The following is a 105,957-nucleotide window of genomic DNA, read 5'->3' as shown; positions in this document are numbered from 1 at the left end:
ATTATTTGGAGAGGGTGGCTATATTCCTAGTCCTAATTGGGTCCTAGTAACACCGCGTCCAGAATTGAACTATTGTGTTTGCCACTCATACTATAGCTTGTCGTCAAGCCCTGCCGCGTTTGTGAACCGCAGTATCTTCTTGACGCGAGTATTGCAAACAGCATCTGGGTGTAGGGTATAATCGCCAAGGATGGTGTTACGCTTATGCATTAGTGGGCCGCAATTGCAGAGGAGACGAAGAGGCGTTTCATCGGCCTCGAGGCAAAATCAGCAAGTTCTTTCGTTTTTTATTCCGACCACACAGAGGTGCTTATTTAAGCGACAGTGCCCAGTCAGCATCCTGGTGAATATGCATAGTTTTTCCTGCTCAATGATAGGGCTTCGTTCGCATTTCTGTTATTGAAAGCCTTTATCAGGGCTTTGGAATGGTTTAAACCTGTTGAGTTGCTCCAGCGTTTAAGTGCTTCTAGTTGACATTGGTTCCTCAGAGTGAGACGAATGGCGTTCTTAGGCAGTCCACAAATAGGTTCAGGACCGTATTGGACTGCTTTAGCTCCAGCTCTTGCAAGCTCATCGGCCATTTCATTGCCTATGATTCCGGCATGCTTTGGGACCCATCTGAGAATCACTCTGTTTTTAGGCCCAATGTGTTTAGGCAGTCAGTGCAGTTTTTGACTAATTTTGACGCAATCAAGTCTGCGTCTAAAGCCAACAGTGCAGCCTGACTGTCAGAGTGAATGTATATGTTTTGGTTGAAGTAGCCTTTTTGGATATTGATATCCACGCATTCTAAAATGGCGTAAACCTCAGCTTGAAATATGGAGGCAAATCTCCCCAGGTTTATGCTAGATTTAAACCTGGGGCGTTCTCCATAGACTCCACAGTCAACTTAATTTTCCATTTTGGACCCATCGGTAAATCATAAGAGGCTCCCGTCCTTCCACGAGACTGATGTTCATCCAGTCGTCCCTAGAAGGTAGTTCCACAATATAGTGTTTGACGGTTGTTAATTGTGGAGTCATTTGATCGAGTGTCATGCCTAGTATGTAGTCTTGCAAAACTGAGTCTTCTAGAGTCCTAAGTGTTTGCGACATCCAGTTACATGACCTCCCCTGGGCGATTGCCCTCAGCATGCTCGCCTTCGCCTCTTGCTGTATAAACAGTGGAAGAGGCGGTAGGTTAAGCATAGCCTCAATGGCCGCACCTGGAGTGGACGTCATAGCCCGGTTATCAACATACAGGCAAGTCTCGGCAGCTGTTTAGCCTGTCTGCAGTTGTTTTCTGGTTGGCTTTGTTCCACCACACAATGGAGGCATAGGTGATTGTAGGCCTCACAACTGCTGTGAAAGGCCATAGTAGGAGCTTTGGGTGTGCTCCCCAGTGTCTCCCTACCAGACGTCGACATACACCCAAGGCTGTTTTAGCCTTTTTTACTGTTTTGTCGATGTGTGAATTCCATGTGAGTTTCTAGGCGAACGTGACTCCCAGATACTTCACCTCAGCTGAGAATTCTAATGTCGAGCCGTTCAGAGTGGGACACTTCAGTTTTTTGAGTGTTCTTTTCCTGGTGAACGGCACATTTTTTTTTATGGAATAGGAGGACAAACGAGCGTACGGGTCACCTGTTGTTAAGTGATCACCGCCGCCCACAATCTCTTGCAACACCAGAGGAATCACAAGAGCGTTGCCGGCCTTTAAGGAAGGTGTACGCGCTTGTTTTGAAGGTACCCATGTCGTATCGTCTCGGAAACACCGCACAAGGAAGCTCATTCCACAGCTTTGTAGTACGTGGAAGAAAGGTCCTTGAAAACCGCACTGTGGAGGACCGCCACACATCCAGATGGTGAGGATGATATCCTAACTTGTGGCGTGTCGTGCGAAGGTGGAATTCGGCGGTAGGAATCAGGTTAAACAGCTCTTCGGAACACTCCCCGTGATAAATGCGGTAGAAGACACACAATGAAGCGACGTCTCTACGCAACGACAAGTGATCCAGCCGTTCACAGAGCACTGGGTCCCCGACAATTCGAGCTGCTCTGCGTTGCACGCGGTCAAATGGATCGAGCTGATACTGGGGTGCGCAAGACCAGAAATGACAGCAATACTCCATGTGTGGCCGGACCTGCACTTTGTAGAGCGCTAGTATGTGGGCCGGCTTGAAGTATTGCCGTGCTCTATTAATGACACCCAGTTTCTTTGAAGCCAATTTGGCTTTGCCTTCCTGATGACCACGAAATTGGCAATCGCTCGAGATTTCGAGATCCAGTATTCCGATACTAGGCGAGGCTTTGAGGGAAGTGTTGTCGAAGAGCGGTGATACGACAAATGGGGTTTTTTTAGTGGTAAACGCGCAAACTTGAGTCTTCTGGGGGTTAAATTGGACAACGTTCAATTTTCCCCATTCCGCGACCTTCTCAAGAGAGGACTCGATAGAAGACACAAGTTTCTCCCGGCACTGGTCGACGATTTCCCGAGAGAGACCTGCATGGCCCGTGTATATGGGGCATCACCAGTGCTGTCGTCTGCATAGCAATGAATGTTGGAGGTGTCCAACATATCATTGATATGCAGAAGAAACAGCGTGGGAGACAGCACACAGCCTTGGGGCACTCCAGCATTCACGGGCTTCGGGTTCGAGCAATATCCGTCGACAACGACCTGTATGCTACGCCCAGTGAGGAAGCTGGAGGTCCACTTGCACAAGCTCTCGGGAAGCCCAAATGATGGAAGTTTGGAGAGGAGCGCCTTGTGCCATACACGATCAAAGGCCTTCGCTATATCCAGGCTAACTGCCAGGCCTTCCCCCTTGCTTTCAATAGCCGCAGCCCATCTATGTGTATATGGTATACCAGAAGATCACCTGCCGACCGACCATGGCGAAACCCGTATTGTCGGTCGTTGATCAACTGGTGACCCTCTAGGTATACCAAGAGCTGACGGCTAATTATGCTCTCCATGATTTTGGAGAGCAGGGAGATAATAGCAATAGGCCTGTAGTTTGCCGGATCCGAACTGTCTCCTTTTTTTTGGATCGGATGGACAAGGGCTGACTTCCATGAGTCAGGGACTACGCCTTTAGAATAAGAGTGCCGGAATAAACGCGTTAGCACCGGCGTCAACTCAGGGGCACACGTTCTAAGCACGATTGGAGAAATGCCATCCGGCCCGCTCGACTTCCTGACGTCCAACGATAACAGAGCTCGCCTAACAGTTTTCTGTCTGAACTGTACTTCAGGCATAGAGCTCTGACACCGCGGGATGGTCGGCGGTGTTTTTCCGTTGTCGTCAAGAGTCGAGTTGGAGGCGAAAAGAGTGCACAAGAGATCGGCTTTCTCTTTTTCCGTATAGGCCAGGGTGTCATTCCTCATGTGCAACGGCGGCATGGACGGCTGGCTGAAGTTACCAAGAGCAGCTTTCGACAACGACCAGAACTTGCGTGTTCCGGTCGAGTAACTGGAAAGCTGCTCGCCGATTTTGACGACGTGTTTTGATTTTTCACGGGCGATTTGCCGCTTAAAAAATCTGGAGGCACGGTTGTATTTCCTCTTAAGAACTATGCAGTTCGGATCCTTTGTGCCCAGCGCCGCAACCCAAGCTCGAGACGCCTGTTTTTTGCAGTCAGATGCTGCTTTAACTGACGCATCGAACCAGGGCTGTGATCTGCCACCGATCGGTACTACAGAGTTTGGTATAAACATATCCATACCCTGTAGTATCACGTCGGCTACTGCAACGGCGCAGGCACTAGGATCATCCGAAGGGAAACAAACCCTGCTCCAAGGGTAGGATGCAAAAAAGGAACGCCTCCTATCCCAATCTGCTGACTTGTAGTGCCAAACGCGGCGGGTCGCTGGTGGTCTGCGATGTTGGCGTCGGATAGGGACTACACTCCTGACCAGGCAATGGTCGGACGTTCCGAGAGGGGCGTCGACAAAGACCTGGTAACCATCGGGATGTGTAGTCAGCAGAAGATCCAATAAGGACGGCATGTGGCTATCCACATCCGGGAGCCGCGTTGGCGACTCAACCAATTGGGACAGACCATACGCCAATGCAAAATTATGCACAGATCGCCCTGCGTAGCCATTCGGCATTATGCCCGTTGAAATCACCCAAGACTACGATTTCAGCGGAGGGGATCTGTGCAAGTACGTCGTCAATTGCCGCTTGAACGCAGCCCATGAGATGATAGGTTTCTGCGTTACCACTATGGGACCTGTAGACACACGCATAGATGCGTGTTACAATTACAGTCTTTTTGCAATTCTGCAATATTAAACATAGTAGGCTTTGGCAGAAGCCCCTGACAATGATGACTAAGTCATCTGCGTACCCTCGTGCATCAATCTTTAGTTGTGCCAGCCTACTAAGTAGTTCATCCACTGCTGGTGTCCATAGTAGTGGCGATAGCATGCCACCTTGTGGGCAACCTCTAGTAGTGTATAGCTCTAGTGATGTCCCATGAAGAGAAATTAGAGCTTTACGATTTGAGAGCATTGACCTTACCCATTTGACAGTGGTGGAGTCTACGTCTTTGCTGAATAGTCCTTTGACTAGCGTATCTGTCGGGGTATTGTCAAAAGCGCCCTCAATGTCCAGGAACGCACATAGTGCTATTTGTTTATCTTGTATCGCCTTCCCGTCTCTGTCTCAAGTTTTAGAAGAGCCTTTTCTGTAAAGCTGCCTCTACAGTAGGCGTGTTGAGAATTGTGAATGGGCTTTAGCATCGTGTCTTATGTGCCTATACAAGACTTTCTCGATAACCTTCAGGAGGAAAGAGGTAAGGCTAATGGGCATAGAAGAACCTGGCAGGAAGTAGTCCTTTCTGCCTGCCTTAGGTATAAACAGTACTTTAGCCTTAGTCCATTGTTCTGGAAGATAGCCCCAGGCGAAGCTTACCCGGTACATCTTGACTAGAAGCGGTACTAATACTTCCAAGCCCTTTTGGTGTAGCGATGGGAAAATGTTGTCTAGACTGTTGTGACGGCCCACCTTACGTCCCGGAGTCTGATTATCTTAGCTGCTTTACGCCAGTCCTCGACGAGAGGCCGTTGTGTAAGTGTTGCTGTAGGTGGAAGGTGAGCAGCCCCCGGAAAGTGGTGGGCCATGAGTACTCTTACATTTTGTATCTCGTTGGCTGCGTAAGATCCATCTGGTCTCTTGAGCAGGCTGATCTGGTTAGGTTTGTCCTTAGTGAGCAGTTTGTGTATTCAGGCTCTTTGAGGAGTTATTGACAAATCCTCGCAGAACCTTTTCCAAGATGCTCGTTTGGCCTTCCTAACTTCCTTATCGTATTTTGTCAGGGCTTTTTTATAGGGTTCCTAGTCTTGGGTCTTTTTGGCCCTGTTGAAGAGCCTTCTGGATTTCTTCTTGAGTTTGTTCAAGTTTGAGTTCCACCAAGGTACTTTCCTGTTTGAGAGCTGTGTGGAAATTGGGCAGCTAGCCTCGCAGGCGTCAGTGATGCCATCCATGGTTGCTTTCACTGCCAGTTCTAGCTCATCCAGGGTTCTGATACACTTTGGGACGTTCTCCAAATTACTCCTGAGTATGTCTTTGTAGGCATTCCAGTTTGATTTCTTTTTATCCCTGAATGTATTTATGTGGTTTTCAAGGCACGCCAAGAACTCAAATGCTATATGTCGGTGATCCGATAACGAGATTTCATCACTGACCTCCCAGTTCGATATACGCCTGGCAATGTTGTCTACCTCTGTAACAGGTAAGATATTATTCTTTTTGTTAAAAACAATGCAGACTCTGGGTCTTGATCCGCTGGTATTGTAAATCAACTTACCAGTGGCGCTAAGTCCCATGATCTTGCCGTTGTTGACCCACGGCTCTTGTAGCAGGGCAAAGAGGACCTCTCTATTTGCGAGGCATTTCTCCATTACTGCTGTTGCAGCCTTGGCGTGGTGGAGATTTGCCTGCAATATCCTCGCCCTGTCCTTTGGGTGCATCATTGGATCCCACCCGAGGTGGAAGGCTGAGGTCGGTATGTGTTCTGCTAGGGGTGTTTCCGCCCCCGTCCAGAATTAGCACGACTCTGTTTCTTCCCTCCCCTGAGGGGACCTTTGACGCTCCTAACCATCGGCCCTTTGCCCCGGGTTAAAGTTTTGGGGGTAACCGGCCTTTGCGGGGTCCTGATGGTCACGGATGGTGTTGTTCCCTCAGACCTGCTGGTTTGGGTGGGTAACTGTCCACTGGCCGAAGCGGGGCTCTCAGAGAAGCCCTTGATTTTGAAATTGATTTTTCTAAAGCCAAGGGCTACCCTGCACTCGGACTCTTTTAGGGTTTCCACGGAGGGATCGTCCAAGGAAAAAGTGACCACTTGGCGTCCCATGTCCTCCCTCGCGTGGAGCACCTTCCAGTGCTCGGTATTGAGTCCCGCATTCTGCGCTCGGATCAAGTCGGTCTGGTTCCTTGATCAGCCCCGGTAATCAGTTGGAGGAGAGCGCGGCGCACTTTCCACATTCCTTCCTCACTCATGAGTATGCTTTATAACTACGCGCGAGGACCCGGTCTCCTCCTTGAAGGTGGGCCTGCCCGAGGATGGCTGTGGTTCAGCTAACCTGGGGACCTTGCTCGGTTGGGTCTTTGGAGAAATCTCTTCTGACCTGCCACGTTTTACGGCTTTCGCTTCAGGTGGTGGGGGGTTGTGACCTGCTTTCTGTAGGTCATGCCGAGGCCTTTTGGCTAACGCCTTGGCTTCCTCTACAGGCATGTCGGATTGGAGAAGCTTTTTGAATCTTTTCCGGGCTGCCCCGGACAGCTTCTTGGGCTTCGTCCTTATATTGCTCAGTTTAGAGTCTGTTTCCAAAGGCGTTGTGGTTTCCTTAACGGTTGCCTGGATCTCGCCTGGGATTAGCCTCTCAGTCTGATTTGAGTTTTTGGTTCTTTTGGGTCCAGCCGTCCACCCTCGGGTTCCGACATTGATACGTTTTCACCGAAGTCGGATAAAATTGAGTTAATTATGTTTTCCTCCACTTTATTCCCACGAGAAGCTAGGGAAATAAAGGTCACGCACCAGCATAAGATAATACTCCGAGGTGCCCAGATATCGGAGGTACACCGTTAAGGTCTGAGCTCTCCCCCAGACACGCAGCCCTCGTCACGGTATGTCTCACAACTTGGCTTGGATTTCTCTCTTCCTTTATCCGGGCTTATCCTATCCGGCAACAGAAAGTGAAAAAATAGGGTTAAAACTCAATCCAGACAAAACTAGAGTGATGACAAATGGGAAAATAGACATGATACAATTAGGACATACTGAAATCAACTATACTGATGAATTCATATATCTGGGACAGCTCATAACTCAAAAAGAACCTATGCGCGAGGAAGTAAAGAGAAGAATTACGAACAGCTGGAGAAGATATTGGAGTTTGAGAGAGGTTATGAAAGACGAAAAACTTAATATTAATATCAAGAGCAAATTGTATAACACCTGTATTTTACCCGTTCTGATGTATGACTGTCAATCATGGACTTTAACTCATGAAATGATTACCAAACTCGCAACTTGCCAATATGCTAAGGAGAGAAGTATTCTGAACGTGAAAAGATCAGACAGACTAAAAAACCGCGTCATCAGAAGTAAAACAAAAGTCATTGACGTCAAATCCAAAATTAGAAGACTCAAATGGAGATGGGCTGGGCACATGGTAAGAGGACATGAAAAATGGAGTAAGAAAGTGACAAGAAGTATCCCAGGGAAGGGAAAAGAGGTAGACCCCAGAAAAGATCAGGGAAGTGGCAGGAGTAACTTGGAACAGAGTGGCTCAAGAAAGACACGAATGGAAACGGTTGGAGGAGGCCTTTGCCGATTGGCAAACAGATTCACAAAAAATAAAAAAAATACAAATACTAGAATAAGTTATTTTGTTTCTAATGTTTTATGTTTGAGTATTGTTAGTTCTCTATGTTAGTAAGGATCTGAATAAAGGCTATATTATTATTATTATTATTATTATTATTATTATTATTATTATTATTATTATTATTATTATTATTATTATTATTATTATTATTATTATTATTATTATTATTATTATTATTATTATTATTATTATTATTATTATTATTATTATTATTATTATTATTATTATTATTATTATTATTATTATTATTATTATTATTATTATTATTATTATTATTATTATTATTATTATTATTATTATTATTATTATTATTATTATTATTATTATTATTATTATTATTATTATTATTATTATTATTATTATTATTATTATTATTATTATTATTATTATTATTATTATTATTATTATTATTATTATTATTATTATTATTATTATTATTATTATTATTATTATTATTATTATTATTATTATTATTATTATTATTATTATTATTATTATTATTATTATTATTATTATTATTATTATTATTATTATTATTATTATTATTATTATTATTATTATTATTATTATTATTATTATTATTATTATTATTATTATTATTATTATTATTATTATTATTATTATTATTATTATTATTATTATTATTATTATTATTATTATTATTATTATTATTATTATTATTATTATTATTATTATTATTATTATTATTATTATTATTATTATTATTATCCGGGCTTGGGACCGGCACCATACCAACCATTTGATATAGAGCAGGATATGGAGGAGTTAGTGCATGGTCTCAAGCCTTTTTACCGATACGGTTTGGTGGCTTGGGTAAACGTTAAGTTTCGGGCGTTGCCTTACTAATATTTCTATCTTCAGTTCATAGTGCACAGCCTTTGGTTAGTGGAACTGTAAATCATGTACCAGATAACTGCTTGCCTATACAACAAAGGAAACAAAGAAACACGTTGCACTCTGTCGACTAATTGGGAAGCTTCCCTACAGTTTTGAGCATGCCTCATTTTGTTTAATATTATAAAAATTTTCTCATTCGTAAACAATTTAATTCTGTGACCTCCCTTTACGTACCACTTCAGTAGTTGTTTCGATTTTACCACCCTTTTCTCTTTAAATTATCAGTTAAGAAATGACCAGTACGTCTCTTATAGGCTCCAAGTCCTAAGTCAGCTTTTAAAATAGGCGCTAGCTTCATCTCCCGAGATAAAATCTTTTGCTTTTGGACACCATTTCTTCGAATTATTTCCCTTACTGCTTTGACCAGCTTTTCGTACGAACACTACGTGGACGGCCAGATCTTTTTCTGTCACAAACAGAGTAAGTCTCATTGTACCCATAGATGCGCTCGCATCTTAAAATTACACTCTCATCATTTTTTCATAACGCGCCTAAAGAAGTATAACTTAAAAAAAAAGTGTGTGTGGAGTCCGTGTCATCCAAGATAGGTTTGTTACTACATACATAGTTATAGGTGAGATGTGCTTGAGTCGTGAGGAGGCGAGAGGCGAGAGCGGGTCGCTGCGGAAGGACACCGATTCCAAAAATAACAATAATCTTGTGGTAGAAAAAAAAACCATATTACTCAAAGAAGCAGTACCGGTAACGATACGTTACAAGATACAACTGGTAAACACCTCCCAAACGTGGCTAAATACAGGATGTGGCTAAATACATGATGTGGCTAAATACAAGATGTGGCTAAATACAGGCTGTGGCTCAATACAGAATGTGGCTAAATACAGGATGTGGCTAAATTCTATCAAAAAATATCGCGTTGAAAAATATAATATTGTGTTGACGATACCGCTGTGTGCTTTACTTGGATTCGATTATTTGTATGTTAACCTATAAGAATTAATGAAAATCGGTTTGCCGACTCTGAGATAACAAACTCGTGAACAAACTCATAGACAAACAGACAAAAATAATAATGGAACTAATGAATAACGGGTGGGTCATCTGCTCGATCGAATAAATGATGTTATATATGTATTAAAAATAATTCATTTCGAACTTTGAAGTTGGAAACTTTCGTATTTCTCTACGTAAGTTACTTCATGTCATTATAAAATTAGTAACACACGATACCTTAATTTATAGTTGTATATTTTTTTTTAATAAGTTGGTAGTAGCGATCATTGACAACTAAACTAATAAGATGTTATTAGAACAACTCATTGTATCTTAGATTATTTATACGTCTAGCGGCCGTTTTCAATAACCTATCTATCATTAGTTTGACTTTCTAGAGGTAGACAAATCTCTCCTTTACGCTTACTTACATTTCAATAAACTATCGACAGATAGCATTGGACTATCGGCCGTTTTCAATAACCTATCTATCCTTAGTTTAACTTACTAAAGGTAGACAAATCTGTCCTTTACGCTTACTTACATTTCAATAACCTATCGACAGATAGCATTGGACTATGGCCGTTTTCAATAACCTATCTATCCTTAGATTAACTTACTAGAGATAGACAAATCTGTCCTTTTACGCTTACTTACATTTCAATAACCTATCGACACATAGCATTGGACTATCGGCCGTTTTCAATAACCTATCTTTCCTTAGTTTAACTTACTGGAGGTAGACAAATCTATCCTTTTACGCTAACTTACATTTCAATAACCTATCGACCGATAGCATTGGACTATAACTTTATTGGACATAACTATGGATAGATAACATCTTGTCATTAAACGGTGATAGCGATATATCCATAACTAGAGATACGTTATTGAAAACGGCCGTAAATAGACTGTGAAAACGTCGAAAAAAATTTAGGTTGACAATTAACCTCTATTTTGAGCAACACAAAGTGACATACAAATCGCGATCGTGTCAGACTTAGCTTGTCACATACACTAAAGTAATAAACCTGGCCTGTTTTCATCGGTTGTCTAACAGCAAGAGGCTCTATCTAGACGAATAAATTATCTAAGGCTTTAATTGCAGCCACAAATGTGCATGAAGCGGATTTAAATATCACCAATTATTAATTATTGCATTCTGGAATGTTTATATTAAATTTCGCTGCAGTCCATATTTTAAATTGTACCTACTCCATTGAATTAATATTCAAGTGTTAGCTAATGATAACACTCGAATCTGATCTGATATTTAGTAATTAATTATGTAAAAACATACCAAATGGTAAGGAAATATCAATATATCTATTATTAAGTTTTGATATATCGTACCCAGACATGCCATCGACGATATACAGAGTAGTAGCATGACATTTGGCACTATACGACACGGTTGTAGAAACCCGCCGGTCGCCACCCCTGCGTTTTCTCCCCTACCGTTGGGGTGAACGTTGTCTATGCTTCCACCCTATGACGTCACGATGAAAATCGACCAATCCCAACTAGTGCAGTGGCAGTCAGCACTCGTATCGAAATCGTTACCGCATATGTTTATTGGCAGCGATTAGATATTTTTTAAATGTTTTTGTTATGGGACCACATCGTGAGCTGACTAAAATGTATTCCGCCGTCGCTGAAATCGTGAATTTAACCATTGTGGCTTCATTATTGTCGTGAGACGCTTTCAATTTGTTATAATATTTTACTAGTGTTGTGAAATTACGTTAGGGGGCGGTACCGTGATGCCAGTTCGGAAGCAAGGTAATTTTATTTTTGTGTCAAACATGCTATGCCTTTTTTTAAGTTTAAAATAAATAGTAATGAATTATTTCATAGTTGAATTGTAAATATTTGTATAAATACTCGACAATATCCTATTTCTCCAGTCTTTGTTCCAATTAAGCAGTTTAATATTGTATTACACTTATTGATTGTATATTGAAACAAAATAAATTAGTAGTTCTCTTTCTATAAGTACTAGATACCAATAATAATTAAAAAAAAGTTATTAAAACATATATTATATTATAATATAGAGTTATAAAAATAATTTTCTGGAGAGTACCTACTTAACTACGTTACAAAACCTTGAAATCTTAAATTATGTAACATGTAGGTATAATTCTAGTTTTAAATAATTATCAAACGTTAAAGCTCATTAAAAAGAATGAATATTGTCTTTAGAGTGTAGAGTTAATTATAATGTAGGTTGGTACTTCATACAATTACGCAATATAAAAATCAAAACAAAACTGTGTGTAGATTTGTGTTCTATCTTGTTATTATGTAATTTGTATATAAATCTAAAAGTATGTAGCATTTGTACCATAACAAGTAATATTATTATTTTATTGCAGAGATATTACGATATTTTGATGTAGGCCTCTATTCTTCTAGTGTAGATATTCAGACCCTGTGAATAAAAGGACCTTAGGTTAATACTTTTCGTAAATTCGCGCCTTTTTGAGTAGTAACCTACTCTAGGTGGCTGGATGATTAGGTGGTTATCAGAAATAATTCTTATAATTAAAAATGAATGAAATAGTTACTTTAGCCGTTTCAATAATAGTGAGAAAGTTATTGTTGGTTATTTTTTATGAATAAGTAATCACTTAAAATTACTTTGTAAGTTTTCGACAAACTATCACGACCTCCCAAGATATTAATACAAAAGATTTATATTTTTTTAATAACATTTAGTTTTTACGTTTTTAGTGGAGTGCCTATTTACCTAAGGTACCTACTAGTACATTTCACTCGTGTGGTAGTAGGTCAAACAAAGCTTAGCCTCCATTTACTGAGATATATTTGAAACAAACTATTCAATAGCGATGTTGGCTACGTAGGTACCTATTCAAATACCTATTTGCAAAACTTATATGTACCCCATTTTTGGGTTAATATTCTATTGACCAGAAAAAGTATTATGTGATCGAACTCCTCTTTTTAATACTATAATACATAGGCTGCACTAAAAGTATCAGGAATGGAATATTTCCACTGTTCCTGTCATATTAAAATCTTTTTAATTGAAAACTCCTTGGTTTTAAAAATCGAATAAGTACAATTTATTCATTTAAAAAAAGATTCTCGCTCTTGTCACAAGATCTTGTCAAACTTGTTTGGTCGTTGAGAAAATGGAATTGACTCGAGAAAATTCTAGAACGATGATTTATTATGACTTTCGAAGTGGTTTAACACAAAAACAGTGTGTTGACCGGATGTTTTCTGCATTTGATGATGAAGCCCCATCCAAAACCACAATTTATCGCTGGTTTGCTGAATTTTAACGTGGACGTGTCAAGCTCAGTGATGATCCCCGTCAAGGTCGTCCAAAAACTGCAGTCACCAAAGAAAACGTTGATGCTGTGCGTAAGCTGATTGAGGAAGATCGACATGTGACATACTGCGAAATTCAGGCAACTTTAGACATTGATATGAGTCAAATACAAATAATCTTGCATGAACAATTAGGTGTAAAAAATTGTTTTCCCGATGGATACCGCATTTACTCTGTGAAGAGCAAAAAGCGGCTCGCGTTACTTGGTGCGTCAGAACTCTCGAAAGATTCCACGCAGGATCCTCAAATACTGTATACAACATCGTATCAGCAGACGAATCCTGGATATACACGTTCGAACCCGAAACAAAAAACCAGTCACGAGTTTGGGTGTTCGAATATGAGTTAAAGCCAACAAAAATTGTTCGTTCACGGAAAAAAAAAATGGTGGCCACGTTTGTCTCCAAAACCGGCCATGTTGCGACTATTCCTCTTGAGGGACAAAGAACGGTTAATGCAGAATGGTATGCTAGCATTTGTTGGCCACAGGTCGTTTCTGAACTCCGTAAAGAGAACTGCAACTGCCGCATCATCCTCCATCACGATAATGCGAGTTCTCACACCGCAAACAAACAAAAGAGTTTTTAGAGCAACAAAACATAGAATTATTAGACCATCCGCCGTACAGCCCCGACCTAAGCCCTAATGATTTCTATACTTGCCCTAAAATAAAGAATAAATTGCGTGGTCAGAGATTTTCATCACCTGAAGAAGCTGAGGACGCCTACAAAACGGCCATTTTGGAGACCCCAACTTCCGAATGGAATGGTTGCTTCAATGATTGGTTCCATCACATGGATAAATGTGTCAAATTTCGCGGAGAATACTTCGAAAAGCAATAAATACATTTTTAAATAGTAATGTTGTGACACTTCCTTGATTCCCGAAATTTGCACTCGTATCATAGATAGAACTATGATTTCTGACCAGACAGACGCTGTTTTATTAATAGAAAATATGATGTTCCTAAGTTTTCGGGAATAATGTTAGTAGTCAAAGCCAAATTAAATGAATGATTTTATAATATAAATACAGTTAAAATGATAAGGATTAATATCGTATTTGTGTAAACGGCTTTTACATGTAGATAGACAATTAACATATTATCACATTAAAATGATAAAAAAATCCATAATTTTTTTATAGTATCATAAACTAACACCTGCATTACACGAACTAATCATGCAATGATTTATATAGAAAAAAACCTAGTTTAAAAAAACGAATTCAATAACTGAAAAGTATAAAATAACTAATAATTTAATACACCTCTTATGCAAACCTTTAATATTAATAAGATACTATTATTGACATGTTCTACCTATTGGTAGGTGTTAAGTCGGTGCGAACCCTAAAAAAACTCAATGACTGTTTTTTTTAACTTTTAAAACGTTCGATATTTAGAGAAATAAAATAGCTACTTTCTATTGTTAGAGCGATAAAAATATCACCAGTAGAAGCAGAAGCAAATTTAAAGTTAGACAGCTTTACTTCAATAATTTCTACTACAATTTACATGGTATTTTACGTTTTACAAAGTTTTTAGCGTTTGGTTTGGAGATTACATATAAATACCTAACATATATTTTTTTATCTCATAGAACATTAGGCCCTCAAAGATGATCATTCCACGATTCCCAGCGCCTTAATGTTAAAGCTATTTACACACATACGACGATATACCTTATTTAAGTACTACATATTATAAAATCCATTTGGTTCCATTTTTAACTAATAAATTATGATAAATAAATAACTCATTATCTTTGAATACACTTTTTTTTGAAGTTATACTATTATAGGCGCGTTGTGAAAAAATGATGAGAGTGAACTTTTAAGATGCGCGCCCATCACTGTCACACATAAGTAACAGGGTGAAGTTGGTTCCTAAAATTTTCTGACGTTTTCGACATTCGTTATTTTTTTTTTTTGGTTTGTTCGTCTATTTTAAGGATAGGCAAACGGTTCAAACCCGTACAGCCGTATTCGTTATTAAATAATTAAATGTCAAAGCCATCGTTGCAAGATTTTTACAATATTGTTCTTTCTTTATGTAGATTAGCACGAGGAATAAATAATTTTAAGGATTTTTGCTTCGTGTTGAAATTTGTGCAGTAAATTTACTTACCATCCTCTGTACCTACTTTTCGTTTCTGTACCGGTTGGTAAGAAGCGAACTCAAATAAAAAGTTGTAGATTCATTTTTTATCTGTAGTTTAAAATTCACGAATGTTCGAATATTGATGCAAGGTAAACAAGCGCGTTTGTATAATAGCTTGAAGGTCTTGAATTGCATTTTATGTAAGGCCAATTAACGAAGGCTTTGAGGTGTAACTTTTGCTGACTGTATTGAATATCTACAATAAGCGTAGCTTGCAATTTTAAAATAACACAAATGCACTGTACCTATTCTATTTATTATTTATAAAGGCTTGAAAGGCATTTATTTTATCAAAATTGATTTCTATAGAATTTATTATGATGTCATTTATATACTAGATTAGATTAATATACTAGTACCGCTTCGGAAACAAATGACGCTCTGAGAGAGAAAAAGCGGCGCAAGAAAATCTCCCAGCATCGCATTTTCTCGCTCTTTTTGATAAAAATATACAATATTGATATTAATATAGGGAACCTAATCTCGTTATAATAATAATAATAATATTGACACACTTTTTACACAAATTATCTTGCCCCAAGTTAAGCATATATAGCCTCTGTTATGGGTTACAAGACAATGATATATTTAATACAATATACTTACTTAAACATACATAAATTCATATAAACATACATAAATACATTTAAACACCCATGACTCGGAAACAAACATCCATATTCATCATATAAATGCTTGCACCTACCGGGATTCGAACCCGGGACTTCTAGCTAAATCAATGCAATTTTTATGTTTCCTAAAGATTGCCTACTACTCGGCTAAGTCGAGTTGGTAAGTCTTTTTTGGGGCGACGTATATGCTTTTACAATAGGACCATTGATCATAACAAATGTATTACGTTATTCAAAAGAATTGTTAAAAAACGTTTGTGTGGTAAATGTGACTATAACATAAATGACCTTCTTATTGATACCACTAATTGGGAATGGAGCGATCGCCGTCAGGCTATTTAAATTTTATTAAAAATAAACAAAGCACTTTAAGTTTCTTGCGTCCGTTCTTCTCATGTCTTAGGCATTCATTTTTGAATGGATGGTAGTTTCTGACTTTCAAAGGGTGATTTTATATCCAATTTTATATAAAAACTAGCTGACCCAGCAAACGTATCGCCGATATTAAATCGCATAAAAATACAAAAGTAACTGTTAATCGTAGATGGGTGAAAATTTGAAGTTATATATATTTTTGAATGCTGACTCATAATCAAACAAATTTAAAAAAAAATATCAAAAAAATAAAAAATATAAATTTCGTGTGGACCACCCTTAACATTTAGGGGGATGAAAAATAGATGTTATCCGATTCTCAGACCTACCCAATATGCACTCAAAATGTCATCAGAATCGGTCAAGCCGTTTCGGAGGAGTTCAATGTTTAACACCATGACACGAGAATTTTATATATTAGAAGATATTTGAATTTCAAAAATTACACTTTATTTATTACAAAGTATGCTTTGTAATTTATTTCCACTCTCATCTCATTTCTTAATCGAAAAATACTCGACTAACGGCCATTCCCAATATTCAGCCTATCTCCGGTTGTGGCCTACTTGAGATATAAATCGTAACTATCGTTGTCTTTTCTGTCTCAATAAACTTATCGACGGTAACTCACCTTATCCGTACCCATACATACTTTACCGTACCCGTTACCCTCACATACTTTACTTTATCCGTACCCGCTGTCTGTCAATGGGAGGACGTATAGCTTACCAGCGATAGAAGTTTGTATGGATATTACAATTCAAGAAACTCTCCCAGCATTCTTTTTTTGCGCTCTTTTCAATAAAAATATACAATATTGTACAGTCATTTCTATCGCCTTACAATAATCACAATCTAGACCCAGGCTGTCCGATCATTTAGATATTCAGCAGTGGAGTAATAGGATTTTCGACAGAGCCATTTTTTTTATAAAACATTTAAATTTATTTATAGATAACGCCTGAACAGTGGCTGGGACTTTATTACAGAAGTGTATACATTTACCCTTAAAGCTATTATGTATCTTATGAAGCCTACTAGAATTAGTTACAAGCAATCCCTTTCTTTCTTTTTCTAGTGTTATAATAATAAAAATCACTATTAAGAGCACTATATGTAGATAGTATATTGGGAACGGCCTTAAGTGATTCAGCACAGCATCTTTCAAATATTTTGGTTGTTGACAGAAGCCCATCGAGCATTGGAACTGCTTGAGGACTACCACAGCAAGCTTGTGAAACCTCAAGATCGGCAGCTTCGACTAGCAATCGAGAGAGTAATTAGAATTTTCAAATCTCGACTGTTCCAGGCTCTGTTAGGTAAGGAAATAAAATTATTGTCTATTTTATAAAATTAAAGACTCGATTTATTTTATTTTTTTATATAAATAAGGGAAGAGTCGAGCAGGTCGTTCCGCTGATGGTAATTGATACGCCCTACCCATTACAATGCAGTGCCGCTCAGGATTCTTGAAAAACCCAAAATTTCTGAGCGGCACTACAATTGCGCTCGTCACCTTAAGACATAAGATGTTAAGTCTCATTTACGGCGCTCTTCAGACCGGAACACAGTAATGTTTCAACTACTTCACGGGAGAAATAGGCACCGTTGTGGTAATTATTGAAGTCGGTTAAAAACGACTTCAATAATTTTTTTTTAAATCAAACGAGTAGTGTTCAAAATTTTGATATTTAACACTCCCATACATTTAGTATGAGATTACATGAGCCACTCTTTTTAAATCAACATTTACTTACAGCTTCACCGTTTAACAAATTGTTTTAATTACAATATAACGTGTAAAGTGATGTAATTAAAAATGCCACAACATCAAATACTCAATATGCCTTACACGAGTAAATAAAAAAGTACTAAATGTAAATTACTAAGTAGAAACACAAGAGTTATTGAGTACAGCTGTAGATGCATCAATCCACACACACATGGAAAAAGTATAATACCTTTTTATCTACACCCATGCTTTAAATCCTCTATTAAAGATTCTGAAACAGTTAGCTTATTACCAACATTAAAACACCCAATGTCGTAATAACCATTACATCATCCAAACGAGTGTTGTAATGTTGTACTGAATTTCATAACAACACTCCTATTTTTTTTTTCAATCCCTTCATGCTCAAAGAGTTTAAACAGACAGCCACATTCTTATTGCTCGATGCGTGGTATCTGTATGAATTTCAAAAAAAGAACATTTTCGTTTACGCGCGTTACACACTACCAGAACGTCGGGCGCCGTAAAAAAAAGTAGGTTATTCGAATCCCTGCCATTTTTCTTCCATATTTTTATTGTTTTGTTTAAAAAAAAATAGCGATTCATTTTAAACGTTTTTCTTCTTTATTCAATTAGTGAATTTTAATTATTGCACTATACAAAATGTAAATTACTACTAAAATAAATAATTATTTCATTAATACTTAGTTTATTTGTATATAATCAGTAACGGATGATATTAGGTTACTACTAGGACTGGGTGTTTTAATGTTAGCAGTAAGCTAACTGTTTCAGAATCTTTTAGAGGATCATATTCTGGGTGTAGATAAAGTCTTGTATGCAACTGTTGATAATTAGGTATTAAAACACTCATGTGATACTATTATCACACTCGGCTTCGCCTCGTGTGATAAATCCACATTCGTGTTTTAATACCCCTTATTACACAACAGTTGCATAAATAACTATTACACGCTTTTTATCAGCTGCACATGTATGTATGTTTCTTTGTAACACACTCATTTGGGCGCGAATTTGAACCACCTTAAACGGCCAGATTTCGTTCAAACTTCGTAGATTTATCGAGGACCGGTGACAGTACATTAATTTGGTAAAATTATTCCATTTTTCAATTTGCTAAATAAGATTTTTGTTAATTTATATAACTTTCATCTATCGTCTATAAGACAGGAATTGATGTTCAATATTAAATTTCAAAATAAATTTTCAATTTTTTAGTTCACTTTTCTATATAAAGCGTGTTTTTTAGTTTTTTTTTATTTAGTATAGTATATAATTGTAGCAAAACTTAATTGAATTTAAAACGTTGACTGAGTTTGAATATCAGTATTATTAATATAGTAAAAAAAATACGACTTGTAAGGGCTCTCATATTCCCCATATTCCTCTACGCTGCTGAGACATGGACCCTACGAGAAAGTGAGAAGAAAAAGATCAATGCTCTTGAGATGTGGTGCTGGAGAAGAATGCTCGGTATATCGTGGACCGAAGAAAGATTATAAGTTTACATACCTTATGGGTTAGGATAAGAGCACCTGTTAATTATAAGCAAACAACACCATTTATTATCCATATTACTTATACCAGTAGGAGGCTCCTTTGCACAGGATGCCAGCTAGATTATAATAGGCGCCGTTGTGGTATGGGTACCACACAAGTAGTAATGTGCAAGCATTACTGTGTTTCGGTCTGAAGGGCGCCGTAGCTAGTGAAATTACTGGGGAAATGAGACTTAACATCATATGTCTCAAGGTGACGCAATCGTAGTGCCGCTCCGAGTTTTTGGGATTTTCAATAATCCTGAGCGGCACTTCATTGTAACGGGTAGGGAGGATCAATTACCATCAGTTGAACGTCCTGCTCGTCTCGTGCCTTATTGGAATAAAATTCCTGCAAATAAAGATGATTTGATTTGATTTGTACATATTGTTATTACTTTTACCTATGTGGATATTAATACAAAGTGCGATCACACGACTGACCAACATGCGTGGCGCGTGCTACGTCATCGATGCTCTTGAGAATCGCGTCTGTTTTCGGTTGACCACGAGACTGCTATTGTTGTCCGTGATATATTTAGAACGTATCTATCCCTGCTATAGACAGCCATTTTGAATTCAATATTCTATTCGTGTTTATTTCCGCGTATTATTTCAGTTATGTTTATCTTGACTGTTTTGTTTGCAAGCTGAATTACTCTAAAACTAAGGCTGGGTTCCACCAAGTAACTTCAGCAATAGCAGACATGTTAAAGTACCGTTTAAGCAAAAAATATGTTGCAACGTTGGCAATTTTCAGCTGACGTCATAATTTTAAATGTTAACCGTAACCATCCAATATTCGCCGGATAAAGCTATTGTTAATGTTAAATAGCTAAATAGCGACCTATCAAAAGTTTCAGATAAATATTCATATTGACGTGATATTTTTTAACTTTAACTATAGCTACCAAGAATTACGATGGTGCAACACATTCCACAGTGTATATTATAATACTATTAAGGTTAAATTTGACTTAAATCTTAACTGTAACAGCTAATATGATGCAACCAGCCATAATAATAAATACAGGGATTTGCTACAGGAGTTTTTGCTAAAGTTTGTAGGTGTAACCCACCCTAATTGCTTGTCAAAATACATACAGATATAGTCCATTCATTGTGATACCCTGCAAGACGAATTCAATTAACTAGATTGCTAAATATTTGGACTAATACTGATCTAGAATCTCTATATGCCAGTATATAATATAACTTAGATAATTTATTCACCGAGATTGACTGTAACAGTTGTGAGCGAAAGTGAGTCGAAAAAATAGTGGTCAACTGTTAGCCTCTATTTTCAGCAATGCACTTACACTAAGAGAAAATGACTAACGTATCGCGAGTGTACGACGTAGTTGTCATGCACGCTAAAGTAATAAACCTGGACTGATATCATGAGTTGCCTAGCAGCAAGAGGCTATATCTAGGCGTATAAATTATCTACGATATTTATAATCTTCTCCTGTATATTCACGTATTCTTATTTTAAATACGACGTATAGAGCGGTGTCGTAATGGTATGAATGTAAGACCTTGTCAAAGAAGGGGGGAATTCGTCGCGAATCGTATCACGCGAATTCATACGCGCGTTGTCGATGTACTAGACATCAATACATCGCGTCCACAAGCATTGCGCGAATTCCAAATTACGCGCGTAAATCGCGTGCACTACGCCAGACTCTCGACTCGCGCTTGATTCGCGCGTATTACGCGCGAGTCGAGATATTAGGGACGCCTTGTTGCGTCCAGTTAACGCGCGAACTCTAGAGCGAGTGCACGTATCGAGGGAAATGAAGCGCCAAAATTATGACACGGAATTGTTTATAGACGAAATAGAAAAAAGACCGGCGATATGGGATCTGGAATCACCTGATTAAGCCAATAGGTTTTTAAAACGTAGGTCTTGGGAAGAATTAGTGTTAATATTTTCATCAAATGATTTCACGGACATACGAAAGTAGTTAAAAAATTTCTTCTCATATTGTCTTAATTTCGGATACAAAGTTTCAAACATACTATGTGTCATTCTATCATTAAGAATTGGATGTACTAAATACATTCTATTTTCCCTTCGTTTCTGTCTCTTCCAGCGACGGTAAGCTAACCACAACGAGACCGCTTCGTTCAACTCCATGTTTTCGACTGGCTCCGTTCCCAAATGCTCGCGCGTTAGTACGCTCCTTCTGAACGCAACGTACGCGCGTATTACGCGCGAGAGATTCGCGGCGAATTCGCCCTTTCTGGACAAGGCCTAAAAGGGATAGGGCAGCGCAGAACAACCAATCGTCGTGGAGATCTATTGGGGAGGCCTTTTGGTCCGGGAGCTGGCACCAATTTTTGGTTAGGTATTTGAGGAAAGCAGAAAACATGTTCTATACCTCTCCTATTGTACCCCAATTCGGAGCTGCAGACCTGGCTGGTGAGTACCGGGGCTAAATGAACCCCTAAAGTTTAAAAAAAAACATTTTTATAGCGCTACAGCTCACTGGCATAATTTATACATAATTTATTACATCGCCTGGTAGGAACTCCCACCAAAAAGATCTGTCTTTTCGAGGATCTTATTTTTTAGTTGTAAATAATACCCTATTGAAATTTCAAGTTGCCTCAAATACATTTTTTATTGAGATGTTTGCAAGCGTCTGACAATGTTAAAGCCTCATCTTAATCGTCTGGCTTATTTTTTGTTTTATTCTTTAAACATAAAACTACAACATATAAAAAATGGCAATGGAAATTTTCTAAATTTCATTTTCAATTAAAGTCCATTTAGCCCCGCTACTCACCAGCCAGGTCTGCTGCTCCGAGTTGGGGTATAAAAGGGGAAGTATGGAACAAGTTTTCAGCCTATCTCAAGTACCTTCCCAAAAATTATTGCCAGCTCTCCTACTATTTGTCCAACAGTGGACATCTTCCGGCCGAAATTATGATTATAATAGCTCTAAAAGTAGTCAATTTACTCTCATGTATACGCTTCATGACCCAACCTACTCGACCAAGCGGGAAAATGGGTTAAATGCATTAAGTTATGTGTAACGTACATTATACACTACAACAAGAACTCACAGAAAAATGAGCATAAGTATTATAACGAATACTATGTTAAAATGGAGTAACTACGTCGATATGCATATCGTATTAGGGCTGCCACTTTTCCTGGAAGAAGTTAATTATTTCTGATTCCAAGTGAAATAAAGAGTACGGGCTTAGATTAAGGAGTGGTCTCCGCTGCGCGCCAACAAGATACCGCAGGCGTAGTCGCAAAGTGCAGCAACTAATACTACGCCCAAGTGGGCGTACTTGAGCCAATCAGTGACTTTGAGGTGCCACATGTTCTGTTAAACTTTGCTAATAATTACAACTAAAATGCAGGGTTGCGTAGTAAACTTTGTTAAAATTATGCTACATGAAATAAGAAAGGCACTGGGATCACATTTATCATCAGTAAGTATTTTGTATTTTATTAATTTCAATGTAAAATAACACGGAGCGTACATAATTTACAAAATTTGAAAGATGCCATTGATTGTCAAGATTTCACGCACACAAGCATTTTTACAAATTGCCAATACACACTACAATACAAAGTTGCCGTGATAAAAAAGCTATTGTTGTTAGGTAGTACGGTATCTAGTTGGAGCGCAGCCGAGACTCTTAGATTAAGCATTTAATCTAAGAGTACGGATTAATAAAAAAGAGTACTTATCATATATTTAAATGTTATTTAGTGCAGAAAATAGAAAGCATTTAATTTATTTAGTGAGTATGTTATGTAAAAACAGTATTTCAGCGTACTCTCATAGTGTTGTATATTAAAGAGTACACATACCTGAAATAGAGTACATATAGTAATTACTAGCGGATTCGTAAGACGTTATTCAGTTATAAAAAAAAACGCTTGTGGATGAAAGGAATATTCCTACCAAATTTCAAGTCTCTACAACTTATAGTTCCTGATGAGTAGGTAGAATAGGTAGAAATCGCTTATATGTATAAAGATTATCACGGGTACGCCACGTGTATAGATTGATGTACTATTAGTGTCAAGTGTCAATGTGTCAAAAGTATCTTGCCGCCTCCGCAGTTCCGCCTTGATGCACTCATACAATTGTATCGAAATATCGCCTTCAAATAAATAAAATATATATCGTGAGTACCCGTTGTAATAATTACTAAATGTTTAATAATACATATCAGATCTAATTATAAATAGAACAGAGTGCTTAAAATACAGAGTTTATTAATGTTAAATCAATTATAATAATAAGTAGGATTTTGTAATGAATGAAATGAATTAAAAATTGAATTACCTAATACTTAATAATAATTTTGCAAGCCAAAAATGGCCGATTGATACCTTAAAATTAAATTTACACCCATTGTTACATGTTTTCTGGCAAAATAAAGGTTTTATTTATATATTTTAAAAACAGAGTTCAGGGTACGATTGACAACCCTAAATCACATGCACTATGTCGGCATAGTTTGACCTAGATCGATACCGTTTGGATTTACAGGCCGTTGGGTTTTACACTAGATAATATTCTGGAATCTACATATTGATAGGTTGTTATGTACCTTTTATGATATTGAGGGCATGGACGAGTTTGACAGCATGGAAGAGTTGAAGTTAATAAAGCTCAAATTTATATTAGATCACAAACGCATCCAATTAAATTTTATAATGCATTATTTTCACTGTCCTCTACTATATACCACTGGACTGGCGGCTGTCATAGTGCTCTTGTGCATGTTTGATAGTCGCCATTTTGGCGCTTTTGGCCATGTAGCGAGAGTCTGCCGTACGAAAACTAGTGATGACAATCTCAGCAAACATCGATTTACAAAGAAAAATTGTGTACTTTATTTAGTTGATTCTTGAAGTATAAAAAACACGGAAAACGAACGAAATTAATGCAAATTTCAAAAATACTTCAGAGTATTGTACGTTCCTTCGCAGCCATTTGTATTATACGTCAAAATTAGTTCTCTGCACGCTCGCGAGTGGCGCTTCAAATAGGCACAAAAAAATTGCTGTCAAACATATGGAACAACCTGTCCAGTGGTATTTATACAGGTCAGTGATTATTATCATTTTTCTCACTGAAATTTCCAAGAAAAGTTCAATCCATAAGTGCACGGCTTACAATATAATTATCCACAATATTCTAAGATGAGGAACAGTATACTATAAAAAATGTTTAGATAGATACTTATACAAAAAAAAATACACAGTCGTATCTAAGTTTTTTATAAATTATATTGAACGCTCTTATTAATTGAGAAAGACCGCAGTGTTGACGACTTTAGATAATAAAAAAAATTATTGACGTACGATAATTTTTCGACCCTGCCACCATCCACACAAGAACATCTAGAAAAGATTATTTTTAATGTTTCGTCTTACATTTTTATGTCATTTTGATGATATTGGGTTTCATTCGTAAAAAGTATACCTTATATTGTAACTAATTCTAGTAGGCTTCATAAGATACGTAATAGCTTTAAGGGTAAATGTATACACTTTTATAGCAAAGTCCCAGCCACTGATCAGGCATTATCTATAAATAAATTTAAATGTTTTATAAAAAAAATGGATCTGTCGTAAATCCTATTACTCCACAGCTGAACATCTAAGTGATCGGAAGCCCGGGATTAGATTATGATTATTTTATAGCGATAGAATTACTGTACAATATTGTATATTTTTATTGAAAAGAGCGCAAAAAAAGATTGCTGGGAGAGTTTCTTGCGCCGCTTCTTCTGTCTCAGAGCGCCATTTATTTCCGAAGCGGTAGTAGTATCTAGTATATTAGAAATGACATCAAAAAGAACTCTTAAGGAATCAATTTTGAGAAAATAAATGCCTTTATGCCTTTATACCCCCATGCGCGCAAAGATCACTTCGAAAATATACAGCAACATGGAATACATGGAAAAGTTAAGCATTTACTTACCTCTGCTAAATTGTAGTAGTACCTATTAAAATTTACTCACAACTACTAACTTGAAATGGTTGAGAAAGTTTCTATGACATTCCTATGCAATTTGTGCTAACTCAACAATGCAAGACATCGCAAGACTAATTTTATTATATTTAGAAGCCGTATAATGCTATGTTTTTACTAAAATATCTTACAGTATAAGATACGAGTAGCAATATAAAGTAATAATATAAACCCAAGATATTTTTTTTTTGCTATTTGCAAGCTGTTAGAACCCGTGTCTTCTTTTGTACCCTCACCGCACCAATAGGCAATGTTTTGCGGGTTCTTGGTCATATGGAAACTTTTGACGGCTAGAAAAGGCAGTGGATTATAATTGTTCACTGAATTATACCTGTCTACACCGATTTTGCCTCCACCGCACTCATTGACGTGCACTGGCAATGAGGTTAGGTTAGTTCAACTTGTGTTCAACATGCCAGGCGTTGAATAAAAAGTGCAAGTAAACAATAATGCGTATGTTGCCGGCAACTTTTCATCATCATCATCATCATATCAGCCTTAAGACGTGCACTGCTGGACAAAGGCCTCCCCAAAAGATCTCCACAATGATCGGTATTGCGCTACCCTTATCCAACGTCCGTTTCTACACAGTAGAGCGGTGGTGGTGGTAGAGCCGCTTTAATTCTACCACTATATTGAGGTTGTTGTGTTCATCGGTCAGAAAGGGTTGTCGACCCGTCTCCCCGGATATGGTGGGGTCCTGGGATAATGCTCCGACTCACACACCTCGCGCCTTATCTGGAGTTCATGGGCTGTCCTTAGTCGACGCCGGGGACAGAGGACAATAGCCCACCTCAATGAGAAGACGATAGATGACTCATTGGCCCAGTGTGGTGGATTACAGTAATCGGGTCCCAACTCGATCACAGTCTGACAACAGGATATCCAAATGTCCTGAAGTTATTCCGGTGATCTTAACCAGATCTTCGGTCCATCTTGTTAAGTGGCCTACCAACACTGCGTCTTCCGGTACGTGGTCGCCATTCGAGAACATTACTGCCCCAATGACCTGTCAGTCCATCCAACCATGTACCCTGTGCACTGCCACTTCCGTTTTGCAATCATTTGGGCTATATCAGTGACTTTGGTTCTCTCCTCATTTCTGATTCGATCTCGCAGGGCAACTCCGAGCATAACCCCATCCATTGCTCTCTGAGTGACCATGAGCATTCTCATCAGGCCCATCATCAGTAACTGTTATGGTAACTTTTATTAAATTCAAATTTTTATTATTCCATATAGTCGCTTTTAGCAAAATAATACATTTGGACTAATTTCATTTACTTAAAATTACCTTCATAAAAAAACTCTTCAACTTGCACTAATAAAAGTCCTGTAGGTACTACGGCAACTACGGCTTCGACATCTTCGGACCTCTGTCCTTTGAAATAATCCAGCAACTTAGAAAATAGAAATCACCTCAGGCTAGATACAGTGTATTTTGAGGAAGCTCAAGAATTTCGCAGTCAGATTCTGGAATTTTAACGACTCGCTTTAAATTTCTTAGGCGTCAGAGATTTAGACTGGTAGACTATAATTTCGTTTCTGGGTCATATTGGTGAAGCCACGTTTCATCTATGGTTATAAATCGAGTTAATAAATGTTCTAGATGAAGGGTTCCAAAGAAGCTCGAGAAATATTCAGTCGAATGTCTTTTTATGCATCAGTAAGCATTCTGGGAACCCAGCACGCAATAATATTTTTCATCCCAAGGCGTTGTGGTTTTATTTATTAACTTAAGTTAATAGTAGGCCTTGAGGATTTCACGTTTGAGTATTTTTGTAGCACCACTTTTTACATATATTTTAATTTAAAAGTATTTAAATTTATTCAAAAAACACAACTTATAATTATATTTACCTAGTAACACCGAAAATGTTTAGAAAATGAAAAACGGATTAATGTAGAAAGTTGCCAATACTTTTATTGTTTTTCGAAGTAATCTCCGTTCTTCTCTACACATCGTTGCATTCGATGGAACCACTGAGAAAAGCAGTGGGCCCGCATTCATCATTAGGGGTCTCTTCTATGGCATTTTCGTACGCTTTCACCGCATCTTCAGGGCTCGTAAAGCGAATAACTCGAATTTTTTCTTTATTTAATGGGAATAAATAAAAGTCGCAGGGCGCCAGGTCAGGACTGTACGGCGGATGACTCATTATCTCGACAGCCATAGTCAAATATTCAACGGTCCGTTCTGCGGAGTGCGCTGAAGCATTGTCGGGGTGAAGGAGGATCCTGCTTCGAGGGCAATGCTGTCGAATTTTTTCCAAGACAACAGGCAAACAGCGATTGACGTACCAGTCTGCAGTAACTCTTCTTCCATCTTCTAGCACAACTGTCACGAAATGACCTTTCTGACCAAAGAATGAGGCAATCATCTTTTTTCCTTGACTTCTTCCTTTCTTTACCTTAGTTGGCCAATTTTGGTTTCGGGTTTTCGGGAAATTGCTACGTCCACGCTTAAACTCGTTAAATCAGTTGTAAATAGTGGCTCAATATGCTTATTAAGAAATGCTAATCGCAGCCTATCATAGCTTTGTTGTTGAGTAAGCCCACAACGAAAGTAATAATAAATCATTGACCGAAAATTTTCTCGCGTTACGTTCATTTTCACGTGTAACAAGAGTTTAAGATTTGCCGCCAATTCACAAAAACAAATGACAAATGAATGCAATATTAGGTTACCAGAGTGCTAAAATTTAAATTCAAAAAAGGTTTTTATTAGCAATGTTTATAACTGGCCAGTTCTAAACATTTTCAGTGTTACCCACGTACTATGGTAACATTAAATTAGGACTATCATTACGGGGAAGTGTACCAAGAATACTGGCAGCATTTCCACGTTGGATAGCTAGGCTGATCCGTTGACCGAAATAGCTGCGCTTGGGCTTCCAGCAGTGCTATTTGTACATTCTCCGCGCTTCTCGGCCCCACGGGCCAAGTGTTTGACACCAAACCGCACAATGTAAGACTAAGATGTAAGAATCACTGACACCGACATATTTTCGACGTTGCTGTCTTCGGCAGTCGAAGCAGCAGCCCCAGCACCAACTGACGTAACTTGGGCATGAGAAGGAGCCAGAATGTCGATGCAAGTCGCGTCCCGCACCAGCACCCTTCCCCGTGCCAAAGCCACCAGGTTCATTCCATCAGGACGCTTGCCATCGCGGCGGCAAAATAATTTGTTAAACGGTGAAGGTGTAAATATTGATTTAAAAGACTGTCAGTCAGTTTCTTGCAACTTCTTCTCATTAAAGCTCAATTTTTCCGGAGTGGTTGTAAAAGAAATAAAACTTTTAAGATTCATAGGTTCATTCCTTGACCTACTCGTATATGAATAAATGAAATCTCTCTTAATTCTATGGGGAATATATCACATTATAATTGCGTGCTCTTGATTCTCCTTCCAGCAACCCGGTAACAGACAAAGTCAGGAGTAACAATGAGGTATAACTAGTTCTTAGAAAATTTTCACGTCTAGATAGAGTCTCTTCCTGTTAGACAACCGATAAAAACAGGCCAGGAATATTAGTTTAGTGTGCGTGACAAGCTACGTCTTACACTCATGATTTGTATGACACTTTGTGTTAGTGTGCGTGAATTACTCAAAATAGTGTTTAGTTCTAAACTCAATTTTTTATCCACGTTTTCAAAGCGGTCATAGTCTATATACACGTATATAAAACCAAAATTTAAAAAGCAAGTAAAACCAAAATTTAAAAAGCAAGTTAATGATATTTTAAGTGAACTGGATTAATATATATATATATAGTTTTTTTTATACATATAAAATCGCATTAGGTAACTCTTTTGTTTAAATATAAAGTAAATTTTGTAAATAACTTAGTTTTAAGACATCTAATTTTATATTTCTTTCCTCTTTATGTTTGTAAATATTTCTTTAATTAATGTTAAACTTTGTTATTCATCATGTAAGATACCAGTAACTATAAAATTAACCTGTGGATAACGGTGTGGGTTCTCACTAAAATTAATTTAATATCTACTTTAATTTGAAATTGTAAAATGTATTGTGTGAACTGTTTGCTGTCCCTAAGAAATAAAATAAAAAATAAAAAAAATAAATAAATTATCTAAGAATTAATTAATTTGTAAACAGTAATATGTATTAAGGAATTGAACAGGCACTCAAGCGGAAAATCCTTTCACAAAGTAGAGGTATCGTGTAATAGCTGCCTCGTAGGGTATTATAAAATCGATATTGATTGTCCAAGAGCTCAAAATTGGATATTCCATGAGATATTATTCAAAACTTTTTATTTATTTAATTTGACTTCAGCTAGACATAGCCTGTACTATACGTGCAAGACAAAGATATATTTAAAACGATATACTTACTTCAACATACATATAAACATCCATTAGGTATTCGGAAACAAACATAGATAAAGGTAAAGATAAATATAGCCTTTATTTCTAGATATTAGTTATGTAGTAACATGCTTATCTTTTTATTTCCTCTATTTTTTAACAATATATCTAGCGCAAGATCTAATCTAACCTAAGGCGGATCTAGGACCTTCCAGTGCTCTCTCTCCCGCGTTTCTCTACTTCAAACTGGTCCAGCAACCTTCTTTATGTCATCTTCCCACCTTAGTATCTGTCTGCCTCTCTTTCTTTTAGCATCTCTTGGGTATCAATGGGTGAGTTTCTGTGACTACTTGTTTGGGCTTCTGATCATATGACCCGTCCATTTCCACTTAAGTTTTTTCACAGTTTTTGGTATGGGGATCACCTTTGTTTTTTCTCTTATGTCCGTTAGTCTTTCTCTGTCCTTTAATTTTATGTCCAATAGGCTTCTCTGCATGGTGTTTTGGCATACTTCCAGTTTTCTCATATTTTTGCTTGTAAGACAAACATACTATATATATAAATGTATAAATATAAACATAGATACAAATGTTTGGGACCTACTTGGAACCGAACCCGGGACCTGTAGCGCAATTAAATAATAATTGAATAATATGTATAGTATATAATATCTTAGCTTTTGATCGATATGAAACCGTTTCGTGTTTAAATGCCTTATCTGATTTGATAGGTATTTAGACTAACCTAGGTCCTAGTAGTACCCAACTTTTAAATCAAGCGTTAAAAAAATCACAAAATCTGTTAAAAGATTAAGGCAAGCTTTGGTTAACCCGGAAGTCACTGCAGATCCGAATATTGAGATTTAGATTAGATGGGTCCAAAGGGTAATACGATTTGGGTCCGGAATCTTAAAATATTTAAATGTTTCTTTTTTTTAATGAAAATAAGGGAAGAGACGAGCAGGACGTTCAGCTGATGTCAAAAATTCTGACCGGCAATATAATCGCGCTCGTCACCTTGAGATATCAGATGTTAAGTCTCATTTGCCCAGTTATTTGCAGAAATAGGCGCCGATGTGGTGCTCATAATCTAGCCGTCATCCTGTGCAACGGAGCCTCCCACTGGTGGATGTATCTGTACTAATAATAATCAGCCTATATATAGTGACCATGACCGCTCTGAGAAGAGTGCTACAGATGAGATTATGAATCGGAGTCTTATCGGCAATCACGTCAGACACTCGGTAACAACTCGACTAGGGGCTTGCCGACTCTTCTTAAGCACGTTTTATTTACATCTAATACCTACATAATATAATAAAACTTGCAACTCATTGTATCAAAGAATACATAATACTACACAGGTGTCAAAGTCGCTGCTTTTGTTGGTATTTTTATTTATTTACACCTGAATATAATATAACCCTACAAGGTGGGAGAGTACCTCGGGAGGGGCGTTAAAGGGCCCAGAAAAAAATGGGGGGCATTGGCGTGGTTAGGGGAGCGATAGTTGCTTTGTAATGACATTTAGATACTTATAATTAAAATTTTGAATAAGGGTGTTTTTGCGCTAATCTGTGATTTTACGGATCCATGTAAACCATACGATCTGAATGTACGTTTCTGTATGACGGCCTGTTTGAAGAATCACAGATACGAATTTAAAAATTATGAGTGCAGAGACGCCCTAATTAGTTTATATTTATATTAGGAATACTTGTACTAGGAGTGTATAAAAAATTGGGGGCGCTGAAAAACAATTGATTTTCAAAGGGGGCGGTAAAAGAAATAAGTTTGATAATCTCTGCCTAAACAATGCTTACAAAATTTGATATCAAAATATAAATACTTTTTTGTTACTTACTTTTTTTGGAATTTCTAGAAATTCAATCACCCATAATTATATTCCGCTAGATTCTGCAGATAGGTACGTGTTTTTTTGATGAAATTAATTATGCCATTTTTAAGCGCTAGGTTGCCTATAAATAATTGGCCGCAAGTCCCTGTAATTTTTTTTATTATAATTAATAATCAAATATTTTATGTATGCCTCAGACTTGAGAAGAACGGGCGCGAAAAACTCGGGCGGGCTTCTGGAAATCTCACATGAAAGTTTATTCCGAGTTTGGATGTGCATGGGAGAATATTTTCGTTTTATGTAAATTCCATACACATAATATAAGAACATATCATTCGCAGTCTGACAGCGGAACGGCAAAAGTGTGCTTACAGATAATGTAAGCGCAGTTTTCTCATTAGTCGTGTGTCAAATATCATTGTACGAATAATGGGTTCTAAATTCAACATACGTAACCTGAACTGAATAAATGTTTCACATTGCTGCTTATTGACCTTGCTTATTTTAAACAATTAGAGTTAATACGGCAATGTATAGATAGCATATAATGGTATAATTTGTGGCATGTTCCATATTTCAACTATGTTTTTATACGATATGATTTGCCTATATCTTAGATCAATTATACGCATAGATAGACTATGACAGCTGTGAAAACGTCGAAAAAAATTTAGTCTAGAACTTACCTCTATTTTGAGCAATAAAAATCGCGAGTGTAGATTGTCACGCACACTAAACTAGTATTCCTGGCGGCTGGCCTGTTTTTATCTGTTGTCTAAGAGCAAGATACACTATCTAGACGTATAAATTATCTAAGGTCTATATAAATAAAACGTCATTGTATATTAGAGGAAAAATATGAATAAATATCTTAAAGCTACTACTTTTTCATACGTACCAAGCTACAAATTATTGGCTTAAATTAGGCCAGTCATGGAGAAAACAGCAACCTCATGTCAGTCTGCCCTTTCTTAGTATCGATCCACGTACTCCTCACGCGATGTTATGTATTATGCTAAAGAGGTTTTTGTATACAATCACAACTGGGTTAAACTTGACTATTAAACCCTCGTTTAACGTAACTACCTAATTTAAGTGGCTGACACTAATGGCACGTAAAGAAAACTGGAAAGACTATTGTCGGAATATACAAGTTAGAAACATCATTACTAAAATAGGGACATCGTTTCGAAGATTTTCAGGGTTTCAAGGAAAGAGTCAGGGGCTATTTTTGAAATAGAAGATGGCGGCCGCGCAAAATTTTATTATTAACAATATGGATATCGTCTTTTAGATTTTCGGGCTATCAGAGACTGAATCTCAATCTTCATATCAATGAATATATGATATAATATCATAGGCGATTCCTTTGCACAGGATGCCGGCTAGATTATGGGTACCACAACGGCGCCTATTTCTGCCGTAAAGCAGTGATGTGTAAATATTATTGTGATTCGTTCTGAAGGGCGCCGTAGCTAGTGAAATTACTGGGCAAATGAGACTTGACACTAATTGTAGTGCCGCTCAGAGATTTTGGGTTTTTCAAGATTCCTAAGCGACACTGCGTTGTTATGAGCAGGGCATATAAATTACTATAATTTGAACGTCCTGCTCGTCTCGTCCCTTATTGTCATAAAAAAAGACATTTGCATATAAATTATAATATCAATGACTAAACTGTTATATATAAGATCTTAAACAATGTGCGAAAATAATTCGCAGGTGCATTCTGGTACCTATTGATATGGTATCTCAAATGTCTAATAATTAATCCTGTTAGGTAAATTAATTTATATTTTTTTTTATTCTAGATATTCAAGAGTTTTATGAATTGACATTACTGGACGAGAGCAAATCTGTGCAACAGAAGACTGCTGAGACGATTCGCATTGCCAACAAGTGGGAGGCTGATAACATCCGCCGAGAACCTGTAAGTTGCTTAAATTTCCGTCTCTTAGGCTGAGATATAGAGAGCACTCTTAGACTTTGCTCAGATTTTACCTTTGCAAAATAATTAATAACATGAATGACGTTCTAAACACATAGACAATTCACGTCATACAAAATCAAATACGAAATATGGCACATGTCACAAATGACACCATAATAAGCTTTGACTGACATATCTATACATTTCTGCAGTTGTTTAAAATATATATTGGTCAATAGGCAGCAATGAAAATATTTTTTCAGTTTAAGCTGCGTATTTTGAATTTAGAACCCGATTTGGACAGTGGCATCAGTGGAGCAGCAGTTAGGTATTTTTTTAAGCCGTGACGAAAAAGAGGATGTGCTTACATTGTCTTTAAGCACACTTTTGCCGTTCCGCTATTAGACTGCGAATTATATGTCTATACGTACATAGAACGTCATTGAATAACATTGATGTTTTCGTGCGCCCTTTTCACCTATAAAACTAATCTTAAAAAATATTCCATGTATAATTTTGACATTCTTAAATGTCACTCATAGATTTATAAATAGACAAATGATTATTTATTTGCATTCCTTTGAGCATCATGACCGCCGAAAAACCCTCATTGGTAGGTCAATTACGATAGAAAATAGCTTTACCCTCTTTGAATGCCGGCAACGCTCCTGTGATTCCTCTGGTGTTACAAGAGAATGTAGGTGGCACTAAATTCATGGTACGAGAATTCTCTGAAGCCATAATGGCCACGCCTTCAGTTTAAAATTTCTTAAGTATAGTTCATAATTCAATATAAGTATTCCGTGTAACGTCCAGGGTAGCTTAATAGTCCTCTCGTATAAATTATATAGTATTAAATTATCTATTGCAACGATTTACGTCTTGTCCAGATACAAAAGCACAAAGGTGTCTCCTATCTTTCAGTTGCCTTCTCGTTCGTTAGCGTTCTTTCACCGACGTTTGTTATATTAATATGTGGACCTTGACCAAAGAGTATGTAATAGTACCTGCAAGTACCTGCAAGTACCTAACTAACAAATAACCGCTTCTAATATTCTGATTCCGGTCTAACTAGAAATTTAGCCACTCTTTATTTTGTTATCTCTGTTTCAGTCATCCAAAGAAGAAAATGATTACCGATCAGTATCAAATGCCTTTCTTCAGGACAACAATAGAAAATCCGACGCTCGAAAGATTGACACCCCGGAGTCTGCAAAGGTAACGTGGATGCTACTTAATTTATCATAGAAAAATAAAAATGGACAATAATAAAAAAGTGTGTGTGTACTTATGTATGGACGCAAGAAGTTATACTTCTTTGGTGTAACAAAGCAAAAATCCTAAAAAATATTTATTCCTCGTGCTATTCTACGTTTGTAGAAAGAACAAAATTGTAAAAATCTTGCAAAGATGGCTTTGACAATTAATTATTAAATAACGAATACGGCGGTATGTGCTTGAACCCATTGCCTGTCCTAATAATGGACGAAGAAACAAAAAAAAATAACGAATGTCGCAAACGTCAGAAATTTTTTGGAACCAACTTCACCCTGTTACTTTTGTGTTACAGTGATGTGCACGCATCTTAAAATTTCACTCTCATCATAATTTTTTCATAACGCGCCTAAAGAATTATAACTTCAAGAACGAATATATTATACTTACCTACATAATAAACGTATAAAATAAATTGAACAGGCAATCTTTTAAATGTTCATGAAATCAAGGACGGTCCAATCTAAAATTTTCCAGAGTATTAGGGATATTATCTACCGCAAACATTTTCATGGGTTCTTTTGTTTTAGCTTGCAATTGGGTCGCCTATGCCTATCCTGTCGATATCGGAGACCGGAGATGAAAAGGTAATTTACTTCAAAAACTATTGTACACCATGGAAATATAAATAAGGTTATAGAAATACTGTAAGTGCCCGTGCATGACGACTGTCACGTATCACAGAAACAAATGTGTGGACCTGGTGTCGACTGTAAAATGTAGGCTAAATACACCGTCGGTTTTGGTACGGTCGAACCATCGGACGCGGTCCTGTAGCGGACCGTAATGTTACATTGCCCATCGCACAAAATTAATATTATTACCGTCGGGACCGCAACGACTACGACGCCGGACTAGTTGGTGCAAGGCGCCCACCGGATCGTCCGATAGTCCGGCCGTACCAAATCCGACCATGTGTTTAGGCACCGTGAACTTAGGTACTAATACTCTAAAAAAAAAAACAAATTTAGATATAGGCTAGTGCGTGACAAAATTGTCGATGTTATCGATATTCATACACTGGTCAGGTGAAAATAATAAGGGAGCTTTTTAAGATATTATCAAAATAATAAATATTCTACACCCCACGTTTTTTTTTACAATAAAATATATTTTTTTACACTATTTTCAATTTAAATTTATTTTCTATTTTTTAGTTGAATTTTATAAAAAGCGTGTTTTTAGTTTTTTTTACTATTATTAATTTTTCATTTTTTAGTTAAATTTTCTATAAAAGCGTATTTTTAAAACTATTAAGTACTTTAACATCTATTCCTGCCTTATCGACTATAGATGAAAATTATATAAATTAACAAAAATCATATTTTGCAAATTGAAAAATTGAATAATTTTATCAAATTAATATAATGTCATCGGTCCTCGATAAATCTACAAAGTTTGAACGAATCTAGCCGTTTAAAGTGGGTCAAAATCGCGCCCAAAGAAGTCGGTTACAAACATACAGGTGAAGCTAATATAAAGCGTATAATAAAACCCCCTTGTGCAATTTTTTAAAGTGAACCTTTTATCACAGGTACATTGGATTGTTTGACATTCAATTATTTTTCAGTCGACTTTAAAAAGTCCAGAGTTTAACAAAGGAAAAAGCTCGCGATATCAATATTCTTTGGAGGGGTATTGCTAATGAACACACCGTTCGTTTTTGGTCGCTTCCGTAGGCCTCCGTAGGAAGAAAAATGATGAATTGAATAATATGTTGGTAGAGGCCGATTTCCATCAAATTACGAAGTAATTAGCGGTAGGTATGGTTTGATCTTAGCAAACCCGCAATATTGAGCCATTTGTGTCAAACCGGTAAAATAAAAATAATCGCACTGTAAATTAATTGACCTACACCTATTGTATATTCTTTTCCTACACAGAGAAGCTCAGCTCGCGTTACGTTATTGAACCGTGATTGAACCAGCGCTTAAAAGAAAAGATTATGGTTCACCACAGCTTCCACAGCATAATAATTATGACTACATTATGACTATTGTAGAACTTGATTAATGATGGCGAAACTCGTAGTGAGGCAACTTCATTCGATTCACAAATTACTTTCCTGATGGCAGTTATGGATGACAAAATTTTTTTTCAGTACAAAATTTTTTTTCAGTACAAAACGGCAATTTCACATTTTAACCCCTGATATTTACAATAGAAAACTTCATTACGATTCCCATTACTACAATGTACCATACAGCGCCATCTATTGATTAAACATTAAATTGACAAAAGGTTATATCGATAAACAACTCGATTGTCTACTGTCTACCTATAATTTTATTTACGGTTAGCGAAACGGTAGAAGAGTGAAGAAGGTACCTACCTAGTTTTAGTTTGATGACGTGACGTCTTCGCCCTTCGGCTTCGGACTGCGTTTACAAGTAGTACGAAGTCCGAATGGTAGATAGCGATCGGCTATCCCAACAAAATTTATACAAAGTGCTGCTGCTGGGTAAATGACTAATGGGCAATGGCGGATTGTTGGTGTTTCGCGTCTTGTAGTACTATTTATAACCTACAATACAGTTCTAGTTTTCAGCGATATGTACACTAACGTTTTTACATTCTGTGGATTTGTGATGTAAAGCTTCATAATTGTGCCAATGTCGAATGGACGTCATTTATTACAATAAAAAGTAACAATTTAAAGGAATATTGCACATACCTAAATGAATATTCAGTGAAATGTTATCGAACAAAATATTTTGACATTCATACTACCTGCTGTTACTGTTAGTACGTTTTCGTCACAAGTATGTAAGGCCATAATTTTAATGTAAACGCTAAGCTATTTTTAAACGTTCAGTAATTTCTTTATAATTTGGGAACTATTTGAAACATTTGGTGAGATGACTGTTTTTTTGACAAAATTTGCTAGTAACTATCGCTATATTACGGGCTAGCACCTCAATGTTATTGAAATAACATACCAACTTTGCACAAATAACGTAACACATAATTTATATCGAAAAGTCATCGCTTTGACATTCATGCTATACTTATAACTCATGAATATAAACGCATCGGTAACACCCAATTAACCAACATGCCTACATCCTAATAAAATCACTATCAGAAAGGGGCTCGGCTCAATTAATATGTACTTGATAAGGACTGGTGTAATTTTAGTGATCTAACATTATAATCGGCTTAATACCTGGGAGTTTATGGATACAAGACACAGAAAGGTTTTTTTTATTGAGAACAATTGGTGCAAGCTGAAATTGGGTTCTAGGTAGAGAATGGTGCATGCCAGAAAGAGTCCAATGAGTTGCTGAAAAGAGTCCAAAGTGTGTAACTAACCATGCATGCAGTGTACATACTGTAGTACAAAATATATTAGATTCCTGCAAGCTATGTGTATTTGATAACAAAATGACTGAAAGACGGAAGAAAAAAACCCATAATGGATTCCTCCGAAAAGTTTCCTCCTTATTTAATCTTGACACGGTGAGTAGGTTGTAGGTTTTATAATTGATCCTTAAATTCTTGAATTTACTGGTATTTATTATGTAGTAAAGCATTATATAAATATGATAGACATACTAATCGAAACAACTCTGATTATTAATTGAATGTAGTTCCTGAAAAACATTCCAAGCCACAAATATCACTTTTTAAGGAATTTTTGGTTAAAGTTTCATAAATATTAGTGTATTCCATACATGTGGTTTGGGCTACTAAGTCATGTCATTTAAAGAGTGACATTAGGGCTGCTATTTTTTGTCAGTCTGTTAATATGAATCATTGTTCTTAACTCAATTTTGACATGATTGTGGTTTGGAACATTTTTCTGGAATTTTGTCTAATTGTAAAACATTTAGTGTTAGCATAGTGTAATGAGTAATGCAGCTTGTAAAATATTACAATTATATTAATGTTTCAATTATCAATGAAAAATATTTATTAATTATGAAGGGCTTATAAAAATATATTTTTTATAAAACATCTACTTTGTTATATATATATGGAATGCAAATATTTTTATATACACACAATCCTATTTTTTATTTCAGGTTCATGCTTCAACACCAGAAATGAAGCAGGTAACTATAATTTTAGCAATATTATCTTAAGAGGACACACTCTTTACTTTATGGTTTATTAGATTTTATTGGATTGCCTGTAATCAAAATGTTTTGTGCTAATTACACACAGTACCTCAATACTTTCGCAGATAAGGCCTTTTGGGTTTTTTTATTTATGTTGCCAGATTAACAAATTGTTGGTTATGGTTTGTGTGCTGTTATTACCAGTACATTACAATAAATATATTTGCAAACAATTGATAAATGTCCATATAGTTTAGATGTTAGTGATGCAGTGCATCAATGTCAGGGACACTTCTTCCCTCCTACTAGAGAAATATATAAACAGATTTTACACTTTTCCTGTGTGGACAAGATTTTTTTCAACTGTAACCCTCAGTGTTGCCCCTTTTAAATTTCTCTAATTATTCTTTCCTATACCTGATTCAAATATTAACAATATCTAGGTAGACATTGTAAATATTTTTTAAATATTGTATATCAGCAGATAACTAGCTCTACCACTATAAACACAGAGACATATATTGCTTCAAACACAATGAAGACTTGTCAATATCAGTTAACAGTTTAATTTACTATCAATTATCATGCTCTCAATTTCTAAATGAAGATGTTGTGATGCATTGTCTAGTCGTTGAATCTCTTATTGATTCAGTAACTGACTGGTATCTTCATACAAATTGTGTTAATAGTTGACTCTATAATATACAAATGATTTAAGTTTTCTTTAGTGTTAATTCTGCCAATATTTGTTTTTAAAACAATTTGACATGTGTCTCGCCAAAATCTGGCACGAGACTAACACTAGGTCTCGTGCCAGATTTTGGTGAGACAACATGTCCTGAGGATGCCTCGTGTAGAGGCGAAACATGTGTCGAATTGTTTTAAAAACAAATATCGGCGGAATTAACACTAAAGAAAACTTAAATCATATGTGTAATAATGGATTTCCGCAAAGTAACACCTAATTCATTAAAAAAGACTCTATAATACCTTTTTAAAAAAAATGGCAGTGTATTCAAAATAATCTAAATATCACTTTGTCCTGCTCACCATAGTTTAGTGTGAAGTTTGAAGACTGTATGCTTTGACCGTATACTTTATGTCCTAAGAGACAAATATAAATTCTTAATTTTAAGTAAAAGGAACAGTATAAATTCCTTTCATTTATTTATGTAAGTTTACATACAGAACATTACAACATACAGTCTACTAAAACTATAAGATAGATATGTATAAAAATTAATTTTATAATGTTGTGAAAACATTATATAAATCTAAAAACGAATTATATAAATCTAAAATATATTTTACAACTAATTCTACACAAATAAAAAGAAAATATTAAAGAACAAATTTAAGTAAAATTATTAATAAAAAAATAATTTTTCGACAATGTTTGTCAGCTATTTAATAATATAACGAATTATATAAATCTATAAAACATATTTGACTTCATTCTGTTTTCATTTTTATAAATTTGTTAAAAATGTTATTTAAGATAATGTTAGTATTTATTCTTATAAATTATTTTAAAAACGGTTTAGTAATAATGATTGGGTGACAATGAGCACCAAGCTCAAGAAAGTTCTTTTGCCAGCTTCTTCCATTTGCTGCATAGAGTCCCTTCATTGTGTGTCTTCTACCAGATTTATCAGGTATATAACACCACCTGTTCCGAAAAGCTTTTTCACCTGATTCCTGCCGCCGAATTTCACCTTCGCATGACATGCTACAAATTAAGATATCATCCGCACCACCTGGATGTGTGGCGTACACTGCGGATTTCAAGGAACTTTTTTCTACATACAACAAAGCTGGGGAATGAGCTTCCTTGTAGGTGTCTTCTTGGACGATACAACATCATCAAAAAATGCGAATACTCAACACTCCTGTGATTCCTCTGGTGTTGCAAGAGAATGTGGGCGGCGGTGATCACCTAACATCAGGTCTCCACCTCCAAACGGCTTGATTCTTTGGCGTTGCGTAGATATTTCAATTCTCTCTGTTTCTTCTACCATATCATGGGAATACAATATACTCAGAAGAGTTAGTCCAGTCCATTTCCAGGTGAATTCCACCAACTGTTTTTTTTATGTAAATCAGGGACGAGACGAGCAGGACGTTCAGCTGATGGTAATTGATACATCCCGCCCATTACAATGCAGTGCCGCTCGGGATTATTGAAAAATCCAAAAATTCTGAGAGGCACTACAACTGCGCTCGTCACCTTGAGACATAAGATGTCAAGTATCATTTGCCCAGTAATTTCACTAGCTACGGCGCCCTTCAGACCGAAAAACAATAATGCTTACACATGACTGCTTCATCGCAGAAATAGGCGCCGTTGTGGTACCAATAATATAGCCGGCTTCCTGTGCAAAGGAGCCTGGTAAAACTGTACGTCAGAATGCGAAATACCACCCGCATCATGTTGATATATGACATTTCTACAACGTCGCGTTATCAATTATGTTATAGGTAATCACGAGCTACTTTACGCAGGTCGATGATAATAGCGTGCTTATTTTGCGTGGTGGGATGGGCGGCGATTCGTGCCATCCCACGACCTCGGGGAGAATACTCGTTGTTTGGCCCGGTATAGCGCTTCAATCTCTAGATTACAAATTACCATGGGCCCCCATATTGAAAGATTGGCGAACAGACTTAGTTCTGCAGCATACGCGGTTCAAAAGATAGGACAATTAACTGACAGATACGGCGCGACTAGTATACTTTAGTTATTTCCATAGTATTATGTGCTATAATAATAATATAATAATAATAATAATATGTCATTTATTTATGGCATTTTAAACCCATTACAGTAAATTAATAATTGAATGAATGATGTACTTAAAAATAAAATTGTATACATCACAGTACTTAATAATTAAATAACTTAAAACTAAGATTGCCCCAAAGGGGGGGTTCGTACAATAAGTAATGTACTGATAATACTATTTCCGGTTAATGTCACGATGCACCGAAAGCCAGTAATGGAGTATAGGATTCTCTGGGTGCTCAGAGCATACACTGAGTATTTCGTTTTCGGATTCGCGAATGCGAGACCAAAAAGTAGCAAGTCGTGATCTTATCACTGCGAAATAATCGGGGACTCTGGCGTCGGCAAACATGCCCGACGCACTGCAATATTTGGGCAGTCTCATCAGAATACGGTATGCATTATTATACTGCACTCTGATGCTGCTTCGTGCAGTTGACCCAAAGCTGACACGTGTAGAAGCATTGACAATATGCTCTAAACAGTGTCAGCTTCGCCTCAGGACTGCACCGTGCAAACCGGCGTGCGAGCATATTGCATCGAACAGCCAGAGCCCTCCGCTCGCGTTCTATATCTTCGCTATCACACAAATTCTCAGTTAGGATATGCCCCAAGTACCTGAATCGGTCCACTCTATCTATGGATACACCGTCTAAAAAGACCATCGGAATTCTCTCCAGACCTTTCTTAGCCGGAAACACCATCATTTGTGTTTTTTTTACATTATATTTTAGGCCATGCTGCCCTGCATATTTTTCACAGATAGCCAGCAGTTTCCTGAGGCCTCTGATTGAGGGACTTAAAAGCAGTTTCGCAGCATAATTTTACCACCTATTAAAGGTGGTATGCTCTAAGCGTTTAAAAAAAGAATTTTTACACTAAGGCTTGGAGATAAAGATACAATTTGCATTATTATTAAAATTAAATTTGTAGCTAAAATTTATGAACGATGCCGGACTCGAACCCGCGACCTCTCGGGTTCCGTCAAAAATTGCTTACATTAGAATAAGCGACATATCAAGTCAATTTCCTAATAAGCAATTATTATCGTTGAGCAAGCTATCAACTGTAAAGTAGATCCTGTAGATGGAGCTACAACCTGAGAGTTAAAAAAGAAATAACAGAATTTACGACCCATGCGTACTCAAACAGTTGGCTCAGTTGGTAAAGGCGCTCGGACGGAACCCGAGAGGTCGCGGGTTCGTGTCCCGCAGCGTTCATAAATTTTGGTTACAAATTTGATTTGTATAATTAATCCTAGTTGTGAGGTTAATCGCTTTTAAAATAACATAACATTTACCAGTGGGAGGCTCCTTTGCACAGGATGTCGGCTAGATAATGGGTACCACAACGGCGCCTATTTCTGCCGTGAAGCAGTAATGTATAAGCACTGTGAAATTACAAATGAGTTAATATGTCTGAAGTCTGAAGGTGACGAGCGCAATTGTAGTGCCGCTCAGAATTGGGGTTTTTCAAGAATCCTGAGTGGCGCTGCATTGTAATGGGCAGGGCGGATCAATTACCATGAGCTAAACGTCCTGCTCGTCTCGTCCCTTATTTTCATAGAAAAAAAAACAAACTATACATTATGATTTTCCTATAAATGTCTTCAATTAACAAAATAATTCAGAATATTATGTAATAGTTACAGGTAAATGGAATTGAAGGTGGTGCAGCAGGAGACGATGGCTACCAGTACATGACAGTGGTGTTATCTCGAGCTGGAGGAGCAGGCTTGGGGTTCAGCATTGCTGGTGGTTCAGATAATCCCCATGTTGCCGATGATCCACATATTTATGTCACAAAGCTGATACCTGGAGGAGCTGCTGCCGCTAGTCAATTGCTTATTGATGATGCAATTTTACAAGTGAGCACTTTTTAAATTTATTGAAGTAGGTGTTACTCCATCATCCAAGTCCTCCAAAATCCATAATTATCCAAATGTTTTGAGTTTTCTTTGGTGTTAATTCCGCCAATATTTGTCTTCAAACAATTCGACACGTGTTTCGCCTGTACACGAGGCATCCACAGGAGATGTTGACTCGCCAAACTCTGGCACGAGACATGTCTCGTGAATTAATCTCTCAAATATTGGCGGAATTAACACTAAATAAAACTCAAAACATTTGGATAAGTTAGCACTTAGAAATCACTCAAGATATATCATACAAGTTGGCGGTACAATGGCGACATTAAATAAACACACGGGTAGAACTCTTAAATCGTACCTAATCATAAAAAAAATATTCAAAAATGAAATAGATACTTCAACTAAATATTATATTCAACGAAATAAACTGTATTCAAATAGGTTTAAACTAAGTGCTTTCGATTCAACATATAAATGTTTAATTTGACTGGACTGAATCTAATATATGTTCAGAAGAAGAAGAGATCACGAGAAGACTATACAAGAAATTATGTGGATTGCCCCATCAATCTTTATTAAATTTATTCTTTTTTTTCTTAACTTTTATCCATTCCTATTGCAATGTAATTCACAGCCCATATAGCCGAATGGTTAGTGGCTACTAAGCTAGAGGTCACGGGTTCGAATCCTGGTAGATGCAATCATTTATATGATGAATATAGATGTTTGTTTTCAAGTCATGGATGTTTATATGTATTTAAGTATGTTTAAGGAAATACATATATCATTGTCTTGTACCCATAGTACAGGCTATGCCTAGGTTGGGGCAAGATAATTTGTGTAAAAGTGTGTCAATATTATATTACCTATATATTAATTTACAAGAGCCTATCAAAATCCCAAGCACACTTGAAGTATAAATCATTTTGATGAATTCTATTGATTGTTCAAAATACATGAACAAGCATATTAGTAAAAACCCTAATAATATTTAAAGATTGATGATGTCTTTTTTTACAATTAAGTTTTTTTTATAATTTTTTTAGGTTAACGATACAAATGTAGAGAATGTAACGCATGCAGAAGCAGTTGATGCATTGAAGAAGGCTGGCAACACAGTATGCTTAGTAAGTTATCTATATATATAAAAATGAATTGCTGTTCGTTAGTCTCGCTAAAACTCCAGAACGGCTGGACCGATTTGGCAAATTTAGGTCTTGAATTATTTGTGGAAGTCCAGAGAAGGTTTAAAAGGTGAATAAATAGGAAAATGCTGCTAAATTAAATAAAAACAACAAATTTGTTTTTCCTTTGATGTGTCCATACATAATTTCTATGAGAGATTTTATTGACGCACGGTTTGACAGTTCTGCTGTGAAACAATTTCATTACGACAGCAGGGTGCATTTTTACGAGGTAATTTTTGATGTTATGATATATTATTGACAAATTCAAATAAAAAACATTATTTTATTTATTATATACAGAACAACGTCTGTCGGGTCTACTAGTTATGTAATAAGAATAATTTGGTTTGACCATTTAATTTTAATAATTAATTAATTATAAGGTATCATGAAATGCAATTTCTTTTCTACCTTTATTTATGTACAAAGTTTAATACCTTTTTAAGCATTTTTCGCAGTGAAATATTTACCATAATAATTAAAAAAGTCATGTACCACAAATTCATAATATTAATTAAATTGATGTTATGGTTTTAAGTGACATGGCAGAGGGACACAGAAATGGTGGTATTGCTGCATTATGAAATTATTACATACATATAAAAAATCTGAATTAGTTGTGATTTTATAAAACTAACAATTATGGTAGATTATGGCTTTTTACTTAAGTTCTATTAACATTATAAACAATAACCCCCTTATTCATAATGGTCTAACTTAAAACAGCCGCTAAGGAGTGTTTTTTCTCATTCTGACTCAGGTCAATAGAAGAAGACAGAGTGAGAATTAGCAATGCTTTAAGTTAGCAGACTATTATGAATAAGGGGGTTAATGTTTCTAAATTATATTATTATTTATTTACATAGGGAGCAAAAACAGCTAAACTGGTATGAACTGTGTTTCAGCTGTCAGTGACTTCTCGGTACCAGACATAATTACCTACATAGTCAAATCAAATTTTTAAAAATCAGATAAAATAAAATAAAAATACTGTCTAAATTCAGAAGTGAGATTAAATTAATTTGTTATTTAAAGTGATACACCTCACTTCTGGGTAATAATTACATAAATTTGATAACAAAATTTATGAATGATGTGGGACTGGAATTCGAGACCTATCGCGTTCCGTGATGGTTGGCTCAGTGGAAGAGCGCTCACGCGGAACGCGAGTTCGAGTCCCGCATCGTTCATAAATTTTGTTTTCAAATTGATTTTGTGTTATTATTATATTAATCTTGTTTAATTATAGAAAATTAGACGGCGAGTTACGGAAGACCATCTAAGTGTGTCACAAATATCAAATAAAGAAGAGGCTGTGGAAATAGAGCTCGTGAAAGGTGGTTCCGGCTTGGGTTTTAGTATAGCAGGTGGCTTGGGAAACCAACACATACCGGGAGACAATGGTATTTATGTCACCAAAATAATGGCCGGAGGAGCAGCTCACAGAGATGGAAGATTGAGAGTAGGGGATAAATTGCTGATGGTCAAAAATACCTCGGTAATGAAACACATTTAATTTTCTTCTCCTACTGTTCTTTTTTGCTTCACTTTTATATGATAGTTGTTGTTGAAGTTAAACTTAGATAATTTATATGCCTAGGTAGTGTCTTGCTGTTAGACAACCGATAAAAACAGGCCATGCTTATTACTTTAGTGTGTGTGACAAGCTACGTCTTAAAGTCGTCTAAAAAAGTCGAAAAAAATTGAGGTTGACAGTTAACCTCTATTTTGAGCAATGCACGCACGCTAACACAAAGTGACATACAAATCACGAGTATGAGATGTAGCTTTTTTGTTGTTTGTGCGGTGTTTCGATACGACATGGGTGCCTGATTAAAAAGCGCGTACACCTTCCTTAAGGCTGGCAACGCTCCTGTGGTACCACTGGTGCTGCAAGAGAATCGGCGGCGATTGGGCGGCGGTAATCACTTAACACCAGGTGACCCGTACGCTTTTTTCTTTTCCTCCTTTTTTGTCCTCCGTTTCCATTAAAAAAAAAAGCTTGTCACGCACACTTAAGTATTAAACCTGGCTTGTTTTTCATCTGTTGTCTAGCAGCACGAGACTTGCTTTATCTAGACGTATAAATCATCTAAGTAATTACCGTTCTCGTTATTATTTAACAAAATACTAAAGAACCATAAAAAACTAATCAACAAATGACTTCCAAGTAATTAAAACATAATCTCTCTTTTTTTGGTGAATTTGAATGAATGCTTTTATTATTTACTTTAACAGAAAGGCGATGTGAACTTAGACAATGTGACACATGAAGATGCAGTTGCAGCATTAAAGGCATCCGGTGAGAGAGTAGTGCTAGTTCTGATTCCTGGACCCAGGCATGGACAACCTTCTCCTAGGACTTCAAGAGCCAATACTCGTTAGTATTAAAATCTTAATACAATCGAACCTGGATAAGCGAGAGTTCAAGGGAGCACAATCTCAGAGGTTTCTCACTAACCCGAGTAACTATAAACTGAGTAAGTCCCAAGGTACACAGGCACACATGTCCATTCGAAAAGAATGCGAGAAAACTATACAAAAACAATGGTAGAAAGTTCCACGAAAGTTAAGAATGAGTCATAAAATAGCAGATAATAAATTTGTTATTGTATCTTTTATGTATGTATGTATTTTTATTGTAGCTATAGTTCCTCCTAAATAATATAAAGAAATAAAGCTCGACTGTCGCTTATAGAGGTATAGATAAGCAGCAGTCTCACTTACGGAGGTCCATGAGGGAAAAACGACTCTCTCTTACAGAGGTTTCTGTTTCTCGCTAATAGAGGTTTTGGGAGCTTAAAATGACGGGTCATGGCTATTACTCTCACTTATAGAGTTTTCTCACTTATCCAGTTCTCGCTTATCCAGGTTTGACTGTATATATAAATTACGTGACACGTTGTTTGTCCGCGGTGGACTCCTAAACTAATGAACGGATTTTAATGGGGATTATTTCATTGGGTGCAGTTTAGTCCAACTTGAGAGATAAATAGTTTGGGACCCATAATTGTTTTTATTTTCAATATTTGTTTTGTATAGACATATTTTCTATGAGAGAATTTAGTGATGCACGGTTTGACAGTTCCGCTATGAAACAATTTCATTATAAAACAACAGGAAGCATTTTTTACGAAATAATTCTTGATGTTTTGTAATATTATTTTACTATCTACAGAACAACGTCTGTCGGGACAGCTAGTTATTTATATTCTATTAATGTCTCAGACTTGTTTTTTAGCTTCAGTATGTAAAGTTGTATTATTTAAAGTTTATAACACAATATAAATGAGCTTTGTGAGTTATAGTGCTGTTAAATTCTGGGAAGGTAATACTAAATATTCATCTGACAGAAGATCTAATTCATGACTCCATTGACAATAATAAGAGGCCAGGATTTGACCAAATTAACAAAAGGAGTTCTTATACAGTTGCCAATAAAAGGGATAGTCTTCTTTACAATGCTCATCAATTTTATTATGGAGTTGGTTACTGTTCAAGCATATGGAAAAGTTCACAAATTATAATGATTTACAAAGATTGAGGAGATACCAGTGGGAGGCTCCTTTGCACAGGATGCCGGCTAGATTATTGGTACCACAACGGCGCCTATTTCTGCCGTGAAGCAGTAATGTAAGCATTACTGTGTTTCGGTCTGAAGGGCGCCGTAGCTAGTGAAATTACTGGGCAAATGTGACTTAACATCTTATGTCTCATGGTGACGAGCGCAGTTGTAGTGCCATTCTGAATTTATGGGGTTTTTCAAGAATCCTGAGCGGCACTGCATTGTAATGGGCAGGGTGTATCAATTACATCTCTCTTTTTCATAAAAAAAAAGATGGAAACCCTATCAATGAAGTTGGCTCATATAGACCGATAAGCCAAATCTGTAATGTAAGCTCTTTGAAAAAGTTGCATTGTAATGTTGTGTTTTCATTAAATAAGTATACATTTTATTTATATTTTTTAGCATGTCCAACTTCAAGCACAACAAATTCACTCAGACGAGAGGATGTGACGGACAGTTCGGAAGAGGCCAGAATTGTGGAGTTAGAGAAGGGGCCACAGGGTCTTGGTTTCAACATTGTCGGTGGTGAAGACGGGCACGGGATATATGTGTCGTTCCTGTTAGCTGGCGGGCCAGCTGAACGTTCAGGGTTATTGAAGCGAGGAGATCAACTACTGGCGGTTAATGAAGTGGATATCACACACGCGACTCATGAACAGGCTGCCAAAGCTTTAAAGGTAAGTCATAATTTCTATCAATCTGGGCGCACCCCAGTATCTGCTCGATCCATTTGACCGCGTGCAACGTAGAGCAGCTTGAATTGTCGGGGACTCAGTGCTCTGTGAACGGCTGGATCTCTTGGCGTTGCGTAGAGACGTCGCTTCATTGTGTGTCTTCTACCGCATTTATCACGGGGAGTGTTCCGAAGAGCTGTTTCACCTGATTCCTGCCGCCGAATTTCACCTTCGCACGACACGCCACAAGTTAGGATATCATCCCCACCATCTGGATGTGTGGCGGTCCTCCACAGTGCGCTTTTCAAGGAGCTCTCTTCCTCGTACTACGAAGTTGTGGAATGAGCTTCCTTGTGCGGTGTTTCCGGGATGATACGACATGGATACCTTCAAATAAAGCGCGTACACCTTCCTTAAAGGCCGGCAACGCTCTTGTGATTCCTCTCGTATTGCAAGAGAATGTGGGCGGCGGTGATCACTTAACACCAGGTGACCCGTACGCGCGTGCGACACAAGCACATCTCACCTATAACTATGTATGTAGTTACAAGCCTACCTTAAATGACACCGACTCGTATGTGGTAATACAACGTTTGCCGGGTCAACTAGTAACAATATTAAAGTATCTCGTAGTATATACTTCGCGAACGGTCATAATATTTTCAAATAATTACCAAAGCACTTTTCCTGCAAAGTAATATCTAAATTCGCTTTACGACCATCCTAAACTGAACTGCCATGTTTACCCCTGCCCAAATTGTCCTGCTTTCGCTAAAAGCTCGGAGCCCCCTTAAGAGGGCCAGTGAAAGAACAAATAGAATAATAGATCAAAATATGTTTTATACGAAGCTATCCCGCTCAAAGTCATGCATGGCGAGTGTAGGTGATATTACATTTGGCATGGCACCGACTTCAAATCTATAAATAGGTCGTATTTTATTAATTTTAATGGTAACAAGTATTGCATAAGAGGTGTATTAAATTAAATCTCTATTAAGTTATATTATGCTTTTCACTTTTTGAATTTGTTTTTTTTTTAACGTAGTTTATATTTATTTTTTACTTTTTAATGTTTTGTAAAACTGCAGTAGTTCTAGAATACATCAGGTATAAGATTTCGTTGCTTTTTATGGTCACATGTTAAATATATTATTTTAAAGTCACTATGGGTAGACCTACGAAAGGTTGTGCGCGCCTTAAACACAGATACCAAGAAACTAGAATGGAAAAAAGGAATCGACTTCGAAAAAATGCTGTTCGAAACTCTATTTAGATAATGAAATATCGTGAAGAACGTTTGTTACACGGGTTAATAATAATATATAATCAACCTAAATGAAAACTCCTAAAAAAGCCGTGCCCAACTATAATTTTATCATCCACGTAAACAAATTTTTTATATATTTATAATAAACTAGCTGACCCAGCAAACGTTGTATTGCCGATATTAACGTAAATAAAGTAACTGTTGATCGTAGATGGGTGAAAATTTGAAGTTGTATGTATTTTTAATGCTGACTCATAATCAAACAAATTAAAAAAAAATGTGCCAAAAAAATTAAAAAAAAAAAGTTTCGTGTGGATCACCCTTAACATTTAGGGGTATGAAAAATAGATGTTGGCCGATTCTCAGACCTACTCAATATGCTCACAAAATTTCATGACAACGTCTTGACATGAGAATCGGTCAAGCCGTTTCGGAGGAGTACGGGAACGAACATTGTGACACGAGAATTTTATATATAAGATGTTCATAAAATAAAAAGTATTGGCCCAAATTATGTCAAATTTTTATGGGACTGAGTGGCAAACATTTCGCATTAAATTCAAATTCAAATATTTTTATCATATATATATATATATATATCACTTATTGAAAGTCAAAAAACTCCCACCCATTCCAAAATGAATGCCTCAGGCCTGAGAAGAATGGGCGCAACAAACTCAGCGGGCTTTTTTTTCTAATTAAAGATGAGTCATGTAAATCGGTTCATAAATCTCATCATAATCGGTGTATATGCATATAAAAATACCGATCGAACTGAGAATCTCCTCCTTTTTGATGTCGGTTAAAAAAATAACCCAGGTTTCTTTGAAACGCTTGTGATCGAAACCATTTGAGTGAGTTGGTATTTGTAAATGATTAAAAGCATAGTTTCTCAACCTTATTTTGCTCACCGCCCACTTTGAGAATATGTTTTTTTTGCCTTTTTAGACTATATTTTTTAATCTACCCACGCCCTATCTGCGCCATCTCAACGCCGCCTAATATTCTCTGGGTCTTCTACTGCCACCCCGAAAGTCTCAAACGCCCACAAGGGGGCGTTATCGCCCACGTTGAGAACCTATGAATTTTAAAGTAACGTTTTGCATCCAATAGATTATTATTATTATTTATAATAGACTAAGCAGCTTTCGCTGATTCGTCTATATCATTTGCCATATCTATTCTATATGTTTGTCCAGTCTATTCTTAAACTGATTAACAGATTCTGATTTAACCACGTCCTTGGGCAATCTATTCCATATACGAACAACTCTGTTGGTCAGGAAGTGTTTTAATGGTTTTGATGATGCTAATTGATATTCTAGCTTCATATCATGTCCCCTTAGTCTAGGATTGCTCTTCATTGGAAACATGCTCTCAAAATTTGGGACATTATAATATAATAATAGATGCTAGTGAAGGCTTTGAGGAACTCCGGAGGTTAATTGTATGTTTAGGGCCAAGTTCTACACAACAAAAAAATGACAAATATTTCATTGAAAATCAATATATTAATATATTGACACACTTTTTACACAAATTATCTTGCTCCAAATTAGGCATATATAGCCTGTGTTATGGGTTGCAAGACAACGATATATTTAATACAATATACTTACTTAAACATACATATAAACATCCATGACTCGGAAACAAATATCGATATCCATATTCATCATATAAATGCTTGCACCTACCGGGATTCGAACCCGGGTTTCTAGATTAGTAGGTAGGATCGCTAACCACTCGGCTATACAGGTCGTCAAAAAAATAAATAAAAAGTAAAAATATAAAGGACTAGCTGACCCGGCAAACGTTGTTTTGCCATATAAAGTATAATTCACGCGATAGTTTTATAAGTAAAAAAATATTGCCTATATTATAGCCTGTACATCATTTTGTTCTATTGTCAATAGTTTTTGCAGCGCACGCAAAAATAGTTTTTCGATTTTACACCTTGTTACAAAATAGCAATTTTATTACGTAAAAAAAAACATTTATTTTGAAAAAAAAAACATAGCCTATAGCCTTCCTCGATAAATGGAGTACCCAACACTGAAAGAATCATTCAAATCGGACCAGCAGTACCAGAGATATAAATATGTGTAATTGCAGCTGTTTAGTAGGAAAGAGAATAAGTACTTGGGTGTGATTTATGTGACTTGCATCGTCTAGTATGTGATATGGGCATGAAACTATTTTGAATGAAGTCGTTTATTCCAATTAGTCCAATCTGCACTACTTGCAGTATATGACAGTCTATTTCATCACAAATATTTATATACTTACAATAACCGATCAACTAAACGTTTGACTACACAAGTTTAAGTCCAAACAGTATATATAGGTTCTATCTACTATGAACATTAAAACATTTGGCACAAAAAAATGTATAAGAGCTTTATGCAATGTCAGTCCTCTAGAATCGTGTAGACCATTATTGAAAAAGCACCTTCTGTTAACGCTTACTGGTCTATATATATTAGAAATTTGTATGTTCATTAAAAAACATGGTGAACTTTTTAAACCAGCAAAGGACTATTCCATATTAGGATTAAGAGATCCAACTCGCCTTCTGATGCCATACTGTAGAACAGCGCTTCATCAAAATAACGCAAATGTTATGTGTATTAGGGTCTTTAACCACCTTCCAAAAAATATTAGAGAAATGCCTAAAACATTAATGCATAAAAAATTAAAATTATGGCTAATAGATAAATGCTTTTATAGCTTAAAAGAATTCTTTAGCCAAAAATAATAGTATTTAAATGTAATTTTTTGAGAGGTACCTACAAACTAATGTTTATTTTATATTATACTAGCTGACCAGACAGACGTTGTTCTGTACATAATAAATAAAATACCGTTTTTGATGAATTTGTCAATAATTTTTCATTGTAACATAATAATATGCTCCTTGTTGTTATAATGAAATTGTTTCACAGCAGAACTGTCAAACCGCGCGTCCAAAATACTCTCACAGAAAATATGTCCAAACAAAACAAATATTGGAAATAAAAATAATTATGGGTCCCAAATCGAAATAAAAACAATCCTATCTCTTAAGTTGGACTAAACTGCACTCCATGAAGTAATCCTCATTGAAATCCGTTCATTACTTTAGGAGTCCATCGCGGACAAACAACGTGTCACGAGATTTATATATATTAAGATTATTGAATAAAGCTATGTAATGTGTATTAATGACGTATAAATATAAAAATTCCAATTTTGACAATCAAATATTTGTATGCCGATATATTGGCGAATTGTGCTGTACACCAATTAATTGTTAACAACTATGTTACCACGATTCATACAAATAAATCATTTCATTTCATTAAAACGAACATTAGAACATTAAAAACTATGATTAGCTAAACGTTGTAAGACATAAAGAAAACTATATTATGTTTCCTTTTTTGTATTAGTGTCGATAGAGTATGTGTCATGTGAAAATTTAAATGCATTCGCCACCATTTTAAATAAAAAACTAAAACATTATCTTCCGGACAGAATGGCAGTTATTATAATATGTCATTTATGTAAATATTTTAATATATTATTTATATGCGCTGATAACTGATAATTAACATAAATAAAATACATGTTATTTCTTTAAATTTTAACCTATGGGTGATAATAATTAACAGTATAGCTTTTAATTACTTTCCTACTCATTTAAACTCATATAATGCAACATTAACAAAACTTAACTACAGTAAAAACATTGTCAATTCACTCGATGTTGTCGCGAGTTAATATTCGTCCAACAGGATTTAATATTTAATAATGGAAGTGTAACCTGTCCCTCTAACGATTTACGGGGATTAGGTCAAGGACGGTAGAACTATCATTATAACAAATGACGTTCTATACAAGTACATATCATTCACATTCTGATATCGGAACGGCAAAAGTGTGCTTAAAGACAATGTAAGCGCACCTTTCTCCTTAGTCGTGTATCAACTGTCACTTTCCGAATAAAATCTGAATTGAATAATTGGTTTACATTGCTGCTTACTGACCAAGAATATTTTATACAACTCTAGTAAATGCGGCAATGTATAGACATAAAATTCGAAGCTTATTATTGTGTAATTTGTGGCAAGTTCCATATTTTGGATGCTAAGGCCCGGTTTCCACCAAAGCGGTGAGGAGAGGAGACGAGAAGAGGCCAGCCGCGAAGCTGTCACGTTATTTCCACCAAAGCGGAGAAGACATGCGTAGCGGGGAGGAAATGTGTAGCCAAGAGGATATGTGAGCTGTGAGAGCTCGAAATCAATCAACTGATATCTGTGAAAGGAAGGCGTCCTCCTTTTTTTGAGCTAAAATACGTCGCTTATCTACTAGTCATTTAAAAATACGGAAGTAATGCCTTTTGCATTCAAGATCAGTCAATCGAATAAATGACGCTTTCGGGTGTGCGAGACGCGGGGAAAAGATCGCGCGGCGGCGCTACGCCCGTCTACAGACATCTCACATCTTCGCTCTGCCGCGCCGCTTGCTCGCTCGCAGCAAAAAATCAATGAAAAATGAGACATATCTTCTCCTCTCCGCTTGATCCATTTCCATCGAAACTAAGCGGAGAGATGTGGAAACAACGAAATCTGATTGGTTATTAAAACACATCTCCTCTCCTCTCCGCTTTGGTGGAAACCGGGCCTAAGACTAATATTACTGTGTAAATACATTCGTCACATTAGTATTGCGTAAGACCAACGATTGAAATATGTAATGAAAACCTGTGGTGTGCTACATATCAACGGGTTTTCAATCAACATCAACAGCTTCAAATTGATTTCGGTTAACATCCATAATAATTTATTTCACCATGTGCATACAAAAGCTTTCGATAAATTTATTTATTATTACAAGGAAACATAACAAACACATCACAAGAACTGAACAATATGGGAAGAGACACAAAATATAAATATAGATGCGTCCTAACACATGTTTCACATATACAATAATAACAAAAAGAAAAATCAAAGGTATACAGTCATAGAAATAACTTTGATTGGTATACATTGATACAAAAGATCATACAAATTAAATTAAAGTTATTTATTATTTATTTTGCCCCAAACTAAGCATAACATAGCCTGTACTATGGGTACAACAAGACAACGATATATTTTAATACAATATACTTACTCAAACAAACATAAATACATATATCCATGACTCGAAAAGTAACATCCATATTCATCATATAAATGATTGCACCTACCGGGATTCGAACCACGGGACCTCTAGCTTAGTAGTCAGGGTCACTAACCAATCGTCTATATGGGTCGTCAATGTTTGAACGTAGCAGGGGAGCACGAAAATATGTCTCGATGTCAAGAAAATAATTGTTATAATATTTACACATCCTGCGTAATGGCGCGCGAAACCCAATGTTTGTTCTTGGGGACGATAGTTCAAAAGTAATGCATGAGCGGAGAGACCTGGCTGGGACGTGAAAGCCTACAAGACTGAGGATCTCAGAAGAAGTCAGTTCACCAGTACATAATATCTTCTTTAACGTTAAATTTGACGACGAAGAATAATAACCATATACTTTAAAAGTTAATAACTATGTACTGCTTACTTTGTTTGTTATCAGTTAAAATTACAATAAATTTTTGGCATTGTAATTACGTTGGTGTTCTTTTAATTAAAATACCGCTTAAAGGCTAATGGAAAATTCTGCAAACATGTATCAAATAGAAATATCATTCAAAACGAAGTTAATAGTTTTACAATATTTTTTCTACTCCTCTACTTTTATCCGTCATTTATACAGCCAGGATCAGTAGCATAAGTAGATGATTTATTGAGTCTTTAGAAAAATTTATACTCTATGGCCCAAAAAAGCATCGTTTACTGTACTCAGGGGCGTGCATTGGCTTTCTAGCAAAGTAGGCACTGTGGATCTAACTAGTTGTAGTTGAGCTTTTGAATATGAAAAAATTGCTTACCGTATTATTTTTATTATATTTTTTACTCTATTTAGTATCTAGCTAGCGTAAGGAAAAAATTTTATGAGTGGGTGTTCAATAGAAGTTTGGTTATAAAATAACGGAACCAATTTGAGCTAATTTCAGCTTTACACTATAATTATTAAGGTTCATAGTGATGTAGGCACTGCCTAATTGCCTATGTTGATATATTCCACCTTCGCACGACACGCCACAAGTTAGGATATCATCCACACCATCTGGATGTGTGGCGGTCCTCCACAGTGCGGTTTTCAAGGAGCTTTCTTCCTCGTACTACGAAGCTGTGGAATGAGCTTCCTTGTGCGGTATTTCCGGGATGATACGACATGGATACCTTCAAAAAAAGCGCGTACATCTTCCTTAAAGGCCGGCAACGCTCTTGTGATTCCTCTGGTGTTGCAAGAGAATGTGGGCGGCGGTTATCACTTAACACCAGGTGACCCGTACGCTCGTTTGTCCTCCTATTCCATAAAAAAAAATATATATGATATGCACACCTCTGACTGTACTATAATAATAATGTCGCTAAAAAAGCACAGTGGTTTTGGTGCCACAGACAACTAAATCTAGGTAAGGTATGGTAGGTTCATAGACATATTAGGCAATACGTAGTAGTAGTACACTTAAGTAGTAAACTTAAGAAAAATCTTATAAATAAAATTTTCCAAAATATACCTAAATATTTTGTAATTTCCCTGCGCTGAGCAGGTTATCAACTGTAAAATAGATCCTGTAGATGAAGCCACAACTTGAGAGTTCAAGAAAAGCATACAAGATTTTATGACGATACGTCTCTCGAACGGTTAGCTCAGTTGGAAGAGCACTCTCACGGAACGCGAGAGGTCGTGGGTTCGAGTCCCGCATCGTTCATAAAATTTTGTTTTCAAATTTTATTTGTGTGCTAGCTGACCCAGCAAACGTTGTATTGCCGATATTAAAATCGCGATACAAAAGTAACTGTTGATCGTAGATGGGTGAAAATTTGAAGTTGTACGTATTTTTTAATGCTGACTCATAATCAAACAAATTTAAAAAAAATGTCAAAAAAATGAAAAAATAAATTTGCCGTTAAAACCCTTAACATTTAGGGGGATGAAAAATAGATGTCCGATTCTCAGACCTACCCAATATGCACTCAAAATTTCATGAGAGTCGGTCAAGCCGTTTCGAAGGAGTTTAACTACAAACACCGCGACATGATAGTTTTCATCACTTTAAAACATAACACATTGTTTAAAATATTTGTAGCTATAGAAGTCAACCTTCACAAGACGTCGTAGATTCCCATTAATATTCTGATGAAGTATAAAACCACACACAGCACTTAGCTAAGTGATTGCGTCAACATACCATGGATTGGCATTGCAAGCCAACATTAATATGTATTTGGTTAGTGTTAGTCACGCCATGTATGTTATGTGATCGACTGTTCGTAGTGGGTACGAACGTGAATGAATTTCGCGACCCCATTAACTATTAGATTCCGAGCGTTACTTCGGTTTCACTATTGTTTAGTTATTAATAAACTGTGGTGTTGTAGTGTTTATTTATCTACATGATATATAGCCCCAGTTATGGTATGGTAACGTATGTTTTTTTAAATTTAATAAGTAAACCTTTTACATAATGACTAGCTGAGCGAGAGTTTTTTATGAATTTGTCAATAATTTTTTATAACTTCAATAATAATTTCGTAAAATATGCTCCCTGTTGTTATAATGAAATAGTTTTACAGCAGAACTGTCAAAGCATGCGTCAATAAATTCTCTTTATTTATACATATAAATAAAATTGGAGTGTCTGTTTGTAATATTGAAATAACCGTTTTTTACTACATGTATATGGATATAATATACGGTACACCAAAATATATTTTTTTTTATTTTTGTCTGCCTGGCTGTTTGTTCCGGCTAATCTCTGAAATGGCTTTTTTCGGAATATTTTGACGGAACTTTTATTAGCAGGTAGCTGATGTAATAAGGAAGTAACTTAGGCCACGTCTATCTTACAAAAATTCTTTTATTTTAGTAATATAAAGTAATGTTGCAATGTCCAAGAAACGGTCTTACTCTAAAAATAATTTATATGGCAAAACAACGTTTGTCGGGTCATCTAGTATAAAATATGTCCATACAAAACAAATATTGGAAATAAAAATAATTATGACTCCCAAATTGAAATAAAAAACTATCCTATCTCTCAAGTTGGACTAAAATGCACTCCATAAATTAATAATACCCATTAAAATCTGTTCGTTTTTAGGAGTTCACTGGGAACAAACATATATAAATCAAGATATAAATTTTTATGTATGTTTAAGTAAGTATATTGTATTAAATATATCGTTGTCTTGTAACCCATAACATAGGCTATATATTCTTAACTTAGGGCAAGATAATTTGTGTAAAAAGTGTGTCAATATTATTATTATGTAACATAATACTATAAATTATTATTATTATTAATATATTATAGTCAACATGTACGTAATATATCGTAGTGCCAGTCAAAGCAATTATGCGATCTAATAACTGATTTATTCTACATTTAAAATCTTTACGACGGTTTATGTAACAATTGTTAATAAGATGAAATACATTTTTATGTTTATATATATATTATATTGTTTAATGTAAATATATTGGAAATCTAGTCAAAATAATTTTGCAATCTCATAACATTAATTCTGCATTAAAATCTATGCGGATAGTTCTAGCTATCGTAATATCGCGGTAATTGCATTTTTATTTTATAATCTCATCATCCATTTGACAGTAATGATAAAAAAAGTTTGAATATTGTTAAAAACCATTATTTTGAATAAATTTTATTATTAAACACATAACAATTAATATTCATATTCAAATATTTCTATTCAAAATAGGATGTGACATCATTTATTGAAAGTCAAAAATACTACCACCCATTCCAAAATGAATGTCTCAGACCTGAGAAGAATGGGCGCAACAAACTCAGCATACTAAGCAGCTACATAAAACTATATAAGAAATTATATTACAGATTTACATTCATAGTTACTGCTATTATAATATACATACATACATTTTCATTTTCAATTCAAATTGAATTATAAGTGTTTTTGTTTTATTGCATTATGCTTAGAAAATTTATACTTAAAGACACAAATAAATGTGAACACATCAAAAAAATTAAAATATTTGTTTTTATTTAATCCGTTAGCTGTTAGTATTCTTACTGGTTTTTGCTGTTAATGTGAGTAGTTGTTGATTTTAATAATTATGGAATCACAGCCTAGCAAATCTAGATAACCTTTAAAATACATAAATTCTTTACAATATTCAAAGCTGTCAATGAAAATGTTTTGAACCCCTTCAGGTATAGAATTTGAATGAAGTTAGAAATTTGTTTATATTCTTTATCTCGTCTCGTTGGACATACTATAAACGTATAAATTTTATTTTATTTATTTAATTAATTCAGAGACATCTCCATATATATTAGTAAATGTATTAGTAACAATATTTATTATGAACTACGTTAGTATTATTAGTGAAATATATTTATAAACCTAGAGCTAACTGTATCCAGTGTTTCTGGAACGAACAGTCAGCTCTGGCAGCAATCATCTTTAGGATGCTGTTACTGCTTACACGTAGACGCTGCAACATGGAGACCGCTTTTTTGCGCATTATGGCATGGAAACCGTCCACACATGCCTCAGCAAACATTCCAGAAGCGCTACAACGCCACGGCAGCCCTAACAGCCTCCTAAACGCATTATTATATGTGACACGTAGAACGCTATAAGTCCCGCGCGAATATGACACCCACAAGCTGCTCGAGTAAAAAGACTGGCAGAATGCTTTGAATAATAACGCTTTAACATTATTTGTGCTTCGTGCAAACCTGCGGGCGAGCATATTACTCCTTACTGACAGCGCTCTACGCTCCCGCTCTATGTCATAGTCATCTCTTAAGTCATTCGAAATGATGTGATCTAAATATTTGAACTTATCAACAATCTCTAGCTTTTTATTTGCGAGAAATAAGCAAGGATAATTTCGTGACTTGTGTTTTGGAGTTCGAAATATCATAACTTGACTCTTTAATGAGTTATATTTTAAGCCGTGAGCCGCTGCATATGTCTCGCAAATGGAAATAAGCTTCCTAAGTCCTCCGATTGAGGGACTAAGCAGTACCATATCATCTGCGAAACTAAGATTATTGCAACAGGTTTCATCTATGTGACATCCAACGTGTGTGCTGCTCAGCTCCTCAATTAAGTGATTCATATAAAGATTAAAGAGTAACGGAGACGTTAAACCTCCCTGTCTAACACCACATTCTAATCGATATTCATCTGACAGAGCACCCATCCACCTCAGCTGATTTTTTTGATTGTTATACCAATACTTGATTAGGGCAGTGAACCGTTCTGGCACTCCTGCACTTCTCATCTTGTCCCACAGTACTGGATATGACACCAGGTCAAACGCCTTAGACAAGTCTAGAAAGCAGGCAAATACTGAGGTTTTCCTATTGGTATAGTACCCGACAGTATGCTTCAAGGTTAATATAGCACTTTCCGTTGACGTACCAGTTCTAAAACCAAATTGCGCATCATGGATTTGAATATAATCACCAAGTTGCTTATTGAGCAAGCTGTCAAGTATCTTAGCCGCGGTAGTAGCAAGGGATATGGGACGGTAGTTGCTCATGTCAGAAGTGTCACCTGTTTTATTCTTCACAACAGGGATGACAATAGTTCGCATTAATGCAATGCATTAAATAGTCTAAGATATTATGTTATGGTATTCCAGGGGACAGGCCAGAACCTGCTCTAGACAACCTTTAAAATTATGAATTATTCAAAGATATTGATGAAAATGTTTTGAACCCCTGAAACTTTGTTTACATTCTTTATCTCGTCTCGTTGGCCATACTATAGAAGTAAAAATAAACTAAGATATTATGTTGTGTTCCAGGGGACAGGCCAGAATGTCAAGTTGACGGTGGTGTACAGGCCGCAGGAGTATAATAAGTTTGAAGCTCGAATTAATGAGTTGAAACAACACACCTTGCTGAGAACTTCACAAAAACGATCACTGTATGTGAGGTAAGTAATCATGTGCATTATCATTTTGTGTTATATAATCTTATATTCTTATATATAAAATTCTCATGTCGCGGTGTTTGTAGTTAAACTCCTTCGAATTTTGAGTGCATATTGGGAAAGTCTGAGAATTGGACAACATCTATTTGTCATCCCCCTAAATGTTAAGTGTGGTCCACGCCAAATTTTTTTAATAATATGTTTGATTATGAGTCAGCATTAATAAATACATAAAACTGCAAATTCTCACCCATCTACGATTAACAGTTACTTTTGTATCGCGATTTTAATATCGGCAATACAACGTTTGCTGGGTCAGCTAGTCTTAATATATAAATTACGTGACACGTTGTTTGTCCGCGATGGACTCCTAAACTAATGAACGGATTTTAATGGGGATTACTTCATGGAGTGCAGTTTAGTCCAACTTGAGAGGTAGGATAGTTTTTATTTCGATTTGGGACCTATAATTGTTTTTATTTTCAATATTTGTTTTGTATGGACATATTTTCTATGAGAGAATTGAGTGACGCACGGTTTGACAGTTCCGCTGTGAAACAATTTCATTATAACAACAGGGAGCCTTTTTTCACGAATAATTCTTGATGTTTTGAAATATTATTGGCAAATTCCTATAAAACAGTGTTTTTTTTACTATCTACAAAACAACTTCTGTCGGGTCAGCTAGTAATTTTTATAAAATCATTGTATGTTTATTATTTATTTCTGCCGTGAAGCAGTAATGTGCAAGAATTATTGTGTTTCGGTCTGAAGGGCGCCGTAGCTAGTGAACTTGTCAAAAGTCTTACATTGGTAGAGACAGAGAAACAATAGCAACTTGCAATTGTGTTTGTGCCCTTTATTATATGGGATTTCCTAAAGGCCACTTCACACATATTTTAATTGATGAAGCTGGCCCAGCACTTGAGCCTGAAATTATGATTCCATTGAGCTTTACTGATAAGAATAAAGGACAAGTAATTCTTGCTGGTCACCTTATGCAGCTAGGACCTGTGGTTCTGTCAAAATATTGCAAAGAATTTGGTTTAGATATATCAGTTTTGTGTAGATTATTAGAAACATTCCCATATTATCATAACCTTGAGACATAAGATGTTAAGTCTCATTTGCCCGGTAATTTTACTAGCTACGGCGCTCTTCAGACCGAAACACAGTAATGCCTACACATTATTGCTTCACGGCAGAAATAAGCACCGTTGTGGTACCCATAATCTAGCCGGCATCCTGTGCAAAAGATTATTCCACTTTGTAGGGATAATTATATTACAGATCTCCCAAATTAATAATGCGCATACAGATCTTCGTTAAGTAAGAGCTCTAAACAATGCACTTGCATTTTGCACCTTGTGCCAAAGAAATAGAAGTCAAATCATGTGTTAACAATATGAAAACAAATCGAGCGGTCGGCTGTGGTAGCCGGTCAGTCAGTCGTCTTTAAGTATTGGTGCCGACTGCAGGTGTTCAGTCTATGTGGAATTATATAGAGCTCCTATTACACACCCCTCTTGTTATTATTATTGTAATATAATTCTACTAAATTATGCAAAAGTAATGCATTTTACCACTCTATATAGATATCGTCTCCTGACGGTCGGGAAATACGACCGTTGCCGAATAGTGGCGAAGATCTGTATGCGCATTATTAATTTGGGAGCACTGTACGCACGTGTGTGTTATAGTTCGGTTTATGGTCCTGAGATTGATTTAATAATAGGGCTCAATTTACGAGCTAGTGTGTTGAAAATTATAATATTTGTTTTAGAGCACTGTTTGATTATGACCCGATTCGTGACGACGGTCTCCCGTCACGAGGTCTGCCCTTCCGCTACGGAGACATCCTGCACGTCACAAACGCTTCCGACGATGAATGGTGGCAGGCCAGGTAATACAGGAATTGTTTTAATAACAATAATATTTTTTTTTTAATTGCAGCTGAAAACTACTGATGAATTGTTGATAAATAAACATACACAACATATTAAAATATATTTACATTCATTGTGAACTATAAAGTTGTGAGGTTTGGCAACATTGCCGCATTTAACAGCCAATGTTGGCCTATGGACCTGCTTTCCGTGCCATTTAAAGCTATAAAAAAAAGCAAATATCATATCCGGCTTGAATATATATTATGTATATTTTTGTTATATAACAAAGTCCCTTCCATCTAGGTAGATAAATTAATTAAAATAATTTTAGTATTCAATCCAATTTCATAATTTTTATTAATGAATTTAGCTCTTTGTTTACTACAGCTCTACAGCATTTTTTTTTCAAATAAATTCACTTGTTCTTACTTGATGTTTTTTTTTGAAAACCACTAAGTACAAATAGAACAAAACAATACTTAAATTGAACTAGAATGAAACATACCATACATAATAAAATAAAAATAGGTAGATACACTTCTTCATTGTACCCTCACTGCTGAGGATCTTCACTCCTGAGGATGGCCTGGTTGAGTGCTACGTTGACAGCGATATCCAGATGTTCGGGTATCTGATCCGACCATCTCTTCGGGCTTAGGTCTCTCGGTCTTTCCCCTTTTCCTTCAACCTTTCTAGACTATATTCGCTTCTGCAAGCAATGTGCTACATATTGATAGTTTTCAAGTCGGTGCCAAGCCAAATGTAATAGTAGGTACCTACACTCGCCACGCGTGACTTTGAGCGGGATAGCTTCGTCTAAAACAAAACAACCCAAGCTATTTTATATCTCACAATCATGAATCACGTCATGTGCGATGTCAACACTATTATGGGAGCGCAATAAGGTTGAAACTCGGACACTAAGCGAACGAGACACGTCATAATGTAGGTATAATTACTTTAATTGGTTTAATTCGTGACAGCTAATTGTCATTTCGACGTGTCATAAGCATACCTACCCCAGATGTGTTAAAGATGTCAAATTGCGATGGTCATATTTAAGAACGATATACATAGCAATTGTATGTTTTTTGCTGTGGTCGTATAACCTTGACAAATAAATTTTGTTATAGAAATTGAACGTATTCTACTAACCTTTAGTACGCATTATCGGAACTGCTTACTTTAGGTATTTAGTATATCGCGTAACGAAAAACTTACTGGTTGGGTGTTCAATAGAAGTTCGATTATAGAATAAAAGAACTAAATTTATCTGAATTATCTCGGATTCTAGTGTAGGTATATTATTTAGACTCTAAATATGATAGGTAATAAATGAATGCACGCCCCTGGAACCTATGAATATGTAGGACATACAAATAAAAATTTGGGGCACATTTCTTGCAGAAGCGAATATAGTATACTTATAACTGTAACTAGCTTACGATCTTTTTTTTATAAATTTTTATTAAATGTCTATGACTAAGTTAAGTGTCTATCTATCTATCTGTCAATTCCCCGCAAAGCAAGGGGGTGTCCACTTATATTATTATATGCCTTGCGGCCGTTCCCTATATACTATCTACAGATACAGATAAATTACTACCTTCTGCTGTCAGTAATTAGCTGTCAATAATCTGAAGCTGTCCCAATATACCCGATAAGTCATTCTTATCGCCTTATATTCGGACGCATGAATTGCAACTTCCATCCAAACTTTATATCGCTGGTAAGCTGTACGTCGTGCCATTGACAGACAGCGTGCACGGATAAGGTGAGTTACCGTAGATAAGTTTATTGGGACAGAAAAGTCAACGATAGTTACGTTATTTATCTCAAGTAAGAGATCAAGACAGAAAATTGGGAACGGCCGTTAGACAGTAAATATAGTAATAATAATATTGATACACTTTTTACACAAATTATCTTGCCCCAAGTTAAGCATATATAGCCTGTGTTATGGGTTACAAGACAACGATATATTTAATACAATATACTTACTTAAATATACATAAATACATTTAAACATCCATGACTCGGAAACAAATATCCATATTCATCATATAAATGCATGCACCTACCGGGATTCGAACCCAAACCTCTAGCTTAGTAGGTAGGATCGCTAACCACTCGGCTATACAGGTCGTCAATCATATCAAATAACAGGCCAAAAATCGGATCGTAGTTGAATTTATATGGCGTGTGTATTTCAGGCGACTTGACACAACGGATCCAGACGCCATTGGTATAATCCCGTCGAAGCGTCGCTGGGAGAGAAAACAACGCGCCCGGGATCGGCAAGTCAAGTTCCAGGGACAGGGACAACCCGTCTCCACCGTTCGTATGACTTTTTTTTTAATGCAAAATCGAAGGAATTATCTCTTGCCGATGTTTAAGCGTTTTTCATTTTTTTTTTGTGACAATAAGGCTCGAGTTGAGCAGGACTTTCAGCTGATGGTAATTGATACGTCCTGCCCATTAGGATGTAGTGCAGGATTCAGGAAAATTTGCCGTTGCTAGTGAAATTACTGAGCAAATGAGATTTAACATCTTAGGGACTACGCGCACTTATTCAGCTCCATGCGCGTTTCGCTGAACGATTTTGGTCACACTTATACAGCTCTGTTTCTATCAGCCGCGTACGGCGTCGTAAGAATGAGAATAATAACTTTAAGTCACGTCTGCACTCTTTAATCTTTGCGTGCATAATGATTACGTCAAATCAATGCAGGGACAATACAGGTCGCAACTTGTCGACAAGGAGTCGCGAACCATCCCTGTAAAGAGTTGTTCCGCCGCATTCGACGGCGAACAGCGCCGAACGCAGAATTCGCATAATAAAAACACATTTATCCTCATTTTATGCTGGTTTGCCGAAAGCAGAATGGACGCGGAAAGCTGAATCGACGCGTACACGTCTCCATACAAAATTGTTGTTTTGTGTGGACAAAAGCTGAAAAGAGCTGAATAAGTGCGCGTAGTCCCTTATGTCTCAAGGTGACCAGCGCAGTTGTAGTGCCGCTCAGAATTTTTAGGGTTTTTCAAGAATCCTGAGCTGCACTGCATTCTAATGGGCAGGGCGTATCAATTACCATCAGCTGAACGTCCTGATCGTCTCCTCCCTAACTTTCATAAAAAAAAATATCTATTTAATGACTATGACTGTATCATAAAAGCCGCTCAAATGCAGGGCCGGACTCGCACACGAATTATTTCCCATAAATATGACACTGTGAACTTTTGTAAAATAAAATATTTTATTTGCATGACGGATAGTTTGGTTTCGCCATTATGGATTTTAGTAGGTACTTATTGTGGTAGCAGCAACTGTAGTGTTGACTTCAGCTGTCCGAATTGATGTGAGCCCGTTGACAGATAGAAGGACGGAAAGATTATAGGATTATTAACGATCAATCATCACTGCTATACATTTTTAGAGCCAGTCAACATTGGAGCGGAAAAAGAAGACATTATCGTTCAGCAGAAAGTTTCCGTTCATGAAGAGCAGAGAAGATGGTAAATCAGAAGATGGCTCGGACCAAGAGCGTAAGTGTTGACAACTTATTGTATGTGACTTTATTTTAAAGACTTTTATTTATGTTATTGGAGAATCTACAGCTGAACACTACAATAGATACATGATAAAGTAACAGAAAGAATATTTAATTATCATTTATTCTATATTTAGATAGCTTTAAGGGTAAATGTATACACTTCTATAATAAAGTCCCAGCCACTGTTCAGGCATTATCTATAAATAAATTTAAATGTTTTATAAAAAATGGCTCTGTCGTAAATCCTATTACTCCACTGCTGAATATCTAAATGATCGGATAGCCTGGGACGAGATTGTGATTATTTTATAGCGATAGAAATGACTGTACAATATTGTATATTTTTATTGAAAAGAGTCAAAAAAAAAGAATGCTGGGAGAGTTTCTTGCGCCACTTCTTATCTCTCAGAGCGCCATTTGTTTCCGAAGCGATAGTAGTATCTAGTAGTTATTAGAAATGACATCAAAAAGAATTCCAAAGGAATCAATTTTGAGAAAATGAATGCCTTTTTATGCCATTTACAAATTCTCACGAGTAGTAAGTATAGTAAAATATAAAAAAAAAAACAATGTGAGAGTTACGTACACGAATCAAATGCTTAACACTATTAATACAATATACAACAAACTTACAAACTTATCTAATTACATATTATCAGCTCGACCACCACATTGACTAAAGAACTCATTTCCTAACTGACGCTTAATGGAATCAGAGCTGCTACAGAATAAGTCAAGATCCAATTGTTATTATATTTTTTTAAAGTTATTGGTTACACGTACGATGACGATAATTTATTGAAGTAGGCGTTACTTTGCGAAAATCCATAATTATACAATTGATTTAAGTTTTCTTTAGTGTTAATTCCGCCAATATTTGTTTTTAAAACAATTCGACACGTGTTTGTTCACGCCATAATCTACCATGAGACTAAAGTCTCGTGCCAGATTTGATTTTGGCGAGACAACAAGTCCTGAGGATGTCTCGTGTAGAGGCGAAACATGTGTCGAATTGTTTAAAAACAAATATTGGCGGAATTAACACTAAAGAAAACTTAAATCAATTGTATAATTTTGACGATAGTTAGTGCTGAATGCCATTTTATGCCAAAAATGTCCAATGGAAAAACGATGTGGGCCAAGTGATGTACTGTGATTACTTAATTATTATGTACGTACTAAGGAAAATTAATTACACCTGAAAAGATATTCGCAAATTATGTTATATTTTGTGTTGTACAGATTGTGTGGTAATCGTATTGTTAATTTTCTTAGTATAAGTAAATGTTTATTGGTCGCTAGAGCGCGGCGCCCCGGTTTGTTCAGATTAATAAAATTTTAGTATCACAAATCTTTTGTTAAGTAAATTTTTATATAAAATATTTATACCAAGAAATAGTATCGAAAAGTAATTCCCAAGGTGGTGCCTATCATTTATGTTTCTGTAAGTGTGCGTACAAATTAGCGAGACCATGTTCGATCCGAGTTGACCTTCGTTTGCCGCGCGAGGCAATATATTGATATAATTAGACGTAATTCCAGAAAAACGTTCCAAATCACAATAATGTCGAAGTTGAGTTTGAGAACACAAAACTGGTCACGTGATTCATAACGGACTGACAAAAAATGGCAGCCCTAGTATCACTCTTTAAATGACATCATGACTTAGTGGCCCAACCCACATGTATGGATTACACTAACATTTATTAAACTTTAAACACGAATTCCTTAAAATTTATATAATGTTTGCGGCTTCGAACGTTTTTCAGGAACTACGTCCAATTTTAGTAGAACGCGATTACTGATTCAGCTTTTACAGCCCGCGGCAACTAGGCAGACCAGCTCATTCTTGTAAACCAAATTAGCAACAACTTTCAAATTTATGGCACCTGGCGAATCCTATACTAGCCTGCAGTACATTTCGAGTATCAAAATAGTGAATTTCACTGTCAATTGTCCATTTTTACGAATTCGTCGCACGAGCCAATCCGCCAAAACTACAACCGTCCCAACTCCACGCGAGCGAACGACAGAAGCTGCCTTGAATGCGGTCTCAAAAACCAACAGTGCGCGAGAAAGTTTGTCGCGCGTAATTTGTACGCACTCTTACCCTTAACTAAACAAACGTTTTTTAACAATTCATTTACATTTTCTCCACACGTGATATTTTTGAGGATCTTCTAAAATAAAAATATGTCAGATTTACTTGCTCGACAAAGCCGAGTAGCAGATAAAAGAAGTTTGTTTGTTTGTTGACATCACTTATTGAAAGTCAAAAACTACCACCTATTCCAAAACGAATGCCTCAGATTTGAGAAGATTGTACTTTGGATTGGCTTTTTTTTCATCAAAAAATATGTTTACAAAGTAATATTGTAGAATTAAACTTATTATTTAATAGTCTGAACGCGGTCGGCGGTCGGTATTCCAGGTAGTAATATTATGGACATTACATTTACTGGTAAATTCATTATTGTACTGACTTACATTACATGCTCTTAATTAACCTCTAAATCTAATCTTGAGTTATAAATAGAACGAATAATCCTCTTCTGCAGCAAAAAAAATATATTAACTTGCATTGCTATATCATCTTCATATAAAACGGAAGACGTCCACTGCAGCTGGAGAAAGTAAGAGGACAAGATAGGACATATATAGGACAAGATATAATAATATGAAAATAACTAAGGTTAAGTAATCGTCGGTTAGTTGTCTTATCTGTTGAACTGCATATACTACACTGAACTTAGTCTGTTAGCCAATCCTTCATAAAATGTGATGTGCGTTTTTATTTCAGCTTTCATGCTCTGTTACACACAAGAGGACACGAACGCCGATGGTGAGTATCTCTTTCTAATTTTACTAACCGTTTACATTCGCTATTACGCTGTTCCTGTTGTAGAATAGTATTCGGCGTTACCTTATCGATAGATACTTTCAATGTATTAGGTACCTTAAATATTAAATTTAAAATACAATTTTGTGTAAAAATTTCAATACGAGCAGAAGGATACCTTTAGAAGATCTACGATTTTGAACGTACATTAAATCATTAGCCTTACATATTGATGCAGAACAACACATATAAAGACGAAACTTAATATGTCAAAAAAATTTCTCTTACAACTTTTGGAGATACAGAGTATCCGTAGTATTTCAATAACATATTGTAACAAAATTCTGAAATTTGTTTAATCTAGTTTAAACTTGCAACAATTACTTATTAATTAGGTGTTATAAAATATTTTAATATCTTGCGTGTAAAATCGATAAGATTCCGTCGAACGCATATTTATATTCCGTTCGGTCGCTATTGCGAAAAATTATATCAATAAAGTTTGTTATAAATTAACGTATTAATTTCAAGGTTTACGCTTTTTTAACATCTACTGAGATCATGGAGTTCAATCTATAAATTATATATTAATCACTTATTAAATATTATTGTGTATTATCTCATGTTTTTCCTTGTACTATATATTAGTCACACTAGTTATTATATTGTATGTAATTTATATTTTAATATTTGCGGAAGTTCGAAGACAGTGTATTTCTATATATTATATAAAAAATATTTGTAATTAGTTAATTGAGGTATCGTATATTATACTGATTACGTGTGTGAGTCAATTAACGCTTGTAGTGTATATGGAAAAGCATGAATATGCTTCATAATTTGCAATTAAATATTATATAGGGTAGTATAAGGTGATGCATCTATATGGGCTTGATGAATTACGCAAGGGACAAGCGGTCAGCCGAAATATAAAAGCTATTTGATGTCTTGCCACACAACCGTACCACATGAATTGTTAATTATTTTCACTCTTGAAATCAATTTTTAGGTTTAGCAGTCTATATACTGGTAAAAGTTTTGTTTTATCTAATCTAACATTATACTACATTTTTTGGTTATTAGCATAATAGTACTGCGTCATTTACGGGTGTGTGGTTGCCGTATTATTAATTTTCTTCGCATAAGTGTTGTAGTTAATGTTCATCGGTTGCAAGAGCACACGGGTTGGTTTGACTCGCGTCCGGCCACCGTCTCGTGCTTCTAGTTGCCTTACAAGCGATTGCAAACATCAGTACAATCATCATAAATACTATTTTTGTTTGCTTTCTAATTTATTAATGCCATACAGACAGTTCGGACCAGTGTACCTACATTATAATGAATCAATAACGTTGGTAATCGTAGGCCGGTTGCAGACAGACGTGTTGATTAGATAACTAAAGGTTAATTTTTCACGTATAGGAGAAATCTTGTATCGAGTGGAACTTCCCATGATGGAGGAGATAACGCTCATATATCTCGAGGACGAGAGTAAGTGTTGGGAGTGAGGCGTAGCTTGCGAGTGCCGTAGCCGTTACCTTACCTCCCGCATTTGGTTATGATCATCAATTAGAAACGTAGTTATCATTTTAATAACACTCGATTTTTTTATTATATGTCATATTTATGTTTAGTTGTTTTTATATCTAATTCATTTCGCGAGAATAGCCTCTCCGCACATGAGAAATAAGTCACAAATTTTTGGATTAAATTTAGCACTTGTATTGAAGGCGGTCGGCCGCTGTAAGAGGGACGCGAGGCTTTTATTATTATTATATTATGGGGGGAGTGACTATAGAGGGCCACTGGAAGCACAAGAGGACAAAAGAGCGGCCTCCTCCACGCTGAAGCTTAGATCGCTCGCGCATGTTGGCACGCCTGGAGCTTTGCTTATCATTGCAATTAGCTGCATAATTAGCGATCGTTGACTTGGGCCCAGTTTCACCACAATCTTAATCAATAGTTTGCTTTATAATTAATTTTAGTTAGCGCAGAATTTTTTTAACTAATCGCTAGTTTACTAATTTCCTATATTGTTGTGCAACCTGGCCCGGAAATGAATACTTTGTTTAATATAGACTACTGCAAAATTCAACTATCGCTAAGAATATCGTAGGGCATAGCTAATATCATATGTCAGCCGCATGTATTAGAATTTATTTAAGCACAGAACATCTTAATTGAGTTGTCTAAAATTGGATTTAATGTCGTAGGTATATTTAAGTCGAGAACTTAGTCAATAATATTATGATATATAACAATATATATAAACCTATTATTATTTATAATTATATTGATAGGTATTATATGTGTATACTTTGCTATTAGATTTTATATTTGGTGTAGGTATTAATAAAATAAAAGCATCCAATACAGATTTATGTAAATATAGCTAGTGTTAGTGCTCTCAGCAAAGACAGTTCTTGATTTTAAATACGAGGGATTGATCGAAGTATTTCTTATGTTTGTAAGGTATACATTGTCTAAATTTTGTGTCTTGTCGCAAAATATTATCTTTTACTAGCTGACCCGACAGACGTTGTTCTGTATAATAAATAAAATAATGTTTTTATATGAATTTGTCAATAATATACCATAACATCAACAATTACTTCGTATAACATGCACCCTGCTGTCGTAATTAAATTGTTTCACAGCAGAACTGTCAAACCGTGCGTCAATAAATTCTCCAATAGAAATTATACAGTATGGACACATCAAAGGAAAAACAAATTTGTTGTTTTTATTTAATTGAGCAGCATTTTCCTTTATTCACCTTTTAAACCTTCTCTGGATTTCCACAAATAATTCAAGACCAAAATTAGCCAAATCGGTCCAGCCGTTCTCGAGTTTTAGCGAGACTAACGAACAGCAATTAATTTTTTTATATATAGATAGATGTGATGTAAAATAAAATCGAAAGTGGACATAGTCATTCTGTAGTAATTATAAAATTGCCTGTCGTATTGACGTAACACTGCGTGGTAAAAGGCTCCTTTTAAACGTCGGTCCACGAAGAGATAATTCTCCTAAAATTCTTTACTATTTTTGCGCCTTCTCACGTACATTATCATTGCTAGGACTTGACGCCGACTGAAAGGATTCATGATTAACTACGTGAATTCTCTGGTGTGGCTTCGCGTAAAATGCCGTATGCCAAAAAGTGGCCACTGAATTGCTTGGATTGGTACAGAGATCGGACTAGAGATTTCTATACCTGTATTTATAAATTTACGGGTACGGATCGGACTATGATCTCTAACGAAAGCTCTCTAACGCTAAAATTAAAAAATTATAATCAAAATAACTTTACCTACATATAAAATAGCCCACGATTTCCTTTTGGCATCCAATAGATGAATTTTATTATATGTATTTTAAAAGTAATGTTTACATATTGAAATGCAGATTCAGGATTAATCGGAGTTTAAATAATCCTACATTAGATATTGAATTTTGAAAGCGGCTGTTAGCGTATATCTCAAAGGTGGTCTTTTGATTAATTTACATAAGAATTATCACCGAATGAATGTTTTTTTTTATCTTCTCTACTTGTTAATTAGTTACCATGTTTTAATAAAACGAAGTCAGTTTTGAAGATTTTAACTTATAGCTGCGTACAGTTGTGAACTTGGTTGCTAAAAATAATTCACGTCAAGCTAGTAGGTTTATTTGATCAAACGCTACAGATTTTTGAACGCTCTAAACCTCGTCCAGAAATTGCACAAAAATCATTTTACATCGATGATATAATTAATAACATAAACATAATATTTTCTAGTATGGTGAATGTTTATAGAGCATCACAGGTGACACACTAACGATACCCATGCCACGTCGCACACTGCGATGGTGTGAAGTTTGTTCAAAAACTTCACTATAAATAATATTTGGTTTGTATTATACAGGGCGTCCCACGGCCATACCACGTGGGGGAGAGAAGTACGTTACATATTGTAGATGTTATATTTTACTGAAAGAAGACTAAATTATTTTAAACTGCATTTATATATTTTAAAATTTCCGGTTCCGTCACGCAATTATTTACAATTCTATGAATGCAGTTTAAATTAAAAGAAAGTCTTCTTTCAGTGAATATGTTACTATATACATAATGTACTTCCCCTTCGTGTGGCATAGCCGTGGGACATCCTGTATATTTATTACATTAAACCTAATTTAATTGCATAATTAGAACGCGAATCGAGTACCGATTTATCTGCGATATATCTTTAGTGTGTTACCAGTCATACTGTATAAAGCTAGTGAAATAGATCTATCATGAACATTGTTTGTCAACTCGACGCCATTTTGAGACGGATATGACGTTTAAATAAAACACTTTTAAAGAATTAGAACGCGTGTAATTGTAACTGTTTTTTACGTTAGATTTTTCCGTAAAAGTTACATTTTTATTTTAGTTAAACCGACGTTTCAAGACCTTTCCAGATCTCGTTTTCAGGGGGACTGCAGTTGAAATGAGTCAAAGATAGTATTTGTCATACTTGTTATTATGAAGTTTACCGACATTTATTGCCTCGGAGGTGGTATTTGCTGTAGACAGATGGTTTTTGGCAAAATTTACTGACAGTGTCCTCTTCTTTTTTGGTATGTGTAGTCGTGGGTAAAGAGATAAGCGTTTTAATCCTTTAAAAATGTTTTATTTAAATGTGTTAATAAAAGAAAATATTAAAATATGACGTATTAGACGATGTTGTTGATGAGTTGTTGTGTGTTACAGGTCAAGATGAGAACGTATTGTCGTATGAGACGGTCCAGCAAATGACGATTAACTACACGCGGCCTGTGATAATTCTGGGACCGTTGAAGGACAGGATCAACGATGACCTAATATCAGAGTTCCCTGATAAGTTTGGAAGCTGTGTGCCACGTAAGTTCACAATACGTTTAAAAAAACCGACTTCGAAAACTGTACAGTATAAAATAACAAAAAAAAAATTTAATACACCTCTTATCCTTAAACCTTTAATATTAATAAAATACTATTATTTATATGTACTACCTATTGATAGGTTTTAAGTCGGTGCCAAGCCAAATGCCAAAAAATGTTCATAAAATGAAAAGTACTGGGCCAAACTATGTAAAATTTTTATGTGACCAAATGCATTGCAATTCTGCATCGAAGTAAAGAATTACGTAAAACGGATTATAAATCTCAGCGTAATCGGTGTACAAACATAAAAAATACCGATCGAATAGAGAACCTCCTCCTCTTTGAAGTCGGTTAAAAATGTTATCAATTGTAAGTAATTATATAAATTGTAAATGTCATTTATATTAATTCAAACAAAACAAATCCTATAACTATCTTTACAATACTATGATCACATTAAATTAAAACTATCATTACGGGGAAGTGCACCAAGAGTACTGGCAGCATTTCCACGTTGGATAGCTAGGCTGATCCGTTGACCGAAACAGCTGCCACCGCTTGGGTTACGAGTAGCCCTAAATTTGTACATTCTCCGGGCAAATAGGCCCCACGGGCCAAGTGTCTCGATACAAAACGGCACAGGTGTAAGACTCACTGAGTCCAACATATTTCCGACGTTTGCTGTCTTCGGCAGTTGAAGCAGCGGCCAACACCAATCATATCGATCATACTAATATCAATTGTTGTACATATTGTAGAAATCCTGTTCACGAAGTTCCACCTTCGCACGACACGCCCTAAGTTATGATATCATCCCCACCATCTGGATGTGTGGTGCTCCTCCACAGTGCGATTTTCAAGGAGCTCTCTTCCTCGTACTACGAAGCTGTGGAATGAGCTTCCTTGTGCGGTGTTTCCGGGACGGTACCTTCAAAAAAAGCGCGTACACCTTTCTTAATGGCCGGCAACGCTCTTGTGATTCCTCTGGTATAGCAAGAGAATGTGTGCGGCGGTGATCACTTAACACCAGGTGACCCGTACGCTCGTTTGTCCTCCTATTCCATGAAAAAAAGGAAGTATCCTTACACAAACAATGAATTCAATATACGATAATTTATATTTATAAAGTTTACTCTTTATTAGTTTTTATCAAATAGTTTATATTAAACATGATTCATATATTGGATGCAGCACCTTACATAATCATTTGTTATTTATATTACAGCCATTGTAAAATACTGTATTTGATTGAAAGGAGTGGCCGTTGAGTTTCTTGTTTGTTTGTTCTTCTCACGAGCCCAACTATCCACGAACGTATGGCAAATTCAGTAATTAAAAAAATACTTATAATTACTATTCAAAAGCCTAAAGTTTAAGCTAATTGAATAAAGTTTGACTTCAAAAAACACCTTTAAGTGCTTAAACATAAATGTCTATAGACACGACCCGGGCGCGGCGCGACTACGAGGTGGACGCACGTGACTATCACTTTGTATCGAGCCGGGAGCAGATGGAGCGAGACATCCAGAACCATCTCTTCATCGAAGCGGGCCAGTACAACGAGAACCTGTACGGGACCTCCGTGGCCTCTGTCCGGGAAGTCGCTGAAAAGGTAACCTCCATCATGACTATCGCAGAATTATATTTGTAGAAACAGAAGCTATTTAATTATTTATTGTTCAATTAGCACGGCAGTGCCACTTACACTAATTAGACGAAACACTAAAAGTAAAAATAATAAACAATAAAACCGTGTGGTGTCGTGGGACGCCGGATAGGAACGAAGTTCCTTATTTTAAAAATATTAATCTTACTGATTTTCTAAAAAAAAATGGGTACTTTCCACTAAATTCCACTGTCTAAAATAAAAATAAAAGTGTGTGTTTTACTTTTATATATGCACGCAAAACAAATCCTAAAAATTATTTATTCGTCGTGCTATTCTACGTTTGTTTTGCATATTATTTTATTTTGCAGTTATAAACCTATTTAAATATGATTTAAATATTCGTTTATTGTATATATAAAAGTGTCGTTACAACTTTTGGTCTTAATTTTTTCCGTCTAGCCCCCTTTAGCAATGCTTGATAAGGAACTTCGTTCCAAAAAGAAATATTAAAGATTAATTATACAATTTCAATGCTCTCCGCGTACCTTAGTATTTCAGAAACTAGGGAAGTCCACCCATCATTGATTGGATCCCATTGAGTATTCTTATCCAAGAGCACGTTGAAAGATGCCTATGAACGAAAAAGATTATTTTTTCGTGGGCGAACATTTTTGAATTTAGGGATTTGACGATCTGGAGCATCAACGTCTAATCGTAAAATTCGTCACATAATTTTTAGCTGGTCGCAAGTCCGCCTGACTTCCAGGGAATTGAAACCTGAACAACCTAAGAGAAATTTGGTTGGAGACATGAAAGGATAATATCCATAACAACGTTTGTACAGGTATCTTAGGAAGGCCTTCTGCACTTTTCTAATAATAGTTCGTCTTTTTCTCGTAAGGATCCCAGACACAGGTGCTTGTTTCGAATTTGTTTCGGACTAGGCATAATATAGTAAGCGTATTACGAATGGATTATGGAAGTCTCGAGAGTTTCGCAGTACGAATCCTAATCTTCGAAATGTGTCAGCTGCTACTATGTTGATATGGTCTCTGAAGGATGCTATATCCAACCCAAACCCAAAGTTCATGCCCACACTCACACTAGACACGGTGTGTCCGCATTTGACTACATCAGTCGATGCCTCAGTGGCATTCGTCGACGAGATTCAAGCAAAATGGACGCGATAGATTTAAGTTCAAAATCCGACAATGATAACGAGTTTTTATACAGATTATTGTTATGAAGACACAAGTATGTCTAACATAAGATAAGACACTAAATCTCATAATATTTTTGGTTTCGATTTCAGGGGAAACATTGCATTTTAGACGTCAGCGGTAATGCCATAAAGAGGTTGCAAGTCGCGCAACTGTACCCAATTGCCATATTTATCAAACCAAAGAGCGTAGAATCTATAATGTAAGTAAAAATATATTGTTTTATTGATGTGTTTGCACTTTGTTAATATGAACAATATTGATCTACAAATGTGTTTTTTTTTACAATTCAGGGAAATGACGAAACGAATGACTGAAGAACAAGCGAAGAAGACTTACGACCGTGCGCTGAAAATGGAACAGGAATTCGCGGAATATTTTACTGGTGAGAATGAGAATTATATAACTAAACTAGCTGACCCAGGAAACGCCGTACTGCCATACAAATTAATAAAAAAATTAAAAAAAAAATTTGGGCTTTTAAAAATAGATGTTGGCTGATTCTGAGACCAGATGTACATCTGTCAATACAACGTTTGCTGGGTTAGCCTAGTACACTATGAAATTCTCGTGTCGCGGTGTTTATTACCAAACTTCTCCGAAACGCCTGAAGCGATTTGTATGAAATTTTGAGTGCATATTGGGTAGGTCTGAGATCGGACACCATCTATTTTTCATCCCCATAAATGTTAAGGGTGGTCCATACGAATGTTTTTTTTTTATTTTTATTTTTTTATTTGTTTGATTATGAGTCTGCATTAAAAAATACATACAACTTCAAATTTTCACCCATCTACGATCAACAGTTACTTTTGTATCGCGATTTTAATATCGGCAATATAACGTTTGCTGGGTCAGCTAGTAATAATATAATAATTTATATTATACAATGTATAAGATGTCTAATGATACTATAAATTACATTATCTCGTACATTAAATGTTGCTATGATCACAGTACCTATAGTAAGGCCAACCAGACGAAAAAAAATAGAATGCTGGGAGAGTTTCTTGCGCCGCTTTTTCTCTCTCAGAGCGCCATTTGTTTCCGAAGCGGTAGTAGTATATAGTAGTTATTAGAAATGACATCAAAAAGAATTCTAAAGGAATCAATTTTGAGAAAATAAATGCCTTTATAGATCTATCTTTGAATATTGCAAAGAATTAATATATTTCACATGATGTCTAGAGGTTGTGATTCCATAATCAATATCAAATAACAGCAAAACTAACAGTAACGAATTAATATAATAACAAAAAGCTATTTATATGTGGAAACGAAAAAATATGTATCACTTGGAACGCAAACCAAACAGGAATGAACTTGTTCATAACTGACCTCTACTATTTACCACTGGACTGCGGCTGTCAAAGTCCTCTTGTGCCTGTTTGATACTCGCCATTTTGGCGCTGTTGGCCATATAGCGAGAGTCTGCAGTACTAAAACTAGTGAAGACAGCCTCAGCAAACAACGATAGATGGTGGGAAACTATTAACAAAAAAAAAATGTGTACTTTATTATGTTGATTCTTGAAGTGTACGAAGTAACACGGAAAACGAACGAAATTAATTCAAAATGTAAAAATACTTCAGAGTATTGTTCGTTCCTTCGCAGCCATTTGTATTATACGTCAAAATTAGTTCTCTGGACGCTCGCGAGTGGCGCTTTAAATAGGCACAAAAAATTTGCTGTCAAACATATGGAACAGCCTGTCCAGTGGTACTTATACGGGTCAGTGGCTCTCCTGTACCACGAAACACGCTAATAAAGTCAGTTGTTGTCAATCTTGTTATGTGTTAAGGATTCTTATTGAAGTTATACTTCTTTTGGCGAGTTGGGAAAAAATATCAGTGAATTTTTACGATGGGCGCGCACACTGTCACGTTAATTAGACACCCTGACGTTAGCTGTTCAACTAGACCATAGTTTCTCAACCCTATTTTGCTCACCGCCCACTTTGAGAAAATATTTTTTTCTAGAGTATTTTCGTGTATGTTTTTGCCTTTTCATACTATATTTTTTAATCTACCCACGCCCCATCTGCGCCATCTCAATGCCCCCTAATTTTCTCTGGGCGAGAATAAAATAAATTTCAATATATAATTGAAATACAAGCTTTAAAATATAAAAAAAAATCTCTTCAAATGTATAAAATTAATTTAATGATGTTTAATTACACATTATTTAACTAAATTATGTGGTATAATTATATTTTCATTGGTTGTATTTAATTTCTTCTTGAATAAAAAACTGGTTTTTTCACATACGTAATAGCACGAGGAATATTTTTTAAGGATTTTTTCTATCACGCCAAAGAAGAATAACTACATGCGTGCGTACACATTTTTTAAAAAGTGCATTGATATTATTTTGTTTTGCATGATTTTAAAACATTGTATTAAATTTAAATCTTATATTTCAGCTGTTGTAACAGGAGACACGCCCGAGGAAATTTACGCTAAAGTGAAAGCCGTAATTGCTGCGGAGAGTGGGCCCACCGTTTGGCTTCCGAGACGTGAACCGCTTTGAATCACCTCCCATCATCTAGACCCTATAAGAATAGACAATAACAAAACCATAGACAACCCGAACTACGTGTAAATCACAGATAATTAATTAAATAAAAATTTTGGTTTCATAACCAATCTCAAATAAACCTACAATATTATAAAGTTTCAATCGCTTATAGACTTTTCCATATACTTAAAAAAACACATTGGTTTTACATTATTGACTTATATGATATAAATTGTTGATTCTTTGTATACAATCTGAGCACTAGTGAGTTCATATAAAAAATGTTTCTCTTATAAGCTTTATTTGTTTTAAAAATTGTTAAATTGTAACTCCTTTCGTTCTTGCTCAGTGGCACTAACTTACCTTTATTGCAATCTGATAGCTAACGTCGTATTTTACTAATATAACATATAGTACACTATGGATTGTTCTAGAAATATTAAGTTATTTTATTAGTAATTGTCTTTCTCACTTCGAGAGAATTACGCTGCATGATTTTAATTTCGCGTGAGTATTTCCTAATAAAAAAATCTCTTAAATATACAAGAAAATCCGACTTTCTTATAGGTTTTTTTATGCTTGAAATCTATTTATTTGACATAATTGTATTTGAAATAATTTAAATTGTATTTGAGATTTTGACAGTGCTGTCAGCAATCAATTCTTACATTGTGTAAATGTTTTATTATATTTTTATCTCTATTTTATACTAACATTCCTTTAAGATCTACATAATCTACACAAAACTGCCGTATGGGGTGGACAAAAAGTTGACTAGATTAAATTTCCACCATAACTTATCAAAAGTAGACATCCATATGATTTTACAGTCCACAAAACCTCATTCATTATAATTACATATGAACTTACAAATGTATAGAATCTATCCCTGTCGCACACATACGTCATGCTCACACGTGGGGTCAATGTCCGGAATTATCTTCGCTGCACGACCGGAGTGTATTAGTTGATTAAGTTCCACACACACACACATAGTATTATTCATCGTTTGTTACGTGAATTACATGACTTGATAGTTTTCCCTTTGGATAAACAACCGTGCTGGAATTAATAATTCTTTGTTGAATTAATTCTGGAAATAATTTAAACTGTCTTTGCTTTTGAATAAGTTTTAATGATAGTTTAGATGCCTTATTGCAGAAGATTGCTCAGTTATATTTGTCAACTTGAAGTCAAGTCAGCAAAAGTATACTTATTTGCAAAAAAACTGGAATACATTTAAACATTCCTGTAATATCATTATAGCATAATTATCAAAGTGATTGAAGATAGACTGAATATTGAGAACATTGCTATTAAAAAATTATAACTTTGCACTACTACTATGATTCCATTGACCTTATAACGCATAGGCGCCTCATAAAGTCAAAGTTAAAAAAAAAACTTTATTCTATTATTCTTAAACTTAGCGCTTTAGAATTGTCATAACAAATATTTAATTTAAATTACTGAATCTACCATATGTTCGGAAAAATTGGAGCATAAAAGATACTCAACACCCACTCTTATAAATCAAATAGAGTATTTTACAATGGTTGTAATATACAAAACAAATTAGCTTGGCTAAAAGGGTGCATCCAGTTTAAGAATCATGTTCAAAGTTAAAAAGTTGCGATTTAAACATGAAATGTTTAATGAAAAGTAATAAAAAATTAACTGTATAAGTTTTATATTGGATGCTTAGATATTTATACGTCAAGATAAACTTTGACAGCTGTGAAAACGTTGAAAAAAAATTAGTTTAAAACTACCCTCTATTTTGAGCAATTCAAGCGCACTAACACAAAGTGTGATACAAAAAAATGCGAGTATAAAACGTAGCACTAAACTAATATTCCTGGCCTGTTTTATCGGTTGTCTAATAGCAAGAGACTATCTAGACGTATAAATTATTTTAAGATTGGATGCATCGCCTTTGTGTAAGGATGATTCGTCTGTTGATTAACTTAATTGTCTCATTCCGAATATAATAAAGGTATACGGAGACTACAGGGTTATAAGATCGTCATCCATAGACCGTTCTTGGTGCGCTGACATTTGGATCAAATTATCACTTAATATCATATATTTTTTTTGCAAATAAGTATATTTTTTGTAATAATACTATGTAATATATCGTTAAGGTAAGGTCACAACATCGTCTTTAACTTTCATTCGTCGTAGTATATTAAGCAATTCAATATCCACACAACACGGAGTCAACACCAGTATATACGTGAAGTTAGTTGCTTATAGCGTAGTGGTCCTGTCTCGTATGACGTCACGGCGTTGTTCCAATGTGCCTCCAATTAATATTAGATTATTTCGACGTGCTACTGGCTCGCGGACTGTTTTCTTTCGAAATTAACTTACCTGACTGCCAAGTGTGAGATTTTTTACCTATTCGATCGCGTAAAAGTTAACTACGATTTGTATGGCGTCGAAAGAGCGCCATCTAGTGAAAGTAGAAGAAAACATAGATTTCCCGATAATTAGCCGTCAATTGTTAAGTTATGTTTGATTGAACCATACACTTCGAATATTCTAGCGTATAGACGGCCCGGGTATGCGTGATCACTTGATTTATCTATTTGTGCGTTAGCTAGGGTCTTGTTCCAAGTGTGACTGATTAGCTTTCCTATATCTTGATGTATCATCCTTAGAGATGTTCATCTCTCTCGCACCTTTGTCTATGCTAGTATATTCTAAATCTATGGTCATTGAACCTTGTGTTACGATTTACTTTTGACTTGTGTGCGTGGGCACGCAACTATGCACGCCACCTGACGGTTTGTTATTAAATCTCATTGTGATCCCTTGTATGTGTGTTGTGAAGGTAGCTTTAGAGGACGTTTTGGCGGGTGATAAGTTAATTTATTTTGTGATTATATTCGCCTTAGAATGTTAACTACGTCTAGTTGCCCGCCCTAATCATGAATTAGCACTCGAAAAATCAAAAGCACCGTCTTCAATATGCATAAAAAAATATAATTTATATAATTGGAATAATTAAAGCGAGTTTTTGAGAGTTTCACTCGTAATATACCCAATCTAACTCTAGGCCTCATTTGCATGGGATTTAAAGTCGTGACGTCAAAACTAGCTTCTGCTTTGGACTATCTACGTCACTTTTGCTTTATCTACGTCAGAAAAGCGATGAAACAGATCGGCATTCAAATGTTTATTAGCCCATTTACAATGCAGTAGACAGGGCTTTGAGTTGAATGTACCTTGTGTCATTTCTTGCATTGCGTTTAATAAACGCCGCGCTTTTTCAACTCTCATGTGAGTGAGGCTTTATAGTGTGAAACAATGACAAACGAAACTATCTAGGGATAGTCTATGTTATTACTATTTTTCATAACTTCTTGAATTTAACATTATTTTTATAGATGTGACTATTCACTAACACGCTTTCGTCGTAGTAAACTTTCGCTTACGTTGAACAGCGATTTTAAATATTATTCTTGTGTAATAATTGCATATAACAAATTTTATTTATTGAAAATTGAATAAGCTTCGATCTAATGTGTAAGATAAATTGTATATTGTAGAGAATTAAATGATATTCATATTGATTTGAGAGTTTTAGAGTAATTTGTGAATTACCTTCAGTGACGCTATTGAGATTCGCAAAGAACTCGGTAGGTAATATTGTTAACTATGACAAAATAATTAGGTGTTATTTATTGCTACGTATAGTTTTAAAACCCACCCACGCGACCTCTTTGCCTAGGCTTTAGACTTTCATATCAAACACTACGATTTATTGACTAACTTTGACGTGTCGAGCAAGTTTGATGTCAATGTCATTGTCACTGTCAAGGAATCGTGAGTTGAGTGAGCTGGTACAGCGTTGATATTTGCTCAAGCGGCATGAAATCGGCGCAAGCGGTTTGAATCTCATGATGACGTGCACTTTACTAACTCTTTCTTAGACAATGGTGCAAGTTTGTTGGTCATTTTTATAATAGTAATGAATTGTGTTATATTATTATAATGGTGTAAGTTTCGCACCCGAATAGCGTTTCACCTTTATTTATTGAGAATTTTATTTTCTTACGAGTCATGCTCATCTGCAAATATGGCGGTAGGCGCGAAAAATAATTAACGCTTTCTAGATTTTATTCACTCGTATTACTTTCGTGTAGGGTTTGTTTTATCTTGTAATAAAATATACAATATTTTCCCCGTACTTAATGTATGCAAGTGTGCTTATGTTTAACTAGCTGTTAATATTTTAACTGTTTCATGACAAGACCTAATGGATTGATTTATTTCCCGCCTTCTATTTATGTCTTAAATAGGTTACTTGCCAAAGAAGTTTCGCAATGTCTGCAAAGCTGTTTGGATATGTTGTGATGTACTTAATTTCTCATATTTTTAACTGTCTGAATCATGAATTAAATAATTATTTATACTCGGAATGTATTGATTTTACTTTGTAGGTATTCTACTTTATCTGTATTTTACGACAGGAGACGTTTCGAAACGTTTTATTTCACATTATTAGTTTTTATTGTAATAAGTATTTGTTGTGTCGTAGTTAATTTATGTACATTATAAAATTGTAAGTATGTGCCTCTATTAATGTGTTAACAATAGATATATTAGTAGTTATCATATTTTATGTACACATTTTATCAGAAAGCCATATTTGCAGATGTACAAATGTATCAATTAGTAATGTTCAATAGATTTAGTTGGAATAAAGTTATTTACGTTGAAAAATCCTTCTTTGTCTTTATTTCAAGTCCTATAATCATAATAGCAATATATATATAACACAAAGGCGTCGTTGGAAATTTTATTCCTCAGGAACCACAAAAGGTACAGATCCTCCTAATATTTTACCTTTTATCACTCGAATAACCCAACTTTTGTTAAATATAACACAGCATGCGTATAAGCGCGTACACCATTCTAAAAGGCCGGAAATGCTCCTGTGATACCTCTGGTGTTGCAAGAGAATATGGGCGGCGGAGATCACTTAACTCTTGTTAAGTGATCTCCGCCGCCCCGAAACTTTTTTCGAATATACTTTTCCGAATTGAATAATACTGGTTCATATGCTTCAGAGATAAAAAAATCTGAAAATAGCAGTTGTTTGCGGTAGTGCCATTATGAAGTTACCATTCATGCTAGCTACCTATTTATTATTATAAGGGGGATCAATGGTTGTGCAAAGATAAGTAATGGTACAAGTACGGAAGTCTCACTCCACAAAATCAATAAAAAAAATAGGGAGTCTTGCGACCATACAATACGTGTAATTCAGATCGCACAGCGCTATTAACCTACATATTAATTCGCCTAGAACATAGGTTCTCAACGTGGGCGATAACGCCCCTTGTGGGCGTGTGAGACTTTCGGGGTCGCGTAGAAGACCCAGAGAAAATTAGGGGTCATTGAGTTGGGGCGTGGGTAGATTAAAAAATATAGTCTAAAAAGGCAAAAAAATACACGAAAATACTCTAGAAAAAAACATATTCTCAAAGTGGGCGGTGAGCAAAATAAGGTTGAGAAACTATGGCCTAGAAGTTGCCTCTCTTTCTATCGCGTGACTTTTCGACGATATTAGGGTTGTCTTCTTTGCCTCAAACTATACCTACCTAGCATAAGGTCAACTTATAAAAATAGCTCAGTTATTTTCTATAATATACATAGGTATTTAATAGTAATTTTAAATCAATATTCTTCTGTTTTCAACCGACTTCAAAAAAGGAGGAGGTTCTCCATTTGTCGGTATGTTTTTTCTTAGTTTGTTCAACCTCAAAACTATTGACTGTGTGAACCGATATTGATAATTCTTTTTTTATTTGAAAGCTGGTGCTTCCCGTATGTTCGTTCCCATTGTAATTTGGTCCAGATTTGATAATGGCATCCATGAGAAAACCATAAAAGTCTTAAATTTAAGTGGATGACGAATAACTCAATATCGCGCCAACCGATTTCGATAATTCTTGAAAAGGATATACTTCAAAGATACTTTGGTGAGTTTAGTTAAGAGTTTGGTTAGGTTCTGATTACGGAATCCATGACAAAGTAACGGAGCTCTTCAATTCTTAGGAGCAAATTAACAATACTCCGCCGAATCTTTTTTATGCTATCCGGATATTGAAGTCATCTACCATAACATAGTTATGGTCAAGTAATTGTCGTAGTCGAATATGATCAATGGGACTCCTTAACGACTTACAGTAAGGGTGCGATCTGTGGCAGAATTTCTAACTGTCTGTAATCAAATTGCAAAGCGCTTACGTTCATTGCTGCATTGAAAAATTTAGTATATCTACACATATTTAGACAAATTGTTCGTGTACTTCAAATTCACTAAAAATCATAAAATAAATAAAAAAATTGATTTTCATTTGTGTGGATATTATTGAAAACAGAGGCCTCTGCAAACGCTCAAAGTTACCGATTGGGCGGCAATGTCACCTCTTGGAGTTGTCCCTATTTTTTTAGAGAGACCAAACAGTAGGTAACAGTAAATACTGATCACTATACGTCAATGCTACGTAACTTTTTCTTTTTGATTTTGAAGCCTGTAACAGCAGGACATGGTTTCTACAAGATGGCGCAACATCTTTGGGGGAAAGCTGATATCGCGTCGAGGGGATATTCCGTCGCTTCCCCGGAGCCCAGATCACACGCCATTGGATTTCTTACTCTGGGGGTACTTCAAAAGCGACAATCGCGAGATGTCCGCTATCCCCCTAAATGCGTCGGCGAGTTTTCACAAATCTAATCTAGATTCGAGTAGTGTATTCGTTGGTTCACATCTTAGTGAAGTTATTTTTAAGAAATAAATTTCCCATTTGTCTACGTTATTTATGAAGGCATTTATTTTCTCAAACTTGATTCCTTTAGAATTCTTTTTGATGTCATTTCGAATATACTAGATACTACTACCGCTTCGGAAACAAATAGCGCTCTGAGAGAGAAGAAGCGTGTTATAATGATGATATAATATGTATAGATATGATATAAATTATGGTTTGGAGACGTGGAGCTAATTAGTGAAGAAAGGACGACGCATCAAATATATAAGGCAAGTGTGTGTGGGCAAGTCGGTCACGTGAGACCTCGTAGAACGTTCGTCGACCAAATTGGGGATGTTTTGAGAAAAGAAAAATTCCGAAGCACCCGCAACCGGCGAGCATGTATGAAAAGAGTAATGAATGTAGAGAAAGCGCGTGAGGTTTGTAAGGATAGAAGCAAGTGGCATTCTATTGTCTCTGCCTACCCCGACGGGAACAAGGCGTGAGTGTATGAATGTATGTACGTATATTTTTTTTTTATGGAATAGGAGGACAAACGAGCGTACAGGTCACCTGTTGTTAAGTGATCACCGCCAACCACAATCTCTTGCAACACCAGAGGAATCACAGGAGCGTTGCCGGCCTTTAAGAAAGGTGTACGCGCTTTTTTTGAAGGTACCCCTGTCGTATCGTCCCGGAAACACCGCACAAGGAAGCTCATTCCGCAGCTTTGTAGTACGTGGAAGAAAGCTCCTTGAATACCGCACTGTGGAGGACCGCCACACATCCTTGTGGCGTGTCTTGCGAAGGTGGAAATCGGCGGCAGGAATCAGGTTAAACAGCTCTTCGGAACACTCCCCGTGATAAATGCGGTAGAAGACACACAATGAAGCGACGTCTCTACGCAACGCCAAGTGATCTAGCCGTTCACAAAGCACTGGGTCCCCGACAATTCGAGCTGCTCTGCGTTGCACGCGGTCAATGCGGGGTTTTTTTAGTGGTAAACGCGCAAACTTGAGTCTTCTGAGGGTTTAATTGGATAAGGTTCAATTTAGCCCATTTCGCGACCTTCTCAAGAGAGGACTCGATAGAAGACACAAGTTTCTCCCGGCACTGGTCGACGATTTCCCGAGAGAGACCTGCATGGCCCGTGTATACGGCATCACCAGTGCTGTCGTCTGCATAGCAATGAATGTTGGAGGTGTCCAACATATCATTGATATGCAGAAGAAACAGCGTATATCACGGATAGGATATCAGCGGATAGCACACAGCCTTCGGGTTCGAGCAATATCCGTCGACAACGACCTGAATGCTGCGCCTAGTGAGGAAGCTGGAGGTCCACTTGCACAAGCTCTCGGGAAGCCCAAATGATGGAAGTTTTTAGAGGAGCACCTTGTGCCATACACGATCAACAGTCTTCGCTATATCCAGGCTAACTGCCAGGCCTTCCCCCTTGCTTTCAATAGCCGCAGCCCGTCTATGTGTTAGGTATACCAGAAGATCACCTGCCGACCGATCATGGTGAAACCCGTATTGTCGGTCGTTGATCAACTGGTGACCCTCTAGGTATACCAAGAGCTGACGGCTAATTATGCTCTCCATGATTTTGGAGAGCAGGGAGGTAATAGCAATAGGCCTGTAGTTTGCCGGATCTGAACTGTCTCCTTTTTTTTGGATCGGATGGACAAGGGCTGACATGGGCTCCATGTCAGGGACTACGCCTTTTGAATAAGAGTGCCGGTATAAACGCGTTAGCACCGGCGTCAACTCAGGGGTACACGTTCTAGGCACGATTGGAGAAATGCCATCCGGCCCGCTCGATTTTCTGACGTCCAACGAAAACAGAGCTCGCCTAACAGTTTTCTGTCTGAACTGCGGGATTGTCGGCGGTGTTTTTCCGCTGTCGTCAAGAGTCGAGTTGGATGCGAAAGGAGCGCACAAGAAATCGGCCTTCTCTTTTGCCGTATGGGCCAGGGTGTCATTCCTCATGTGCAACGGCGGCATGGACGGCTGGCTGAAGTTACCAAGAGCAGCTTTCGACAACGACCAGAACTTGCGTGTTTTGGTCGGGTAACGGGAAAGCTGCTCGCCGATTTTGACGACGTGTTTTGACTTTGCACGGGCAATTTGCCGCTTCAAAAATCTGGAGGCACAGTTGTATTTCCTCTTAAGAACTACGCAGTTCAGATCCTTTGTGCCCAGCGCCGCAACCCAAGTTCGATACGCCTGTTTTGTGCAGTCAGATGCTGCTTTAACTGACGCATCGAACCAGGGCTGTGATCTGCCACCGATCGGTACTACAAAGCTTGGTATAAAAATATCCATGGCCTGCAGTATCACATCGGCTACTGCAACGGCTCAGGCACTAGTATCATCCGAAGGGAAACAAACCCTGCCCCAAGGGTAGGATGCAAAAAAGGAACGCATCCTATCCCAATCTGCTGACTTGTAGTGCCAAAAGCGGCGGGTCACTGGTGGTCTGCGACGTTGGCGTCGGGTAGGCACTACACTCCTGACCACGCAATGGTCGGACGTTCCGAGCGGGTCGTCTACAAAGACTTAACATTTAACATTTATTTATTTAAGACCTGGTAACCATCAGGATGTGTAGTCAGCAGAAGATCCAATGAAAAAGGACAAGGCATGTGGCTATCCACATCCGGGAGCCGCATCACCATTGGAATGGCCACCGGTCCTCGACACTAACCTATGCGAAACTTAGCGACACTAGGCCGCTACTTCACGCCGGTATTCTGTGCGAGTGTGGTAATTAACCCGGACGAGTCTGGCCCGATTTTGCTGACGTCAAAAGACGGCAGCGTGACTCTCCCACTTCTAAAAAGCCCTTAGTCGCCTCTTATGACACCCATGGGCCTGGGACTCCCCTATTCTTTTTACGCCCCGGGGAAAGTACAGGGCAATTATCTATAGTACAACTATTATATAAGTTATATATACCTAGTAGTATTTTTCTATACCTACATTTTTAAAATTCGTATAACTTATATGTATATTTATAATGCAAAAATTAACCAATTTTTTTTGCAAATGCAGGAGTCTCGTGCCAGAGTTTGTCAAGTCAACATCTCCTGAGGCTGCCTCGTGTAGAATTGTTTAAAGACAAAATATATTGGCGGAATTAACACTAAAGACAACTCAAAACATTTGGATAATTCATGGTAGTTATTCATATATAATTTAGTAACAAATATGTGTTGAATTAAATGAATCCATATTCAAGCTCATCAATAATTTAAATTAACCCTCTTGTTACTACTGGGGTTCCTTTTAACGGAACACCTCACGAAAAAAAAGTATTACGTGGATTAAGAGTAGTTTAATATTTATTTTTTGTTACTGATCTGCTGAAGAGGTGTTGAACATTGCATTGAAAGTGACTTTGGTGCACAGAACACAATTATTCTAACTTCAGTGTATTCGCAGTGTTTATTGTGTGTGTTGATGAAACGTTTTTTGATAAATTATAATGATGTAAAGGGTTATTTTAATACCAGTGGTCCGCAGGAGTCAGAATATTACTGATTTCATGAGAACTGGAAACAACTCCAAAAGGTATCTCCTATACTCCTATCTCGAACACGATATCGGAATATTTTCAGATACATAACATTAGCTGGGAGAAACTCGTTGATTTCTGTATGGATGGTGCTCTGGCCAACATTTAGTAAAACAGAAAAATCTTAAGGCAACAACAACACATTGTATCATCCACCGTCAGGCGTTAGCTTCAAAGATTCTTCCTGGATGCCATAAGGCAAGAATACATTGCAAATGAAATGCTATTTTTAAATTCTACTTTTTTATTAAAGTTATTTTACTACTGTTCCTTTAAAAGAAAACCCCCCTCCACTTTTCCTGGGAGAGTAGAATTTTTTCCAATTAGCTTTTTAAGTAGCTTATAAAATAAAACTATGGAAATTAATATTATATTTTATTATCCTTATTATATTTCATCTGGTACAACAGTGGTCTTCTCGGAAACATAGAGACCATCCAAAAACTTTCTGATATCTTTGTTTTTAACAGTTGTTGACTGTTGAATAAGTGCGGCAGAACTTGAAACATCCTCCAGGGAGTTGCCTTCAATGATGAGCTCGTCTTTCTGTTTTGGCGAGTTTACAACTGTCACACCATTTGCCATCTTTACCCTCCTGATGTATTTCTCTCCAAGGAAATTACGGATTTCAATGACTGTGTTGCCTTCTGTTGTGACACAGTTGATGGGGAAATGGGCATATACAGCCCTCATTTTGTATTGGAATCCTCTTGTAACACCTGCAACAATAATTTAAAAATAAATAGATGAAACAGCAACAGGGTGTAGTGGATTTAAGTTTTAAAGAAAATTGGTTAATGATATTGATAAAGAAAGATGTAGGTACCACCAGGGATACCACCTGAACATTGATTATCTGTTATGACGGCTTTACTCATGTTTTTGTTGGTTTTTTGTGGTTAATAATTAAATGAACATAGATTGTTGATATCTTTAAAGATTATTACTTAACAATATAAGAAACACATAGTCACAAATTAACTTCAAAAAAGAATGAATATTAATAAACAAGAATTAAAAAAAATTTTGAAAAAATTCAAATAAATGGTTCCAATCGGCTTTATACGAGGAATAAACCTTTTGAAATAAAGATACAAAAGCCATGATCACACAAAAATATTTCTTCTAGCATCTGAAGTATGATTTTTGAAAGTTGTAATAGAATGAAAGACTTCAAAGTGTAACAACTTCCCCCTTATTCATAATATTCTGCTAACTTAAACCATTGCTAAAGCACTCTGTCTTCGTCTATTGACCTAAGTCAGAATGAGAAAAAACACTCCTAAGCGGCTGTTTAAACTTAGCGGACCATTATGAATAAGGGGGTTGATCTACAAGAATGAATTAATGTGGAACAATTTTTCCCTACAACCTCCGAGATGCTGCCTGTCTATTACTGTTTTTTTACAAATAGTTAAAACATACCGACCCTTGTTCTCTTATATAATAATAAATACCAAGATCTACCTTCAAATTCCATAGAAGTATTTATACTATTTTTATTTAAATTGAATATAACTAGGCAGTCTAGCAGACAGTAGGTAAGTAATGGATGTTCAAAGATCCATGTATAGAGGCCTGACTCAATAATATAAGCATTCCCCAAACAAGATATTATTATACTATAATAAAAAAAAACTATTTAATAAACCTTGCTCATCTTTTTTAAAAATATTTTACATGTGCAAAGTAAAATGAAAGAGATTACTAAATTATTCTATTTTTTAGGTTTTAAAAAAAAGCTTTAATCTTAATTATTAGAGATTTTTTTAGTTGTGGCGGTCAAAGGCTTACAAAGAGGCTAGACAAAATGAAGTATCACTGTTGTTGATTCTGGTTTACTTGATATGTGCCTGTATCAACCAGCGGTGGGTGATTATGAATGATTGCTATAAACAATAATGATTATGAATTAAGTAACAAACTTATTTTCGTTATTGAATGATTGTAGCTAATTAGTATTACTAATCCTCTTGCAATAAATAGGCTGTTTGGCTTAAAGACAGAAACTGGCTTTGTGATTTTCAGAAAATAATTAAAATTATTGGAATTATACAACATGGTTCCTTTATGGTATTTTTAATAATATATTGAATTTGTACTCATTAAATTGTTTAGTTGTGTACATACCTAAATCCAACAGTCATCATGAAAACAATATTCTTAAAAAGTATAATAATGAATTATTGTTGTTTGGGCTATCATTTCAAATCCATTGGCACAATATTTGATGAAACAAGGTAGTACTATTTCAGTAAAAAAAAACTTTTTGTGAGGAAATGTCTACTTTAAGAGATATGATTTTTTAAGTTTTTATATTTCATTGATTTTAACCTCATTATGAAGTTTGACTTTGATGGTCAGTAATTGTGATGAGAAATGTTTTTTTATAATTCTGTTCATACAAAATAATAAAACCAAGCTAAAACTTATCTGAAAATCAAATTCTTTTCCAGAAACTAAAATTAGGTGAGGTTTAGTTAGAACATAAATACATATGAGCCCGGCCGCAGGGGGGGCAACAACCATTATTTACAGTTAATTTCAGATAACAGTCTAGGAAGACTGAAGGTAATATACCAAATTTAAGTAATTACTACAATGAATAAAATTGTGTCATTTAAATGTTATTTAATAGTTTTTGGACATTTTGAGGTTATGGTATAAACATAAATCTAAATCTGAAACTAAAACTTTCCTCACCCTGGGAGTGCTGCAGAGGGTGAATTGGACTCACCTCGCCTCCCTCAAATTCATGCCAATGGATTCTAATTTTTTACCACAGTTTGTTGCAGTTTATGTGTATATTAAAATTTAAAAAATAATATGTCTAGAAGTATAGGGGAAGACATAGTCTAGGTGACACTGAAATTAGGAATATGTATCTCTTATAAGTTGAACTTGATTTGTTGACTTCATTTGAGTTTATTAACTCATTTATTTCATCAATCATAATTAATAAGAGAGATAAAAAGTGACATATGAAACATATTGAAGTTCTTGCATGATTAGCATTTTGAAGTGGTTTTAGCTAACACTAATATCAAAGCCTAGGCTTATATTGTACTTGGTAAGCTATTTGCAATCAAGTTTCTTGCCTAGCCAGCTTTAAGTTAGTATGTGAATTAACAATAGGAGAAACCTAGGTTCGTAGACGCTGGTGGAACTTGGAAGCACTTTGTGAATTGTTTATTTATCAAAGTGATCTACTCACCCTTAATCATATTTTCCACATGAGAACATACAGTCCTTACAGCAGCGAGTTCTTTCTTAGAGCCGAACCACTTCTCTACTTTCAATAATCGTGGGTTAACCATTCGAATATCAACAGCTAGATGTTTGAAGTTCCTCTTTAGAACTCCTCTGGGACCTTTTACTGTCACCAGTCGTGATTTTACATTCACGGTTAACCCATCAGGGATTTTAACTTTTTGATTAGCAACGATTTGCTTCATCTTGAGGCCTGAAACATAAACACACTCGCTGCACTATAAACACATAACCTCAAGTTTTTCAAATTTTTTGTGTTTGTCACTTAGTAAAATATTAAAAATATAAATTAAATAATATCCAATGTATCACGTTAGATGATTTGGTGACATAAAATTAAAAATTATTGAGAAATAAATGTGATTAATTTGGATTTAAATAACCAAAATATCGGTTGCCCTTACTTTCGGTGCCACAGAGAGCCGGAAAAAGGCCACAATTGTCAGAGGGCACATCTTAGTCACAGTGACAATAGACAGCTGTCTTATGTCACTTTGACATCTATTAGTTTTGCCAGTTCAATAAAATCTCCTTCCTCTACAAAAATAAAGAAATTTGTAACATTGTCTTCAATGTAAGCAATTACATTATGTGTTCTCTTCCAAATACTAAGTATTATTCTAATTGCAAAGAAGATTATAAAAAGGGGACCTCTAAATAGTATTGCAGTTACCTTCTACAAAAAAATAATCAAAATATGATGATCATAGTATTTTAAAAAATCAAAATTTTAACATTTGTTACCTACTTACAATAAGTGGAATATGAAATTAACAAGATAAAATCATTTACCTATTTAACGTTTTATTACTTTAATGACTACCTATACTGTTAAGTATAAGTGGCGGCGCATAAGTCTAGCGCTCATCGATATTGCGCAGAAGTCAAAATTAAGGTATCTAGGGGGGCTAGAGGGATGAAGGCCGAGCTTGCGTAATGTCGATATGCACGCCAGTCGTATTACGTCCCCCTTACCGATACGAGTACGGCACTCCGGGCACTTCAATTGTACAGTCACGTTTTCAATTGTATTGTTATTTGTTGTATTTTTTTTGTTCTTAATTGTTAAGTTTGAGTTAGTCTTTTACACACATACTCGCACATGCACTCACACATACATATTTTACTGTTGAGAATTTTTTGACGACTCTGGCACGTAATTAACGTTGTACAGAAGTACTTAACACTTTATGATAACATATTTTTCAAAGTATAATATTTGCGTTCGCAACAGAACCTACCCATACGCAGCTATCATAACATTTAAATTAATGCTATTAATATTATTTAACTATTAATTAATTAAGTTATATTTGTAAAGCGTGCGCGACAGTACCCATGCGCAGCGATCCCCTCCACGTACCGCCACTTATGTATCATTAGCACATAAAAGAAACAATTTGAATTATGAATATAATATTTATACACTATTTTATTTATTTTTTTATTTAAGTAGGTTTGATTAACTCCACTACTTTCTACAACTACTACATTTTGTCAGGAATATTATTATCAGTGGAATAATTAATTACTACAGAATTTTTGTTAATATTAAAAATAACAAACAAAACAACAGACTTCAAAAAAGCTATTCCTAAAACTATAGACATAATATGCACTAAAATAAAATAAAAAATTGCGTACTTTAATATAATCGTATTAATCTAATTCAAGTTACAATAATTGTTATTTTTGGAATCGGTGTCTTACCGCCGCGCTGCGGCCCCGCTTTTGCCTCTCGCCTCTGACGTCGCGCGTGCGACGCAAGTACATCTAACCCACAGACTAATATGATGTGTGATCTAACCTTTAAATAAGAAACAAAACCGACCTTGGCTGCCACCGACAACAAAAATCTATTATTATTTCTATTGTTTTTGGAATAGTATTTTATTAATATTAAAGGTAAAGGTGTATTAAATTCAATTTTTCGTTTTTGAAGTTTTTGAAGTCGGTTTTTTTAAACCTTGGTTTTTTTACTTTTTAGTGTCAGTTAATAATTATAATATATAATCAAGCTGAATGAAAACTCGTAAAAAGTCGTACATAAAAAACAATTGTATCATCAAGGTTAACAAAGAAATTCATAAAAAAAGTTCAGAAAATGAAAACTACTGGGCCAAACTATGTAAAATTTTTATGGAACCAAATGGCATCTATTCTGCATCGAAAATTACGTAAATCGGATCATAAATCTCAGAGTAATCGGTGTACATACATAAAAAAATACCGATCGAATTGATAACCTCCTCCTGTTTGAAGTCGGTTAAAAAGTGATCCGTGGTTTAGTATTTACATCCTCTTGACGCTGTTGCCCAAAGAGAATTTAAACACTACTGACTACGTTCACTGTTGCCGAATTGGAGATTGTAATATTTTCTAAAGCAATAATTTTAATATTTTGGTTTTTGTATGAATTGTTGTTTACATATAAATATTTGTAGCTTAGGTGTATAGATATATATATATGAAATAACTAAATATTATATGAAGATAATCATCAGTTATAAAGTTTATTCAAGAATGTCCTGAGTGGAAATAATTAATAAGAACACAGTAAAATTATTGTTATATACTTAAATCCAAAATGGATATACCAGTACAAATAGCTATTCGGTTAAAACCACCTAGTATTGCTGATTCCTCGCAATGTATATTTAGTAATCCTGCATCGCAAATTGTCATAACAGAAAGTGGGCAAACTTTTCATGTCAACAGAGCTTTACCATTTGATTGTACACAAAACCATTTGTTCAATTCTTTTATGTTACCGCAAGTTAATTGTTTTCTTGACGGCTGTGATACCTCGGTTGTAGTTTTTGGCCAGTCTAAGTCAGGAAAAACCTATACATTGTTTGGTCCAGGTGAGTTATACTCGAGTATTTTGGTCTAAAGTATCTATTTCGAAACACTACATGCATGCATCATTTTATTATGAAGTAAAAAATAAACGAGTCACTTTTATAAAGTAAACTTTACAGATCTTAGAGATACATTAGTCTGGTGTCAGTAATATTATAAGTATGTAAAAAATTGTTCCTTCAGAGACTTCAGCAATGAACAGACAAATTGGTCATTATACCAGATCACCAGTTTGGATGTCTACAGTAGTATAACACTACAGAGCAGATGTCCATAGTTTGTAAAACTATAAAGGCTATTCAAAAGAAAATAGTAATGCACCTCCACATTACTTGATGTGCAAGAGGAATGCCTCTTCATCAAATGTGATGGGCATATTAGGCCCATCAAATATATATATATAATAATAATAAAATTTATCACAAACTAGGCACAGCCTAGTTGGGGCAAGATATTAGTACTATGGCCACATTTATTACAATATACTTACTTAAACATACATAAATACTTATAAACATCCATGACTTGGAAACATTCATATTCATCATGTAAATGTTTGCACCTACCAGGATTCCAACCCAGGACCTCTTGCTCAGTAGGCAGGTTCACTAACTACTGGGCTATATATATAATATAATTATACATTTTCAGCCACTACTACTAATAATACTATTAGCCACATAGCGCATGTTAAGAATGCGAAAGAGCATCATAAATTTTGCTATTGCAGCTTGAATGCCTCTGAATGAAATTGTCTTGCCAGTGCTGGATGATTTTTTTTTATTATGTTAAGTGATCACCACTACTCAAAATCTTTTGCAAAACCAGAGGAATCACAGGAGTGTTGCCGAACTTTTAGAAAGGCTAAGCTTCGTTTGGTGGTGGATAATTTTAAATTGTCACATATAGGTGTCATATGGCATTATTATGTGTACTTAGATTGTATTGACCATCTTATAGGCTGATAATTGATCTTAACATCAGATGCTTTTTGTGATAAAAATTTATGGTTTTTAAGCATTTAAAATTCACTCATTTTGTTTTTTTTTTATTTAAAAAAAATTCATTTCTAGGTTTTGAATGTATACACAGTGAATGTGATCTAGGGATTGTCCCGAGATTCCTAACTGAAGTATTTCACAGACTTGGCCAAATGCCTGAAAGAGAATTTATATTAAACATTACATGGATGCAGGTCATTAACAACAACATATTTGATGTGCTAGGAGGTGGTTTAGTAAGATGTTGTAATATTGAAGAGGCTTTTCAATACTTGCAATTAGGATGGCGCCAAAAATGTTTAGGGAACTATCATACAGTTTTTACTGTTAGTATGGAACAAAAGTGGGTTGGTACTAATGGAGTTCTAAATCATCGCATGTCAACTGCAAGTTTTTGTGATCTTGCTGCATATCCAGAACCAGGTCTATTTGCTGTTGAAAGTATAATTAAAGAACTCGTAGCTGGAAATCCACCAAAGCAAATAAATTATGATAGGTGCATTCTAACAGCAATGTTAAGAGATTCCTTTGGAGGTCGGGCTTTCACCTGGGTTTTAGGATGTATTAGTTCTGAACCAGAGGATTACCAGGACACTTTGAAAATACTCAACTTGTGTTTATGTTGTCGTGGCATTAAGAACTTTGTTACAGTGAACTTGTTTGCTGATAACAATACTCCCGTGTATAATGATAAGAGTGTACCACAAGATAATGCATTTAATTTACAATTTGCAACAGCACAGTGGATTAAATTGGTATCAAATGCAGAAGGCCTGTTTAATAAAATTTTGCAGTCGAAGTCTTTGACTGAAACAGACATGAACCAAGTGAGTGAATGGCTCTTTTTAAAAGCTGAATGTGATGAATGCCTTAACAATGAAGGAACTGTAGATAATAAGGAAGGTAACACAAAACAAGGACTTCCCAGGATAGCAGAAGATACTGAGCCCAGTGAACCAAGTGAATCTGATGTAGAATCTGATTCTGAAGATAGTGACTCTGAAATGGTGTTTCAAGATAAAGTTGAAAAAATGATGGACTTTTTCAAAGAAAAGAATGATCTGCTATTTGCAGAAAGGTGTGAAGAGTACTTAAACCATATTGATTCTGATGATATAACTATATCTGAAACTAGTGGTTCCCAGTCTTTGCCTGTTATGACATCACAATCCAATTCTGGAAGAAGAAGAACAATCCAGCCTGGCGAGAGTATTTCTGGAGCTCAGTTGGAACTGCTTAGAAAAGTGGCAGCAAAGGCAATATCACCTGAATCTCAAAAGATATTAATTGAATCTCATAAAAAAGACATAGATCCCGAACCTAAATTAATTGAAAGGGAACTTTTGAAAATGATTGATTCCCCAAAAACAAATGAAATATGTAAAAAGTATAAAATGACAAAAGAAAAGTATTCACAAAAGCAAATACTGGCCAGAAAGCTTTCAAAGGAGATCAGCAGTAGTCAAAGCCAATTGAAAGAACTCATAAAGTTATGTATTTCAAAACAAAGACTGATAGATGAATTGTCAACAGCAATTTCTAATAACTCTCGAAATAAGAGCTACACTGAAAGAATTGAATCTAATATAATAGATCATGATGCAATGAAAGAGATAAAAAGACATGAAACAAATATAAAGACATTTAAAAAACAAATAGAGCAAATTAGAAGACAAATAAAGAAAGATGAAAAGAGGAAGAATACTTTAGATGTAGAATTATTAAAAGATAAATTAAAATTAGACGAACTTTCTGAGACATCACTCGATATTAAAGACAAGAAAGTGAATTCAATCAAGCATTTTACAAATAGAATAACACATTTAGACAATATCCTGAAGGAGAAAGCTAGCGATTTGGAAAATTTAGAATTGTCGCGTGAGAAAGAGCTATTACTTAGAAAAGAAATAAAAAATCTTCGCAAAACGCGAGAGTGCTTACATGATCAAAGATGTAGTTTAGGACACAAAAGAAAATTATATAAATCATTATCAGATTCAGAGGTAAATATAACAAAATAATTAAAGACAATATAATTGATGTGTATCTAGTTTGCATTTTATTGATGAATGTAATATTTCAGGAAAGAAAATTATTAGAATGTGAGGAAGCTATAGAAGCAATAGACACAGCTATAGAGTATAAAAATAATTTAATATGTGGCAAGTCACCGTCGGCGTCATTATCTGATTCACAAGACAATAAAGACACAAGGAGTAGGGGCGAGCAGATGTTAATGGCACGACTGGACAAACTGTCTCATGATGAAATGAAGACACTTCTTTACAGATACTTTCAAAAGGTAATAATTAAATTTAGTCTTGAATATCACTTATTGAAAGTCAAAAACTACAACACACTCGAAAAAGTATGCATAAGCACTGACAAGAACATGCGCAAGAAACTCAGTGGGCTATTCATAAAAATATGGTTACAATAAAATTGCCGGATAAAATTTCGAATGGGTGTTAGTTTAAAATAACAATGAATAATTTGAAATCCTATTTTGAATAAAATTATTTGGAATTTGCAAGTAATGTTAATACTCCTGCGAGACTGGCGAATGTAGACTAATATAATATCTGCGCTAGATCTTCTGATCTCATATTTAAATATAGGATTACGAGTGTCGATGTGAATGGCAGGAGATCTGGGACTCCTCTCGGTATAGGAGTACCACAAGGGTCTATTCTTGGACCCTTGCTCTTCCTAATTTATATAAATGATCTACCTAACCTTGAAAAAAAACACGAGTTTGTTTGCAGATGACACTTCGCTCATATTCAAAGTAATGTTTTCCTTTGAATATGAGAAACATTACTTTGTAAACATGTTTTTTGATGAAAATAAAAAGTCCGCTGAGTTTGTTGCGCCCATTCTTCTCAGGTCTGAGGCATTCATTTTGGAATGGGTGGTAGTTTTTGACTTACAATAAGTGATGTCATGTTCTATTTTGAATAAAAATATTTGAATTTGAATAAGAAGAAAATAATAAATAAATAACTATAGGTGGTTGACTTGCGGAGCGCATGCGCGGCGCTTGAGTCGGGCGCTATGGCCGCTGCGGACGAGGCGGCCACGTGGCGAGCGCGCGCGGCCGCCGCCTGGCGACTCGCGCAGAGGAGCCGGCCTACCAACAATCACAGGTACCTACTATTATATTTCTACACTACACAAATTAATTAATGTCGAAATCGACCAGTGCCAATGCACTAGATCTTTCATATACACCAAAATCGGAAGTGCCGTTTGGCACATTACGCCCTGACCAAGTTCTCTCATTTATTTTATTTCTCGTTTATTTTGCATGGTCTTATAGCTTGTTTCGATAGTTTTCTTATATGTTCTCTTATATCATCCTAATTATAAGAAATCTATTAATGCACGTAAATAAGATGCGCTAAAATAGACGCTGCGCGCGCGCCTAAATGGTGCCGATCTATGGCATACCGCAGTGCGGGTGCACTTGCCGATTGTGGAAGGTCGTTAATGGTGCACCTCACTAACCTGTTTCACCTGATTCCTGCCGCCGAATTCCACCTTCGCACGACACGCCACAAGTTAGGATATCATCCCACCATCTGGATGTGTGACGGTCCTCCACAGTGCGCTTTTCAAGGAGCTTTCTTCCACGTACTACAAAGCTGTGGAATGAGCTTCCTTGTGCCGTGTTTCCGACATGGGTACCTTCAAAAAAAGCGCGTACACCTTCCTAAAAGGCCGGCAATTCTCCTGTAATTCCTCTGGTGTTGCAAGAGAATGTGGGCGGCGGTGATCACTTAATACCAGATGACCCGTACGCACGTTTGACCTAATTTTTCCAAAAAAAAAAGAATCCATTGAAATTATTCCAACCCTCCAAAAAAAGCACCATATTTTAGTTGCTATTCCATCTACGCCGAATAAAAACAATCCCCATAAATTTGGGAAACATTTCCGTTGACAACTTTCTCCACCAGTATCTTAGATAAAATCAGATTATATTAAATTAAATTTATGAAAGATACGGGACCACTCGGGTTTCGTCCGAGCGCTCTTTCAACTTCTAACCGTTCGAGTGAATGGATCGTAAATCTTGCTATGTTCAACTCTCAGGTTGTGGCTCCATCTGCAGGATCTACAGTTAATAACCTGCTCAACCCCAATAATAGTTGCATACTTTGAAACTGACTTGAATCGTCGTTCTTTTAAATGTTAGCAATTTGAATTTTATTAATGTAATATCCCTGACTTCTGGGTTTAATTAAATTAAATTAATTAATCCCAGAAATGCGAGTTAAGAATGATTCAGAAGTGAGCGAGATTATACGATTTGGGCTTTCGACAAAGTGGTTTTCTAACGACGATATTAAGCAGGCAACCGCAGTATTTATAATTTTAAGCAAAATGACACAGATATATTATGGATATGGGGTACAACGAAGCCTCGAATGAAGAAAAGCCTATTGATTGAAAAAGAAGTAAAGATGAATTATTGCCAGATTGCGTGGAAGATGGATAATTTATAATTTTTGTTTATATGTCAAAATCTTATATCCCCATAGCATTGCTCTACCAAGTTTTCCAAGCACACTTTCAAATTTTGTATTTTTTTAATTTTCATCCCTTGTTATTGAAGTACAATAAACAAGTATAATCCCAATTGCCTATTAAACGCCGTCAATAAATATCTGAGCGGCGTTGTATACATTAACTTAACAGATAACATTAAAACATCCATTCAAATTAACATCTTATTTCGTGGTAGTAATGTTCAAAGTCCATTGTATGAACCTTTATCTATTAGGCGTACGTATTAGACACTTTTTGAGCGTGATTGTGAGCCTAGTTGTTTTTTATGATAATAAAAAGTAGTTAAAACGAGTGGGACGTTAAGCTGTTGGTAATTGATACGCCCTACCCATTACAATGCTGAGCCGCTCAGGATTCTTGAAAAACCCAAAAATTGTGAGTGACACCACAATTATTGCGCTCGTCACCTTGAGACATAAGATGTTAAGTCTCATTTGCCCAGTAATTTCACTAGGTACGGCGCTCTTCAGACTGAAACACAATAATGCTTACACATTACTGCTTCACGGCAGAAATAGGCGCCGTTGTGGTACCCATAATCTAGCGGGCATTTTGTCCAAAGGGGTCTCACTGGTAAAACTGTTTATTGTATTGTCAATGCTTGATACGTGACGGTCCGTCCAGAAGTAATGGTGGATAATTTTTTTAATGCAGGTGCCTGGATGGAGGAATTGCTGAGCGTGCGTTATCTCTGGGGATGACCACAGACTCGGAGACGTCAGACGACGCCCTGCGGTTAGTGGACCGCATGAGACAGCTCGCCAGGTGTCCACCTGTAAGTTACCATCACCTTATTTCATTCTACCCAATACCAGTAATATTATTTATTCTCGACTATTTGAAATAAGATCAAAACTTTTTTTTTAACCTTTTAGCCGAGGATATTGTGACAGCCATAGCACAGGATTCTATCTAATTTGACTGCCAGTTGCAATCACCAGTCTTAAGTTTTAGTGTAATACTTGGGTCTATAAATTATGATGTAAATTGTGTTCACTTTTTTAAGTCTCTAAAATAAGTAAATAAAAATAAATATAACATAATACAAAAAAACCGTCAAAGTAGTTCAAATCTAAATGTGTTTTGTGATCCATTAAGTTCGAAGTCTTGTTTCTTACCGTTGTGGTGTTTCGTTTCCGAACTAGGAATGGATGCCTAAGACGTGATATGATGATGTTCTAAGACGTTTAACTGTTTTCAGTAACGCAAACTAAACATGTTTACATAGTAATAAAACTTCAAGTTTTTGTTCACTTTATAGTTTGACGTCGGAGGGTATCCTCGTTATAATTAATACATATTTGGTCGTCTGTAGACCCCACCTACCTACATAAATCCTCCCCTTATAATGAAAGAAAAATACATAATTTATTACTATAGACGAGTTACAGAGCATAAACATTGGTGTAGTAATATAAGTAACATCGTGTATGGCTAACAAACTGCCGCTTACTTTGTACCTCGTTTGCTAAATGAGCTGCCCTTCACCACAGTACAGTAATAGAACAGTACTTTAACTGCATACTAGAGCGCCCTAATGGACGCACGCACACATACACACAATTTACACGGCCGCTAAGCAGACTTGAGAAGACAAAACGAGTGCCACGCCGCCAAGTCTGTAGAGTAAAATTAGCTGCACCACGGTGTTCGCGTCGTCAACCTTTTTGTATGTACCAACCCTAGAGCTCCATCTAGACGTAGGTATAAATTTCAAGAAGACCGCTGAGTTACGTATTATGTTTTTAGTTGCGTATTCTTCTCTGAGTGGCAAAATTTAACTACTCTAACCATTAATTGGATTTGAATATTTCTAGACCTTGGGGCTATTCACACACACACACACACACATACACACTCACGCCTTGTTCCCGTCGGGGTAGGCAGAGACAATAGAATGCCATTTGCTTCTATCCTTACAAACCTCACGCGCTTCCTCTACATTCATTACTCTTTTCATACATGCTCGCCGGTTGCGGGTGCTTTGGACCTCTCCTTTTCTCTAAACGTCCCCAATTTGATCGACGAATGTTCTACGAGGTCTCCCGCGACCGACTTGCCCACACACACTTGCCTTATATATTTAATGCGTCATTCTTTCTTCACTCATTGGGGGCTATTCAAATAACATTTATTGAAAGGCAACTAAAATTATTTGACCAAAATCGGCTTTACTCACGGTTTATCGGGGTGGGTACTAGTTTCGGACCATTCGGAGGTCCATCTTCAGGGTGAGTGTAGTGAATTCACGGTGATGTTCCGTTTCAAACTCTTAACTAGTCGGTACCGATTTATTCAAATAAATGTCTCACGAAATTTTAATGATTTAATAATGGCAACTAATTTTATGTTTTCAGGTCCCTGTCATTCCGAGTCAAAATCTTCGACAGCTGATGCCAGCGACTTACTTACCAGTAGCAAAAGTGACAAAGGAGAGAAACAAACTGGTTATCATACAGCAGAACAAAAAACATTGATGTTTGTGTCTGATATTACAAGATTACTACATTTGTGGAATGACATACTGATCATTATCCTTGCAGTAATAATTCTTATTTACTTATTGGCCTGAAATGGCCATGTGATGCTATCTTTATAAGAATAAGGATAAAATATTTCTTTGTTTTCAGTTTTATTTGTGTAATTAATCCCAGAAGTGAGGGTTATCACTTTAAAAACATAACAAATTGTTTAGATTAGCAAGTGCGACATCTCAAGTCAATTTCCTAGTATGCAAATATTGGGGTTGAGCAGGTTATCAATTGTAAAGTAGATCCTGTAGATGAAGCCACAACCTGAGAGTTGAACAAATCGTACAAGATTTAATGAACGATACGTCACTCGAACGGTTGGCTCATTTGGAAAGAGCGCTCGCACGGAACGCGAGGGGTCGCAGTTTCGAGTCCCGCATCGTTCATAAAATTTTGTTTTCAGTTTTATTTGTTTAAATATTTATGTTAAATCGATGTATTTACATAAACATTATCATTACATTACCATAAGTTTTAAACATTTTACAAGTTTATATTACTATAAAGAAATTGTTATTTTTTTAAACTTCTGCGATTAATTATACAAATTTAATATATGAACGATGCGGGACTCGAACCCGCGACCGGGTACCGTCCGAGCGCTCTTACCAACTGAGCCAACATTTCGAGTGACGCATGGATTGTAAATCTAGGTACCTCTTGTTCATCTCTCAGGTTGTGGCTTATTTTATTATAATTTATTGACTACAACCAGTTTTACAAAAAATATTTAATTTTAATAGAAATCAATAAATTGATATTGTAAAAATGTAGTTAGGCCACTGTTCTCGTGGTCTCACTGAATATAAAGGGAGTATTTGGGAATTATTAACCGCACAAATTTATATCGTGAGTGTGGGGGTTCTTCCACCTAAACTTTTTGGAAGGTTGACCTAGACGATTTTTTTATCATAAAAGGGTCTTAAATCATATCATAATAATCATTAACAAAACCAGTGTTATAAGAACCATATTTTTGGTGATTGACGTTGACGAGCAGTCTTTTGATTTTATGTCAATAAAATATTTTTGATTTTGACATAAGGTGTGGTGAGTAGTATACTGTAGTACCTACTTATTAAATTTCATATTAGGATCAGCAATTTTTATAAATAGCCTTGATTTTTTGAGTTACATATCAAACAGTCAAAATGTATATAAAAGCCAATATTCGAATTCGGTGGGAAAACGCGAGTGCATGTAAAGCCTTTTTTAATTAATATAAATATATTTTGTAGCACTTTTGCTTTTCACCATAACGACGACGTATAAGACTTCTAATCGTCTATTAAAAGTCGTTAAAAAATATCCAAGTGGCGTGGAATAATTACGTATGCATTAACTTATACTTTTACCAGTGGGAGGCTCCTTTGCACAGGTT

At 36.0% G+C, this 105,957-nt stretch overlaps 3 protein-coding genes across 8 annotated transcripts; 2 read left to right on the top strand and 1 right to left on the bottom strand.

Moving 5' to 3' along the window:
- Positions 1 to 11,342: 11,342 nt before the first annotated feature.
- On the top strand, positions 11,343 to 84,729 carry LOC126965382 (disks large 1 tumor suppressor protein). Of its 6 annotated transcripts, XM_050808947.1 has the most exons (22): positions 11,343 to 11,531; positions 17,466 to 17,597; positions 33,587 to 33,705; positions 34,819 to 34,923; positions 35,511 to 35,567; positions 39,006 to 39,035; positions 43,469 to 43,690; positions 44,740 to 44,820; positions 46,130 to 46,378; positions 47,119 to 47,260; positions 48,851 to 49,125; positions 61,347 to 61,477; positions 63,258 to 63,377; positions 65,577 to 65,700; positions 66,801 to 66,909; positions 69,718 to 69,759; positions 71,179 to 71,247; positions 74,498 to 74,647; positions 76,090 to 76,262; positions 77,572 to 77,681; positions 77,773 to 77,864; positions 79,902 to 84,729. In XM_050808947.1, exons 1-22 carry the CDS (start codon positions 11,513 to 11,515, stop codon positions 80,006 to 80,008), a joined length of 2,658 nt encoding a protein of 885 aa, XP_050664904.1. In that variant the 5' UTR covers positions 11,343 to 11,512; the 3' UTR covers positions 80,009 to 84,729. The 6 variants fall into 6 exon arrangements, with proteins under 6 accessions (XP_050664904.1, XP_050664899.1, XP_050664900.1 ...); XM_050808942.1 differs by lacking the exon at positions 71,179 to 71,247 and having other exon boundaries at positions 11,353 to 11,531; XM_050808943.1 differs by lacking the exons at positions 11,343 to 11,531; positions 17,466 to 17,597; positions 33,587 to 33,705; ... (1 more) ...; positions 35,511 to 35,567; positions 71,179 to 71,247 and adding exons at positions 37,285 to 37,742; positions 38,225 to 38,439.
- A 5,973-nt stretch (positions 84,730 to 90,702) lies between these two features.
- LOC126965400 (60S ribosomal protein L9) lies at positions 90,703 to 94,147 on the bottom strand. The gene is made up of 3 exons (XM_050809000.1): positions 94,015 to 94,147; positions 93,555 to 93,803; positions 90,703 to 91,059 (listed from the first exon to the last, which is right to left on the bottom strand). Exons 2-3 carry the CDS (start codon positions 93,793 to 93,795, stop codon positions 90,728 to 90,730), a joined length of 573 nt encoding a protein of 190 aa, XP_050664957.1. The 5' UTR covers positions 93,796 to 93,803; positions 94,015 to 94,147; the 3' UTR covers positions 90,703 to 90,727.
- A 1,820-nt stretch (positions 94,148 to 95,967) lies between these two features.
- Positions 95,968 to 104,662, top strand: LOC126965381 (kinesin-like protein costa). The gene is made up of 6 exons (XM_050808941.1): positions 95,968 to 96,474; positions 97,546 to 99,476; positions 99,557 to 99,775; positions 100,483 to 100,619; positions 102,700 to 102,820; positions 104,403 to 104,662. Exons 1-6 carry the CDS (start codon positions 96,198 to 96,200, stop codon positions 104,520 to 104,522), a joined length of 2,805 nt encoding a protein of 934 aa, XP_050664898.1. The 5' UTR covers positions 95,968 to 96,197; the 3' UTR covers positions 104,523 to 104,662.
- Positions 104,663 to 105,957: the final 1,295 nt, after the last annotated feature.

The sequence above is a fragment of the Leptidea sinapis genome, chromosome 7 (assembly GCF_905404315.1).
Source record: "Leptidea sinapis chromosome 7, ilLepSina1.1, whole genome shotgun sequence".
In the NCBI taxonomy this organism is placed as follows: Eukaryota; Metazoa; Arthropoda; class Insecta; order Lepidoptera; family Pieridae; genus Leptidea; species Leptidea sinapis.
This window is presented reverse-complemented; position numbering and strand designations above follow the sequence as displayed.

Bases quoted from the DNA above. Each gene is read 5' to 3' on its own strand.
- LOC126965382 (XM_050808947.1), top strand. The intron at 39,036-43,468 runs GTAACTATAATT...ATTATGTAATAG, and splicing joins CAACACCAGAAATGAAGCAG to TTACAGGTAAATGGAATTGA. The intron at 44,821-46,129 runs GTAAGTTATCTA...GTTTAATTATAG, and splicing joins CTGGCAACACAGTATGCTTA to AAAATTAGACGGCGAGTTAC.
- LOC126965400 (XM_050809000.1), bottom strand. From the start codon at position 93,795: ATGAAGCAAATCGTTGCTAATCAAAAAGTTAAAATCCCTGATGGGTTA. The intron at 91,060-93,554 runs GTGAGTAGATCA...TTATTGTTGCAG, and splicing joins TGTGGAAAATATGATTAAGG to GTGTTACAAGAGGATTCCAA.
- LOC126965381 (XM_050808941.1), top strand. From the start codon at position 96,198: ATGGATATACCAGTACAAATAGCTATTCGGTTAAAACCACCTAGTATT. The intron at 99,477-99,556 runs GTAAATATAACA...GTAATATTTCAG, and splicing joins AATCATTATCAGATTCAGAG to GAAAGAAAATTATTAGAATG. The intron at 100,620-102,699 runs GTACCTACTATT...TTTTTAATGCAG, and splicing joins CGGCCTACCAACAATCACAG to GTGCCTGGATGGAGGAATTG.